This window comes from Quercus suber, unplaced genomic scaffold (assembly GCF_002906115.3).
Source record: "Quercus suber isolate HL8 unplaced genomic scaffold, Cork oak 2.0 scaffold_877, whole genome shotgun sequence".
Taxonomy (NCBI): domain Eukaryota; kingdom Viridiplantae; phylum Streptophyta; class Magnoliopsida; order Fagales; family Fagaceae; genus Quercus; species Quercus suber.
This window is the reverse complement of record NW_027070306.1, coordinates 85,491-229,669: the sequence shown is the minus strand read 5'-3', so window position 1 is coordinate 229,669 and position 144,179 is coordinate 85,491. Positions and strand designations below refer to the sequence as shown.

Sequence of the window (144,179 nt, the reverse complement as noted above, 5' to 3'; positions counted from 1 at the left end):
CTTGAGGTGTAACTAACAAACACACTTTTTTTTTTTTTTTTTTTTTTTTTTTTTTTTTTTTTTGCGGTGAAAAGTAAGTTAGGTTTTGACTAACTTGTATCTTAAAAGAAAAGTGCAGTTTTAAAAACAAAGTAAAAAAAATTGACTTACTTTACAAGATAAATAAAACCAAACGAGTTTTTGGATAATAATGGTTGCATCATCTTGTGTAACGATTTGATTGGTTAAGCATTTTTCTTTTTATCCATTATTGACTTACCATTTGAGATCTAGCTCTTTGTTTTCCAAAACTTATTAAGGGGTGAAAGGTGAGTCCTAACCCCTAGAGTGAGGAAAGGAATTAATGAAGATACGTGTGTGTTTATTTTTGGGTAGGTTCAGATGATGGTAGCCCTTACTATTAAAGAAACACCCTTTACAATTTTCCATCGCTACTTTGATTATTATTATTGTTGGTGGTGGTTTTGATGATGTTATGTAATTATTTAGACAGCAGCAGGTGGGTAAATGACATGAAAGGTAATATGTTTGATTCTTTCACAAACTTTGAAGATTGAACCTTTTCAAAACTTGGTACCGAAGGCTTAAAAAATAATGTTAATGCAATAAGTACTATACTTACGAAATACTTAGTTAGAAGAAGGAAGGACAGGAAACAGCAGCCCAATACAGCACTTTCCCATCTCCACTGCAATATAGTAGCAAACATCATAAAAATTTCAACTAAGAAAAATAGGAGAGAATATATATATATATATATATATGTATGTATGTATGTATGTATATATAGGCTAGTTATAGTAAAAGAAAGTTAATTACCTGGTGTGTTTGGCCAAACACAGCGCGCATAACCGAGACAATATCAGTCTCATGGGTGAAATGAATCAGCCCAAGAATCCCTTTGAGCTGCTGGAGACAAACAACTGTGGCTGCTCCACCCATGAAGCCCAAAATTGTTGCATGCGACAGAAAGTCCACGATAAATCCAAGTCTGCAATTTAAAAGATCATTTCAAAAGATTATAAAATACCATGAAGCATGTTGAAGTATATTGGAGGTCATTTTTATTCTTCTTTCTTTGTATCTTTGTCCACATTTTACTATTTTTGTAGCCTTTAGTTATGCCCTAAAATTTAACCCGCATGCATTGAGTACAAAACCCTATATAATAGGTATTAGGATCCATTTGGTAGTCGTGTGTTGCATTATTTAAATGACGTAACACGCTTTACGCTATTAGATTAACTAATGAAGTAAAATCTTAATTATGAAATGGACTATCTTCATTTTAAGTGAAATAGATAAGAGAACAACAGACCTTAAGATCCCGAGTGAAGCTTGAAAGATTCCGGCAAAGAACGTAGCAGTGAAAGCCAACTGAAGATAAAGTGTTGGGTTCTCATAAGGGCTAACTTCCTTTCCCAGCATAGAAGATATGAGAAGTGATGCAACAGCCACAGTGCCTACTGCCAAATCTCTAGAGCTTCCCAACATGGCATAGACCAATGGTGGGACAAAGCTAGAATCTGCATGTTTTAGATATCCCATTTTAGCAAAACAGATTCATAACGAGCATATTGTAATTCATAAGCGTATTTGTTATAAAAATTTGGCCACTTACACAATCCAAGAATCGGTGGCAAGTTAGCCAAATTTGCATAGCTTATCCCTTGAGGGACAGCTAGACTGGCAATAGTGATTCCAGCAATAAGATCAGCTTTGAAGAACTCGAACGTGTAGCGAGGGGCCCATTCGAGGATTGGTACAAAGTATTGTAGGCCCAGTATAAACTTCTTAGCTAGAGACTGGTTCTTAAACTGGCGAAAAGGGTCATCAGGAAAGAGAGTCTCTTTGAAAGAAGACTGTATGGACTTGAACAATGGCTTGGATGGAGGAATGGCAACTCTGTGTGGGCATTCATAGTCGGCGTTACCCATTGATTGAAAGCTATGTTTGATTTAGAGATACAATGGTACAAAAGTAGCTAGAAATGTTTAACAAGTTGGCTTTATAATATACGTTGTGCTATGCAGATATCTAGCACAACTTATATGGTATGTGCCTTTTTCTTCAAGGGTGATTTTCCTAGTTGTAGTTGGCTAGGCTTGGTGACATTTGAGAGAGAAAGAGAGAGAGGGAAAGAGAGAGAGAGAGTTGCCAAATGCTAAACTTGGGTTTTGAGCTAAGAGCTGATTGTGCACTGAGGAAATGGCAAGGGGAGCTGGTATTTAAAGTGGTAAATGGCGCGTGGTGGATGTTCAAGTGCTTTATGGGACCCAGAAACGGATTAACACGCGGCCTTAATTTTTCATCAAACACTTTGACCTCATTCGACTTTATACTCTGCTTTGCTTGGCAACTACCGTCCACTACTTTGTAATTTGTATCACTTCGTACGTAGGTTCATCATATCAAACTAGCTAGTAGGTTTCTGTATAGTTTTCTTTGAATTCAAAGAGGAAGTAATATCCAAATCGGACGTGAATTTCATATATAAATAGAAGATGTGGTAAAATTACCCCCATAAGAACATTCACATCAGTGAATGTAAAAATTTTGTAAAAATTACACATCTAAAATCTACTTTTTTTATTTTACATATTTACTTATTCACAACACCCACATCAGTTTATTTATTATCTATTTTCTCTAAATAATCATTTTATATTCTTTTTTTTTTATTTTATTTTTATTTCAACAACTTTACTATTTAATCCCACTTTCTCACTTTTCTTTTCTGAACGCTATTCTCTCTCTCTCTCTCTCTCTCTCTCTCTCTCTTACACGGTGAATCTTCTTTCTTTCATCTTTCTTCACCAGTCAATATCTCTTCTTTCACCCATTTCTTCACCGGAAAACTCCATTAACAAACTAGAAAACTCCACTTCAACACAAACCCATGTCAATCTAAGTCCATTTGGGTTGGATCTGGTGATGGCAGCAAACATGGCGCCGATCTGAATTTCCATCCAAACGCCGATATGAAATTTCCATCTGAAACTCCGATCCAAGCATGGTGCCGATCTGAAACTTCGATCCAAGCACGGCGAGAAGAACGCCGATCCAAGCACGTCGATATAAAACTCTGATCCAAGCACGCCGATCCACCATAAGCCCCGATCCACTCTCTCTGTCTCCGTTGGTGTGTCCGTGTGTGGGTGTGTTTGGTTTTGTGGTGTTTGTGATTGATTTTGCTGTTGATTTTGTGGTTGATTTTTGATTTTTGTGGTTGATTTTTGATTTTGTCTGTGGTGGGAGTGTGTGTATCAGAGGAAGAAGCAGATGATGAGGGTGTTGGATTTGTAATTGGAGAAGAGAGAGAAAAAAAGAAGCGAAATTAAAAATTATTAAAATAATGTATAGAAGATCATAGTAACCATGTATATATCCACAGTTACTGTAGATCTTGTATATTTATGCACAATTTTGCACAAGTTTACACCCACTGATGTGGGTTTTCTTTTATCAAAATGTGTAAAAAGAGCTGCTTTTTGTATTTTGCAAGATTATCCATGGACTGATATGGATGCTCTAACTAGACTTGAATTGGAAGGAAAAATGTCTTATTTGAATTTGAACCCGATTTTTTTAATCAAGAATAAAAACAGGTTTACCTATGACCATACCTAGCTGATTTGTGATTTGACTTTTAAAAAAAAAAAATTATTTTCTTTAAAAAAAATTTAGTCCTAACAAGTTTACTAATTGTTTATTTCTGATTTTACAATGCGTAACTCAAACTTAATATACATATTAATATCATTTAAATACAATAGCGTCAAGAAATCAATTGAGGCCTTATCTAGTAGCATGCAAGCGAACTAAAAGATGAATGATTGAGATCTTCTTCTCACTTGAATATTGCAAGAAGCAAATATTTTTAGATGTCAAATGATGAAGTGTATGCCAAGATAATCTAGTTGTAGTAGAATAAAAAACAAATATTTGAAATTATAGATATATATGAGAAGTATTCACAAGTGTGAAAAAAGTAAAGCCAAAGTATATTAATGAAATTGACATAAATTATGGGTGTTTAGGCTAATTTTTTTAATAGTCCATAGCCAAAATAATTGACTTTTCAAAATATATGATGATACTTCTTAGGGTGTGTGTTGCTTAATAATGGCATGATATTCATAAAATAAACCATATATAAGTAAGTAAACAATTAAACTTTGATGTATATTCCTAAATTGAAATGGAGTCTCAACTACTGTGTATCTAAAATTAAATACAAATTGAAATGAAACTTGCATGTGTGTGTGTTTTAATTAGATTTTAAAAAAATGACAGACTAGACTCCTTTGTATTTATGCTATTTTGTTTTGGTTAACAATGTTGGAATTTGTATAATTTATTAATGAATAAGTATCAATTTGTTGGTCTAAGATCTTTCTTGACATGAGTGAATCCAATTAATGCATTTCAAACCAAGTAATTTGATGTATGATTTATTAAGTGGCATACATGCTTTCAATTTTTTTATTTTTTCAAGCGGAAAAATGCAGGTTGACCAAATCTGATCCAGTTTGTAACTTGATTGACCCGATCCATTTGTCACGTAAAGTTTATGATACAGTGAAATATTTCTTGATTTTTTATTTTTGTTTTTCTTGTCCTTTCTCTCACAAATGGTCTCTATAGAACTAATATGTTTTTATTTTTATTTTTATTTTTTTTATGTGAACTAATACACTAAATTACACTTTTCTTTCTTTATATTTTGGTTTGCTTTCACTTTCGTCAATTAAATTAATTTATTTTTTTTCATTTTCATCCCCGGCCGAATTTGACTTAATTTTCAAAATGTTCATTCTGTCCAATCTATTACCCTAACTTCGATTGAATGCCACATAAGCTAACCAACTAAGTATTTTGAGAACTATTTTGAGTGCTCCTTGCAGAACTACAAGAGTAATTCTAGTATTGTATAAAAAGTTACAACTTACGTAATCTGTCACATAGATAATTGTAGCAAAAATTTTGATTTTTATGTGATCCTAGAATTTTTGACAGCTACAAGACCAACAACAGCCCAATCATCATTGCTCTAAATGAAACTTAAACACGGAATCCTCAATAAGCCTTCCCTCATCCATCTCTTCTCAGGGGTGGCGCCATCTTAAGGCTAGGGTGGTCTCAAGACCACTCTGACCTGAATTGTTTTTTTTTTATATATAATAATTTAAAATTTTTTATTTGTCTACCCTTAAAAAAAACTGGGAACACCCTCAGTTTTTTTTATGCCAATAAAATTAAATTTTGCTCAGTAATTTGTTCTACATTCAATAGATGAATGATTGCTTGGTTGTGTATATTGAAAGAGATGTAGCTTGTAGGATTGATAATGAGACTATCATGCACTGATTTCAAAATATGAAAACTTGTAGAAGGTAATTGTAAACTTTATATATTTGATGTTTTTTTTATTTATTTTTTTTTTTATTGTTGTTATTGTCAATATATGAATTTCTTTTTTTTTTTATTAAATTATATAATTTATGTTTCTTAAGGAACACCCTAAGAAAAATTTCAGGAGCCGCCACGGTCTCTTCTCCACCCTTCTTGAACCCACCCCTAACCAATCCCCATCCCTCCAACTCATCCTAATCCAATCCCAATCCTTTGTCTCTTCCTAATTCTATGATATATACTCAAAGGTTGTCTTAAACAACAACAACAACAACAACAAAGATTTAGTTCCCCATTTTCACTAGGGACCCCCACAAACCCCTTAAACCATCTTTCTTTAAGCTTTCCAAAGCCACCTCTCTAGAAGAAATCAACAAGAACCTTTTAAAGTTATGTAGTATATCGTTTGTGCTAATCTTATTGAACTCAGCCTCAGAAACCTCAACGGTGGCAAGCTTTCGTTTGAAGCAATTCACAAGAGCTTGCGACAACATCGATCATCATTTGGGCCACCTAAAATAAAGAATGAGTCACTGTAAGCCAATTACCAAAAGGCAAAGACGGCCGCCTTTTCTCATTTTCGACGAGGGCTAGAGAAAGGACACATGACCTAAAGAGTGACGAACACTACAAGAGAAGGGACCAATGATAGGTGGTGAGATGGTTCGTAATTTGGAAATTCCATGCTGTGTGTGTGTGTTTTTTTACTTTTTTTGGGTGCAAGGAATCGGAGAGAAAAGAAAACTTTTTTTTTAATGCAGCCAGATCTAAAATGTAGTTATGTGTTGCCTATTTGATTAGGCATGTGTTAATGCTTATTTGACACTTAACTTACAAATTACTTATGGTAATGGACAAAATGATTATTTTGAAAATGAAGTAATGAACTCAAGCTTGATTGATTGAAGTGAAAAAAAAAATTCAAATTCAATAAATCAAAATGAAAACAAGTCCCAGCATATGAAGGAGGAAAGAAAAAATCTAGTCAAACTAATAATTTAATAAATAGTGTACTATTTAAATAAATTTTACACATTTTATCAGTTCTTATTTAATGTTACACATATTATAGTCCAAGTGGCTTAAACCAATTGTAGGCTCATGTATTTGTAAAATAAGTAACTTCATTTTGAGTTAGTCTATGATTAGCCTAGAATTAGTCAAATATTCTCTAGTATATAAACATTATATTAATTTTATTGTAACACAATACCTTAATAGATATATATATATATATATATAGTTGGCAAAGGCGTTCATACTTAGACGTAAGCCATTATACCGAACCTCGTAAACTTTCATGTGCTTTATTTTTCATACTTTTGCTCATCAATCATCACACACAACCACACAACAATTTCAACATTTAATATTTTCAATTTAAAATTAGTACAATATATATTTCTATATATATCACTCAATTGAAATGCTTGTCGTGCATCATGAATTATCAAAACTCATTGTATTGTTGTCGGCGTACAGTATGATCTACTTAACTTGTATTGCATTCGTGCTTCCTGGCTCGGTGTGCCTCACAGAACCAGAAGAAACAAATTTGTGCATGATTACCTTTATTACTATATATGAGAGTGGATATTGATGACTCACTACATGCATTGCATGTAGACTACATACGTGGTGCACTTCAATTGGATGGAAGAATAAAGCCCCATATGTGTTAGGTCACTGATTTCGCAGGGCCAACAAAGTTGGGATATGATTTGGTTAGGGAGGATTGTCACGCCCCCCAAGACCAACCCCACCCCCCGGCACACACAGAGAGGCGATAGTTAATTTGTAATTAGTACTTTTTGTTGGTTAGCGAATTTTAACTTAGAAGAAGTAAGAAATTAGTTGGTTACGGATATTTTTAATTTATTTTTTAACCATGTAGTTTTGTACCGAACAACACCTACCGAGTTTGATATTTTATGGAATGATTGAGTTAAGGAATTGACTTAGTCAACTATCAGTTACAAAATTAGATTTGACTTAAATCAACTATCAATTACAAAATTGGATTTTTATCAAAAAAATAAAAATTACAAAATTAGATAGTTAGTACTTAATTAGTAATATACGGGATGGAATATACTTCACTCCTGGTAATAGTTTTTTTTATGAGATTTTAGTTTATCAGTTGAATTAATTGAAACTCACATATTATATTTCATTTGATTGAATTTTTTTTAAAAAAAAATGTTCTAACAATATGGCATAAAAAATATCATGAAAAAAAAGTATAAATAGATATATGTACAAGAATATTCAAAGTGAAATCCAGCCTGTATCTAACTCTTTGCTTGTTTTGTTTGTTAAATAGATAAATAAATAAATGTTTTTATTATTTGAATTTGAATTGTAATTCGGTTTATTTATAGTTTTGTCGGAGGCTAGGTTCATATGAATCTGATATATAATAACCAATTATAATTGTCTAATTGAGGAGCATCATATATCATAAGTTGAACATAATTTAACTTATGCATAATGACATTTGACAAGAAAAAAAAATCATTTATGAACTATATATAAATTGTCTTAAATAAAAATGTATTGAGGCAATAGCTGTTGTGACTGAAGTCTCTTTTTTTCCCTTATTATTTTGTTTATACAACATAGTAATTAATTATTAATTACCTAATAAAATAAATAAATAAATAAAAACATCTAATTTGATGAAAGCTGAGGAGTGAGGATATAGTCTGATTACGGATCATTGGTGGTGATGACCTTAAAGTGTCATGTTTAACGGGTTGACCAACATATTTGGCATGTACAAGTGGTCCAAATACTTATCCCTAAATTGGAAAAAGTTGACCAAATTTTGTAGGCTACTTAGTTCAACAACGCAAAATGTGATAACTAATGTTAAAGGTTCCCCCAAATCCCAATCTCTCTAAGACTGCCCACATTTTGCATTATTAATTAAGGTCAAATTAATGTGCAATCTGATATCATGGATCTTACAAATTGTTTAGTGTGATTTTTTTCATCTAGGTTCAGTGTGATTTTTTTCATCTAGGTTCGGTGTGATTTGGCCATGGTGGCAATTTTAATCTGACTTCCTATCTTTTCTTAAATTTTACCTCAATTCATTTTTTCAAATTAAAGAATTAAGTTAAGATATATAGTAAACTTTACAAAAATATCAACATTTGGAAGATTGTTTTAGTAAAATGCGTGGACTTATATCTAGTTTTTAGAAAATACTCCAATATGATTTGTTAAAAAAATTCAATTTTTTTATAAGGTCAAGAATTGCCATTGTTCATATTGTGTGTGTAAATGTTTCTAGGTAATTTATCTTATGATAGGCAGGGGTAAATGTTAAAAAAATTTAATTTTTTTATAGTTATAATATTTTTAATTTTTGTAGGTAGACTCCCTTCCAAAACTTTATACATCTTTTTCTACAATAAGCCTAACTAGCCTTACTCAAATAGCAATTATTCAACCAAAAAATTTAATAAAAACAATAAAAATATTCACAATGGTGATTATATTTTAACAAAAAAAAAAAAAAAAAATTACCAACAAAGAACCAAAAAATTATGTGTTATTGGAGAAGATAAAACTAAATTTTTTGCAACTACAGTAAAGTGGTATAAATACCAGTTGACTATAGCAAGTTGTTAATAATAAAATACAATATTTTATTAAAATTATATCTCTTTCTTCAATTAAAAAACTCAAATTCTTTCGCTTCCTTTATTATTTTAATGAATTTTTTATATTATTTTAAATGAAGTTATATAAAAAATAAAATAGAACATTTGATATTGAGTGTATTGTAAAGTGATGTGGTAAAATAGATAAAGTAATCTTTTGAGATACTAAAAGCTAAAAATTTTAACACCATCAATGTGAATGTTCTAACTTAAAAAAAAAAAAAAAAATTCCTAGTTAGCTTAGTACTAAAAAGATATTATTTTGTTTTTGTTAGTCTTTGTTGGTAAATGATTGCATCTTAATATATTTAGAAACAATGATTTTGAGTATTTATAATATTTTGATACCATATGGATGCCTTGGATGATTTTTTTTTCTTTATACTCCAAACCCCGCTAAATTGAAATCCTAGATCCATCCTTGATGATAGGTGAAACTCTTAGAATAAGAGAACAACGATAACAAAGTCTTGTTCATAAAATATCTTAGGGTTAACAATTAGGTACAATTTTCGATTGTAAAACATACTACAAGACATTAAAGCTTTTGGGTTGTTGAGTAAATTTGAGAACCAGATTCTATATAATTGAGTTCACTCAAAACTTGGGTTCCTGTAAAGGTCCATGAATATGAATGATTCCTTGAATCAAGGTGTGTGAGAGTGGAAAAAAAAAAATACATTGTACACGTTTCAGTGTGTATCATAATTAGAAGCTTCCTTGCATTGGTGGCTTTCTATGGAACAGTGAGAAAATGCAGCTTCATGTATGTGTGTTTCTTGTGAGTTGTGACTGCAAGTGATTGCCAAAAAGATTTTAAAGCAGGACGGGATTGAAGTATCTATTTGACTTGGTAGAAGGAGGGTGGGAATTTTCCTTATTCTTTTTTTTTGCTTTCTTTCCGCGTATGATTATCACGAGAAAGGATGATAGTGATAGCCATATTCTCTTCTAGACTCACTTCTTCTTCCTCCTTGAGGATCTCATTGGTGACGCAACACAAATTACTTTTCTAATTATTTAATGAGGACCCTTGCATGCGGATACAACTTTTCTTCCCCTAGTTGGAACAATTCTAGATATTTTTTAATTGCCCACGAGAGCAAGAATGGGAAGGAATTTTTTGTTTTTTGTTTGTGGATGCTATATAATGACCATGCAATCACTCAAAAATATAATAGGGCATGATTGATACACTATTATCATAGTGGTTACTTAGTAATAGAGATTAGTATTTACCAGTAATTTAAGAAACTGATATGTAATAACTATTGGTGATAACACAATAGTAAAACCCTAAATTTGTATTACACAATTTTGTGGGACATAGTAAGATGATAAAAATGAAATCATATTTTAATTAAATTTCCTACAATGACATGATAAAATTATATTTAAGACAAAGTTTAGCTACAAAATTTGTTGTAGCCTTACTCAATATCATTAAAATTACTATATATTTTGAAAATCTAACCGTTGAATAGCATGTTCTTTATGTTCTTAATACACATGTCGAATTTTGTGTCAATCAAATATTACTTATTATATGATTTATAAACTTATATTTTATGCATAATTTTTGTAGAGTAAGGATTTGTGGCCCAAGTCCAAAACAATGAATTTGTAGAGAATGGGTGAAAGAGCTAGGTTGATTATGGAATCAACAACAATTAATCACAGCCCTCAAGCATAAACTAACATGAATTTACACGTAAAGAATTGGTGTCTGAAGAGGTATATTATTGATTATGTGGTGAATACAGATCTTAGGGTTACAATAAAGTTTTTTTTTGTTTTCTTCTCCCTTCTTCTTTTTTCTCCCCTTCCTCAGGAGCTTCTTTCCTTTATATAACCTCCCTTCTCCTCATCTCTATCGTCCACTTGTACCTCATCCGTGAGTTTACTTGAGTATATGTCATGTCAAGAATCTCCTTTAGCTCTGTGTGAGTGGCAGTAGGTGAGGATACGCTGTTCAGAGGTCTTCTCCACATAAATGCGGCCAGAGAAGTTGCTGCAATGCCTTAAATGCGGTAGTAGCAGCTTTTCCTTTAGATATTTCCTCATTCTTATCTTCTCCAGATGTACCCAGAGCTTATCTTGATCAGGAGGAGTCATCAGAAGATAATTTTGACCTTTTATACGTTCAATTGATCCATACTATTCGCGTCAGAGGAGTATAACCTCTTCGGACAGAAGGCGACCTCTTCAGATTGTAATCACTTTTCTTTCTAGGGGTCCCTCTTCCAGATGAGCCTTGTCCTTACCTCTCATTCTCTTCGGACGCACAGTAATCCTCACATGGGGCTCTAGGCCCACTATGTTAGATTGAGCCTTTTTTCCCCCACAATTTTAAACTACAAAAACTTACAATTTAAACAATTTATTGATGACATAGCTATTAATCTTTAATTTTGTAAAAATTTTGCAAGCATATATGATATAAGAAGAAAATGTAATCCAATGATAGATTTATCAAAATTCACCTTTAATTTTATTGTTAAACTTTGTCCTTATATTTATATGGTTTGTGGGATTGCCACTTTGCCTAACGAAAACTTTGTCCACATTTATTACGATTTTTTATTTTTTTGGTAAAATTTATTACGATTTCACTAGCTTGAATATAATGATGACATATATAACACGCGTGACATTATTTTTTTAAAATTTTTTCTAAAAATTTAACACATGTTGTTTCTAGAAAAAAGAACAAACACATATTAAAATTTTAAATTAATATTTTTTCTCGGGAACCTACTGTGAAAAGTGAAAACCTATAACGATCTGTTCCACATTTACGGTAAAGACTAAGAACCCAAAAACCCAATAATCAAAATATATGGCAAAGACTTATTTTACAACCAATAATTACAAATGTTATATTTTATTGGAAAGAAATATTAATAATTTATAGTTACGCTATTAAAGAATAAAGGTGTTATATTTTATTGAAAAGAAACATTAATTAATCTTTCATAATTAATGCGCCAAGGAATTCCATTAAAGATGTTTTATTTTATTGAAAAGAAACATTAATCTTTCATAACTGCACCAAGGAAACCAACTGTGAAAAAAAAAAAAATATACATATATATATATATTATATTTTTTTTTTTTTGAGAAGAACTGTGAAAATTTCTAGATAACTGATGCACTATTACCGTAAAGACCATGAAATGAATAATATAATATTTTGGAAAGACTATTACAAACCATTAATCTTGTATAGTTACACTATATTATGGACGAGAGAGAGAGAGAGTTTTTAAAGGAGTGTCAGTTAATGATGATTTATGGGATTTTTATGTTTTTAATAATCTTATATGTACTTTTTTCTGGAGAAGGATCTCATATTATGTAGTTAAGGGAATTGTTATTACAGACATTTTGGTGCTTCTCAAAAGAAAAAAGGAAAAAGAAAAAAAAAAAAAAAGGACATTGTGGATAGGAACAACTATTTTCCATACTAAGAGCATTAACATTGGAGGTGTAAAACTCCCTAAATTGCTATTTTACACACCAAATCCACAAAAACAAGTTCCAAAACCGGGTTGCTATATCTAAAAACATTTGCAACCCAGCTACAGTGGAGTTGTATAAATACAACCCCACTGTAGTAGTTGCTTGCCTTTTTTAATTTTTTTTTCTTCTCACTTTCCCCTTTCTCCTTTTCTCATTAGCTGCCTCCTTTTCTTGTCAACTTTTCTTCTCTCTCTCCTCTCTCTCACAAAGTGGTGTTTATATTATTTTGTTTGGTAGTTATATTATTTGATTGATTTATGTAAAAATAAAAACTAGGATGTAGGGTGAGTTGTAAAATGTGTTGATAAAATAGATAAAGCGGTGTTTGAGAATATAAAATAAGTTTTTTTTTTTTTTTTTTTTTTTTGCATCCTTAGATTCTAGTGCTCCAAAATTGCAACTAAACAAAATAGCAATTACATTTCTTGGTCTATTCCCGTCTATCAAATGTGTCTTACTCTTAAGCTTCTGATCACCTCAATAATGAATAAAGAATTCATGTATGATGTTAAACATTGGACTACGATGGACAATAATTTAGTTTTTTCCTAAATTGTGGTTCAGGAGACCAAAATTCATACTTATGAAACTAAGTATAGACTATAGAACCACTTTATAAATTGAAAAGGTAGATCTAATGTGTGCAATACATTTTGAATTATTTCATGCGCATGAATAGGTATAGGTCTATGTAAATTAGGAAATAGTTCTATTTTTAAGGTTCCTGTACATTAAGAATAAAAGGCAACATCAGTCTTATTCATGGTTAAGTGATACCTTGACAACAGCATTATCTTTATAATGATATTGATTCTTATACACTCCTTATTATATATCATTTTTACACATTACTCATTTTATATTATAAATACAGGCATCAATAAAAAATGTAGATATCATGTGTTAAATTACACACTCCTTATTATATATCATTTTTACACATTACTCATTTTATATTATAAATACAGGCATCAATAAAAAATGTAGATATCATGTGTTAAATGATGAACATTGTGTGTACAAAGTATATATACATCCACAAATGTGCAAGAGAACCATTATTAAAATCATTGTTATTTTTTTCACTTTTCCAATAAGTTCACCAATGATTATTTATATAATATTAAGACTTAATTTTCCAATAAGTACACCAATGATTATTTATAATATTAAGGTATAAGTAACAATATGTATATAATAATAATAATGACGATGATGAGTGGGTTACTTTGTATCCTTAAGTCATAATAGATCAAGATATAAACCATAACATAACTCTTTATATATAAAGGTATAACAATATGTATATAATAATACTAATGATGATGATGATGATGAGTGGGTTGCTTTGTATCCTTTAGTCATAATAGATCATTTATTTATCAAGATATAAACCATACCATAACTCTTTATTACTGAGGATTAAGGCATTACTCCAAAAACCTATCCATAATCAAGTGTTCCAAGAAAATCTCACCTCAACAGTAAATAAGTGGCCACCTTGGAGTTTTTTAAGATGACGATACAGGGATGACAGAATTTCAATATCTTGGTATTACGTCATGACTTGGGATAATTTTTTCTAGTCCTCATATATAATTGCAGCAAGTTTAAAAAATAATATAAGTCAGTGAATTTCAACATTATTGATGATATATTCATGACATGATTGAATATATAAGGGTTAAAGTAGAGTGGAAAAGAGAAATAGAAGCAGCTTTCTTGAATCTCTAGAAATCTCTTTGTTGCAACATGGTTGAAATTAGTATATACAGTAATGATGAAGTTATATTTAAAAGCAATATGGACGATGGAGTCCCATAAACGACAGCCCAAGTAAACAACCTCCCCAAATATAACCTCCTCCTAACATTTCCACAGAAATCTAACGTGAGCAGGGATGGCATTGAGGTGGGCTGGCCATTGAGAAGACATGAAAGACAGAAGAGAGGAGCAGTTGTAAGAGTACTGAAAGGTAAAGAAAGATGGTGTTTGGGTGGGAGTGGTAATAGAAATATAGAATATGTGTAAAAAATAAATTATAAATAGGATATTTATAATAAAAATTAAAGTATATATTAAATAAAAATATAGAAAAACATATTCGAGGTATGACACAATTACATGGAATGGAATAGAGTGAGCAAAACCTATACTTATCTAATTAATCACCTTTTTGGTTGAGGAAAATTCCAACCAGACAAAATGAAAAAAGATGGGTCAAACTGGGGCAAAGCATTTTTGCCATCCCTACACATGAATTCAAGGGGGAAAGAAAACATCAGATATGAGTGAGATGTCAATCATATAAGTCAAAACAAAATGCATAACTTTAACTTTTATGGCTTAATGGTCTCATTCAAAGAGAACATTATGTCATTTTAATTTTTAAGCAATCTAATTATAAGTAAACTAGATTGCATCTTAGAAAGTGAGCAAAGTTTTACTGAAAATAGTAGTTGAGCTTGAAAAATTCATTACTTAGCTATTGGTTCTAATGATTTTAGCCATTTCACGTTTGAAAACCAATATGATTCGGGGACATCAAGTCAAACCTTAGTTTACAATTGAGGCACACAAGAGATTCTAGGCATCGACACAATCTGGCCACAAAATCAGCTTGGATAAGACCTGAAAAAAAACCATATTGAAGTTTGGTCGGTGTAGATGTGAAGCAAGATCTTCCTTTCACCGGATGCGATGCGCAATGCATAATATTCAACATACAATATAGCAGTTAGAAACAAAAGATCAAAAGGACAACCATATTAGTATATATAACTTAGCTCCAGAAAAAAGAAAAAAGAAAAAAAAAGAGAATCAAACGGATGGCTCTAGTCTAAAGTGTAATAAAAGACACTAGGTCCACCGCATTCAGTGTCTTTTCTCTACAACATGACTTGCTTCATAGCCATTATTGCAAAACAACCCCTCTAGCATGTAAACTGAACTAACTAGGGGTACAGCTATATATATAAACCAGTTTTCAACAATCAAACAAATAAGTTTTCAATAAAAAGTTGCATTCAAACGAACTCTAGAATATATTGTCTTTACGAATTAAGTTTTGTGATTGGACACTGAAGATTTGGTTCCCTAGCAGATATAAGGGGTTTGAGGGAACCCACTGAGAGTGAGACCAATAATTGTTGCATTAGCTATATAGTTCATGTTATCTAAGTAATTTTTTTTTTTTAGATTATCATGTTATCTAAGTATAACAGGCCAGAATATCATTAACTAAGTTGACAGCCCATGTGGTAGCAAATCCCATTAAATTGTGGGAAGCACTGTTATGTGCATCACCATTAAATTATTCGATTTTAAGATGATAACAAAGGGCCCTATGATATTTTGACCCTTTAATTTGAACCATATCTTTTTTGAGAAAACGATCTATAAGTAGGAATTCTTATTGATATCCATGGATGTGGAACCCTAAGAACCAAGAAAATTATTGTGGTCGAGATGGAGCGTGTAGTCTTTTCATAAATTATAATCATAAGAGTTTTAGAAGTAAATTTCAATTATGCATGAAAAAATCTTTTAGATTAGACCCCTTAGTTGATTAACCTATTATGCGATCATAGTTTTAACAATTTAAATACCACAAATCAGCAAGTCACCAAAAACATAAAGTAATGAATACAACGATATAGTGACAAAGTGAAAAACATTTCAAAAGGAATAATCATTATAGGGGTACCCTACCCCCAGTATAAGGAAATTCACTGTAGGAAGAGAAGTTTTAGAATCTAGTCTCATATGTCGTTTATTAAGTGAGTCAATTCATGGTAGCTCCATACTACTTAATTCATTATTATTTTTTCACTATCTTCTCAATTTTAAGCCGACACTTTTTCATGGCTTACATTTCTCCTCACAATCACCTCTTATACTAAGAGCCTGCTTTGATTTAAATTTGGTAGCATGCCCTACCAATCGTTGTTCCACTTCTAGGCACTGCTTCTTACTTGGAACCTCTCTTATCATTCGGAGAAGTAATAAACAAATTGTTGTTGAGTATCGAGCTCTTATTGATAGCACCTTTAAACTCCTTTGGTTTTGATGCTTATTACAAGATTTGGTGTCCATTTATCTTCTGGTACTCTTGTATACTGTGACAATAGGGGTGCTATTCAAATTGCCCATAACAATGTCTTTCATGAATGGACCAAGTATATTGAGAGAGATTGTCCTTGTTTGTTGCTTCTCCTTTAGGGCTCCTTATAGTTTTACTCAATTGCATTTCATGATTAGTTCGTGAGCATTTTCACAAAGTAACATTCACCAAGTCGTTTTCGTATACCAACTTAAGTTTGTTTCTTGTGATTCATCTTGAGTTTAAGGGGACTATTAGAATAGTACACCCAAGTCCATTCTTGAGCTCATTGTACTATCTCTTGTAGTGTATCACTATATTGCTATACTTTTCAATTACACTGGGTACTACACTATTGTATTTGTTGGAAAATTTATACCTTGGTTGTTATCTTTTAACCAATTTTAAATCGTATCAATTAATTAACCAAATATGATTTGCAATTTCAAAGTTAGGTTAATTATGCCACATAAACAATATTACTAAATAATCAAGTGCGGAAAGAAAAGAACATGTCAATATGTTAATGGAGTGAAAACCCTAATGGAAAAAAACCCCCCGGGTTTACCAACAATCCTCAAGGCAACAAAATCTACAAGTGGAATCGGAGTTCGTACAATAGAATTAACCCTAACTCTAATGATACCTCTAGTAGTGACTTACTCAAATGATCACATGCACCTTCACTTCGGTTAAACTCTTCTACTATGGATTCCATTCACACAAACAATCCATTCGTGGCCTCAAGGAGCACCTTAAAGCTTTTCACAACAACGTGTGTTGATTGCAGTGGCTTTAACTTGATCACCAATCTTCAAATCTTCTTTTAGTTCTTTCGTTTGATGGTGAATGAGAGACTTGGTCACAAAACCATACGTGTACAAATGCAACCCTCTCAAATGAATTTTAAGGTCGACTTTAATGTTCTCTTATATACATTGGGCAGCAGGGCGTGAATTTCTAAGTAAAAATCGACTTAATGGGCCTAAGAGGCTTTTAGGCTTGTAATTCTCGATCGATCGATTAGTTGTCAAGAACTTTTGATTAATCGACTAGCTGTCGAGATCACAGAAAACTCCTACTTGAGATGTGTTGGGTATGAGTCTTGAAAATGAAACTCAAAAAGCATACAAGACGAATATTTTTATTCACGGTTTAACAACCAACGTGCAATGGACCTAACCTTACTTGTACTCTTAAGTTATCTTACTTTTATATATGGACCCTTTTTGTACAATATTAATTCCACATGATTCAGTAATATATTAGTAATACATTCCAGGTCTCAACAATCTATAAGCCCGCACTGATAAAAGGAAAACGTTTTGGGGCTGGTTTTGTTATGTGGTAGTGGTACCATGAAACACATTTGTAGTACTATCAAGGAAATTTGTGGCCTCAGGTCATAGACTTACTGCAAGAAATATTTTTCATGCTATATGGCCCCATTAAATAACCCATGCGTATGACACAACCCCCACCCACACCCACCCCCATCCCCCTTTGTATTGGAAAATTAAAAAATTAAAAGAAAAAAACACAAAGATGTTACAAATATGTTTAAGTTTTTTTTTTTTTTTTTAATCTAAAAAATATTGCAAGTCATCATGAGTTGACCCGACCACGAAAATGCAAGAACAGGTAGGGACGGAGGTAGTCTTTGACTTAGGGGGGAAATGGCCCCCCAATTTTTTTTTATAAAAATATTAGAATATATACTAGGTATTAATTTTAGCAATTTAGTTCTATAAAATTAGATTTTGCTCCCTTAATAATATCATTAATTCTTTTAAGAGTGATGTTATAGCCACAAATTTTTCTACAATATTTTTGCAAACTCTTGAGGTAGAAGATTCTTATTGGTTCGTATCTAAGCCCACCACTTATATCACTTTTTTACTTATCAATAACTACTCACTACATCAGTCATTTGTAAAAAAAAAAATTGTAGCTCTAACATTTTCTTCTTTTTAAAGACCATAAAAAAACTATAAATTTAAAACAAAATATACAAGCTCAAAAAAATTAGCCCAACAACAAAAATAATCAATAGTAAAACTAAAAAAATTAAGTCTAATCAACTAATTTTACCCAAGACAAATAACGTGACATTTTAAAAAATTTCAAACAAAATAATTGTCCTTACCCAACAACATGCATCAAAGTCAAGAAAAAATAAAAAATAAAACATCTAAGTGGCTGAGCCATCGTACGCAACCAGTAGCAAAGTTGCCCCCCTAACTACAAGTCTTGGTTTTGTCCCTGAGAATAGGTAACAAGAATAGTAGCTTGTTTTAGTTTGACCTAGACTAATCATACATGCCTAACCAAACTTATTTACTTGGTCTACCAATAACATGTCTTGTCTAAAAATCCTAAAAAAATCTTTTCCAAAGACAATGGGTAAAGTTTAGTACTTTTCTAACCCAACCTAATATTAATAATAAGGATTTGAGAATTTTTAAAGGGGTTTGGGTTTTACACAATATGTTCTAAAACCTACCCAATTAGATATTTACATTACTAAAATATTTCAATTATTAATTTTATTTACACAAAAATATGTGGTTTCTATAACAAAAGTAAATGTGTATTTCTTTCTTTAAATATTGTTGAATTTAGTGTATAAGTGTTTGTAGGGACAATTTTTGCTTCAAAGGCCAAGGGCTAGACTATATTGTAACCTTAGGCAATTTTGTTGTCCCAAATGGGAAAGAAAGCCTCATCTTCATGCCATATAAGTGATGAGCCAATGGTGATAGAGTACCACTAGTTTGGTTAAAACCATGTTGTAACCTTAGGCAATTTTATTGTCCCACATGGGAAAGAAAGCCTCCCTCTTCATGCCATATAATAGATGAGCCAATAGTGATAGAGTACCACTAGTTTGATACATAAGTAAAAATTGTCCCCACAGTGTTCACTAATACTTCAATTTATATTAATATCATTTCAGGTGTTTAATTATAAGTTCTTACAAAATAACTCAACTCATTCAACCCAACTAATGGTCAGATCTTCCTCCCAAAAAAAAAAAAAAAAAAATTCATCTTTTTTTATTTTTAAAAAGCCCAAACCCGTCTCATACATGCCCATTTATCTAACCATTAGGTTTTTTTTTTTTTTTTTTTTTTTTTTTTGAGAAGAAGAAAGATGAGTTTGGGATGAAATATCTAAAATTTAAAGGGTTTCTATTTGGATTTGGAAAGTTTTTTTTTTGTCCCAAAGTGAACTTATTACCATTTCCAAGTCATTCTATTTAGTAGAGAGAGAGAGAGAGATGCATGCCTTGATAATGTCATTTAGAACATGATTAATGATTGATTAGAGTTGCTGGAGAAGAAATTAAATGGGCAAATCCCCAAACAGTGTTTCCCAGAACCAAACACTGAGTCAAAGGGGAGCATATAAACATACCATGTGACAGCCAACTATTTGTTTCATTATAAGTAAGCAATTAATAGATAATAATGCAATTTTAACTCATCTATGATGGGTGAGATGGGCCAGACCCCATTAACTCAATGTTCATGAACAACCACCACTGGTTCTAGAGGCTGTAATTACTTAATTAATTTATTTTTTTTTAAGGAATTATTCATTTTTTTGATAATGAGGGAATTTTTCTATTTGAATATGTTATAGTATTATACAAATATACTTAGTTAGCATTTGTCTTTTATTGCGAATTGTTTATATAATGCAAAATAAAAGGTAGATAAGATCAAATCAAATGCAGTGATTATCATTCAATTAATGACCAAAGAAAATAAAGATGCATTAGTTATGACTAAATGAAGTCCCCTTGTCCAGGTGGGATTGGGGTATATATTAATTTATCATCATGCTGATTTTATTACAAGAGTCATAGCCCAAATTTATATAATCTAATCCAAGACCTATGAGAGAGGGGTAAAAGAAACTACAGATATACGGTTGGCAATTTACAAAGTTGCATGGATATTGCGTGCGAAAGATTTTACTAGTGAAACATTAATTTCTTCTGGGTCCATCAATGTAAAATTTTTAATATATTATTAGTAAGAGTGATATGGATTAGTGGCATTACTCGATTCTTTTATAACAGAGATTTTAGAGAGCACGAAAAATAGGGGAGGAAAAGGATAAGAGGAAATGTCATTTTCTCTTATTTGGTAAGGGAAGAAATTAGGGAAGAAAAATTAATGAGGATGAAAGAGTTTTTCCACCATGCCCACGAATTTTTTTTTTCTCTAAAATGAAGAGAAAACTTGAGAGAAGTAAAATAATAAAAGCATAATAATAATTAATTTTATATCCTTTGCATAATAATAATTAATTTTATATCCTTTCACCTTTACATCCTCTCTGCAAAACACACATGATGAAAAACATAAACATTTTTTATCTTTCCAACCAAAAAAAACCTTATTTTGATTAATCCCCTTTTCCATTTATTGTAAGCAACAACAAAAAATTTTGTGCGTAAGAATTATTCAAATCACGTACCAAAAAAAGAAAAAGAAAAAAGCAAAGTGCTATTATTGTCACAAAAAAAGGCATTATAAGTATTAGCGCAAGGCGTTGAAGCGATACCTAACCTAAAGGAGATGAAGAACGGATAGAAGCCCTAAAAAGCTAGTGAAACTGCAAAAAAAATAATAATAATAATAATAAATGATGAAGAATGAAAAACAATGAGGTTGATGTAACTTTACTTTCAGTTTTATGAAGTGTTAAGTTCTATTAAAATCATGGATTGTACATTTTGCATGCTCCTATCATATGTCCAAATAAAGAATTTAATGATACGATACATGTAAGTCTTGTAACAAGTGGCCTCAGAGTTATTGCTTCAGTTTTGTTAGGTAGAGAGATGTTTTATTAATCACAGATTTTAGATTGTAAATGCTCCTACCATATGTGTTCAAACAAAGAATTAGTTAATAAATATAAGCCTAGTAAAACGCCTTCACAGCCCAAACCTACTCTTCCTTGTATGCATCATTTTTCACATTTAATCAGGATCTACATTTCTTAAGGTCACGTACCTAACTAATGGTCCCTGGTAAGTAAAGCAGTAAATCACATTAAACTAAAACAGCTTTTCACACTCCCTTAATAGCAGTGCACGGCTCTCTGGTAAAGCTAAATAAAAGCTTTTTGGGGACACACTTTTGAATAGAGGAGACACAATGAAACGATTGGTGGGATAAGGATGACTTCCTGCATGGTCTTGGTATCTGCAGGGTGAGCTTACTTGGATCATGGTCCATTGGAAAGCTTGGACTTGACTCCAACACCAAGAGCTAGCTAGCTACTGGCTAGGATAGAATGAATGAGCACGTGCTCACCACCCAGGCCTCTTGTTCATACACTTGTTTGTGGACCCGAGCAAGAGGCCTTTCAATTTCTAAATTCATGAGCCCCCAAATGGACAGCTTCCCCACCCAGATATGAGTATTTTACACGGATTCTGCATGTTCATGAACCCATTTTCACATGGTTTCTGATCCTCCATATCCAATAGTAAACCACAATAAAAGAAAATGACTAAAACACACTAGCTGACTACATCACAATGAGGATTACTGACAAGGACAAAATGGGTAGCTGACAAAAGCTCAATTAATCAAAGGTAAAGGAATCTCTTCCTTGAACTTCCACGAGGGAAGCAAGTGGCTTATTTGGGAGTTTCCTCTTTGTTTCTTTCCCCCATCAACATGGCCATACCCAATAAGAAAATTTTCACAATTTTTGACATATTTTATTGTGATTGGAATAATATTATTTTCAAAATTATCCACCGATAACAACACTTTTATTTATTATGTATTAATCATAACATATCATTTTAACTGCAGTTGTGAAAAAGTGGTGCCACTAAACTTACTGAATAAACAATGATAGATCAAAGAGCAAACCATCCATTGTAAATGGTAGTTATGATAGAATAGGAATAATTTGAGGTGGAAGAGAGAAGTGATAGGATAATAGAACAGTGAAATTAGGCTGTCCAAACAAAGAGCAATAAATTCAGTACTAATAAGCTGGACCGTTATAGTGTTGAATGCAGTTTCTCGAATATAGATACAGTGAGATCTAACAATACCAATTGTTGCTTTCTCATATGTATGTTGTTGCAGTGTGATACAATTGCAGCTTAGAAAAGATTTGACGAAAATGGGAAGACAGGCAAATGGCTTAGAAGCTTCTTGACAGGGAAGAAAAACAAGGAAAAGTGTGCTCCAAGTAATCAAGTTTCTTGCATTGCCATTGAGAATAATCCAACAACTCCAATTTCGAGTCTACAGACGACCCCAAAAGAGAAAAGGAGATGGAGTTTTCGAAGATCATCAGCCACTGCAGCATCAGCAGCTCCAAAGGACTCGATTTCTACAGAACAGATTGCCACCACGCCACAAGCGGTACAGAATGCATTGGACGTTGAGAATGAGCAGAAAAAGCATGCCATGGCAATGGCTGCAGCCGTTGCTGCTGCACAGGCTGCAGCTGCAGTGATCCGACTCGCTGCAGTTGCCAATGGTAGAGTCACTGCAGTTGAAGAAGCTTCCGCAATAAAAATTCAATCCATTTTTCGTTCTTATTTGGTAAGAAACTCTATCAGTATTTATGTATAACAGTGAATATCTCTGTTTTAAACTCAGAGAAGTTGCCAAGAGCTTTTTAACTCGGTGGTATAACCTAGTTTCCTCAACAATTGAATTATAAAACAAATATCACAGATAATGACCCAGATGTTGGAAAGATGAAAATGCTAATTGTGAGCTATTTCAATGGTGTTGTTACAGGCAAGGAAAGCACTGTCTGCATTAAAAGGAATAGTGAAGCTGCAGGCACTGGTGAGAGGTCACCTGGTGAGGAAACAGGCCACAGCTACACTAAAGTGCATGCAGGCATTGGTGGCGGCTAGAGCTCGAGCACAGAGGATCCGGATGGCTGAATTAGAAGCAAATCCTGTTAAACAGAGGCAATCTACCCACAGAAAATCAACACAGGACAATCGGTTCAGTCACACCTATCATGTTAGTTATTTCATTAATTTTCCTATTTGAGATCTTTACTATGAAAGAGAAATTACCTGCATTGCATCTTTGAGAAATGGGCCATTCTATATATTTCCAAAATTGGGAATATATTTATTATTTTGTTATAGCCCTTAATATATGTTCAACAATAATGATGGTTGAAACTTGTCAATTTAGTTTGAAATTTCATTTATTCTCTATGGGTTTCTCTTAGCACTAGAAAAATATTCCTTTCTTTGTTAATTTTACTTCTTTGCCTGATTCTCCCAAAAAAAAGGAGGAAGCACTACTGATATGCACTTTGGTAAAGAAGCAACAATACTGATCATGCAATTTGGCAAAGAAGTAACACTACTGATGAAAATTGATATGCACTTTGGTCTTTCTGCATCCAGGAGACGGATAAAGGAATGGAGGAGAATATTAAGATTGTGGAGATGGATCTTGGTGAATCAAAAGGAAGTTTAAAGAGCAGAAATAGCTATTCTTCTAACCATACACAAAATGAAAGAGAGGAGAATAGAACATCCACTTATTATGCAGTACAATGTGCATACTCAAAGCAAGACAACTACCAGGCCTCTCCAGTTCCATCAGCTCTTACTGAATTGAGCCCAAGAGCCTGCAGTGGCCATTTTGAGGACTATTCCTTCACCACAGCACAAAGCAGTCCTCAGTACTACTCTGCTGTGTCCAAACCTGAACCAACAAGAATTCCTTTTGCATTTCCCAGGCCAGATTATGCAGAAACTATGTCCTATGACTATCCATTATTCCCAAATTACATGGCTAATACAGAATCCTCAAGGGCTAAAGCCCGTTCACAGAGTGCACCAAAGCAAAGGCCACCAGACTCAATTGAGAGGCAACCTAGTCGGCGTAGAGTATCAATGGAAGGAAGGAATGTCCCAAGGGCCATGCGGATGCAGCGGTCTTCTTCACATGTGGGTTCTACTGCTCAAAACTACCAATATCCATGGTCAATCAAGCTTGACAAATCCACAGTTTCACTCAAAGACAGTGAGTGTGGATCCACCAGTACAGTGCTCACAAACACAAACTACTGCAGATCTCTTGCAGCATATGATGTGAGTGTAATTTTTTTAGAATAATGGTTAAATTATTAACTTCATCATTTTCAATTAGCTTAAGCTTCTGAGAGAACTGGTAATTTATCATGGTATTAAAGTCAATGGTCATAACTCATAAATTAAAACCATGTCTACACTCTATTTCCCATTGAAAATTTAAACATGTATCATTTTCTAACAGCTTAAAATTTTGGGAAAATCAGTAACTTATTATAATTCATCCAGAAAAAAAGGAAACAAGTTAAAGAACACTTGAAGAAGAAAACGTAGAAATTCTCTAAAAGAAGACAATTTGCTTGATGGTAGCTAATCTTAATCAACACCTGATCAAGTTGTATCATCTTTTTGTTGTGACTGCAGCCTCATGGAAATAGGTATTAACAATGCATCTTTCACCACAACAATGACTGAAACTTGTATACGGTCCAACCAGAAGAAACATGCAGATACAAAGCAGATAATGAAAGCATCAGCAAGGAATGACCAAATATGGTGAAATGTTTGATATAGAAGCTGCTAAGTTTTCTGACTTATTTTCCCCCTTAGTTTCTGGATTTCAGTGTTATTGCAAGGTAGTGCCATATTGTAAGTCAATTTTATGTAGAGTCAATATCTTTTTTCCACTTGGTGTTCCTGCATATTTTGGCTGAATGTGTTCCTGAGTTGAAAAATGTAAAGTTAACTTCATGAGAGAAGCTATTGGTGTTCCTACATGATTTATTTGCTTTCTGATTTGTCTATAAAAATTTATGAAGTGTGATTTTGCAGTCATATAGTAACAAGTTATTGTTTGCATCTTTTTCTTAGTATGCATATATTGAGTAAGATCTACATAGTTTGCAACTGATTTGCAGGTCTCCCTGCTAATATTCTACTGCAAGGTCCTTTGTATTACCCTTTCCATAGTTATAAGTTATCTAGAGTTCCTCATGAATAAGATCTTTATTATACTCAGGCCTAGATCCTTGACATCAACTATCGCATCAGATAGCCGTTCTTGGCAACGAAAAAACCTCATAATACAGAAACCAATTTCTTTATATTTCTTGCAACATTGAGGTTATTTTAGTCATCTGCAGCTTGATACTCCTATTCTGAGATGTTAGTACTTGTTCTTGTAGGATGGTCCAGTTGAAATGACTGAGAAAACTCAAAAGGTTTTGGTTGTATACATTATATGCATCAGTCCTATCCATATTCTCACCTCCAAAGCCATGGTTTTAGAAATTACATCATGAGAAGAATATGACACTAGTTACTTTAGTAGTAACTAGTAGCTTATAAGAACCTATGTATACCTTATTTGTGGACTATGCATTAAGGTCCAGAGTGCNACAAAAAAAAAAAAAAAAAGGATTGTTAAAGTTTCACGTGTAAATACTAAACGGAGACAAATAATAATAATAACAATGATAATAATAATAATATTATTATTATTATAGCTTGAGTAAATCAATAAAAACTCATTTTATGTTAAACTTTCCCGTATATTACATAAGTTATTAACTAGTCTATAATTTATAATGTCTATAAAATTGAAGATGTTTGATTTTTGGTTTACTTTATAATATTGTACCACATAAACTTCTAAGATGTGACAACTATTACACATCTTTATATATATATATATACACACACACATATATATTAATTGAATTTAAATTTCAAATCTATATTTAAACTCTCCATCATAATCTTAACACATCATATATTCTTTAAATAGTATGACACATGATTCCATGCATACCCACAATTAAATTTCATATTTATACAAAAATAATAATAGAGAGAAAAAACATCTTATTATGTTAAACTCTCTCGTGCATTGCACAAATTATCTTTTTTTTCTTAGATGAATTGTACAAGTTATTGACAAGTGACATTTCACAATTTTACACGTCAATATATTAGTACGCGTGTGTGTTTATACGTGTGTTTTAATTGAGAATTCTATTCTCTATTTAAACTCTTAATTAAAATTTGTCACGTTACATTTTTATTAAAGGGTGAGGCTTAGGCCCAGTGCATGTAATGCACTGGACCTGTTAAAATGGTGACAAGTGTTCAAAAGTGGACATATGTTATAATTTCAACGAGTCTAGTGTAACTGGACACTAGACCCAAACCTCACCCTTTATTAAATGATAGAATAGATAGTTTCATATATAAATACAATTATAATAAATACTTATTAATAACTATCATAATTATCAAATTTTATATTTAATATTCCGTATGCAAACACAATAATAATAAAGGTTTATTAATAACTATCATAATTATTAAATTCATATTTATACAAAGGAAAATGCTGATGAGTGCCTTTAGGGTACTGGTTAATAATTCATTTAAAGAAAATTTTTATGGGAAATTAAAAAAAAAAAAGTAATTAATATTTTGACAACTTTTTTCATTTCTCATAAAAGTGGTATCAAAACTTTCCTAAAATGAATTATTAACGACATTGATATACCATTTCACTTTCATACAATCCTCGTGTTGCAAAATTTATATATACAATTTTTTTAATGAACTTTTTATCAATTTATAAGAGTGACCATTTTTTTTTTCATAGAAGAAAGTGGTGTTTAACATTTGACTAGACTATTTCACTTCCTACCTATGAGACATCCTAAAAACCTCATAGACAAATATTATGGTGGATTGAACGTGGGACATTCAGATTTATGTCACACAAGCTAATAAACCCACAACTAGTACCCCCACAAAAGGTGTGATAAGTTATGATTGATCGATGAAAAAGTGATAATAGCAGTATGTTTAATATTTCCATTAATTATAAATTATCACATTTACCAATTATGAAAAACAAAAATCGAAAAATATTTTATGTCACAACATTACTCTTGTTAGAAAATGTCATGCATGACTTAAAAGTCTACCCTTTTTCTTTAGGAAGTTGATATTTTGTGTCGATGTTGTATATAACATTCCTCACATAAGGATTAGTCTCCCACAACTACAAACGTAAGACTTATTCCATGTGAAAGGAATATATGAATTCACACCATGTGAACGGAATATATGTAACTCTTATAACAAATAATACATCTTTTTTTAGGGGGACTATTGGGAGTGACAATTTTAGTCGTTAAAGATAGATTTGATATGACCCCTTTCCTCTTATCATATACTTGCCTATGATATATATGTGGTGTCTCCTATTATGTATAGAAGAGTTCATAATTTCATATTTACCAGCCGAGTGAGCCTTTTACTTGGCTGTAAGTAGTTTCTTTCCCATATACTCTTTGTCTTATTAATGTTTTTATCTTTAGTATTTGGTTTGTTTTCTTTGATTGGATCAAATCAATTGTGTTGGTTTAGTCTGCATATATGTGTAGAATGTTCATTCCCTAACATTTTCCTTGATTTGAAATCTTAAAATCAAGATCATCTTGAAAGCATCGACCATTATTTCTCGAATAACCTTTTGTTTCAAACTTTCAATTCATCGCCATGTCCTCTAGCCTAATACATAAGTCTTGCTAAGAAACAAAGTGCAAATGTGGCAGAGAAACACAACACAGTGGGTAGAGGCAGAAAATTGGACTTCAAAGTTCGACTTGACCCCCTTATCCAATGACAAATCTAGAAATTTATTTTTGCGGTGCCAAACTAAGAGTGCGTTTGGATTGGGCGTTTGGACCAATTCGTACATTCCACCAAACTCAGCAAAACACAGATTTCAATGTATTTTTGGATCCCACAGTACTATTTACACTTTTAAAAATAATTTTGCATCAGTGTTTTCAGTAATAAATTTTCAGTTTTCAGCAAATAAGCGGTAGGTAGAGGCAAAAAAATTGGACTTCGAAGTTCGACTTGACCCCCTTATCCAATGACAGAGTTAGAAATTTATCTTTGCGGTGCCAAACTAAGCCTGCATTTGGATTGGGTGTCTTGCCCAATTCGTGTGTTCTGCATTTTTTAGTGAGTCCCATGAGTGCAATTCACTTTTCCACCAAACTCAGCAAAACACAGATTCTAATGCATTTTTGGGTCCCATAGCATTATTTACACTTTTAAAAAGTATTTTGTTACAGTATTTTCAATAATAAATTGTTAGTTTTTAGCAAATAAACGGTATCTAAACACACTCTAAAACTATAATGATTAATTTTTTTTTCTTTTTTACATACTATATATTATGTTATATATAGTAGTATAAAAGATTATAAAGTGAAATCATGATTTTTCTTTAACAAAAATTTATGATACAAATAAAATATTTTATAAACCATTAGATGAAGAAACAAAAAATACAAAAACTAAATAACCCTTGTTAAAATTGTAATTAATTTAAGTTCTTTTAAATAACTAAAATAATCAGGTATCAAATCCAAATTGAAATTCTCAATAATTTCCCCTTGGGGAAAAAAACCTACATCCTTGAAGATTAGAAAAGATGCTCTTTGGGAAAGAAGGTTCAACATTAAAATCCAAGGTCTATTGCTTTCTAAATTGTCGACATATTTTCTTTTTTCTTTTTTCTTTTTTAAATATATTTATAGTTCTCATCAACTTGGCCTTATCCAAATTTTAAATCTTAAATTATAATAAGGATAAATAATTATTAAAAAAATATTGTACTTCATAGTAACACAACACTAGTTAGATTTAATAAGATTAGATTTTAAAAATCAAGAATCTAGTATATAAATATATTGAAGTAATAACTTTATTTTGAACAAAATCAAATATGAATGAGGGTTAAGATTTTTTTTTTTTTTTTCCCTTACACAAAATACTATATCAATTAAAATTCCAGTAATAAGAAGGTCAAAAGATTGGCAAAAAGAAATAAAGTAATTCTAGAAGAAACCGACATGTTTTTGCTATGGCCTAAAATGGGAGAGCAGCATTGTGGTGAACGCGAAAGATGTGCACAGCGAAGTGTAAAAGAAATTTTGACATCTTAATTGAGGAGTCACTTGATAAACAAATTAACACAAACTACTATAATTTTTTTTATTTTTTTTAATTGATTGAAAAATTTTAAGAAATAGAATTAGATTGTGGGTTGTAGACCATTATATGAGAAGTTTTATTTAAACATTTTTTTCCAACTTTGGGGGCCATGGCTCTTTGACCTTCCAGTAACTCCATCATTAAGGTCTAATATAAAATTTTTGTATTAGTTTTTTTTCAACTTTGGAGGGCCATGGCCCTTAATGGATCAGCCAACGCACTCACCTACGTGTTAAAGCAGTGTTTTGGTTTGGGAAACCCATCTCCTATGTTGCAAATAAACAAACTAGAGACAAACATTTCACCAATTGCTTTTATGTATTATATGACATGTAATTTCAGCATTATAGTGAATAGGTTTTTATTAGAACTGTGATTGTGTTTGTGTGCGGTACTTATTCTTCTTCTATTTTAAAGAATATAGAATCCTTATAAAACATATAATCTCTTTAAAGAATATAGAAGCCTTAGAGAATATTTTCATTTCTTCTTACTTAACTCTCAAAATAATCCTATCAAAAAAAAAAAAAATTCTCAAAATAAGAAAATAAACCAAATATTTCTCAAAAATCAATTTCAAACAATTCCATTTATTTTCATTCTATTTGGTAGAGGCTTAGTGGGCCAAATCCAACGTCCTGTAAAAGCAGAAGCCAAGTTGAGTCAAGTCTCAGTTAACCCATTAGCGTTGGGTTGCCACTCTTTAAGGAAATAAAGTTGCGCATTTATCATCAACTATAATTTTTGATGTAGTAGGTAAGCGCTTGGTCCTAATATATTCATTTCAAATTTTCCAAATAAGTTGTAAGCATTTCATGTCAAGTGAGTACAGGAACATTGTGCATGATCCTAAGGTAATGAAAATGAATAAAAAGAGAAGCACATTTTAATAGCAGAATCTATTCATGGGTCTGAGAGGCTGGAATTCCAATCTGCCCCGAACATAATATGTGGCCCTTTTTCCATCGCTATCTTTTGTGGATGCCTATCAAAAGGAAAAGAAAGAAGGCCACTCTTTGAGATATTTAGTGAGATTCCATCCCATTAGTCATTAGAAAGTCCACTTCTTGTTCAATAATTTGAAAAAAGTCCACCATATGATCATCCCTGCACTACCAACTTTCCTTTTGCATCTCCTTCTTCCTTCATTATGGTCTCTTTGATGATTGCTCTGGCTGTTTTCAATATTAAAATCCATAAATTTGATGAAACTAGAGTATGTACCGGAAAGCATTCACTTTTCACCTTAATATTGATAATTTATACTAAACTCATATATAGTTTGACTGATATTCATTTTAAAGTGAAGTTAAAATTTTGTTTTGTATGATGCACGTTTCATAAATAAGGAAGAAAATTTCCACCAAGCCTAATGGGTGATGTCATTTTTGTTATCTAAAGAAGGAAGAGATTGGCAAGATTATAATTGTAGTTGGGTGGAGATTGTGGAGAAGAAATAACATGTGATCAAATGACTAATGGGGGAGGACCACTAGTGCTGCTTTATGCACAGTGGGTTCAGAAAGAGCTTACAAGCGTATGTGGTAGCTAAATTTTTTTTTTTTTTTTGGTAAAATATTATTTTAGTCCTTAAATTTTACTAAATTTTTTTTTATTCCTAAACTTTAAGAAATTTGTTTTTTGTCCATGAATTATTGAAAAGTTCATATTTCTTCCCTAAACTATTGAAAATGTTTTATTTATATCTTTAAATTTTACTAAAAGCTTGTTTTTAATCCTTAAACTATTGAAAAAAGTTTTTCTTTCATCCCTGTTTTTGTTTTTAAACTATTAAAAAAACTCTTTACAAAGTTTAGAGATGAAAAATGAACTTTTTAAAGTTTATGGACAAAAAACAAACTTTTATTAAAATTTAGGAACCAAAATAGTATTTTACCATTTTTTTTAGAGAGGGAGATTACTCTCTATTAATTTACTTGTTTTATAAGTGCATAACCCTATAATAGAATTAGGCATTTTAGAACATAATATTTCTAATACTGTTCATTTCATTGTTGATATTTTATATCTTAAATCTAACAATATATAAAGCGTTACATTATTTAAAATTTTAAATTATGTAGCATTAAATACACCTTTAGATTAGTAATATTTAATTTGAATAATTAAGTTAATCTATTTCGAGGGTTAGTACGAGTATTCTTGATGTTATCTCTAATTAATTAGTTAGTGAGAAATGAAAAATAAGTAATGGTGTCCATAGCTTTTGCAATCAAAAATTTCAAGAAAATCTCCTGGTTGATTAATTGGTCCCCTATCTACCTTAATGGCAAACAGGCAAAGATACCTATTTGTTTAGTTTCTGACAAATGCATGCATCTGATGTGGTCAGGGATTATGATATCTCAAAACCACCATTTTAAAGTGCAGTAGCTTCTCGAGCTATCCATTCAAAAAAAAAAAAAAAAAAGTAGCTTCTCGAGCTATTACTTTGTTTTGCTAATGGATTTTTTGGGTTGAAGCGAATCTTACACGTGACTGAGAGGGCTGACTTTGATAAAAGCAACCATGAAAGAAAGGGATTACAGGCTGCAGCATCATGTCAATTTGACATGTCCTGTTGGTACCTCTCATTCTCACTTTCTTTTGTCTTATCTTCAGCATGTTGTAGCTAGGTTGTACCATATACCACTTTTCTATTTTGTGACTACGGCTTCGTTCGGCTATATAAAATTAAATTTTGAGTGTAAAATAAATATAGAAAAAAATATAAATTCTCGTAAGGGAAATAAAATTTGGGTGTTTGGTTTTATAATGAAAAATAGTTTAGAGAACGATTTTTGGTGTTTGGTAATATTTTAAAAATACTATTTTCCTACAAATTTTTCACATTTTATCAACTTCCAAACAAATTTTATAACATAAAATTTGAAAATATGCACTTTAACACAACCAAAAATTAAAATAAAAACATTTATTCACAACATATACATAATATACTCGGTGAAAGGAGGAAGAAAGAGTGATAAATTGAGGGAAAGAGAGATAGATCGGGAAAGAGAGAGATCGGAGTGCATGGAGGACGGCGGCGGCCAGATCGGGTGGGTTTAGGGGTGGAGTGGAGTGGGCTGGTGGTTGGTGGCGGCCAGATCGGTGACGTTGAGCAAGAGGGAGAAGAAGAGTTGAGGAAGAAGAGAGAAAAAAGAGGAAGTTTGGCTGGCGCAATCTCTCTCTCTCTCGCGGAAATACATTGAAAGTAAAATAAGAGCATATATGATTTTACAGTTAAAGGGGGTATTTTTTCAATCAAAGTGTAAAACAATTTCCGTTTGATCGTGTTTACCGTTGGAGTCAAACACACACAAAGGAGTAAAACATTTTCCTAAACTAGTTTTCACCTTAAACAAATGCAGCCTACATTCCTCTATACAATTCCTTGCACAAAAAACTATTGGTAGTTCCTTAAGCTCATTTAAAATTCTATATCCTTTGCTATAATGTGGCATGTTGGCATGTCGTGATGAGTGCAAGATTTTTTTTTGGAATTGTTGACTACAGGGAATTTCAAGTTTATCGGACTACAGCTGAAGATGTTTTGGAGACTTACCTCAAAGTTTTCAACATTTCTCTCATTTGTTGTTTTAAATTTCTATGACTTTACTGAGTTGACTACTCCCTGATTCTCGTACTCAAATGAAGTATCATCTACCACTCAAATGTATAGTCACAATTCTTTACAACAGTAGCCATTCCTTTTTCTTTCTTTTTTTTTTTTTGAGAATCCAGTAGCCATTTCTTTTTAAGTGTACAATATGTCCTATATTGATGAATCTCATGGTTTAATAGGAACCAATTTAGTAGGCAACGTTGTACTTTATGTGGGGTGGCAAGGCATTGCGAGACTAGATCACGGGTGGATTGGCCTTGCCGTTAGAAGTTTTGGGGGGGGGGGGGAAAAAAAAAAAAAAAACACTCAAACATAAAAGTTAATAATACAAAAATCCTTAAGTTTAAGGTCTTATACATAACTAATTGTAGTAGTCTATTAAAAAAAAAAGTCCAATAATTCTACAATAAAAGCAAACAAGTGTATTTGTTGTATATATAACATTACAAAGTTGAATCACATAAAACAACTAAATATATATATTTTAAACATAAATGTAGCATGGTAAGTAAAGAACATTACATAAATAATTAGTAAGAAAAATCTATAATAAACTTGTAAAATAATTACTCCATGCTAACAGTAGATTCAATGTTGAAAATATTTTATTTGATTTGAGAATTGTCTACAAGTTGATGAGCAATGCTATCATTATTTCATTATTAATAAATTTTAAACTTTAGAATAAATAAAAAAATGGGGTCAATAACAAATTAAAATTTTAGATTTTATAATAGAGACTTGACAATTAACCAATTGTCTGGTCAGGTCCTTTAATGGGCACGATTTTAATTTTGTTAAGTCTATTTATTGGTTTATTTTGTAGAAGATAGCAACCTGTATGATGCATGGTTTAATTCAAATTAATATGTAATGTAATGTAAATTGTAAAGCAAAGATTTATCGTAAAATTGAACAATAAGGCAGACAATATTAAAACCCCTAACAAAAAAGATTTCCTTTTCATTGTACTTCACTATTCATTAATTCCGTATTGTCATTCATGTAATACAGATTTCCTTGCTAGGCATATTGATGTTGTTCGTGTGCAATGTGGATTGAGGACACCCATGTTTAATTTTTCAGCTGGCAAATTAAGGACACATTCAACTTCAGTGAAAAATTAGGCCTATCGACAGCATGGCCAAAGTGTCTCTAAACTATCTTTATTTTAAAACTTTCTCTCTTTCTTGAGAGAGAATCTCTCGGCACACATGGCCAAAGTGTCTCTATTCTTTTTCTTCTAGATATGGTGTTTTCTCTCAGTGGTTCTTGGAGAGCATAGGATTTTTGTTTTGCAGTTTGCTTGTATTGATCCTTCTTCTTAGCAATAGGATGTTTTTCCTTTAGAGGCAGGTTATTTTATATATATATATATATATATATGGATGCTTCTCCTTTGTTACTTGTAATTATTTTATTTTCACAATAAAATACTATTGTTTTCTCTAAAATATTTAAAAAAAAATCAATGAAATTCTATTAATTCTGATTTTAAAAAAGAAAAAAAGAATAGGACTCTAATCCAATCCATATCCAGAAAACACAAAAAGAATAGGGCTCTATATGTCATTGCTCATGGAATATTTGATAAATGATTCAAACCAGTGAATAAAATTGTCTTTAGAAATTAAGGTACACCCATATTTTATTTTTAGGATTGTAACACTAACAATTTGAATATCCAATTACGCATGAACAATGACATATAAAACATACGTCGGTGAACCAGAAGGAGAAATTATATACATCGCCAAAATACCCAAAAAAAAAAAATTGATTTCATTTAATTCAAATTTAGATCCAGAAGACACAAAGGTGGGGGCAACGGAGATACCAATGTTTTTTCTTCCTCCATTTGATTGTCAATCTGAAACCAATCATGTGGAAATCCGTACATATTTCTGAAAATTAAGACATTCTATTATTTGAGCAATAATGTAAGTATGGCAGAAGATTAAAAAAAAAAAGGATAAAATTATTAGTTAAGTTATTGGAGTATTGGGCTGTAGTACTAGTACCTAAAACAAACATTAATTAAATCGATATACGGCAACAAAAGTCTTCAAATGGGCTAAAAAGAATATATGTGCAATGTGAAACATTGCCTGATTTAAGAAAAAGATAGATCCTCCTTTCTTTTTGTTTGGACTCTGGACCTGAATCTCTCTACCTTTCATGTTTCAAAGCACATGCTAGGTTATCTTGCTTCATTTGGGTACGTAATTTCTATTTTTGGTCTTAACCTCAAGTGCAATGTGGCTATAAATGCCGAATTGGCCATTTTCTTGTGCTTCTAAACAGGACTAGGCTCTTGTGGGGGAGAAAAAGGAGGGGAAAAAACAAGGGTAAACTGAAAATATCAACAATTATTTACACTTTTATTATTCAAAATAATAAACTTTATATGCATCGTTACCAATGGACGTATGATCTAATAGCACGTTAGCTCCCTTTTCAGTCAAATTTAACTTAACAAAAAAAATATATCCATAAATAACAATAAGTAGCATTTCTTTAAAATTAATGTAAATAAAGAAAGCAGAAATAAAAAAAATTGATGTGATTTGACTTGATAACCTATATTCATAACGAAAAATTCCAAACGAATATAGTTTTACTATAAGACATCCTAAAATCATGGTAACTTGTGGTATTAATCATAGATTACATATTTCTAATAATATCTTAATAGATTTTATTATCCATTTCAAAGTTAAAGTGGAAGCTTGAAGACATCTCAAATTTGAAGGATAAGCTCTTGAATGAAAACCATGATCATGAATAACCAGATTGAATGCAATATCAACATCTTCCAGTAGTCCCAATTATGTGAGAAAGGTAAAAAAATGGGACAATGTCTTATGTCAACATCTTCCAACCTTTTTATTGCCGATGCTCTTGCATCGTGTCGGATTATGCTCTCTAATGTTATATATATCATTGTACCTACAAATCCCCAGGGCAGCAACTATCATATATTACTCCGAAGTTAAAACATTTTTCATAGAACTTCAATTGATTAAACAAATAAATCCCTTAAATTAGCAATTGTTTTGTATTGCACTCTTTCATATGAGCACATTACTTTTGCAATTGTGTAACAGTTTTAGCAAAAAGATAACTTACATTATTTAATAGGATCCCTTTCAGTCACAATATTGGGCTTATTTTCATGTGCACCTGTGATGAAAGTCCAAAACTTTCATTTTCCTTAATGGATTTACCTAAAGCACATGCTGATCACAATCAAGCCCATATACAAACAATATATTCTATTTGTATCCAGGACAAATTGCTTGTCAATTTACCCATAGGAATTCTAGGACAGAAGCTGAACCCTTTAAAAAAAGGCATTTGTTACCGTTTATGCCAATGATAGTGGTGGCCCCATTGCATTGAAACTTGAAATAAGCTGAGAAGGGATTCTATAAAAAAAATGGCTTTCACATAATATTGAGAATCATCGTGTACAAACCCAGTGCCATAGATCAAGTCGGTTGTCGTGATTAGTCACTGTTTGATAAGTCGTAGCTCAATCTATGTGACACCAAAGTATCTGGACAAGACTTGTGGTCCTGTAAATTAAATTGTAATGAGGATCCAAAAGGAACAAAATTTTTCCTCCAAAGCCATCAAAATCAAACAGTTTTGGACAGCATTGTATTTTTGTATAAGCAGGACAAGAGTGGTGATGTTCAAGGATCTTGGTGACTGAAGCCATTAGAGGGTGAGGGTAGTCGGACCAATATCACCGGTGTTCAAAACCAGAGCCACAAACCCAATTGTGGTGGAATTCGGATTTTAGTTTTTGGGACTAAAGAAAAAGCTAAATTTTTTAAAATTCAAGAAAGAAAAATATACTAAGTTTCATAAAACCATTATTCATTCATTGTTAGCAAAATATAAATATTTAGATTTTAAATCATTCAATAATCAAAAATAGAACACGGTGTGTTTTTAAATTCTGAAAATAATCTATGATTAGTTTTGTGCTGAATTCAACATTAAAAATCAAATAGTTGTTTAGAAAATCATCTTTCTTTTTGTTGTGAAGAATAAATTTGACAAAATTTACAGCTAAAAATAGTTTTGTAGTGGTAGTAAAAACAACAAGAATAAGTACAATTATTCTATAAACAAATTGGTAGATTGTTGATTTCTTACTAACCAGTTTTTCACAATTCAAAAAGAAATTATGATCATTTTTATTTTTTATTATTTTTTTTATAAAACATACTTGCTTCAAATCTACTGCCAACGATATCTAAATCTTGAAGATTAGTTTTTTGTTATATTTAACAAATAAAGGAGTCTAGATAATATTATTGAACGATAAATCTCTACACTTGTTTTTATTGATATCCATAAAACTCAAAAGAGCACCTTACCTCACAAAACAGCTTAGGGTGAAAACAAAGAAGATGAAAAATAAAGAGAGGAAAATAGGGTGGAAAATGTCATTTTTCACTGTTTGATTGAGGAAAGAAAATAAGAGAGACAGAAAATAGGGGAGAAGGTTTTCTCTCTGGGCTCACTTTTTTTATCCTCCCAATTTATGAGGAAAATGAGGAGGGAAAAGTGCTGAGAAATATATTTTACGCAAATATCCTCTCACTTATTTCTTACTTTGTTCATGACCTGATGACTTTTGTCTCTTTTCAGTAATGTTGCTTTGGCTTTTTTTTTTTTTTTGGGCAACATTGCCTCTTCTTTTTTTTCTTTTGATTTTCTAGGCTGCCTTTTTTCTTTTTCTGGGCAGAAACGTTGCCTTTCTTTTTTTTTTTCTTCTTCTGGTAGTAAAGTTGCCTTTTCTTTCCTATTTTTTTTTCTTTTGATTTTCTATGGGATGGGCATGAGTTTTTTTTTTTTTTAACTAGACGTGATTTTTTTTTAGGGACATAATTTTTTTTTTAATAAATTTGAGAGATTGTTCTTTTTTTTGTGGTTATTTGTCACTTTTTTTTTAATTAGGCATCAGTTTTTAACAAAAGTATATGAGTAAATTTATTCAAACCTATTTTTTCCATCTCTCTACTTTTTCACTCTCAACCAAACAAATAGAAGAGAAAATAAAATCTTTTTTATCTTTCTACTTTTTTATCTTTCTATCATTTTTTATCATCTCACTTTTTCACTCTTCCAACCAAACGGACATGAGTGAATTCAAGGGAAACAAACTAGGTTAAAGAGCATTCTGGTTTTTTGGGCTCTTGGCAAATTAAGGGAGCATTCTTAGATTGCTCTGGACACTGTCAGAAATGCCTACAAACAACACATTTTAAAATAGATGTAAATCAACTGGGCTCTCTCGGTCTTCCGAGCCCAAGAGACTTTGGGTATGTAACCGTTCATCCCCAAAATGAAGTAACGGTCTCCAAATATTTTGGTTGGCTCTCAAAGCTTGTGCTTGTCCCTTATGCTCGAGCCACAGTGTTACCTTATCTTTGCACGACTAGTTGGACTCTGATTGTTGACTGTCATTATGTGTTTGGGCTATTGCTTGGATCCAATGGTTCTCTTCTATTATCCTATAGTATTTATTTGTAACCAATTTGAACAAATTTAGTTGTTTCTATTATTCTCATTTTAATGAAAACAATTTCCGAACAGATTATTTAGAATCCATGACATAATTCGCATGAAAGGAGAGGCAGCAATATCTATGACTTTGAAAGTGTTAGCTGAGGGTCATAGGTAAGTTTAAAAATTAAAACAAATATGTTACACTAGACATGTATATTGAAAGACACCATAGTAAAACTAGGATTTGTACTCAAAAATCTCCAAATTAAACCTAATCCATTTAAACCAAACATAATTTTCTTCTCGGGCTGTAGAATTTTTTTCCTTAAAAAACTAAAGGTAAAATCAAATACTTTTTAATTTGGTGTGGTGCTTTATGAAGTTTTATTGGATTTTTTTTGAAGATGTGCTGCAGTAGAGGCTTTTTATTTTTTAATAGCTGGTGTTTTGTGTACAACAAATTAAAAACACAATTGTGACTCATGTCTATTTCTTTATGGTTTTACACTGTGGTGATGAAATGGTCATGTCATTTTTTTTCTTTCCTCTCGTGTAAAATGATTCTCAATGATTTCACAATTTGCTTCTTGCCTAGGGATTTTGGAGGTATATGGAGCAATTTGGCTGCTCCTAAACCTAGAGGAAACGGAGGTGTGAAGAAATTTTGATATGGAATCAGACATGTTCTCGCTCGGCACCAATCGTTTGTGTCAAATTTATATATTTTTTGCACTTAAAATTTCCAGTACAGTTGTGTCCATCTCATGTTAATTGGATTTATGTATAATTAACGTAATTAATAATATGCTTGGGTAAAATTAAACCTTGCTTTCTCACAGTCTCGGCCCAACTCTTCTGTTGGTGTGGGCTTTGTAATCCGGAACTCAAAAGGGAAAGTTATGGCAGCATCTTGTGAGCGAACCAGGAAGGAACTTCATTCTCTTTGGACAGCAGCTGCTGTCTTGCGTAAGGCTCTTTTGTTTTGTCAAAACACCTGCTTTTCCAAGGTCATTGTTGAAAGCAACTTTGCTGAATTGGTGGACTTCATTAACTCTAATAGGATCTGCTCCTTAGAAGTGGCTTGGATTTTGGAGGATATTAAGCTTATATGTCAACAATTTGTTAGTATATTTTTTGTTTTTGTTCCTTTAAAATGTAACCGTGCTACTCTAGTTCTTGCTAGTGCTGCAAAAGAGAATGGAGATGCTATTGTTTAATTAGAAAAATGCCCCTCTTGAATAAAATCTACTATCATTTTGTATCAAAAAATAATATACTTGGGTAATTAATTAATTTAATTGGTGTCAAAATTTCCCAAGACTTCATGGACTTTCGTTTTGGGGAATCAAAATATATATTGAGAAGAACATCGCATTAGGTTTGTAGCTGTTGAAATTCCAAAAGCATCGCATTAGCTTTGTGCACAGTTTGATTTGAAGGCAGGGCATCACTCTCAAATCGATCTCCATTCCTCTTATTAGACCAAAAAAAAAACTGGGCAATCATAACGCATTGCTCCACACAGTGGCATTGCAAATTATCTATGAGGTAAATTAAATTACCCAAATCTACAAAATCCACAAATTGCTTGACCCTTAAACCCCCGAATCTCCCAAACTGGACACATCATATAACATTCCCTAGCTCTAAGGCATGAATTCCATCCTCCACATCAAACTACCACCTTCGATAACTCCCCTTTCAAGTATACTATTTTTAGTCGGCAAAGACTAATGATGGGCCCCCAAGGAAAATGTTTACCTTTATTGGAATATAACAATTAAAAGGAGATTTGAGTCTGGGTTTGGTATGAGAATTCGTGGAAAAATTGGCATCTGTCCCTTAATTTATAAATTATGCAGTAAAATATTCATATTTTAAAATTATTTAATAAAATATTTATTTTTTTAAACTCGATTTTAACAAAATTCAGTTATGTATAAAATTCGATATTCTCAAAATCAAGTTATATGTATATTTTTAAATGAAACTTGACATTATGTTGAGTTTCACTTAAATTTTTTAAAAAATATAAGTGACAAAATATGCACAGAACTCGATTTTGTTAAAATCGAGTTTTAAAAACAGAGGCATTTTGTTAAATAGTTTCAAAACAATGACATTTTGCTGCATAGTTTGTAAATTAAGAACAAATACTCATTTTTCCCGGGATGCCATAGGTGTTTGTGTTTTTACATGTTTGGTTATAAGAAAATAAAAGAAAATCGTGATGTTTTAATTTTCGTATTTTTTTGTAATATTTTTTCTGATTTTTTTTCTTCAATTAAAATGCTAACATGGAAGCTTAATTAAAAAAAAAAAATGTTGATGTGATATTTTTAAATAACAAATAATTTTTTTATTATTATTTTAGAAGTTTTTTTTTTTGTAGAAATAAACACACACTATTATTTTAGTAGTTAAGCTTTTAATGTGCCAATTGTGCAATCCATTAGCCATGTAGGCATTTTTCGTTAGTTAATTAATGGTAGGAATTAAATTGACTATAAATTTAAAATAACACAGATCCAATTATTTGCTACTAAAACATAAAAACCAAATTGACTATGACCCCCAAAATGGAATTTTTGCCAAAAAGAAAAAGGATTTGATTGTTACTTTTTGAAACCATAGGTTTAATTTGTTACAATCCCTAAACTATGGTGCTTAAAATTTAATTTTACCAAAATATTTTTGGGGTAAAAAATTTCATTTCCTCTCCCGTACATGTGTGTTTGTTTCTAAATATATATATATATATATATATATATTTAAAGAAAGATGTTACCATTAGAACCGATCCCAGGAAATAAGTAGGTCCAAGTATTTTATGATGCCTAGATTTCTGAGCCATTTTTGGCACAGTTTTTACACAAGACAAGAAGGTTTTATGGATTGCACATTTTATCATGTCTATATTTAGTGTTGTTTGGAAACAATTTATTTAAAATTTTGCTAAAAGTTAGCAAAAGAATACTTGTACTTTAAAAAAAATGAGATTTTAAAAAACTATATATAAGAGCTAAAAAGAAAAAAAACAAGTTTATAAGTTAATGACCTTGAAATTTAACTATTGTTTTAGTTTTAGTACTTTTTAGGTACCATTTTATTTTTATTTTTTTTTGTTTATTAATATATATGCATATTTTGTCATGATGGAGATGCATGTTCCAGGAGTATAATGGTTAAATCATGTTCTTGAAAGAATTTTTTTTATTTGAACTCATTTAATTTTTGCCAAAGAAGTTTGTCAATTTCGATTGAATGGAATAAGACAATCACAAAGGAATAAAGTTTCTCTCCAAATTAATTTGAAAAGAAACCTTTCAAACTCTTCCTATATCTTTGTATTGGATATGAATTTTGAAAATCGAAACTTTGGATTGTATGTTATTTATATTTTTAACACAGATGTAAAATTTCATTCAAATTGGATATTATTTACTATCCAATCAATAAATTTATTTTTTATACATAATTTTAGATCATAAAAACTTGAAATTAAAACATTTGATTGATGACATAGCTATAGATCTTTAATCTTTTTCAAATTTTGTAAGCTTGGAGGATATAATAAGAACATGCAATCCAATAGTTAGATTTTCAAAATTCACATTCAATAAAATGATATAGGATGAGTTTGAAGGGTTTTATTACTAAAAGAAAAAAAAATTATTGAAAATATGTTCCAATCACTATTTTTATTAATTCATGCATGCATGGCTGCATGAGCCGAATGCAAGCTAAGCTTTGATTTGATATAATTTTAACAATCAAGCGCGGGAAGCATACCACGAGAAAAGTATAGTTATTTGGTTATATATATAGTTATATGTTCTATTGGGATTTTCAGGATGCTGAGAATCGTTTCATGGACAACAAAATTTGAGATGCATGGACTAACATTATTGCTAGAATACAATTTGATATTTTGCTCGAATTTTCTGATAGTCTTCCACTTAATTCCCAATATTCTTTTGGACAAATACATAATCATTTATTATCAGAAGGGAAAAAAAAAAAAAAAAATTCCCACAGTCCACAAGCATCAAACCACGAAGAGATCCCTCTTCTATAAAAAGGAAAAGAACCAACATCAACAAGGACTCAAGAGCTTGGCAAGTTTTGGAATTTTCTTATGTAAAAGTTCGGAACGTGGCAAAAATGCCTTCACCCTATTAGGCTTTGTAGAGTTTAGTTATATTTGATCCGAATGATGACCTAACCCGAAATAATGTTGCATGGTTTTTAATGGGAGATTTTCTGAAGCTTAGTCCATGGAGCGGAGGCAGGGCCGGCTCTACATATGATGCAATTGCCTAAGGTCCCCAAATAAAAGAAGACCCTCACTTATAAAAAATTATATATATATATATATATAATGTATTTATCTATATATTTTAATTAAAAAAAATTATGTACTTTTATTAGTCAATAAAATACATTAAAAATGCCTCATTGTATCCTAAAATGTAGAAGATTAAAAAGAGAAAAAACAAAAATAGTTAAGACAAGACTGCACAGTGCACACAGAACTGCACAGTTTGCCCTAAGCCCACAGCACATCACAGCTAGTCCCAACACACACTAATTAATAATTTATCCTTTTTTTTTAATGCATACTCTTATTTTATCAATTATTATCAATTATCACACTAATTAATAATTTGGTGTGTATCATATCAACTCATTTGTTTTATAGTGATACTAATTTATTGAACCATGTAATAAATTAATTTTTATTTGTGCAGGTTTAGACTTTAAAGTGGTCACGACTTTAGAAAAATTGCACTAATCAAGTACTATTATTCTATACTTTAAATTTTATTTCTAGTAATTTTGCATCTCAAAAAGTAAGAAAAATAGATTTTAAATAAAAAAATTCAATACATATTATTTAATTAATATTTAAATATAAAAAAGACCACACTTAAAATTTTCGCCTAAGGCCCTCAAAGTTGATGAGCCAACCCTGGGCGGAGGCTTGGGTCAATAAGCCCGTTTTGTAGCTCATTATGAATCCTGTGCGCAGGATGTAGAAAACATTATTTTGGTGATTAGGGTTTGTTGTTGTAGTTTTTGAAAGAGAAAAAAAAAAAATGGTACTACCGCACTTTGTATTTTTCCCTGATAATAGTGAAATTCCTGCAACTCTATGGACACAGACAAATTGCCGAACTAAGTAAATATTGTCTTGTGCTTGTGATTATTTTTCTTTGACGTGTGTTTTCTCTATTTTGTTTCTCACAAGTCTGGGAATTTCGTGCTAATTCTCTACAACTGGTATCAGAGCTTAGAGTTAGGTTTGATTGAGAGCAATGGTAGAGGAAGTAGGAAAAGCGTCTGGAATAGAAAAGTTCGATGGCATAGACTTTGGATTTTGGAGGATGCAAATTGAGGATTATATTTATGGGAAAATGTTGCATCTACCGCTTCTAAGGGAAAAACCTACAACTATGAAGGATGAGGAATGGGCTTTTCTTGACAGATAGGTACTGTGAGTCATCAGGTTGACTCTCTCTAGGTCAGTTACACACAATATAGTAAATGAGAAGACCACAGCAAATCTAATGAAGGCTTTGTTTGGTACGTATGAAAAGCTGTCAGCAAACAACAAGGTGCATCTGATGAAAAAACTGTTCAATTTGAAGATGGCAGAGAAGGCATCAGTAGCACAACATCTAAACAAATTTAACACTATCACAAATCAATTGTCATCTGTTGAAATTGATTTTGATGATGAGATCCATGCACTGATCGTTTTGGCTTCTTTGCCAAACAGTTGGAAGGCAATGAGGATAGCAGTAAACAATTCTACAGGAAAGGAAAGGCTGAAGTACAATGACATATGAGATTTAATTCTAGCTGAGGAGATTCGCAGAAGAGATGCAGGTGAAACCTCAGTATCTGGTTCTGCCATAAACCTTGAAACTAGAGGCAGATGTAACGATTGAAATTTAAATCGGGGCAGATCAAAATCCAAAAATTATAATCAAAATAGAAGTAAATCTAGATCAGGCCAACAAGTACAATGCTGGAACTATAGGAAAACGGGTCACTTTAGGAGGCAATTAAGAAGAAGAATGAAGATGATTCTGCTAATGCTGTAACAGAAGAGGTACATGATGCATTACTTCTTGCAATAGACAGTCCACTTAATGATTGGGTTTTGGACTTAAAAGCTTCGTTTCATACCACTCCACACCAAGAAATCATACAGAACTATGTTTCATGTGATTTTGGTAAGGTGTATTTGGCTGATGGTACAGCCTTTGATGTTGTGGGTATGAGAGACGTCCGGATATTGTTGCCCAATGGGTTTGTTTGGTTACTAAAGAAGATTTAATGTATTCTTTACTTTAGGAGGAATCTAATTTCTGTTGGACAACTTGATGATGAAGGGTATGCAATACTGTTTGTTGGTGGTACTTGGAAGGTTACAAAGGAAGTTAGAGTATTGGCTCATGGAAAGAAAACTAGTACTCTATATATGACCTCAAATCCAAGAGACACAATTACAGTTGCTGAAGCAAGTACTAATATAAGTTGTTAAGACATATGTGATTTACTTGTTAGGAACATATGTCACTATTTTATGTAATTGGCTAATCCTCTGACAAAACACACTTTACTTGTATTTGGGTAGATCTAGGATATGTTTAATATTTCAAGAAACCTTATTTTAAGATCAAGAGTTAAAGCCATACAAGTCTGTCCNACATATTTTTAAATACCAAATAAATTTTTATTATTATTTAGTAGTTCTTTTTTGAGAAATAAACACACACTATTATTTTAGTGAGTAATGTTATAGTCATAAACTATTTTACAACATTTTTACAAAATGTTGATGTGGCCAACCTCTTATTGGTTTTTATCTAGGCTCACTATTAATATCACTTTTTCATTTTCCCAATAATCACTCACTACATTAGCAATTTGTAAAAAAATTTGTAAAATAATTTGTATCTCTAGCATTATTCTATTTTAGCAGTCATGTAAGCTTTTAATGTGCAAATTGTGCAATCCATTAGCTATGTATACATTTTCCATTAGATAATTAACGGTAGAGACTAAATTAATTGTAAATTGAAAATAACATAGATCAAATTGATTGCTGCTAAAACATAAAGACCAAATTGACTATGACCCCTAAAATGATATTTTTGCCAAAAAGAAAAAGGATTTGATTGTTACTTTTTGAAACTATAGGTTTAATTTGTTACAATCCCTAAACTATGGAGCTTAAAATTTAATTTTACCAAAATATTTTTGGGTTTAGAATTTCATTTCCTCTACCGTGCATGTGTGTTTGTTTCTAAATAATTTTTTTTAAAAAAGAAAAATATTACCATTAGAGCAAATCCTAAGAAATAAGTAGGTCTAAGGATTTTATGATGTCTAGATTTTTGGGCCATTGTTGGCACAGTTTTTACACAAGACAAAATGGTTTGATGGATTGCACATTTTTTTCATGTCTATATTCAATGTTTATTTTGGAACAATTTATTTAGATTTTTGCTAAAAGTTGGCAAAAGTATACTTGTACTTAAAAAAAAAAAGGTTTTAAATAACGGTATATAAAAGCTAAAAAGTAAAAAACTAGTTTATAAGTTAATGACCTTGAAATTTAACTATAGTTTTAGTTTTAGTACTTATTTTTAGGTACCATTTTATTTTATTTTTTGGTTTTGTTAATATGTATGCATATTTTGTTAATAAAGATGCATGCTCCAGGAGTATAATGGTTAAATCATGTTCTTGAAATAATTTTTTATTTGAACTCATTTAATTTTTGCCAAAGAAGTTTGTGAATTTCGATTGAATGGAATTCAACAATCACAAAAGGATAAAGTTTCTTTCCAAACTAGTTTGAAAGGAAACCTCTCAAACTCCTCCTCTATCTTTGTATTGGATATGAATTTTGAAAATCGAATCATTGGATTGTATGTTATTTATGTTCTTAACATAGATGTAAATTTCCATTCAAATCAGATGTTATTTACTATCCAATCAATAAACTTATTTTTTATACATAATTTTAGATCAAAAAACTTGAAATTAAAACTGTGGGGGGTAAAAACTCAGAGCTACTTAACGGGCCTGAAGTACCGGATTAAGAAGTATTATATTTCCGAGGAGCAATAATTGGGTGGGGACGGCCCATCTGAAGGCAGGAAGCCCAGAAGTAGAGGGGAGTACCGTCAGAAGAAGTCACTATTGGTCCGAAGATGTCTCACTCCTCGGCCACAAATAGCCTCGATCAAACAAACGTGTGGAAGGTCCGTATAATCTTCCTAGCGATCCCAATGATGATGATAAGTTTTGGGTAGGTTTGGAGATGATCAGAACGACGAGATATCTAAAGGAAAAGCTACCACCACCGTATTTAATGCACTGCAACAACTTTTCTGGCCGCATTTATGTGGAGAAGACCCCTGAACAGTGTAACCTCAGCTACCGCCACTCACAAAGAGCTAAAGTAAGCACATGACGTGGCATGCACTCAAGTAGATACGCGGATGAAGAACAGGTGGACAATGGAGATAATGGGAAAGGATGCTATATAAAGAAGAAGGGTCCCTGATAAGAGGGGGACTGGAAAAAAAGAGAGAAAAGTTTTACTGTAGCTCTGAATGTTGTGACCACTGTTTCACTTAAATAAACACCTCTTCGGACATTCATTCATGGAGTGGTTTAAGCATTATTTCATGTTATTATCACTGCAAGTAACTTAGCCAACCATTGTTTACTTCATAACCAGCCCAGCTCTTTTGCCCACTCTCTACAAATTCATTATCCTGGGTTCGTTGGGCCTTTCACCCATATCTTTTGAGCTTGGGCTACAAAAATCGACCCTACAAAAACATTTGATTGATAACATAGCTATTGATCTTTGATCTTCTTGAAATTTTGCAAGCTTGGAGGATATAATAAAAACATGCAATTCAATGATTAGATTTTCAGAATTTACATCCAATAAAAAGATATAAGATGAATTTGAAGGGTTTTATTACTAAAAGAACAAAAAAAAAAAAAAAAGATTATTATTGAAAATATGTTCCAATCACAATTTATAAACCTAGTTTTTATTCATCAATTTCAATGTTTTCCCATGAAACTAAAAAAATATTGCATGATTTAGTGCTTTAATCTCGATGATTGAATTAAAATATTACATTCTTAAGACATTTTAAGATGATGTCAATCCCTGATGTATGTGGAATGGAGGAACTGCATATATCCAAGTAAATAGTCAAATACTCAAAGAGGTCTAAATACTCTTATTAAAAAAAAAAAAAAAACACAAAACACAAAACACAAAACACAAATCAAAACAAAAGAGATGCCAATCAACTGGGCCTAAGTAATTTTACTAACATACTGGGCCTAAGCAAGTAAGCTCATTCATTCGTCTATAATTTTTATCCCAAACAACCATATAGTAGTAAAGCATTAAGTCTTCAAATGTTAATTTGACACAAACAAAATACCAAAAGAAAACATAATAATCCATACATGAGATCATTGAGATGAGGGACAAACTAGAAGCTTGAAGTTAGATGATTCAACCTGAAACTAATGACAGACGCAACACAACCAATCTCCTCCTAGAAATAAATGAGATGTCGTTTGATTTGTATGACAAGTGCAGTCTTCTCATTGTAGAGTTCGACTTTTCGTTTTCAAAATTCCCAATTCTTTATCAATAAATATTAAAGAACACACCAAAAAATACCAATTCATCAATTCATTGTTACCTTTATAATTTTCAATGTATATTCAGTACTATATTTTCAATTTTTTTTTTTTAAATATCAATTTAGGTGCACGTATTCCGGTTGTCCTTGTCCAAATCCATTTATTTAGACGGTGGCATGTGAAATCTATCAAAGTGAACGTGGTTCCAATTTTCAACCCTATTTGGTAGTTATGATTGATACTGTTTAGCAAGTTCATTGACTTATTTGAACTTTTGACTTTTGTGAACTATGTGCACCATTCATTAATGGAAGAGTAGCCAAAAGAGATGAGAACCACATGTTAAAATTTTGGTTAGATCGATGTTTACCAAAATCATTTTTATTTTCTTCTTTTTTTTTTTTTTTTTTTGTTAATGAGTAAAACAGGAACTAAGATTACGGTATTTAAGGCCGAAAAGGCATTATAAGTGTAGGTAGCTAGAGCTAAGTACGAATACAAAGACATAAATAAAGCTTCGAGCGGTGGTTTTTGTATGTACTTGTTGCATGGTAGGCATGGCGAGTTGTGCTATTTTATATGATTCTAGGGAGAAAATGGGCTTTTGACCACTTAAAAAAAAAAAAAAAAAAATCAGCATTTCACTCCCTTTCTCAAACTAATTAGAAAAATGTCCCTGTTTTGAAACTCGATTTTCTAAAAATTGAGCTTCAATTTAAAACTCAATTTTTGGACAATCAAGTTATAACAAACTGAAAATTAAAAAAAAAAAAAATTAATGTAACTTGAGTTCCATGCAATTTTTTTTTTTTAAATTTTAAAATTTGATTGCCCCATACTCGATTTTCTACAAATCAAGTTTTACATTGAAACTCGATTATGAGAAAATCGAGTTTCAAAACAGGAGTATTTTCCTAATTAGTTTGAAAAATTGAGCAAAACACTAGTTTTTTTGCACAAAAAGGGCATTTGCCTATTTTAGCCGTGGTTCTAGCATTACTCATTAAAGAAATAATAATTAAAAAGAAAATATAAACACACAAGAAATAAAGAATTCAAAATGTAGATGTACATGAATTCCCTCAAATGAGTTGAGTCGTAGTTAATCATATATTGATTTATTTAAGATTTATTAATTTCATATGGTGGACAACAATTGTTCTTAACGAAACCAGCGTTATACCGTCATCCTAACGGTTCAAATTCAAAATGTATCCCCACACCAAAAACTCTAACGTGAAGCTACAAACCTTGGAAGTATAACTTGGTTAATTATCATGTTATGGTTAAGTAACCATGAATATTAGACCCTAGCTTTCTGTTGAAACAAGACTATTTTTTACGATGAATCAACTATTAGCAGTTGACCAATAGTGTTAGTTTATCTTTGCTCGACTAGTTGGACTCTTAACTCTCGTCTTTCGTTTATGTTCTATTGCTTGGATTCAGATTAAGGAGGGTTGAGGAGTAACCCATGAGATCCAACCGAACCACATTATTACGTGAAAGAGAGCCACAAAAGTTGGTGGGCTAGAACCTAACAAAGCAGCCACCATCAAAGCACCTCAGGGCTTTGGAATTTACAAAAGTTTGGTTTCTTCCATAGTTGACAAAAGGCAGCAAAATCAGTAACTGGCACTGGGAAATGGTCTCCTTTAAACAGGTGGCATAGAGCAGCGGTTTTATGATTTTTTTTTTTTTTTTAAAGATAGTCATTAAAAATTTTTAAATTATAAAAACTTTAATAAAGCGATAATTTGAATATTTGTTGTAATTGTAAGTCGAATTATTAAGGTGAGTAAAATTGTTATTACTGTAAAACCAAAAAGAATATAACTATCATCACTATCAAGGAAAACTGACAATCACAATATTTTTATTGGTATAATTTTTTAGGGAAGAATGAAATTAAAAATTATTTTTATTGAATTGGTTGAATGAGCTTCAAATTTGAATATTTAACGATTTTTATCTTTTTGTTTTATAGTAGGTGTTTTGTTGAATAATTAGATCACTTCTTGTTATTTGGTCTTATCTTGTTATTGTTTGGTTTATGTTTGTTGTTATTTGGGCTAATATTTACTATTATTATTTTAGTTTTTTTTTAATAGAAAGGATTAAGGATTATTCAATTTCTAGCCCTCACTCTGGTCAAGCTTTAGTTATATATGTCTTGGGATCATAATTAATTTTGGAGTAATACTACGTCCGCAATATTTTTACAATAAATCTTATGCAAAAAACTGTTAATGGTGAGTAAAAATATAATATTAGTATTGAGCCTAAGTTAAAATCAATAACAACTTACCATATTAGATTTATTATAAAATTATTGTGAAAATGTTGTGAATGTGGCATTATTTTTATTTTTATTGAACCCAATATTTTTTTAATTCTCAAGTCAGGGTGTTCAATATTTTTATTAGAATGGTCACACTAAGTTAATTTAACATAAAAAATTTTTGGCAAGTATATATATACAATCTTTTGCAAGCTAGGTGGTCTGGTGACCATGCTGGCTTGCATGTAGAGCAGTCCGTGATGGCATAAAGTCAGGCCAAATGATCAGAACACGAGTTCAGATTCTTTAGATGATTTTTTAATAAAAAAAATTTGGTTGATTCTTTAGATGATTTTAATAATTTTATACGTAAGTTTATGCTTATTGATGAAAAAAAAGGAGCTAATATATAGTAAAAAGTGATATATTAAAGAGCCGTTTATTTGGAAATAAATCAATGTGACATACTGTAATTAGCATAACATCAATTTGATATCACCAATCACAACACTTTTATTGTACATTAAGTACAATGTGCTAGTCTTATAAGATATATATTACAACATGTCAAGAATTTTGTAACTTAATTGACACTTTATGGTATTCCAACATAAACGTCAATTTTCTCTATCTCCATATGGCCATATTCTTACTTTGGCCAAATCTTCCTTTGTTGCCAACAATTGTATTTCTTTTCCTCATGCACACAAACTTGGTAACATTATATCTCACAACCTAGCTAAACATGTTAGAGATTTGTTGGTATGGATGGAATATATTCCTCCAAACCTGGTTTTTGTTCTCTTCAGTCTTTGCTAATCACGACTAATTTTTCTTGAATGAAATTTAGAGTATTCCTTCAAAAAGAAGAAGAAGAAGAAGTTCAAACACTTACTATGAATTATTAAAAAAAAAAAGTAAAAGAAAAATTACACAAACCTCTCTTGAGTTCTGGGACATTAACATTTCACCCTAAATCTTATGGGAAATAACTCTCCCCTCCCTTAAAATTTGAAGAAATCAACATATTAGTCATTTTATTAATAAAATGGTGTGATTAATGGGGCCCCATTAGGTCACTTGTTAATGAAAAATTTTAGGAAAGTTTTAGTACCACTTTTATAAGAAAGTCTTTTCCTATAAAAAGTTTCTAAAAATATTTATTAAACTAATACCTTTAGGGTAATTGTTAACTTTTCTCTTAATAAAATTATAAAAATAAAATAAAATCTTTTAAATTTTGAGGAGATCCTTCTTGATGCAACACTAACTATGATTTGGTGGCAAGGAAGCAATGTTTAACCAACAAAAATTTTCACTAACCATGGCTAAGGTTTGGTTAAGAGATTTTTTTTTTTTTTTTTAAATTTTTGCAACTATGATGTTATTTAAGGTTAAAAAAATGTTATTACGATCAAGATTGATTCATTAGCTCTGCTCCCTTTGTCTTGGATGGGTGAGGAGGCATTCATGCAGGAGTAATTGATGGTCCTATAAAAATCATCCAAAAACTATCAGCATCATCAAATCATGGAATTCTTTAATTGTTGCTAAACTAGATCAAATGCTTAATATACAATCATAAGGCTTATCATCCAACATGTAAAATAAAAAATTACACTTCAGGTCAAGTACAAGATCATCATCACATCTTTACAGTGTTTAATGTTATCCCTTCAAGTAAGTTGGACAGATCTCAGCGCAACACAACTTCATTAGATAATTAGAGTGTGATTGACATACATCACAACTTTAATTGTATGTCTAATTCTATATGCTATGATATGTAGATTATGCACTGTTGCTATTTGATCTTGACATCTTGTTCTCTTTGCAAGAAATTTAGTCCACTGTACTTGACTACTGACCCCACAATTAACTTTTAGTTTAGGACCCCTTCAACTTTCCCGAAATAAACCATAATTAGCTACAAAAGTGTTCTGATGCCATCAACAAACACCACAAAAACTAATAAAAATTTACCAAGCTATTGCTACTCATTCAGTAATACAAATACAAAGCAATTCATTAACAAATTCTTTTGCAGTGTGAGTGTGAGGGATTGTAGTCATATATTCACACACGCAAAGCCATTTGGATTTAGAGAAAGAGAGAGCTCTTACAATCGGGAACCACACAAGGTAGAAACTTGTTTATCGGCAAGGCCAAAGTTAGCCTGCTTCCACCCAGGATAGCATTCACATTCAAACAAGAGAAAGCGCTTTGATTTGATGGCTTGCAAGTTCCTTTTCCACATACCACTTCTTTGCACACATCATCTGTGGTAACAAAAAGAAAAGAAAAAGATAATCAGTGTGACAAAAGTCATTTCAATCCAAACTTATGGTCATACAGATATGAAAATCAAGAAAGAGTAGAAGACCCTGTTGTAAGAAACTGCCATGATGGGAATTAATAACAGTATAATGCAGAAAACCAATAAAGAATGAGCTTAATTATAACTCAGAAGGTTAAAAGAAATGTAAATATTAGGAGGGAGAATAAGTAAAAGGTTTAACAACAAACCAAGACAGGAGAGAAAAAGGGGGCAAAAGGTGGCTTAAAGAATCCAAGGTTGCAGAACAAGCAAATACAGGAAAACCAGTAACACAAGTGGAAGCCATGTCTCACACAACAAAGAGAGTGAGAGAGAGGAAAGCTGTGCTTTGTATTTAAGCTGGAAGAAGCTTTGTTGATGGAAGTGGGAAAGCTACTGGCGGCAATAAATGCTTACATGGCCAGGTGGGTGGTCGTTGGACTTTGGGGTATGGAGATCGATGTGAGAGAGAGAGAGAAGAACGTGTGTTTGTATTTATAGACGGGAAGCTTTCGTTGATGGAAGTGGGAAAGCTAACATGGCTGAGCAATAAATGCTTACCTGGCCAGGTAGGGGGGTTGACATGGGTCTTTAACTATTTATTTATTTTATACTCCTTCTTGCCCACTTTGTTTGTCCTTTTAATAGTCAAACTTTTGAAGAGAATATTATTTATTATCTTATCATTTTAAAAATGTATAAGTTTTCAAAACTACCATAAATAAATTTATCAAAAATTGAATTTGTAAATTAATAGGGGTATAAGTAAATTAATTACTTTTATTTTTAGAAACAAAATAATATTTTGGGACATCCTAAAATAAATAGAAGACAAACAAAGTAGGACAGGAATAGTAAATTATATAATCGAGATTTGGGTGATTACATTCCTTTACAAACTTCCATGGGAATGAGCGTGAAGTTAAATCGTCAAAACTGATTCGGTCTAATTAAATTTGACGAGTTGGGTCAGTTATTAGGGATTGATTGGTTAGTTGGGTAGAGTTATGATTTTTTTTTTTTTTTTTAAGTGGGTCAGTTTAAGTTCGGGTTATAAAATTCAAAATTTACCTAATTCGACTTGATTCACATATATTGAATATATATTTAAAATTAATAAAACATATTTAATATATATTTAAAAATATACTATACAATATTGTTATTTACTTTTTTCCCCTTTTTCCTAAATAGAATCCAAATTCTAAGTTTTCCTCATATAGTTTGTGTTGGTTTGGTGTTATACTTATGATTATTTAGTTATAAATTTGCTCATATTTGTGATAGTGTTGTTCTAATGCTTAATTTAATAATAATAATAATAATAATAGTAAAAAAAAAATGTCCAACCTATGGGTCTAACTTGATTTACGTGGATTGGGTTGGACTCTTGTGATAGAGATTGGGTTGAATTTTTTTATATATATTTTAACCCACTATGGTGGGTTGGGTTGAAAAAACCCTCAACCCAATCCAACCTGACCCATGCACACCCTTAGAAATGACACTCCCCCCATTCAAATTTAAGGAAATCAATACATTAGTCCTTCCATTGTAAGCTATAATGGTAAGAAAATATTCTAAAATTAAAAAAAAAAAAAAAAATCTCTTAACCAAACCTTAGCCATGGTTAGTGAAAATTTTTGTTGGTTAAACATTGCTTCCTTGCCACCAAATCATAGTTAGTGTTGCATCAAGAAGGATCTCCTCAAAATTTAAAAGATTTTATTTTATTTTTATAATTTTATTAAGAGAAAAGTTAACAATTACCCTAAAGGTATTAGTTTAATAAATATTTTTAGAAACTTTTTATGGCAAAAGACTTTCTTATAAAAGTGGTACTAAAACTTTCCTAAAATTTTTCATTAACAAGTGACCTAATGGGGCCCCATTAATCACACCATTTTATTAATAAAATGACTAATATGTTGATTTCTTCAAATTTTAAGGGAGGGGAGAGTTATTTCCCATAAGATTTAGGGTGAAATGTTAATGTCCCAGAACTCAAGAGAGGTTTGTGTAATTTTTCTTTTACTTTTTTTTTTTAATAATTCATAGTAAGTGTTTGAACTTCTTCTTCTTCTTCTTTTTGAAGGAATACTCTAAATTTCATTCAAGAAAAATTAGTCGTGATTAGCAAAGACTGAAGAGAACAAAAACCAGGTTTGGAGGAATATATTCCATCCATACCAACAAATCTCTAACATGTTTAGCTAGGTTGTGAGATATAATGTTACCAAGTTTGTGTGCATGAGGAAAAGAAATACAATTGTTGGCAACAAAGGAAGATTTGGCCAAAGTAAGAATATGGCCATATGGAGATAGAGAAAATTGACGTTTATGTTGGAATACCATAAAGTGTCAATTAAGTTACAAAATTCTTGACATGTTGTAATATATATCTTATAAGACTAGCACATTGTACTTAATGTACAATAAAAGTGTTGTGATTGGTGATATCAAATTGATGTTATGCTAATTACAGTATGTCACATTGATTTATTTCCAAATAAACGGCTCTTTAATATATCACTTTTTACTATATATTAGCTCCTTTTTTTTCATCAATAAGCATAAACTTACGTATAAAATTATTAAAATCATCTAAAGAATCAACCAAATTTTTTTTATTAAAAAATCATCTAAAGAATCTGAACTCGTGTTCTGATCATTTGGCCTGACTTTATGCCATCACGGACTGCTCTACATGCAAGCCAGCATGGTCACCAGACCACCTAGCTTGCAAAAGATTGTATATATATACTTGCCAAAAATTTTTTATGTTAAATTAACTTAGTGTGACCATTCTAATAAAAATATTGAACACCCTGACTTGAGAATTAAAAAAATATTGGGTTCAATAAAAATAAAAATAATGCCACATTCACAACATTTTCACAATAATTTTATAATAAATCTAATATGGTAAGTTGTTATTGATTTTAACTTAGGCTCAATACTAATATTATATTTTTACTCACCATTAACAGTTTTTTGCATAAGATTTATTGTAAAAATATTGCGGACGTAGTATTACTCCAAAATTAATTATGATCCCAAGACATATATAACTAAAGCTTGACCAGAGTGAGGGCTAGAAATTGAATAATCCTTAATCCTTTCTATTAAAAAAAAACTAAAATAATAATAGTAAATATTAGCCCAAATAACAACAAACATAAACCAAACAATAACAAGATAAGACCAAATAACAAGAAGTGATCTAATTATTCAACAAAACACCTACTATAAAACAAAAAGATAAAAATCGTTAAATATTCAAATTTGAAGCTCATTCAACCAATTCAATAAAAATAATTTTTAATTTCATTCTTCCCTAAAAAATTATACCAATAAAAATATTGTGATTGTCAGTTTTCCTTGATAGTGATGATAGTTATATTCTTTTTGGTTTTACAGTAATAACAATTTTACTCACCTTAATAATTCGACTTACAATTACAACAAATATTCAAATTATCGCTTTATTAAAGTTTTTATAATTTAAAAATTTTTAATGACTATCTTTAAAAAAAAAAAAAAAATCATAAAACCGCTGCTCTATGCCACCTGTTTAAAGGAGACCATTTCCCAGTGCCAGTTACTGATTTTGCTGCCTTTTGTCAACTATGGAAGAAACCAAACTTTTGTAAATTCCAAAGCCCTGAGGTGCTTTGATGGTGGCTGCTTTGTTAGGTTCTAGCCCACCAACTTTTGTGGCTCTCTTTCACGTAATAATGTGGTTCGGTTGGATCTCATGGGTTACTCCTCAACCCTCCTTAATCTGAATCCAAGCAATAGAACATAAACGAAAGACGAGAGTTAAGAGTCCAACTAGTCGAGCAAAGATAAACTAACACTATTGGTCAACTGCTAATAGTTGATTCATCGTAAAAAATAGTCTTGTTTCAACAGAAAGCTAGGGTCTAATATTCATGGTTACTTAACCATAACATGATAATTAACCAAGTTATACTTCCAAGGTTTGTAGCTTCACGTTAGAGTTTTTGGTGTGGGGATACATTTTGAATTTGAACCGTTAGGATGACGGTATAACGCTGGTTTCGTTAAGAACAATTGTTGTCCACCATATGAAATTAATAAATCTTAAATAAATCAATATATGATTAACTACGACTCAACTCATTTGAGGGAATTCATGTACATCTACATTTTGAATTCTTTATTTCTTGTGTGTTTATATTTTCTTTTTAATTATTATTTCTTTAATGAGTAATGCTAGAACCACGGCTAAAATAGGCAAATGCCCTTTTTGTGCAAAAAAACTNGAAAAAAAAAAAAAATAAAATAAAAGAAAAAAAGACGCTGGACGTATCATCAGTATCCAAATGGATACTTAGACTGTAATTGACATACATCACCAACTTTAATTAGTATGTCTAATCTTGATATTGTAGATTATGCACTGTTGCTATTTGATCTTGACATCTTGTTCTCTTTGCAAGAAATTTAGTCCACTGTACTTGACTACTGACCCCACAATTAACTTTTAGTTTAGGACCCCTTCAACTTTCCCGAATAAACCATAATTAGCTACAAAAGTGTTCTGATGCCATCAACAAACACCACAAAAACTAATAAAAATTTACCAAGCTATTGCTACTCATTCAGTAATACAAATACAAAGCAATTCATTAACAAATTCTTTTGCAGTGTGAGTGTGAGGGATTGTAGTCATATATTCACACACGCAAAGCCATTTGGATTTAGAGAAAGAGAGAGCTCTTACAATCGGGAACCACACAAGGTAGAAACTTGTTATCGGCAAGGCCAAAGTTAGCCTGCTTCCACCCAGGATAGCATTCACATTCAAACAAGAGGAAAGCGCTTTGATTTGATGGCTTGCAAGTTCCTTTTCCACATACCACTTCTTTGCACACATCATCTGTGGTAACAAAAAGAAAAGAAAAAGATAATCAGTGTGACAAAAGTCATTTCAATCCAAACTTATGGTCATACAGATATGAAAATCAAGAAAGAGTAGAAGACCCTGTTGTAAGAAACTGCCATGATGGGAATTAATAACAGTATAATGCAGAAAACCAATAAAGAATGAGCTTAATTATAACTCAGAAGGTTAAAAGAAATGTAAAAATATTAGGAGAGAGAATAAGTAAAAGGTTTAACTACAAACCATAGACAGGAGAGAAAACAGGGGGCAAAAGGTAGCTTAAAGTAATCCAAGGTTGCAGAACAAGCAAGACTACAAGAAAACCAGTGACACAAGTGGAAGCCATGTCTCACACAATCAAAGATCGAGTGAGAGAGAGAGAGAAGCTGTGCTTTGTATTTAACGGGAAGCTTTCGTTGATGGAAGTGGGAAAGCTAACATGGCTGAGCAATAAATGCTTACCTGGCCAGGTAGGGTGGGTCGTTGGACTTTGGGGTATGGGCTCTTTAATCTTTATTTATTTATTTTTATACTCCTTCTTGCCCACTTTGTTTGTCCTTTTAATAGTCAAACTTTTGAAGAGAATATTATTTATTATCTTATCAACCTTTTAAAAATGTATAAGTTTTCAAAACTACCATTAAATAAATTTATCAAAAAATTGAATTTGTAAATTAATAGGGGTATAAGTAAATTAATTACTTTTATTTTTAGAAACAAAATAATATTTTGGGACATCCTAAAATAAAATAGAAGACAAACAAAGTAGGACGGAGGGAATAGTAAATTATATAATCGAGATTTGGGTGATTACATTCCTTTACAAACTTCCATGGGAATGAGCGTGAAGTTAAATCGTCAAAACTGATTCGGTCTAATTAAATTTGACGAGTTGGGTCAGTTATTAGGGATTGATTGGTTAGTTGGGTAGAGTTATGATTTTTTTTTTTTTTTTTTTAAGTGGGTCAGTTTAAGTTCGGGTTATAAAATTCACAAATTTACCTAATTCGACTTGATTCACATATATTGAATATATATTTAAAATTAATAAAACATATTTAATATATATTTAAAAATATACTATACAATATTGTTATTTACTTTTTTTCCCCTTTTTCCTAAATAGAATCCAAATTCTAAGTTTTCCTCATATAGTTTGTGTTGGTTTGGTGTTATACTTATGATTATTTAGTTATAAATTTGCTCATATTTGTGATAGTGTTGTTCTAATGCTTAATTTAATAATAATAATAATAATAATAATAGTAATTAAAAAAAACTGTCCAACCTATGGGTCTAACTTGATTTACGTGGATTGGGTTGGACTCTTGTGATAGATTGAGTTGGGTTGAATTTTTTTATATATATTTTAACCCACTATGGTGGGTTGGGTTGAAAAAACCCTCAACCCAATCCAACCTGACCCATGACACCCTTAGAAATGACACTCCCCCATTCAAATTTAAGGAAATCAATACATTAGTCCTTCCATTGTAAGCTATAATGGTAAGAAAATATTCTGTTTTTTTTTTTTTTTTTTTTCCTTTAAATTAATTTATTAATTTTGTTACTTTGGTCTTACTCTTACAGCGTGCCACTGGACCAATTGTGGAGGTGGCTCTTGCAACAAATCATCAAATTTCACATATAGCTGTGAATGTGCAAAGGATTATTATAATATTCTCAATGATACTTCCTTGCCATGTTTCCAAGATTGTAAGTGCACCTGCTTACAAGTTGCTAAAGAAAATCACATTACAAAACACAGTTTTATTTTAGCATTAACACATTAAAATAATATAAATAATACAATAAAATAATATTTCCTTACAAACAACACTCACAACCACCACGCCACCCATGACAACAATCGTCACAGCCATAAAAACCACCGCACAGCCACAACCAAAACCAGCGCACAGAACATAAAACACCACACGACCAGAGAGAAAGTAGGTCAGAAAAAAAAAAAATTTGATCTCCAAAAACCCAAACCACCGATTGGACTGTTCATCAACGTCGTCAATTTGATCGAACTATATCCCGCCTCCATTCTCGTTGATGAGGGACCCCATGGCAATGATTTCGAGGATGCCGAACACCTTTTCGGCTCGGGCCCGGAAGCTATTGTCTACGGATTTTGAGGACACCATTGAAGGATATTTTTTTAGGGCGAGATGGGTCGGCTTGGAGCTTGGGTCTACGTCGAGTGGAGTAAGAGAGATGGTCGGAGCTGGGCCGGCTATATGGGTCGGCGAGAGTGGAAGAAGAGAGAAAAAAAAATTGAAGGGAAGAGGGTGAGACTGTGAACCAAAGAGAGAGTGACTAGAAGTGTGGAACGGGAAGAGAAAGAAAGAAAAAAAACAAAGAGAATAAAAAGGAAATAACATTATTTTAATTAGAGGACAAATAAAATATATTTTGGTATAACATTTGAGCCATTGTCATAGATGACAATTTACTATAGCTGAAGAGGTAAAAATTTTACATATAGCTCTACTGATGCAGTCTCAATTTAATTTGTTATATTGTTGTTAAATTTGGTAATTTGACATTATCAATGCTAATGCTCTTACGGGTAAAATAATACATTTAGATTCGTACGGTTAAAACTTAATATTAACAGAACATATCTAATGTATTATATGTACAAGTAGTATGTCAGAAAAGAATCCCAACTTAAGTTTTAATATTTTTGTTTTAGGTGCAATTGGAACGGATTGTTCAACCCTGGGGATATCATCTTCAAACAAATCTACATCAGCAACCCCAGCATTCTCTGATGATGGTAAGAACTAAGAATCATGGTGAGGCTCGCAATTTAGACTTGTATATAAATCATCTTCTTGCTTTATTTCTCTGCCAAGATAAATAAAAGAAATTTAATATGGTAATGTCTTGATTTAACACGATTTATTTTATTTTATTATTCAATCTATGAACAGAGCAGTTTCTTTTTTTCCTTTTTTTCTTGGAGCTAAACAAACATAGCAATTCCTCTTAATTCTATTGTTATCTTGACTACTAGAGTTGTTTTCCTCTTCTTGTTTTCCTCTTAATTAATATGGTAATGTCTTGATTTAAGTCCTCTTTTTTTCACTTTTATTAAGTAACCCATGAGATCCAACCGAACCACATTATTACGTGAAAGAGCCACAAACGTTGGTGGGCTAGTACCTAACAAAGCAGCCACCATCAAAGCACCTCTGGGCTTTGGAATTTACAAAAGTTTGGTTTCTTCTATATTTGACAAAACGCAGCAAAATCAGCCACTGTTACTCCTTTAGACAGGTGGCATAAAGATCAGGCCTACTGATCAGAACACGGGTTCGGATTCTTTAGATGAATTTTTTTACAAATTTTTTTAGTAGATTCTTTATATGATTTTAATAATTTTATACGTAAGTCTATGCTTATTGATTGAAAAAATGAGCTATAATATATAGTAAAGTGCAGTCTATTAGGTAATAACTAATAAAACAAAGTGACATATTGTAATTAGCATAACATCAGTATTATTATTATTATTATTTTTTTTTTTTTTTTTTGAGGAAGAGCATAACATCAATTTCATTGATATCATATTAACAACACTTTTATTTAATATGGTAATGTCTTGATTTAAGTCCTCTTTTTTTCACTTTTATTAAGTAACCCATGAGATCCAACCGAACCACATTATTACGTGAAAGAGCCACAAACGTTGGTGGGCTAGTACCTAACGAAGCAGCCACCATCAAAGCACCTCTGGGCTTTGGAATTTACTAAAGTTTGGTTTCTTCTATATTTGACAAAAGGAAAGGGCTTGTGTCCAATGGAAGTTATCAATGGACATGTTAGGATTCGGATACGTGTCCAAGAGTGAACACGTATCCACAATCCAACGTGTCCGGTGATAACTTTCACTGGACACAAGCTGTACGTGACAAAATGCAGTCAAATCAGCCACTGGTACTAGGAAATGGTTTCCTTTAAACAGGTGGCATAAAGATCAGGCCAAATGATCAGAACACGGGTTTAGATTCTTTAGATGAATTTTTATACAAATTTTTTTAGTAGATTCTTTAGATGATTTTAATAATTTTATACGTAAGTCTATGCTTATTGATTGAAAAAAAATGAGCTATAATATATATATATATATATAGTAAATAGTAATATAGTAAAGTGCAGTCTATTAGGTAATAACTAATAAAACAACGTGACATATTGTAATTACAATAATATCATTTTTTTTTTTTTGGGAGGAAGAGCATAACATCAATTTCATTGATATCACTTTAGCAACACTTTTATTGTATATCAATTACAATGTGCCAATCTCATAAGATATATATTACAACATGTCAAGAGTTTTGAAACTTACTTAATTGACACTTTATGGTATTCCAACATAAATGTCAAGGTTCAAAGTTTAAACCCTTACTACGAATTATTAAAAAATAGAAAAGTGAAAAGAAAATCACACAAACCTACTTTAGGTTTGGACAGTGATACTCTACCCTAAATTGTTTAGGAAATAACTTCCCTTTCCCTTAAGATTTAAGAAAATCAATATATTAATCATTTTATTAATAAAATTGTTTGATTAATGAGGCCATTTAGGGCATTTGCTAATTGACAATTTTAGGAAAGTTTTAATATCATTTTTATAGGAAACTCTTTTCTTGTAAAAAATTTCTAAAAATATTTTCTAAACTAATACCTTTAGAGCATTTGTTAACTTTTCTCTTAATAAAATTATAAAAATAATAGAATATTTTAAAATTTGAGAAGATCCTTCTTGATCCAACACTAACTATGATTTGGTGGCAAGGAGCAATATTTAACCAACAAAAACATTCACTAACCATGGTTAAGGTTTGGTCAAGAAATTTTTTTTTTTTTTAATTTAGAATATTATGTTACTGTTATAACTTATAATGGAAGGACTAATGTACTAATCTCCTTAAATCTATATGGAGGGGAGTGTCATTTCCAAGGGTGTGCATGGGTCAGATTAAGTTGAGTCGAGAGGTTTTTTCAACCCAACTCACTGTGGTGGGTTAAAAAAAGTCCAACCCAACCAAATCCATTATAAGGCCACGTAGATCGGGTTGGACCCAAGGCCATTGGATAGGTTTTTTTTTTTTTTTTTTTTTTAGTTACAATTATTATTATTAGTAAATTGAGCATTAGAAGTTAGAAGTTAGAACAACACAATCACAAATATGGTTGAAGTACGCCTCCTTGATATTCCCCTGTTGCTGTTGTCTTCATGTGTGTCCGAGGTTCCTCTCCCTCCTTACACTTGTCAAATAGATCACTTGAACCTCCCATACTCGCGTTTGATCAAACCTCTTCGGATCCGAGGACTCATGACTGCTCGGACGTATGAGCATCTCCTCGGATGGTATACGTGTTCGTCTCCAGGCATCCCCCATTGGCGTGGGCTTCCGACTGAAGGCTTCATCTCCTCGGATGAAGAATGTTCCTCTTTTAGGGCCTTGGGCCGAATAAGCTGGGCTGGGTTTTTCTCCCCCCACACAACTCATTGTGGTGGGTTAAAAAAAGTCCAACCCAACCAAATCCATTATAAGGCCACATAGATCAGGTTGGACCCATGGCTGTTGGATAGTTTTTTTTTTTTTTTTTTTAAATTACAATTATTGTTATTAGTAAATTGAGCATAAGAAGTTAGAAGTTAGAACAATGCAATCACAAATAATACCAAATTCATAACCAAATAATCATAAGAATAACATCAGACCAACACAAACTATGTAAGGAAAACTTAGGTGATGTTTGGTAACAGTTTTTGTTTTTTATTTCCAAAAACTTGTTTTTGGAAATATAAATAAAAAATAATTTTCTTGTATTTTTGAAATTAAAAACATGTTTGGTTAGTTGAAATTAAAAAAATAGTTTTTTGAAGAAAAACATAAAAAATACTAAAATATATTGTTGCTAGGATTTGAACTTTCATGCTAACTCATTAAATGAAACAAATTCATTAAATTAAATATGTATTTTCATTGACTTTTGAAAATTAAAAACTGAAAACAATCTTTCGTATGTTTTCAGTTTTCTTCACAAATTGAGTTTTGAGAACAGTTTTTTTTTTTTTTTGTTTATTTTGGGATGCCAAACAAGTTTTTTAGTTTCAAAAATAGAAAATTATTTTTGAAAACAGAAAATAAGAGAAAAAAACAATTGTCAAACATACCCTTAAAGTTTTGATTTTATTTAAGAAAATGAGAAAAAAAGTAAATAACCAAATTGTATAATATATTTTTAAATATATATTAAATATGTTTTTTAAGTTTTAAATATATATTAAATATACATAGATCAGGTCAAGTTAGATAGATTCATAAATCTTATGACCCGAACACAACCCAACTCACTGAAAAAAATAATTCACAACTCAACTCAACCCAACTCACTAACCCTTAATAACCAATCCAATCCGAAAGATTTGATTGGATCAGATCTATTTTGACTGGACATTCATTTCCATGAAAGTTTTTTTTTTTTTTTTTTTAAAAGCATTTCCATGGAAGTTTGGAAAGGATAAAGGAATGTTTTAAATTTTTAATCACCCAAATCTCTATTATGTAATTTACTATTAAAAAAGGAAAAAAGAAAAAAGACCATACCCCAAAGTCCAACGACCAACCGGCCATGTAAGCACTTATTGCTCAGCCACGTTAGCTTTCCCACTTCCATCAACAAAAGCTTCCTAATTTTCCAAATTGTTTCGATTAGCCCATTAAATACAAGCACAGCTTCTCTCTCTCACTCTGTCTTTGTTTGTGTGAGACATGGCTACCACTTGTGTCACTGGTTTAGTGGTTTTCTTGTAGTTTTGTTTATTCTGCAACCTTGGATTGCTTTAACTTTAAGCTACCTTTTGCCCCTTCTTTTCTCTCCTGTCTTTGGTTTGTTGTTAAACCTTTTACTTATTCTCTCTCCTAATATCTTTACATTTCTTTAAACCTTCCTGGGTCATAATTAAGCTCATTCTTTATTGGTTTTCTGTATTATACTGTTATTAATTGCCATCAAGGCAGTTTCTTACAACTGGGTTTTCCACTCTTTCTAGATTTTCATATCTATATGACTCTTAAGTTGGGATTGAAATGACTTTTGTCACACTGATTATCTTTCTTTTTTTTTTCTTTTTGTTACCATAGATGAATTGTGCAAAGATGTGGTATGTGGAAAAGGAACTTGCAAGCCATCAAATCAAAGTGCTTTCTTCTTGTTTGAATGTGAATGCTATCCTGGGTGGAAGCAGGCTAGCTTTGGCCCTGCCGAAAAATTCAAGTTTCTACCTTGTGTGGTTCCCGATTGTAAGAGCTCTCTCTCTCTCTCAAATCTAAATGGATTATGTGTGTTTGAATATATGACTACAATCCCTCGCACTGCAAAAGAATTTGTTGATGAATTGCTTTGTATTTGTATTACTGAATGAGTAGCAATAGTTTGGTAACTTTTTATTAGTTTTTGTGGTGTTTTTTGATGGCATCAGAATACTTTTGTAGTTCAATATGGTTTATTTGGGAAAGTTGAAGGGGTCCTAAAAGTTAGATAAATTGTCTGGACAATAGTCATTCTACTTTGTAGTGGACCAGATTTCTTGCAAAGAGAACAAGATGTCAAGATCGAATAACAACAGTGGACATACTAATTAAAATTGGTGATGTATGTCAATCACACTCTAATTATCTCATAGAGTTGTTTTGCGCTGAGATCTGTCCAACTTACTTGGAAGGGATAAACATTAAACACTTGTAAAGATGTGATGATGATCTTGACCTGACCTGAAGAGTAATTTTTAATTTTACATGTTGGATGATAAGCCTTATGATTGTATATTAAACATTTGATCTAGTTTAGCAACAATTAAAGAATTCCATGATTTGATGATGCTAATAGTTTTTGGATGATTTTTTAGGTACCATCAATTACTCCTGCATGAATGCCTCCTCACCCGTCCAGGACAAAGGGAGCATAGCTAATGAATCAATCTTTGATCGTAATAACATTTCTTTAACCTTATATGACATAGACCCATAGTTGCAGTTTTTTTTAAAATTAATTTATTAATTTTGTTATTTTGGCCTTACAGCTTGCCACTGGACCGATTGTGGAGGTGGCTTTTGCAACAAAACATCAAATTTCACATATAGCTGTGAATGTGCAAAGGATTATTATAATATTCTCAATGATACATCCATGCCATGTTTCCAAGATTGTAAGTGCGTCTACAAGTTGCTAAAGAAAATTGTTATGGGTAAAATGATACATTTAGGTGTGACAGTTAAAACTTAATATTAACGTATGACATATCTAATGTATACCAGTAGTATGTCTTCTTCTAATGTATTATGTATAAGTAGTGTGTCAGAAGAGAATCCCCAACTTAAGTTTTAATATTTGTGTTTTAGGTGCAATTGGAATGGATTGTTCAACCCTGGGAATATCAAACAAATCTACTTCTGCAACACAAGTAGTGTCTGATGATGGTATGAACCATGGTGAGTCTCGCAATTTAGACTTGCATATAAATCATCTTCTTGCTTTATTTCTTTGCCAAGATAAATAGAAGGAAATTGATATGGTAATATCTTGATTTAACTCGTTTTATTTTATTTTATTATTCAATCCATGATCAGAGCAGTTTCTTTTTTTCCTTGGAGCTAAACAAACAGCAATTCCTCTGAATTCAATTGTTATCTAGACTACTAGAGTAGTTTGCCTCTTCTTTAGAATGCAAAGGCGAGTGCAATCAAAGGAAAAAAAAAAAAAAACTCTAGAAGAAATATGTCATCTAAAAATAATGATTACTCGTCATAAAAGCAACCAATATGGCTGTTCTCTTTTTTGACTAAATAAGCCCCTCAATCCCTTAACAACTTTTACTGATCTGAGTCTCTTTTTCCGGTTATAGAAGTCCAATATCTTTTCAGGAATTCACAATTTAAAACTTGATATACAAATTTAGTTGTCTGAGTTCTTGGGTTAATCTTCCTTGGCTTGATTCATTTGTTTGACTTGTCTTATTTTTTTACAGCTGCTTCAATTCTACAAGGACATTATTTTTGGTTGATAGCCCTGATGACATTCATGGCTATGGTTCAGTGGAAATAGAAGGACTTAATTACATACACAAGGCTTACAGCCCTGCATTCTAGTTATATTCCATAGATTTCATTGCTACTACATTGCTTTTGGTTTTCCATAGTTCCACTTGACCAGCATTTCTATGTATATATGATCAAGTCCTATAAATAAATTACGACATGAACAGGGAGGAGTATGATGAATAGATATAACTCAGCATGGGACTTAGAACAGAACATTTTAAGTATACGGCATATATGCTTTTGTTGAACATGATTTGGTGATACTGAGTTCTATTACCTACTTTGAGAAACTAAGACTGATATTGATTTGTTATGTTAACTTGTTTCTTTACTAACCAAATAAGAAATGGAATTCATTAACCTTCAAAATGGCTGATCTTTGAACTTTTTTCACTGAGTTGTTGGTTCATTGTTGGATTCAGATATGCTTTAGAGCTTGAATTTCCATTGTGCAATTCAAAACTTGATTGAACAATCTATTTGCTAAGCTGAAAGCTAGTATTACTCGCAATGCATGTGCAAAAAGAATTCACATATCCAAATGACTTTATTCCCAATTGGATAAAAGTTCCAAATCTGCAGCTCATATTTCCATTCAAACTTTAATATATACTTCTCAATTCATGATAATCGAAATGCCTGAGTCTTTTTTCTTTTTCCTTTTATTAAGTAACCCGTGTGATCCAACCGAACCACATTATAATTTGAAAGAACCACAAACGTTGGTGAGCCAGTACCTAACAAAGCAGCCACTATCAAAGCACCTCTGGGCTTTGGAATTTACAAAGGTTTGGTTTCTTCTATATTTGACAGAAGGCAACAAAATCAGCAATTGGCACTGGGAAGTGGTTTCCTTTAAACAGGTGGCGTAAAGATTAGGCCAAATGATCAGAACAAGGGTTCTGATTCTTTAGACGATTTTTTTTTTTTTTATAAATTTTGGTAGATTCTTTAGATGATTTTAATAATTTTATATGTAATTTTATGCTTACTGATGAAAAAATGAGCTAATATATAGTAAATAGTGCTACAGTAAAGAGCAGTCTGTTTGGTAATAACAATGTGACATATTGTAATTAGCATAACATCAATTTCATTGATATCACCATTAACAACACTTTTATTGTACATTAATTACAATGTTTCAATCTCATAAGATATATACTATAACAGGTTTGGCTTAACTCCGGTACTTTTTAAACTAGAATCTCATTTTATTTTAATAATAAACTGTCATATCATTCACAAACTAGATAAAATGTAGAGATTTTTTTTTTTTTTGATATAAGATAGAATTCTACTCTGGCCTAATCTAAGTGTATATGTGTGTGAAGCTCCCTCCTGGAGACTTGAACCCCGGCCCTTGCCCCCCACACTCCACAAGCACTTATACTTATAGAGTGACCATCGCACCAAGGGTATGCGGTGGTAGAGATTAAAACTCACTACTACCACTTGTCATTGTATATTTAAAATAAAAATACATATCTAGTTAAAAAAGTATTTGATGTAAGCCAAACCCTACTACAATATATCAAGAGTCTTGTAACTTAATTAACACTTTATGATATTTCAACATAAACATCAAGGTTCTCTATCTCCATGTGGCCATGTTCTTACTTCAACCAAATCTTCCTTTATTGCCAACAATTGTATTTCTTTTTCTCATGTATGCAGAATTGGTAACATTGTAGCTCACAACTTAGCTAAACATGCTAAATATGTTAGAGGTTTGTCTATGTGAATGGAGGATATTCCTCTAAACCTGGTTTTTGTTCTGTTCGCCAATCACCACCGATTTTTCTTGAAAGAAATTCCGAGTATTCCTTCTCAAAAAATAAAAAAATTCACACTCTTACTATGAATTATTTAAGAAAAAAGTAAAGTAAAAGGAAAATTACACAAACTTTTCTTGAATTTTGAGACATTGGCACTTCACCCTAAATTTTATGGGAAATAACTCTCCCCTCCCTTAAGATTTGAGAAAATTAGTCATTTTAATAATAAAATGGTCCGATTAATGGGGTCCCTTTAAGGCACTTGTTAATGGACAATTTTAGGAAAGTTTTAAAACAATTTTTATAAGAAAGTCTTTTTCCATAAAAAGTTTCTAAAAATATTTTCTAAACTAATACCTTTAAGGCATTTGTTAACTTTTCCCTTAACAAAATTATAAAAATAATAAAATCTTTTAAATTTTGAGAAGATACTTCATGACGAAACACTAACTATGATTTGGTGGCAATGAAGCAATATTTAACAAACAAAAACTTTCACTAACCATGGTTAAGGTTTGGTCAAGAGAATTTTTTTAAAATTTAGAATATTTTGTTACTATTATAGCTTATAATGGAAGGACTAATGTACTGATTTTCTTAAATCTGAATGGAGGGAAATGTCATATCTAAGGGTGTGTATGGGTCTAGTTGGGTCGGGTTGAGGGGTTTTTTAAACCGAACCCACCATAGTGGATTAAAAAAATTCAACCCAGTCTAATCCATCACAAGGGTCCAACCCAACCCACATAGATCGGGTTAGACCCATGGGTTTGATAGTATTTTTTAATTACTATTATTATTATCGAATTGAGCATTAGAACAACAACACCACAAATAAGAGCAAATTTATAACTATACAATTATAAGCATAACACCAAACTAACACAAACTATACGTGGAAAACTTAGAGTTTGGATTTTATTTAAGAAAAAGGTGAAAAAAGTAAATAAAAAAATTGTATAATATATTTTAAATATATATATATATATATTAAATATGTTTTTTATTTTATGAAAAAAGTAAATAAAAAAATTGTATAATATATTTTAAATATATATATATATATATTAAATATGTTTTTTATTTTAAATATATATTCAATATATATAGGTTGGGTCAAGTTAGGTAAATTTGTGAATTTTATGACCTAAACCCAACCTAACCCACTGTAAAAAAATAAAAAATAAAAAATAAAAAATAATAATAATAATACACTCATTTCCATTAAAGTTTGGAAAGGAATGTAATCACCCAAATCTCTTCAGCTTATTTTTGGTATTAACTTAAAAAGCTAGCTTTTTTTTTTTTTTAAGTTTATTTTTATTACTATTCATAAGTTCTTTTCTATTTTTTAATACTATTTGTAGGTCTCATTTTACTATTTCAGCTACCTTTTAGTTTTTTCTATAATACTTTAAGCAAAAAATTTTAAGTTTTAACTAAATAAATTGTTATCAAACAAACACTTAGCGTGCATTTGTCCAGCAATTAAGTTGTATTTTGCGTTTTTTTTTCTTAATCCCATGGCATTGTTCATGGACCACCAAATTTATGAAAAATGCAACAATCACTTACTGCTATAGTATTTTATGTTTTAAAAATTATTTTATTATAGTATTTTCTGTAATAAATTTCTAATTTTAACTCATCATTAATTTACTTTTAAAAACCCATACCTCAAAGTCCAACGACCCATCCCACCTGGCCGTTTAAGCATTTTTTGCTCAGCCACGTTAGCTTTCCCTCTTCCGTCAACAAAAAAGCTTCCTGTTTTCCAAACTGTTTCGATTAACCCATTATATGCGAAGCACAGCCTCTCTCTCTCTCACTCTGCCTTTGTTTGTGTGAGACATGGCTTCCACTTGTGTCACTGGTTTTCTTGTAGTTTTGTTTGTTCTGCAACCTTGGATTGCTTTAAGCTACCTTTTGCCCTCTGTTTTCTCTCCTGTCTATGGTTTGTTGTTAAACCCTTTACTTATTCTCTCTCCTAACATATCTTTACATTTCTTTTAACCTTCTGAGTCATAATTAAGCTCATTCTTTGTCGGTTTTCTGTATTATACCGTTATTAATTCCCATCATGGCAGTTTCTTACAACTGGGTCTCCCAATATTTCTTGATTTTCATATCTGTATGACTATAAGTTGGGATTGAAATGACTTTTGTCACACTGATTATTTTTTTCTTTTCTTTTTGTTACCACAGATGATGTGTGCAAAGAAGTGGTGTGTGGAAAAGGAACTTGCAAGCCATCAAATCAAAGCGCTTTCTTCTTCTTTGAATGTGAATGCAATCCTGGGTGGAAGCAGGCTAACTATGGCCCTGCCGAAAACTTCAAGTTTCTACCTTGTGTGGTTCCCAATTGTAAGAGCTCTCTCTTTCTCTCTCAAATCCAAGTGGATTATGTGTGTGTGAATATATGACTACAATCCCTCACACTGCAAAAGAATTTGTTGATGAATTGCTTTGTATTTGTATTACTGGATTAGTAGCAATAGCTTGCTAAATTTTTATTAGTTTTTGTAGTGTTTGTTGATGGCGTCAGAACACTTTTGTAGTTCAATATGGTTTATTTGGGAAAGTTGAAGGGTCCTAAACTAAAAGTTAGATAAAATTGTGTGGTCAGTAGTTAGATAAAATTGCGCGGTCAGTAGCCAAGTATAGTGGACTAAATTTTTTGCAAAGAGAACAAGATGTCAAGATCAAATAACAACAGTGCATAATCTACAATATCAATATTAGACATACTAATTAAAGTTGGTGATGTTTGTCAATCACACTCTAATTATCTCATAGAGTTGTGTTGAGCTGATATCTGTCCAACTTAGTGGGAAGGGATAAACATTAAACACTTGTAAAGATGTGATGATGATCTTGTACCTGACCCGAAGTGTAATCTTTTCTTTTACATGTTGGATGATAAGCCTTATGATTGTATATTAAACATTTGATCAAGTTTAGCAACAATTAAAGAATTCCATGATTTGATGATGCTGATAGTTTTTGGATGATTTTTTTAGGTACCATCAATTACTCCTGCATGAATGTCTCCTCACCCGTCCAAGACAAAGGGAGCAGAGCTAATGAATCAATCTTCAATCGTAATAACATTTTTTTTTTTTACCTTATATGACATAGACTCATAGTTGCAGTTTTTTTTTTTATAATTAATATATTAATTTTGTTATTTTGATCTTACAGCGTGCTACTGGACCTATTGTGGAGGTGGCTTTTGCAACAAAACATCAAATTTCACACATAGCTGTGAATGTGCAAAGGATTATTATAATATTCTCAATGATACTTCCTTGCCATGTTTCCAAGATTGTAAGTGCACATGCCTACAAGTTGCTAAAGAAAATTGTTAAGGGTAAAATGATACATTTAGCTGTGGACAGTTAAAACTTAATATTAACATATGATATATCTAATTTATAAAAGTAGTGTGTCTCCTTCTAATGTATTATGTACAAGTAGTATGTCAGAAGAGAATCCCCATCTTAAGTTTTAATATTTGTGTTTTAGGTGCAATTGGAATGGATTGTTCAAGCCAAGGAATATCATCTTCAAACAAATCTACTTCTGCAACACAAGCATTGTCTGATGATGGTAAGAACCATGGTGAGTTTCGCAATTTAGACCTGCATATAAATCATCTTCTTGCTTTATTTCTTTGCCAAGATAAATAGAAGGAAATTAATATGGTAATGTCTTGATTTAACTCGTTTTATTTTATTTTATTATTCAATCTATTAACTGAGCAATTTTTTTTTTCCTTTTTCTTGGAGCTAAACAAACATAACAATTCCTCTGAATTCTATTGTTATCTTGACTACTAGAGTGGATTCCCTCTTCTTTAGAATGCAAAGGCGAGTGCAATCAAAGGAAAAAAAATACTCTAGAAGAAATATTTCATCTAAAATTAATGATTAGTTGTCATAAAAACAACCAAAAGGGTTGTTCTCTTATATGACTAAATAAGCCCCTCAATCCCTTAACAACTTTTACTAATTTGAGTATGTTTTTCTTATAGAACTCCAACATCTTTTCATGAATTCACAATTTAAAACTTGGTATACAAATTGAGTTATCCGAGTTCTTAAGGTTAATCTTCCTTGGATTGATTCATTTGATTGACTTGTTTTCTTTTTTTTACAGCTACTTCAACTCTACAAGGACATTATCTTTGGTTGATAACCCTAATGACATTCATGGCTATGGTTAAGTGGAAATAGAAGGACTTAATTATATACACAAGGCTTACGGCCCTGCATTCCAATTAGATTCCATAGATTTCATTGCTACTCCATTGCTTTTGGTTTTCCATAGTTCCACTTGACCAGCATTTCTATGTATATATGATCAGGTCTTGTAAATAAATTACAACATGAACAGGAAGGAGTATGTTGAATAGATATAACTCAACACGAGACTTAGAGCAGAACATTTTAAGTATACGGCATATATGCTTTTGTTGAACATGATTTGATGATACTGAGTTCTATTACCTACTTTGAGACTCTAACACTGGTATTGATTTGTTATGTTAACTTGTTTCTTTACTAACCATATAAGTATTGGAATAAGAAATGGAATTCATTAACCTTCAAAATGGTCGATCTTTGAACTTTTTTCACTGAGTTGTTGGCTCATTGTTAGATTCAGATATGCTTTTGTGCTTAAATTTACATTGTGCAATTCAAAACTTAATTGAACAATCTCATTACTAAGCTGAAAGCTAGTATTACTCTGAAAATGTTTCCAAGGTGCCAGCTACATTTGAATTGACATAAATGGTGTAGTGCATATTTTCTGTTCTTGTTCTTTTGTTAATGGTTTCAAGTTTGGACTGCTTATGTGACAAGCAAATGGTCAGCTTCCAGAATCAAGCGTCCAAGGCAACCAACCAATTTTTTTTACAGGTTTCAATCGCTTGGTCATAAATTTTGAGCACCTAGGAGAGGCTGAGTGATATTTATAGGGCAATCCAAAATAGCATGGGCCCAAAGCTCGTTCCTTACCTTGCCTGCAATGCTCAATCAAAAATATTGGGAAAAATTACATTTTAATTTATGTACTTTAAGGGTGTAACAAATTAAACCTTGATATTTGAAATGATAGCATATTAAAGTTATTAAACAAGTGGCCCATATTAAACATCAAATACAATACAGTTCCATTTAGATGGGCTGAGTTTTAATTTGTTAGTACTTTTTCAAATATTAGGATTTGATTGGTTTCCGAGAGGCTCTAACTCAATAACATTACTTGATTTCCTTTATGATAAAAATTAGGATTCGACTCCCCATTCCTCCACTTATTGTAACAACTATTGAAAAAAAAAAAAGATTTGGCTTGTTACATTGTGAAATTATAGGTTTAATTTGTTACATCCCTAAACTATAGAGCTTAAAATTTTAATTTTCCCAAAATATTTTTGGGTTTGAATTTGGGCTGAACATAATACTGTTAGAGCCTTCAGCAAAAAAAAAAAATATATATATATATATATATATAGCCGATCCCAGGAAATAAAGAATGTCGGCCCAAGTATGTTATCATGTCTAGATTTCTGGGGGCACAGTTTTTACATAAGACAAGTGATACATTGCACTGGCCCAAAAACAAAAGGGTTGAACATAGTAGGCTTATTTATTTTGTTAATCCCACGCATGGATGACTGCTGTGATTATAATTCATTTACTTTATCACACCTTTAAAAAAAAAATATATATAAATAAAAATATATATAAAAATATGTATAATATTATTTAAAAACTAAAAATTGTTATTAAATTGCGTATTCCAAACACCGAAATACTCAGATATGCACAATGCATTCTAACCCCAAAAAATAAAAATAAAAAACCAATTAACCCACCCCCACAAACTTAAACCAAATTCAAGAAAAAAAAAAATAGAGAAAGTCAACAGAGAGAGAGAGAGAGACCGAGAGACAGAGACCGTATCCACTAGAGAAGAAGAGAGTGAGCCATGTCGCTGCCGCCGCCGCCGCCGCCACCCCAGCTGTCGGCAACCCTGTCCATGACCAACCAGAGCAGCCGATCTACCCAGTGACTGATCAGGGTTCACGCACGCCGCCGACGCTGGCCGATGCTGCCTCCATCCTGAATCCTATCTGCTCCAGCTGTTTTTCACTCATTTAACTTCAAAACCTAACACTTATTTTGATACGAGTTTTCTATCTTCACACCATACGTTTATAATGTTTGTGATTTGTGAATCTGTAATCTGTGATTGTAGTTTTTTTCTTTTTCTTTTTTTTTTTCTCTCTCCTGAGGGTGATTGTGAATTAAATTTGAATTTGTGAACCTGTGATTGTGTTTGGGAGTCTCTGTGTTATTTGTTTTTGCAGCTGCTGAGTATCTAGACACTGAGACAGTGAGAAGTGAGTTGTGATTTGTGAATAAAATTATAATATAGAGGATGAGTCTGTCCGAAAAGTAGCGTATTATAAATTCATAGCAGTGGGGTAATATTGTATTTGGGGCAGTGAGCGAGTGATAGAGAGAAAGAGACATTCAGCAAAAAAAAAGATAGAGAGAAAGAGACAAAAGACAAATACATAATATAGTATAAAAATGTCACTTAAATTTAACAAAATAAAATTGGGTCTTGCCCCTAATTCATAATGGTATAACTAATATTTTTAAATTAGATAAATTTATAATTGAAAACTAGTAAATCTATAAATTGAAAAATATTAAATTTATATTTAATGCATCATGCATATTACTCAGTTTGTAGGCCGGTCATTTTTACTTAGAGTTTGAATAGCATCTGTTTATTTTGCTGAAACTGAAAATATTTTACTGAAAATATAATAAATAAAAGTAAAAATTAGCTGAAATAATATAGTGAAACCTATGAATAATACCAAAAAGTATAATGGATCATGAATAGTAACAAAAATAAGTTAAATAGTTAAATAAATTAGCAAAAATAATTTTTGTCAAACTCACACTCAGTAACAACAAGTAGTTTTTTTTTTTTTTTTTTTTGCTTGTTTAAAGTAGTTTTTTTTTCTTGTTTAAAGGTTTTTTTTTTCACTTATTTTTTTTTTTTTTTTTTTTTTGCTTGTTTAAAGTAGTTTTTTTTTCTTGTTTAAAGGTTTTTTTTTTCACTTATCTTCGCCCCCTAACTTGAAATCCTAAGTTTGTTACTGGATTGAAATGACTTTTGTCACGTTGAGGGTCTGTTTGAGCTAAATAGAACTGAATAGTAAAATAAGTTGGCAAAAATAATCATGCCAAACTAATTATGAATTTTTTTTTGTAAAGAAGTGGTATGTGGAAAAGGAACTTGCAAGCCATCAAATAAAAGCAATGTCTTGTTTAAATATGAATGCGATCCTAGGTGGAAGCAGGCTAGCTTTGGCCTTGCTGAAAACTTCAGGTTTCTCCCTTCTGTGGTTCTCAATTGTATGAGCTCTCTCTTTCTCTCTCACTCTGCAAAAGAATTTGTGGATGAATTGCTTTGTTTTTGTATTACTGAATAAGTAGCAATAGCATGGTAACTTTTATAACTTTTTGTGGTGTTTGTTGATGGCATCACCGCATCAGAATACTTTTTTTAGTTATTCATCAAAAAGAATATTTTTGTAGTTCGGTATGGGTTTTTTGGGAAAGTTAAGCGATCCCAAAGGTTAGATAAAATTGTATAGTTAGTAGTCATTGTACTTGGTAGTGGACTAGATTTATTGCAAAGAGAGCAAGTTCGAATAACAACAGTGCATAATCTACAATATCAAGATTACACGTACTAATTAAAGTTGGTGATGTATGTCAATCACAGCCTAATCATAAATAAACATTAAACATTTGTAAAGATGTAATGTTGATATTGTACTTTAGCTGAAGATTAATTTTTAATTTTAATTTTACATGTTTAATGATTAAGGTGTGATTGAGTGATTGACATGCATGATTTAAGACTGTCGTAAAAACTACTTATTTCAATTGAAAGCAAACTATCCTTTCTGCAATACATAAATCAAGGCAAAAATAGCATAGTATCACCGTATTTCGATATTCTTTCGAGATTATTAGGGCTTATTTGGTCATCAACCTCAAACTCACATTTTCACATTTTAAACAACATTACATATATTTTTACACACTTTTTCATTTACACGTATTTCAAAAAATTACAAACAACATTATTCAAACTACTCTACCAAACACCTCAATGTTTTAGCACTATTTCAGAAATATGCAGGGGTCTATAATTTTTTTAGTACCTGAGTTTAGAAAACTTGAGTTTTCCATGATCCTCAAGTTTCATAGAAAAATTTTGAAAAATTTTCATGGTACTTGAGTTTCAAGAACATAAGTTTCATAAAAAAAAAATTTCAGCAAATTTAAAGGCTGTTTTTGACTTTTTACAAATAAAAAATCTTTCAAACTATTCATATATCTCTTTTATTGAGTATAAATTTAGAAAATTTAATTGTTAAATTGGTTGTTCTTATTATATCCTCAATGCTTACAAAATTTCAATAAAATCAAATATCAATTACTATATCATTAATTAAATATTTAAATTTCAAATTTTTGTAATTTAAAATTATACATAAAACTTAAATTTATTGATTGAATAATAAATAACATCTTATTAAAAAAAAATAACATGGCGTAAGGAACAGTTTAACCATTGCGCTCGGCAAACAAACCAAAGTATAGAATATAGATGTTCGCTAAAATGGGATCTAACTGGGATTTGGACTTTATTTCTTTTGATAATCCGCCTGCGACGTTAATATTTTCTTGTTGATGTTTTTAAGAAAGACCCCGATGGAATGTACTTCAATAGGCTCTGTCTTGGACTTGCTGAAGTTCCTTAGCTTCTTTCAATGAATTGTCATTTAACCCAAAAAATAATAATTTTTTATCCAAGCCAAACCTTGAAGATTGGGCCATGGACCCCTACCCGTTCCTCGAATTTCGTATAAAGTTCGTTACCTAGGAAGGGTAGGTATCCAAGTAGTGGCAGGCCACGGGAAGTATGCGGCAACTGGCAATGGAGCATATTACCTATCTTGACTTCTTTGCTAAACATGGAACCAGAACACCGCAAATAGACACTAAAGGCAGCGAGTTACTCATGAATGTTCACCTTTGGTAGCATCCCACCACCACGAGTAGGGTTGAGATTGGGTTTGTTCAGGTGAGTCAGGTTGTTTGGGTCTATGCCCAGTGCCATGAGCACATGGTGGAGATTTGTATTCAACATTTTGGGCTTTGTGAATGGAAAAAAGATAATAAAAGAATGACGAATTAGAAGTCTCCAAAATTCCAATGGTTTAGGCAGGAGATCTTATGCTTATTCCAGTATATGTTTTGCACATGCTAGAAGAAAATCTAGTATGGAAAGGATTTAGTGGCCATAGATAAAAGGTTAGACTATGCAAAGGATAATGAGTCTTATAGCACAAGATTTTGAAGAAAGACTTCTAGCAATTTCTCTTGGAGAGAATGGAAAAAAGAGATGCTGCAACATCAATTAATTGACCCAGGCAAGGTGGTCATGCTTTAGTGTCTCAAAAGTTTTTTTTTTTTTCGTATTTATCATTAATATTTTTTGCAGCACATTTGCATCAAGTATAATTCATGTTTGTGATTTCAGCCAATCTAATGTAGATATGGGAATAAGGAAAAAGTATACCGCTAATGCTTGGGAAGCCTAAGTATACCACTGATAATTGTCAATTATCATTGTTGCATATGTTATGTGCTAAACTGAAGTCTTAAATCTATATAGACCATATGAGTTTCTAAGTTTCTTTTTTTTTTCCTTTGCTTGAGACTTGAGATAATGAGTTCATTTCCAAAGTAGTATTGTTAATTATAAATTGAAAATTTTCATAATTGTTCTTCTTTTCCTTCTTTTTATTATTATTTTTTTATTTTTACTATAAACAAAATGCAAGTATGTTTTCAGTTATTGAATAATCAATGTTCTGTTGTAGGTTATTGAATTATTTCTGTCTCATATTATCAATGTAAGCTGTTTTCAAAGTTTTAACAAAAAAACAATCTTCTCAAGATTTGCATCCGTTAGTAACAATGGGGCAAGTTGCTAATTGTGATTTAATTTGCATCCCATAGGATTTCCTACAGATAACCATTTGAAAAGCTATTTTTCTACATTGTTATTCTAATCTATATTTTAAAATTTTACTTTTTATAGTTACATATAGTCAATCAAGAAAAGGACCTATATCTTCAATCTCTTTTTACCATTCTATGGTCCTTATGGAACCATAGAAATCAAGTGGTTCATGATGGCAAGACCCCAAATCTGATAAATGTTGTTCTCACTCACTGCCAAATCTCTTTTATGCAGGTACCAAGAGGCCTTTAGAAATGGACAATCCTAATATCAAGATCACAGCATACCAACTCAAAAAGATGTCTCCAATAGGGATTGGCAACTCATTATCAAAGTAGTTTGTTGAAGGAAAAGGAAATTGAAACAGAGTGGCTATACACATGAAGCAAAGGACTTGAAGGGAGATCTAATATTAGTGGGGGAGCCTAGCAGTTTGTCAACATCTTACCCAGCAGCATTTCAAGATGCAATCGTGAAGGTGGCAATAAGAGCTAGAGAGCTTGGATTTAGACTAATTTTGTTTGCCAATGGTTGCAAAAGGATTGAACAGGTTTGCAATGGAAGAAGTTAACCAAGATTGCAAGAACAACCTATGATGACAGACTTGCATTTTCTAACTTAATAAGGTCTAACTTTTCACACCTTTTTTGTACCAAAAACTATCTAGTGTAATGTGTTAGAAGTAGCTTCAATTCTCTAGCTGTTCATTATTCGATCCAATTACTGTTGGATCTCTCCAAATCTTATGTTATATAACTTGTGTCCTGTAACTGTTTTCTATGGTATCAAAAAAAAGAAAAAAAAAGAAAGAAAAAAAAGAAAAGAGTTACGTATAGTCTTCAACTATGTTAATTAGAACTATTTAGAATTTAATAAAGGGTTCCAAAAGTAAATAAATTTTGAACAAATTAGGATTAAGGTTATGTGAAAAATTCTAACTAAATTAGGTAAGCTATTTTTTTACATATAATCCAATTTCATTTTTTATTTATTCATACTTATTAACTACCAATTATCTATAAATATAATTTTCACAACTAGCATGTGCATTACACGGATTAGCGACTAGTTATTATTATATCAGTACCCTCTTTCCAAATCCAAAAGCCTTGCACATGATAAAATAACAGTTGCAACCCAAAAGAATTGTCTTTTGGGTTCTCAACGTTTTGGGAAACAAACTTTACAAAATCACATGGCGTACGGTACCTGGTTAGCCAGGAGCCACCCCTAGGACGGTTCTTTAAGATTAGCAAGGTTCCATAACAGAATCTAGCGCCACCTGGTTCCATGATGCAAACCGAAAGAAACAGGGTATATAGAGCCAACGATAAACATGACTTACGTTGATATAATCCAAGGTATCTAACAAAATTTACCAAATTCCTCTTCATTTATTGCTAAGGGAAATATAGATTATAGACTATATGCAAGTAACAAAGTACACTGCTAGCAATATATGATCTTACGGTTCAGCTTGACGACTAGCGTGAAGTCGGACTCCAGTAACATCATACTCATATATTACCTGCAAGGAATCATCAACATTAATCTAGGAAGTCCAATCTCATGTAAGTTTATAGACATTGATAATAAAATAGGGATAAAAACTAAAACAAGGAATGAAAGATAAACCCAAAATTACAATACCAAATCCAACCCCATCAGACCCGTCTCTTCCCTAAACAAAAACACCCAAATCTCACCCCATAACAGACCTGCAAAGATAAATCCATCGTCATATAGATCTTGCAACATCAGCTGTTCTCACCCCATAACAGAACGTCTATTTTCAGGTGAGATTTGGTTATAAAAATAAAAATAAAACCCTTCTAAGGTGAGATTATGGTGACAAATCCACCATCAAGAAAATAGAGACCCAAGTAATTTCGGGAAGCAAAAAAAAACATACAAATAAGATGTGAAAAATGCAGAAAATAAATAGAAAAAGAGATAGAAGAAAACCTTATTGGTTTGGAAGCAACGAGAGGGAGTGACGATTTTGGGGTTTTCCGATGAGACAAAAGGCCGGTCCTGTCGGAACTGGTGATGATCGGCAGCGTGGCTCCGGCGGCAATGCTAGGCAGTGGTTTTGGAGAGCGAAAGGGTGCGGTGCGAGAGAGAGGGAGAGAGCAGAGATGGAGAGAGTAAATTTTGATTTTTAAAAGGGCAACGGTGTGTTAATGGAGGGCGGGGCTTTGAAAATTTTCAGAGGCAATTTTGTCTTTTTAATTTAAGTGTGTTCAATATGCTGATGTGTTTTTTACACTTGTGTGTTCAATACTTTCTCGCGTTTTCCTTCTTCTTTCGGTCATGATTTTTTTTTTTTTTTTTTTTACATATGCAGGTACCAAGAGGCCTTTAGAAATGGACAATCCTAATATCAAGATCACAGCATACCAACTCAAAAAGATGTCTCCAATAGGGATTGGCAACTCATTATCAAAGTAGTTTGTTGAAGGAAAAGGAAATTGAAACAGAGTGGCTATACATATGAAGCAAAGGACTTGAAGGGAGATCTAATATTAGTGGGGGAGCCTAGCAGTCTGTCAACATCTTACCCAGCAGCATTTCAAGATGCAATCGTGAAGTGGCAATAAGAGCTAGAGAGCTTGGATTTAGACTAATTTTGTTTGCCAATGGTTGCAAAAGGATTGAACAGCTTTGCAATGGAAGAAGTTAACCAAGATTGCAGGAACAACCTATGATGACAGACTTGCATTTTCTAACTTAATAAGGTTTAACTTTTCACACCATTTTTGTACCAAAAACTATCGAGTGTAATGTGTTAGAAGTAACTTCAATTCTCTAGCTGTTCATTATTCGATTCAATTACTGTTGGATCTCTCCAAATCTTATGTTATATAACTTGTGTCCTGTAACTGTTTTCTATGGTATCAAAAAAAAGAAAGAAAAAAAAAGAAAAGAGTTACATATAGTCTTCAACTATGTTAATTAGAACTATTTAGAATTTAATAAAGGGTTCCAAAACTAAATAAATTTTGAACAAATTAGGATTAAGGTTATGTGAAAAATTCTAACTAAATTAGGTAAGCTATTTTTTTTTACATATAGTCCAATTTCATTTTTTATTTATTCATACTTATTAACCATCAATTATCTATAAATATAATTTTCACAACTAGCATGTGCATTACCCAGGTTAACGACTAGTTATTATTATATCAGTACCCTCTTTCCAAATCCGAAAGCCTTGCACATGATAAAATAACAGTTGCAACCCAAAAGAATTGTCTTTTGGGTTCTCAATGTTTTGGGAAACAAACTTTACAAAATCACATGGCGTACGGTACCTGGTTAACCAGGAGCCACCCCTAGGACGGTTCTTTAAGATTAGCAAGGTTCCATAACAGAATCTAGCGCCACCTGGTTCCATGATGCAAACCGAAGGAACAGGGTATATAGAGCCAACGATAAACATGACTTATGTTGATATAATCCAGAGGTATCTAAAAAAATTTACCAAATTCCTCTTCATTTATTGCTAAGGGCAATATAGATTATAGATTATAGATTATAGAAAATAAATAGAAAAAGAGATAGAAGAAAACCTTATTGGTTTGGAAGCAACGAGAGGGAGAGACGATTTTGGGGTTTTCCGATGAGACAAAAGGCCGGTCCTGTCGGAACTGGTGATGATCGGCAGCGTGGCTCCGGCGGCAATGCTAGGCAGTGGTTTTGGAGAGAGAAAGGGTGCGGTGCGAGAGAGAGGGAGAGAGCAGAGATGGTGAGAGTAAATTTTGATTTTTAAAAGGGGAAAGGTGTGTTAATGGAGGGCGGGGCTTTGAAAATTTTCAGGGGCAATTTTGTCTTTTTAATTTAAGCGTGTTCAATATGCTGATGTGTTTTTTTTAACTTGTGTGTTCAATACTTTCTCGCGTTTTCCTTGTTCTTTCGGTCATGAATTTTTTTTTTTTTTTTTACAAAGAAGCGGTACATAAAACTGTAAATGAACCAAACTGTTCGTAAACAACTCGAGTTTTGCTCGATAAAAAACTCGTTCATATTCATTTATTTATAAATAAACCAAGCTTAAATTTTAGTTTTAGGCTTGTTTGATAAACAAGTCAAGCCCAAGCAAAAAATGTTGTTTGTGAACAAACTTACGAATAATAGAACTCAATACAAAACACATCGAGTTCAAGCTCGTTTATAGCTTGATATATATTTACTAAATAAACTCATTATCATGACATTACACATATATTTTGGAATGTTAATTTATAGTTTATTTATTCATATATGTTTTGGCAAGGGCGTAGCCAAGATTAAATACTTGGGGGGGCCGGGTTGTAACAGAGATATACTAAATATAATTTTTAAGTGAGTCAAACCATGAAGGTTGAAATTGACGATGATGAGTATCATCATTGTATGGATAATCTCTATTTTTAGGTTGATATGGACTTTCTTTGAAATAAGCTCGTCGGATTTCATCTTGTTTGTTAATAGGGAATTCACATATTTGTTTACGTGATCATGGATCATGATCTATCTCTTCAAATTGAAGTTTTGGACATTTGGAGGGGTGTTCATCAGGCATTGAAGTATTAACATTTGTTTCTACAGCCACAGGTGTCCTAATTTATGAATTGCTAACATCTTTTTTCTTAAAAAATGCATCAATTGTTTTTCGTTTGCTCATAATTCTTTTAGCTTTAAGAATATGACTCAAAAATTAACCTGAAAAGAATTTTAAAAAATAAAATTTTAATTAGAAATTTTTACTTAGTTATATGAATGTTATTCATACTCAAGAAAAAAAATAAAATTTTCACTATAATTTAAACAGTCAACCCATTTTTAATACAACTTTAATTAATAATAACCCCTCAAATGAAAACAAAAATAATTTAATTAATTTGTTTTTTATAATGTATTAGTTAATTTAATTATATAGCTTTAATTTTTGTTGTTTAGCACAACAATAAACTCTATTACTTTAATTTATTTGTCATTAATTATACTACTTTAATTTGTTATATTGTTTAGCCCCTTCTACATATTACACTAAAAGAGCCGAACATTATACATTATATGTGCAGCACAATAATTAGAACAGTGTAATGTGCTGCACGTTACATTGCTTTAATTACTGTTTACTCGGCCTCGTGAGCCCATGAGCCCATCTACTCTCTCCCCACCCCACGGTCCCCTCTGAACAGACAGAAGACAAGCACAACATGTGGCCCAATCACAATACTGCAATCAGAAAATTTCACAATGCCAATCACAAATCACAACACATATTACACTAAATGAAAATCAATATTCCATTCCCACCAACACCAACACCAACACACTAACCAACCCAAACGGATAAGATAAAGGCATAAAGCCAAATTCAAAAAGACAAAAACAGCCAGCCAATTAGAGATGAGAGACCCACTTTAGGTCTCTCATCTCTGATTGGCTGACTTAGTGAGATAGCCTATTAAAGAATAAAGAGAGTTAGAGAGCCGTTCATAAATTTCATCTCATTTTTTCATTTTAGAGTGAGATAAAGAGAGAGAGAGAGAGAGACTGAGAGAGAGTCAGAGAGAAAAACCTTGAGGGAGGGCCAGACCAGAGGGAGCACCGGAGCGAGCAGAGACGGCGATCTGCAAAAATTTCATTTCAGTGAGATAAAGAGAGAGAGACTGAGAGAGAGTTAGAAAGAAAAAGAGAGAAATACCTTGAGGGAGGGCCGAAGGGAGCAGAGCACTGAGCACCGAGCACCAGAGCAGAGACAGAGCTCTGATCTGCGATCTCCAATATCGGATCTACGATCTTTGATCTGCGATGAAGGGCGACGACGACGACGATGTGAGCTGTGGCGACGATGACGAGCAAGCTGATGCGGCGACAACGACGAGCAAGCTGCTGCGGCGACAACGACGACGACGTGACCGTGGTCTGTGGGTTTGGTTTGCTGGCAGGGGCGGTTTTGGTTTGCTCTGTATTGGGTTTTTTTTTTTTTTTGATAAACACCTGTCTTTGGTTTGCTGGATTTTGTTTTGGTTTTGCTTTGTATACTGCTGCATTAGGGATTGGATTTCTCTGCCAGTGACGTGATGGCTTGACTAATGGGTTTGATTTCTGATTTTCTGTACTGGTGGTTTTTTTTTTTTTTGGTTGAGAATCCGTGGGCTTGCCATGAGCGAGCTACCTCTGTAATTTATTAGGCTCGCTGTGGGCTTGGCTTGCCATGGGCTTGCCTCTGTTAGATTTTTTTTTTTTCAAATTTTAGTTCAAATTTTTTTTGGGCTTTTTTTTTTTTTTTTAATTTTGCTTGAAAGTAGAACAGATAAATTTTTTTTTTCCTAATTTTTGATTGAGGGTGTTCCTGGGCTGGGAGTGAGTTGGGAGAATATGTGAGAAATGGATAGGGGGGCCGGCTGTCTAATGTTGGGGAGGCCAATTTATTTTTTTCTTCATAGGCTAATGGGAATTTTTTTTTTTTTTTTGCAGGGGCCACGACCCCCCCAAGCCACTATGTGGCTCCGCCCCTATGTTTTGGAATGTTAATTTATTTAGATTTGTGAAGATTATAGTTGCACAAATGACAAATATAGATGTAAAAATTTTATTTTGAACAATTACTCAAGCTATGGACAATAAATGATGAATGGATGGATTTAATTATGTAAAATTGTAATTTGAAAATTATCTAATCATGGGAGGAATTAGAAGCATGATAAAATAAGTATATTATTATTATTGTAGGGATGAAAGGCCCATGAATGTATGTTGGGCCGTGAGTCTTGTTCAAGGAAATTTAGCAGCTCGAGGACAGGTGGACGTAAGTGAAGAAGTACAAATCAGTGAGTTATGGAAGGATGTTAGTCATGAGGGTTTAGGAAGGTAGTTCGAGGAGAAATGTGTCATCTGCTTAGCAAAGCAGAGGTCAAAAGGGTTGACTTGCCATCAAGAGTAGTGCTCAGGGCAACTCTACTGGTAATGATAAACATCATGAGAGAATAGGACAAGGGGGAGCTAAGAAATATCTAAGAGAAAGATGCTGCCATCACATTAAATGCTCTGTAGCTAACTCTCTTATCGCATTAATGTGGAGGTAATTCTTGAACAGTAATATATAGCCTTACAGCTACCTCCAAAGACTTGAGGAATGTGCTGATAGGATAGGGATCAAAGCAAGCAACTTGACCTACATGTGGCGGGTGGAGATGAAGCAAAAGAATTGGATATAAGGAAGAAAGACACCATTATAGGGGGATCATCTGAGAATCTATAGAAAAAACAATGTAGCACTAAGAACTGTAATTGTAATCAAGTCTAAGAGAAATATATTCAAGAACTACTCTCATTAGACTTTGCCGAGGAAGGATTTCTTCACATAAAACCTGTTTTTTTTTTTTTTTTCCATCTTTAATCCATTATGAGCGTTGTCCAATTCATTGAAACCTAGTTTTTAGCCCACTCTCTACAAATTTTTTGTATTGGGCTCCTTGGACCTTAATCCTTTTACCTTTTGGGCTTAGGATCCAAAAACTGCCCTTAAAATTATTATTATTATTATTATTTTGTTTACTTGATTTTTGGTGATATAAACATTTGATTATGCAATTTTTTTGGATCTCGAGCTAAAAAGCTTGACTTGAGCTCAAGTTTGAGCTTAATATTAAGCTCGAGCTTAATATTAAGCTCGAGCTTAGTTTGACTAATTAATCAAGCTAAGCCAAGTCAAGCCGAGCTCAAACTTTTTGGCATTCTCACAAGCTCGAGTTCAAATATTGTTTTTAACCTTGTCTCAAGCTCAAGCCAAACTTAAGCATTTGATTTTTATTAACAAATTAAGTTCAAACACGCACTACTAGGCAAAGCTTGGCTCATTTATAGCCCTTGCGATACATATCATAATAGTTAAGTTATAATTAGTTTTGAGAATGAGTAAAGGCATAATGTATCGTTGCATACATTACAATAATATCTACATACATATATATTTATTTAAAAAAAGAAAATGATGACATAGACGTTAACGTGACTTAACAAAAACATAATAACAATAAATACTAAAAAGCCTAACTTAATAGTCAACAAAGAATATCAATCATGGAGGGTGTCATGTTTGCCAGACTCGCATCCTATGTTGGGAAATGCACATGAGGACTAAACTTGACTCATGGTCTGGAAATTAGGAATGCATTTGAAACTTTAGAAAGCCTAGCTTAATATGGTCAACATATTGCCAGAGGTGCATCCCGTGTTGGGGAAATGCATATGAGGACTATGGAGGTATCGTTGCGTGAAGGGAAGAGTAGAACCAGTGGAGAGAAAGAGTGAGAGAGAGTTAGGTAAGAATGATATTTTTGGAGAGAGAGTGAGAGAGAGTTAGGAAGAGTAGAACCAATGGGTAATTTTTTAAACCGGATTTGCACTTTATGCAATTGAATTTTAAACCGGATATTTTTGGGATAATTGATTTTGTTTAGACCAAAGAATTTTTTGGGTACCAATATTTACAAATTTACAAAGATGTTCTAAATTATTCATTCCTTGGTCACTAGCGTGTATCAGATTACTTGGAATTTTATCTGAAATTAATTTTTTTTTCTACTCTCCATTCTTTTTCAAAATTTTGGGGCCCCCTCCCACTTGGGGGCCTTAGTCAAGGTAAACATTTTCTTTTCAAAAAAGAGTTAGGTAAAAATTTGGATCGGCCCTTTTTAAGTGTGTGTGTCTATATATATTATTATATATGTATATATATATATATGTATGTATAAAGTCATTAGCATCTTGAAAGGTGGGAGAATTAAGAATATTATTAAGTGATCGAGCTCTACGTGTTATTCTTGTCATGACTCATGGAAGAGTATATCAGACTCACCCACGAATGGAGGATAGATTAAATTAGAAAGCTTAAAAATGTGGTGAAACTGTTGTCAGCAATAATAGTAAACGAGTTGAACATAATTGAGATATTAAAACTTTGTTAATTTATTTTCTTATCAAGCTCAAGCAACAGTCCATATTATCTTGTAAAAAATTTAAAAAAAAAGTCTATAATCTATATTATCCTTTAAAAAAGAAATAAGAACGAATGGGTATGACCCAAGAAAAGGAGGGCAGATCTAACATATTTCTAATAATATTTACTCAATACCACAACCATGTTATATCCAGCTTCTCAAAAAAAAAAAAAAAAAAGAAGTTATACCCAGGTTCTTCGTCTTCTTTTTTTCAAAATTATTCAGTATTATAACAAAAGAGAAATTTAAATTTTTTTAAGAGAGTTTCAACCTATGATATTTGCTCTTAATGATAACTTTTTATTATTAAACCAAGCCACTAATCAATTTCTAGTGTAAGCGGGAATTGAACCCTAAATCTATTATTCAATCATCATAAATTTTATCTGTTGAGCTAACTGGAACCCCAAATCTCTTAGACTTTGTTTCTCTTAATTAATAAAGAAAAGAAAACTATATGTCACTTACTTACAAAACTGTTAACTAATATATAAATTCTTTTATGATTATACTATATGTATAAGAATTCAGCATAAAAAATTAACTTTATATAGAGCATCATTACTCTAAAATCAATGCACTAATTAGGCATCACTTTAAAAAATTAATGTACTGATTAGGCATCACTTTATTATTACTAGTATGTGACCCCGTGCTACCGCACGGGACTGGTTAATTGTAATGATGCTATTGGTCAATTTTTTTGTTATCACACGGATGATAGAATTAAATCAAACAATGAAAAATATATATTGCATTTTATTATTTAAGTAATGCTATTGGTCTTTTTTTTTTTTTATCATACATAGGATAGCATTAGATAAAACAATGAATAAAAAAAAGAGAATATTGCATTTTATTACTTAAGTGATGCTACAATGAAGAAAAAAAGAGAATATTGCATTTTATTATTTAAAATATATAAAGGGACATTAAAAAATAAAAACTTATCATTGAGCTTGGAATCTTCTTGGAGGCACCAATGAAACGCTAATGTATGAGAGTGTCAGTAAGGAAAAGTGGGATTGAACATTGTGTTTGAACCCGGACTTGCTCTGAGAAATCTGTAAGGAGGAGGAGAGGGTAGTGTGTGGATCTAGTTGGTAGAGGTTAAGAGAGGAGGAGACATGGGATGATGATATGGAATTAGGAGGAGATCATGTTTTACTTTTATAGTCTTTCTCGTTAGACTCCTTGGTTCTGGTTGTGGAATTAGAAGAGCTCCAGACTTTATTGAGATCACCCATAAAAGTGTGCAGGTGAGATGTTCTTGCTTAGACTAATGAGTATTATCATTGTGGTTTTCTTGGCTTCCGTATTAAATGTTAATGCATCATTTATTTGGGCACAAAAATTAGAAAATTTAGATAATATACATGACACAAAATTAGAGTCCAATTTATAATCTCCATAAAAGTGTGCAGGTAAGATGTTCTTACTTAGGTTAATGAGCACTATTATTGTGGTTTTCTTGACTTCTGTGTTAAATGTTAATGCATCATTTATTTGGGCATAAAAAATAGAAAATTTAGATAAGATACATGACACAAAATTTGAGTCAAATTTATAATCTAATTACATTTTTTTTTTGAGTTTTGGTTAGGACAAGTGGCGCAAAATTGAGAATCCAATTGAAATCTAATTGGATTTTCTCTCTGCTTATATATATAGATTATTATTATTAACAATTGATAATATAACATTGATTTTTGAAATTCTATAATGTAAGTTGTGATATTAATTCATGTGTCTTTACTATTTGTTATAGAGTATTCTTGAGGGACAACAAAAATGCTTGAGGGTTATAGCCTAGAGGATATTCTTGAGGGACAACAAACTTCAACCCTAATTTGAAAGTTGCTCCAACCAAAAAAGCAGGGAAGAAATGGGAGGGGACAGGTACAAGGACAAGGGAAGGATTAGGGACGTATTAATGAAAATAGCCAACCAATATGTGAGACTTTTTCCCGTAAAAAATATGTGTATATATATATATATATATTTGAGACTTTTTTCTTTCTCTCTCCACTTTTTTTCTATATTCCAAAAATACCCAGATTTTTTACATCAAACTGTTATTTTCAAAACAAAAGGTAAGGACAAGAATGTATTTATCACATCAAACTTGCATGATTCATGCAAATGCAACACTCAAATCCCTCATTTCTCATTCCTCACCATCTTTGAAATTTCTTGAAACCCTCAGTCCACAATATCTCCATCTTCTTCTCATGGCAGACACAGAAGAGGTCCTTGAAAACAGGCTTCCCAGAAGCAAGAAGGTTAAGAAGAAACCTAAGTTCAAAAGTATCAAAAAGATCATTGCAAGTGATGGGTTCAGAATCGATCCAGATTTGGCCTTCAACGGATGTGTATATACCTCACTGTTCACTGCATTCTCTTCTTTAAAAAAATAAAAACTCTTTCTTTGCATTCTTGGCACAGTCTCAATTCTTAAAACTGGAATGAGATCGTTGCACCTGATGCAATTCACCAACTTTCTCTCACAAATTTTTTTATATTTTTTATTTTTTAGCTTTAACTTTTTAACTTTTCTTTAATATATTTTATTTAATAATTGAAATTAAAAGTTATTTTTTTAACTTTTAATCTTAACTATTGATTACAATTGCATTAGGTGCACCTAAGTTGAATCCCTTAAAACTCTTCATTGCATTAAATATTGTTAACATCTTGAGATTCTTGACACTTTGCGCTATGTAAATGATCAAGATGGCCATTGGATATGATCCAAGAAGCAACTTTGTATTCGGTTGATCAGCATGTACAACTGACTGTATGGAGAAGGACTAGACCAACAATGAAACGTTGTGGATTATTTTCAGTACCTGTAATAGTTTGGAATATATTTGAACATTGCCTTATTTATTATTATTGTTTTTCGTAGGGGTGGTCATTCAGTTTTCGAAAGATATGGTTTGCATCTTTCTCATATGGATCATCTGAAAAGTTTTGGTCCAAAATTGGAAAAACACAAAGAAGAATTGATTGGTCTCTTACGTTCTGAGAAGAATGATGAAAAATTAAGGATGATAATGATTAATCAAAAGGATAGGACTCTGAATTGGATACCTGTATCAGTATTATCGCGATTTCAATAGGCATAATAGACATGTCCATATTACCTCTGGACGAAAAGGCTGAAGAGACCTTATTAAAAGCAGCCGGAGTTATTTCAGGTAGAAGCTGCGGCTGAAGATGACGACCCCGTACTCACAACTGAGCACCCGGTGTTAGCTGATACTAATGCTGAGTCTGAAAGCCGTGGGGGAATTGAGAGAGGTCTCACGGCTTTGATCAAGAACTTAGAAGAGCAGATGGCATGTATCACTGATCTGATTCGCTTCTTAGAAGTGGATGGGAGTACAAAGAATGAGATGGATCTGGTGATCATGAGGCTATGTGATTTGTTGAAAAATGAGAGTATGCTATCTTTCGTTATGCTAATAGCTTATTTTACAAGTTGAATTTGTAATGTATGCCATCTTTTATCATGTTAATAGCTTATTTTACAAGTTGAATTAGCATTCCTTAATTATCAGATGACTATGGTTACAGATAGTAGTACTAGCCGTTGAGGTTTCAGCAGGGGTATTACTAAGAGGTGGTGATGATAGCTAGTGGTAGTCATAGGGTGGCAGCACTTGCAATGGGGATGCCGGGATGGTGTGGTGGTTGGGCATTGTATAAATTGCTAGGTGTACAGGTGTCCACATAGAATAATAGTGAGAAGAGTGAGTAATTAATATAATATAATTAGACCCAAATTCATAAGTTTTTTGGTTAAATGATGTCTTTATATATTATATTAATACATTTGTTTTGGCCAGTGACGGACCTATCATGGGGCTGGGGGGAGGGCCCCCCCCAAAATTTTGAAAAAATATATCTTAGTATATAAATTTACACAAAATTTTAGAACTTGACCCTTAATATTTATATTTTAGAACCGGAGGGAGGGCTATTAATTATCCAATATTTTAGCATATATTGATTTAGTAGCTGATATGGGTTTAAACCTTGAACCGTAGTTATTAATATTAATATATAGCATTATAAAAGGTTGGGTATAGAATAATATGAAAAGAATAAAGCCAAATTTTTATGTATTTATAATGTCACCATTTTGACTAAAAAACCAAGAACTACTCTTTTTCAATTTTTTGTCCAATCCAGTTTTTAAAACTATAATAAATTTCTATAGTTACTATGACTTTAATTTGATTTGTAGATTATGGGAAAGTATAGTTTTTGCACAAAATTTTTTTAAAAAAAAAAATGAAAAACCAATAATGATATTGTCACCTTGCCTTCTCTAGCATTGATATCCCAATTTCTAAAATCCTCAAACAAAAGACTTTGGCCGGCCTCCCAAGTTTGAGTCCCGGTTCCGTCCTTAGTTTTGGCTTTATATTCTTTGTGTTAAGCTATTTCATCGGATGAGGTATTGCAGCTTAATCACAATGCATAAAGGATGGTATGTGACCTGATCAGTACGTAAAAGATGGCATGTCTCTTTTTTTTGTTCACAAAGAATTGTTAAATGCTAAATCTAGGGGTTTGTTGTGCAATGAGAGAACGGCAAGGTGTGCTGGTATTTAAAGTGGTGATAGTGCGCAGAGGATCTTTAAGTGCTTTTAAAGCCCTATTTGGTTGTGATGAAAATGGGAGGGATGAAAAAGGAGGAGAGGAAAATAGACAAGAAAATACCGTTTTCTCTTGTTTGATTCAAGAGAGAAAATAAGAAGGAAAAAAAAAATCACTCCGGGTCCACAAATATTTACCCTCTTGATTTGGGAAGAAATTTGAAGAGAGGAGGAGAAAAGATAACCAAATATTGAATATCACAAAAACCCTCAAAAGTTGTTATCCAAATCAAGTGATTCATTATAAATATTGCATTTGGGTACAGGACAAATTAATATTGCTATCTATATCTTTTCTTCCAACGAACCCAAAGGTTTGACCTGCTTGCTTTTACATTACTTCCAACAGACCCAAAGGTTTCACCTACCTCATTCATTGTTTCACATAATCTTCAATTTTTGAATTCTGGGTCTTTTAATCTATGTCTAATGGCTGTTTGTTCCTTTAGAGTGTGCTTATATAAACCCGTCTAGAAAAAGGTGTGCAGCATATGTATTATAGTATAAAAAACGTTTGAATGTATTACAACAAAAAAAGAATTATTACAACAATAGTCTTGTTTGTTGGTAAGACTGCATTGAAGCAGCAGATAACTCTTTTTTTTTTTTTTTTAAAAAAAAAAAAAAAAAAAAAAAAAAAAGACCATAAAATTTTGAAAGGTAGACCTTCTGGACTTGCTGCTTCAACGCAGTCTTACCAAAAAAGAAATTTAAAATCTTCAAGGAATATAAAATCTTTTGTAGGGTCTTTGGAGAGAAACATTGGTGCACCCAAGTATATAGCATCAGCTTTGAGCTTTTTCGTTTGGTGGGTTTGCTTTATTGTTCTGCAGGACTGAAGAAGAGTGCATTTTGAGAAGAAAACTCCTGATTTACTTCGATTCAAGCATTGGCCCAACCATCTACATTACTTTTCAAGGCATTCAACGACTGCTGAGGTATCCTTTGGGCTGGCTTTGGAGAAAAGAACAACATCATCCTCGGACATTACGTGGTGATTTCAGGTCCTTTGGACTTGTTACCTTTCAAAAAATTTGGTCTTTTTTTTTGTTTTTTAAAGGACCAATTGGAAGTTTTTTTAAAAAAAAATTTATGGAACTTTTCTTTTGATTTATTTACTAGTGTTTGGCAGCCATGGCCCACCGGGGTGGCCCGTGTTCAAACTCAGATTTTTCTTTTTTCCTTTTTTTTTTTTTTTACACAAATATATGCCTCTATCTTCATCGGAAATTTTTTTTTCCTTAAAAAGTTATCTGATGAGAAAAAGTTATCTGATAAAAAAAAAAAAAAAAAGGTTATCTGCTGCTTCAACGCAATCCAACTAGAAAATCAGATTTTTTTGTTTAGGTTGTGTTGAGCAAAATATTATCTCTTAGAAAGCAATAAATAAGGAGAGAGAGAAAAAAAGAGAGAGAATGCTAGTATTAATTAGGTAATAAGATAAAAGTAATAATACTTAATGATGCTTTTTTTAACTGTTAGATTTTTTAGAAATCTACGGTCTAAAAAATGTGTAACTTTTTGTAGAATTACATCATGTGTAACTTAAACTCATCTCTTGTATTTGATATATTTGGTATTTGGATAAAAAAAAAAATTTGATTACTTTCTTCTTTCCATTTAAATTATTTTTAATTTTCTGTTCATTTGAATTTTTAATTAGCATTTTTATTTTCTGTCTACTCTATCGTCCTTATGTCTTTGTAATGCTTAATTCTTGCATTCTAAAGAAGTTGATCATTTGGATCTTGATTCTTGAAAGATTGAAAAATATATGATTTAAAGAAATTTAACTCTAGTGCTTTCCATTAAATTAACTTTTACCTATCAAAAAAAGAAATTTAACTCTAGTGCTTTCCATTAAAAGTAAATTGTATTCTCATTTTGGTGATTTGAAAATTTCATTAGGATTTAGCAATTTAAAATGCAGGAGTCTGAAGAATAATTATAACCAAAAACAAACTTACAAAACCAAAACGCAACGAAGACCGCACGACAGACAGCCACGGAGAATTTAGAAGAGGAACTAACCCAATATGACAACTTGGCATTCCCGCTCATCCTCTTCTTCAACTCGGCCTCCACGGCCTCTTCCTCTGGAGAAAGCTCTAAAGTGGCAGGATCAACGTCGTTAAGGATGGGCAAGAGTAACTGGTTGGCTACATCTAGAGTTTGGATTTTGTTTAAGAAAAGGAGAAAAAAAGTAAATAATAAAATTGTATAATATATTGTTAAATATATATTGAATATGTTTTTTTTTATAATTTTAAATATATATTCAAAATTTGTGGGTAGAGTTCGATAAATTTGTAAATTTTATGATCCAAATCTAATCTGATTTGCCGTAAAAAGAAAATAATAATAATTCACAACTCAATCCAACCAATAAACCCTTAAAAGTTAACACCACCTAACAATTTTAGTCGGTTAGAATCGATTTTAACGGTATAGCTGCTGCACGCTTATTTCTTGGAAAGGAATGTAATCACCCAAATCTGAAATCTCAATCATGTAATTTACTAGAAAACAAAAAAGTCAAAAACCATACCCCAACATCCAACGACTCAACCCACCTGGCCATGTAAGCATTTATTGCTCAGCCACGATAGCTTTCCCACTTCCATCAACAAATTAAAGCTTCCTGTTTTTTCAAATTGTCTCGATTAGCCCATTAAATACAAAGCACAGTTTTGCTCTCTCTCACTCTGCCCTTGTTTGTGTGAGACATGGCTTCCACTTGTGTTACTGGTTTTCCTGTAGTTTTGCTTGTTCTGCAACCTTGGATTGCTTTAAGCAACCTTTTGCCCCCTCTTTTCTCTCATGTCTCTGGTTTGTTGTTAAACCTTTTACTTATTCTCTCTCCTAGTATCTTTACATTTCTTTTCACCTTCTGAGTCATAGTTAAGCTCATTCTTTATTGGTTTTCTGTATACACTGTTATTAATTCCCATCATGGCAGTTTCTTACAACTGGGTCTTCCACTCTTTTTTGATTTTCATATCTGTATGACCATAAGTTGGGATTGAAATGAAATTTGTCACACTGATTATCTTTTTCTTTTCTTTTTGTTACCACAGATGATGTGTGCAAAGAAGTGGTATGTGGAAAAGGAACTTGCAAGCCATCAAATCAAAGCGCTTTCTTCTTGTTTGAATGTGAATGCGATCCTGGGTGGAAGCAAGCTAACTTTGGCCTTGCCCAAAATTTCAAGTTTCTACCTTGTGTGGTTCCCAATTGTAAGAGCTCTCTCTTTCTCTCTCAAATCCAAGTGGATTATGTGTGTGTGAATATATGACTACAATCCCTCACACTGCAAAAGAATTTGTTGATGAATTGCTTTGTATTTGTATTACTGGATGAGTAGCAATAGCTTGCCAAATTTTTATTAGTTTTTGTGGTGTTTGTTGATGGTATCAGAACACTTTTGTAGTTCAATATGGTTTATTTGGGAAAGTTGAAGGGGTCCTAAACTAAAAGTTAGATAAAATTGTGTGGTCAGTACAGTAGTCAAGCAGAGTGGACTAAATTTCTTGCAAAGAGAACAAGATGTCAAGATCAAATAACAGTCCATAATCTACAATATCAAGATTAGACATACTAATTAAAGTTGGTGATGTATGTCAATCACACTCTTAATTATCTCATAGAGTTGTGTTGCGTTGATATCTGTCCAACTAACTTGGAAGGGATAAACATTAAACACTTGTAAAGATGTGATGATGATCTTGTACCTGACCTGAAGTGTAATCTTTTGTTTTACATATTGGATGATAAGCGTTATGATTGTATATTAAACATTTGATCTAGTTTAGCAACAATTAATGAATTCCATGATTTGATGATGCTGATAGTTTTTGGATGATTTTTTTAGGTACCATCAATTACTCCTGCATGAATGCCTCCTCACCCGTCCAAGACAAAGGGAGCAGGGCTAATGAATCAATCTTGGATCGTAATAACATTTTTTTTCGGCTTATGTGACATAGACTCATAGTTGCAGTTTTAAAAAAAAATTATTTATTTATTTTGTTATTTTGGTCTTACAGCATGCCACTGGACCGACTGTGGAGGTGGCTTTTGCAACAAAACATCAAATTTAACATATAGCTGTGTAAAAAAAAATTATTTATTTATTTTGTTATTTTGGTCTTACAGCATGCCACTGGACCGACTGTGGAGGTGGCTTTTGCAACAAAACATCAAATTTAACATATAGCTGTGAATGTGCAAAGGATTATTATAATATTCTCAATGATACTTCCTTGCCATGTTTCCAAGATTGTAAGTGCGCCTACAAGTTGCTAAAGAAAATTGTTATGGGTAAAATGATACATTTAGGTGTGGACAGTTAAAACTTAATATTAACATATGACATATCTAATGTATACAAGTAGTATGTCTTCTTCTAATGTATTATGTACAAGTAGTATGTCAGAAGAGAATCCCCAACTTTAGTTTTAATATTTGTGTTTTAGGTGCAATTGGAATGGATTGTTCAAACCTGGGAATATCATCTTCAAACAAATCTACTTCTACAACACAAGTATCGTCTGATGATGGTAAGAACCATGGTGAGTTTTGCAATTTAGACTTGCATATAAATCATCTCTTGCTTTATTTCTTTGCCAAGATAAATAGAGGGACATTAATATGGTAATATCTTGATTTAACTCGTTTTATTTTATTTTATTATTCAATCTACGAACAGAGCAGTTTCTTTCTTTCCTTTTTTCTTGGAGCTAAACAAACATAGCAATTCCTCTGAATTCTATTGTTATCTTGACTACTAGAGTAGTTTTCCTCTTCTTTAGAATGCAAAGGCGAGTGCAATCAAAGAAAAGAAAATACTCTGGAAGAAATATGTCATCTAAAAATAATGATTACTTGTCATAAAAACAACCAAAAGGGTTGTTCTCTTATTTGACTAAATAAGCCCCTCAATCCCTTAACAACTTTTACTGATTTGAGTCTCTTTTTCCGGTTATAGAACTCCAACATCTTTTCATGAATTCACAATTTAAAACTTCGTATACAAATTGAGTTGTCTGAGTTCTTAAGGTTAAGCTTCCTTTGCTTGATTCATTTGATTGACTTGTTTTCTTTTTTTCACAGCTACTTCAACTCTACAAGGACATTATCATTGGTTGATAACCCTGATGACATTCATGGCTATGGTTCAATGGAAATAGGACTTATTTATATACACAAGGCTTACGGCCCTGCATTCCAGTTAGATTCCATAGATTTCATTGCTACTCCATTGCTTTTGGTTTTCCATAGTTCCACTTGACCAGCATTTCTATGTATATATGATCAGGTCCTATAAAAAAATTATGACATGAACAGGGAGGTGTATGTTGAATAGATATAACTCAGCACGGGACTTAGAGTAGAACATTTTAAGTATAGGGCATATATACTTTTATTGAACATGATTTGATGATATTGAGTTTTGTTACCTATTTTGAGAAACTAAGACTGGTGTTGATTTGTTATGTTAACTTGTTTCTTTACTAACCATATCAATATTGGAATAAGAAATGGAATTCATTAACCTTCAAAATGGCTGATCTTTGAACTTTGTTCACTAATTTGTTGGCTCATTGTTGGATTCAGATATGCTTTAGTGCTTGAATTTACATTGTGCAATTCAAAACTTAATTAAATGATCTCATTGCTAAGCTAAAAGCTAGTATTACTCTGAAAATGTTTCCAAGGGGGTTCAAATGATCGCATTAAACATGGGGGTGGCTCTACAGCCATCCCAGGTAGGGCTGTCCAACCCACCCGGCAACCCGCCCAACCCGCCCGAGCTCGACCCGCCGCCCCCCGATCCAACGTCTCCGGCGGTCGGACGAGGTTCCGAATTCTCTAACCCGACCCCATGCGGGTCGGTTGCTGGTTTCACATTTCAAAACCCGTGACACCCGACCCAAACCGAAACACTCATCCTCTCTGGTGAAATATTACGATTTTTGACCAAACTCGACAAGATCCTTCGAGATTTGGTGACGTTCTGGTGTTCTTTAGCTTCGATTCGGCCATCCTTGGTCTTCCTTTCTGCTCAGATCCAGTGTTCCTTAGCTCCGATCTAGCCATCCTTGCTCAAGATCTACACAAATCTAGCGAGAATCCGACGAGATTAGTCTCCGATCTGACTTAGATCTACACAAATCTGAATTAGGTCTACACAAATCTGGCTATTCTTGGTTAGATTAGGCTCCGATCTACTCAAATCCAGCAAGAATCCGTTAGATTCGATCGGCCTTCAACTCAAATTGACAAAGAGAGATCTTCTCCTCCGCTCGCCGTCGCTCATCACTAGACTCGACCGACCCGACCGTTCGCTCCCCTAAGGCCGGCCGACTCGACCCGACGTCTCCGGCAGTCAGTTGCGGGTCTGTTTTTGTTCCACCCGACCTGAGCGGGTCGGTTCCAGGTTGGGCACAAACCTGACCCGGACCGACCCGTGGACACCCCTAATCCCAGGGGGTTCAAATGAACCCACTAGCTTGGCCCAAAAAAAAAAAAAAAAAAATTTATATAAAATTTTAAATGAACCCACTAGCTTGGCCCCAAAAAAAAAAAAAAAATTATATATAAAATTTTTATTTTTTTTTGTTTGTTTTGACCTCTAAAATAAAATTTTGGACATGACCCTAAATTTTATTTAAACCTAATTGAAATAAACTTGAAATATGATCATTTTAGTACTATTTTCATAATATTTTTATAATAAAGGTTAAGTAATAAGTTGTAATTGGCTTTTTATCTAAACTCATAACTAACATCACTTTTTTATATACCTTTAACAACTTGCCACTTAAATTTTATTGTGTAAATGTTGTGTCAGTAGCAATTGCTCATTTGTTAAAAAATAAATAAACATTCTTTCTGGACTCTGGCTTACTTTATTATTGATGGTAGAATGAAACTATTTTTTCCGGCACTTTTTTTCTTCATCAGTAAAAAATTACACCACTTGTACAATCAACTAATCTATATTTACATCTATGATTCTTATCTCATTCTCTCTTTCTCCCTCTGATGTTTTCTTTCTATCTAATCAAATAGTTTGATAAGTGTTCTATAGTTTTTCGAGTCCAAAAAGTATTTTAGTGCTTGCTCCAATTCCAAGAGAATGACACATGTGCGGTTAAAAATTCATACACTTCAAAGCAAAATCTTATATAAGTTACTATTTTTTTTCCTTAGTTTCATGTTTACTCCTAGACCTACTCTTAAGTATGTTACTATTCTTTTTTATCATGTATTTTTATTTAATTGATATTACATATGATTATAATAAATTATTATTAATTTGACAAATATAATGATTAGTTATTTATTTATATTTATTTGTGCATTCAATTGTTGTTTTCTTACTGATCTTTAAACTATTAATAATTTTTTAGATTATTTTATAGTATAATTGTATTGTATACTATTTAGAATACTATGCTAGATTATTATATGTAATATGACAACTATATATACAATAATAATAATAATAATCATTTTATTTTTTTACCCCCCACAATAAAATCCTAGCTCAAGACATTTTGATCCTCTATAAAAAAAAATCCAAGAGCTGCCACTGATTAGACAATAAAGAAGCTGTAAATGCTATAAGAGCTCATCATTTTTTGGAGTTTGAAAACTATGATTTTCTTTCCGGTAGTTTTGTACGTGGAATTAGCTGATGCGAAATTGGATTTTATTTGCTACTTTGAATGGGTGACTAAAAGTTGGAAAGGCTTTAATTCTTAGGTCTCTATTTCCACAAAATTTGTTTGTTTCTACAGAAAATAATTCCACTGAAAGTCTTCAATTTTCCCAAAATGCTTCACTTTTGAATCAAATGCGTCACTTTCCAATTCAATTTATTTTTTACAACTACTTCAATTCTTACAAGGACATTATATATAGTCAAATGCATCACTTGACCAGCATTTCTATGTATATATAATCAGGTTCTATAAATAAATTATGACATGAACAGGGAGGAGTACGTTGAATAGATATAACTCGGCATAGGACTTAGAGTTGAACATTTTCAGTATAGGGCATATATGTTTTTCTTGAACATGATTTGATGATATTGAGTTCTATTACCTATTTTGAGAAACTGAGACTGATGTTGATTTGTTATGTTAACTTGTTTCTTGACGGACCATATAAATACTGGAATAAGAGATGGAATTCATTAACCTTCAAAATGGTTGATCTTTGAACCTTGTTCACTGAGTTGTTGCCTCATTGTTGGATTCAGATATGCTTTAGTGCTTGAATTTACGTTGTGCAATTCAAAACTTAATTAAACAATCCCATTGCTAAGCTGAAAGCTAGTATTACTCTGAAAATGTTTCCAAGGTGCCAGCCACATTTGAATTGACATAGTTGGAGTAGGGTATATTTTCTGTTCTTTTTCTTTTGTTAATGGTTTCACGTTTGGACTGCTTATGTGACAAGCAAAAGTTCAGCTTCCAGAATCAAGCGTCCAAGGCAACCAACCAAATTTTTTACAAGCTTCAGTCGGTTGGTCATAAATTCTGAGCACCCAGGAGCGGCTGTACGTGATATTTATAGGGCAATCCAAAATAGCATCGGCCCAAAGCTCGTTTCATACCTTGCCTGCAATGCTCAATCAAAAATATTGGGAAAAATTACATTTTAAGTCTTTTATTATTATTTTTTAAGAATGCTAAGTATTTTAACACACATTTTAAGTCATGTAGTTTAATTCTTCTCAAAAAAGAATTCACTTAGTTTAAAGGTGTAATAAGTTAAACCTTGATATTTGAAATGGTAGTAAATTAAAGTTATTAAACTTCATATTATCAAATACAATACACTTTCATTTAGATGGGCTGAGTTTTAATCTGTTAATACTTTTTAAAATATTATGATTGGTTGTAACTCAATGACATTACTTGATCTTCTATATGAGAAAAATTAGGATTTGAATCTTCCTTCTATTAAAAATAAATTTTGATGTGTTACATTGTGAAATTATTGGTCTAATCTATATATATATATATATATAAAACCAAAACTTTTGAAGCTCTTACAATTTTCCACGTCAGCACAATATTTAAAAAAACATTAAAAAAAAAAAAACTTTTCTAAGACTAAAAAAAAAAACCGGCATTATCAAAAAAAAAAAAAAAAAACACCCAAAAATTTCAACCTTAAAAGAAAGCTCAAAGCCTAAAACGAAAATTTCCTTCTCCCCAAAACCAAAACCCATTAGAAGAGGGAAAAAAAAAAAAAAAAAACTCTCTCTCCCCCTTAAATGCAAACACAGTAATGCAAACTCATCAAACTCCCTCTCTTCTTCTTCATGCAGTCCCATCTCCATCTTCAAACGCACAATTTCCTCCATGCCTCTCTCTACATACACGCTCCCCTATCTCCAATCTTTGTCCCTTCTCTACCTTCAAACCCCTAAACTATAGCCCACGGGCACCAGCCACCCACTTCTTTAGTGGCAAAAAGTTTTTGATTTTGAGACTTTACCATCTGACCAAATTCTCTCCGCAAAAATTACTGGTAAGTTTTTTATTTTGTTCTATAATTTGGGATGTTAAATATGATTTAGGGTTTCGTTTTTTGTTGTTAAATATGATTTAGGGTTTCGTTTGGGAGTGTTTGTTTTAAATGATTAGCTTAGATTAGAGGTGGCAAATGGGTGGGTTTGGGGTAGGCATAATTGAGTTGGGTATATAAAATCCATTTACCCATTTAAAACCCATTTAACTAATTGTTTCTAACCCAAATCCAACCCAACCCAATTATTATAGGTAAACCCCAACCCACCCAATTACCCAATTATCAAAATTACCAAAATACCATTAAAGTGAAAATCCCAAACCTTTCTTGGATTCCCTTTTCCCACTCTAACTTTCCCAAGAAAATTCCAATCTCTTCGATCAATTACTTGGCCTCCTCAGGATCACTACTTTCGCATTCAATCTTATACAGAGTCCCAAACCCTAAAATTTCCATTCTCAATGTTTGCAACTCTGAAACTCCCCACCGCTGCACCTCTCTATTCCTCGCTAGAAACCAGATTATCCTCTTCCAAACAGTCAGTCAAGGCGTACGCTGCCACGGCGACTAAGACGAGGCCGTATTCCTTGTCGACACCAGTGCATCCAGTGAGCCTATACAAGGTTCTTAGAATGGAGCAAATGACTTCGTTGACAGAGATCAAGACGGTGTACCAGAGCCTGGCCACGATGTACCATCCGGATGCCATGATCCAACAACACCACCAAGACAAGACAAGCCAGAAATCGAGTTGGACTCCGAATCAGACGGCAGAGATTTCATAGAGATTCACAACATGTACGCGACGCTCTCTGATCCAACGGTGCGTGCGCTCTACAACCTCTCCTTAGGGAACACCACTTCCCAATTCAGTAACCAGAGGGGACCGTTTGGGTTCAGCATCGGATTCAGTGTCAAATGGGTGGTCTCTGTGCTGTGATTGTTGTGCCTCATTGTTCTTTGTGAGAGCTAGAAAGAGCTAGAGAGAGAAAGAGAGAGAGCAAGTGAGATGAGAGAGAGAAGTGTTTGGAGGCCGAGAAAATTAAAGAAAATGAAAACATTGAAACGTCTGGGGTTTTTTTTTTTTTTTTAATGGGAAGGGCTGGGCTGAATTGGGAAATATTTTTTTAAATGAAAACATTGAAACGTCTGGGGTTTTTTTTTTTTTTTTAATGGGAAGGGCTGGGCTGAATTGGGAAATATTTTTTTTGGGTTAAATGGGTCTCAATGGATTTTTAGTTAAAACCCAATAATTACTAGGTCTAATTGGGTTGATGCCCATTTAACCCAATTAATAATTGGGTGGGGTTTAGGTTCAATTAGAGTGGGTGGGTTTGGGTGGGTTTGGGTGGGCAAGTGGGTTTGGGCTTACTTTGCCACCTCTAGTTTAGATTGATGGGTTTCGTGCCCGTAGTGGGTTTTATTAATTTCAATTATTGGCCGCCAGGGAGACCTATTGACAGAAGATGTTAACAACAAAAATTTGTGTTAAATGTTATTTAGGTTTTGTTATTTTGGGTTAATTTTTTCAATTTAGTTATTTTGGTTATTGGTTTTAATTAAGGTTGAATGATGAGAAAAGCAGAGCATGATAGAAGACATCTACAACACCAAGAAGCAAAAAAAGTGGAAATATAATTGAAAGGGTTTTTAGGTGTTGGTTTAATAGTCTCCCTCAAATGTGTGGGACTCTTTGATGGTGAGCATGCTTAGATTGGAGGATTTTGTGTTGATAAAGGAATTTGGGTTAGGGTATGGTGGCAGACCTATGTGTTTTAGTGTTTTTTTTTTTTTTTTTAAATGGTTTTTGCTTTGTTTCTTAGATTTAGATGGTTTGTCCTTGATCACCGTTCTGTAGATGAAGCTTGAATGTTGTAGTGTAGTCATTTGACAAATGCAAATTAATTGTTGTTTAATTTTGTTGCTTTAAATTTAAAGGTGTTAAAATCTGTTTAATAAGTTATAATGATCATTGCAATAGAATAAATGTTTTTTAAATCAAACGACTACAAGATTGTGCTTTATGTTAACTTGGGATTTTCATTTGAATAAAGCAAATTGATTTATAAGGCAAGCAGTGTTATGGTCAAGTTTGAAATTTTTAAATTTAAATACTGTCTTGGCTTTTGGATCCTTGGGGCATATTTTGATATGATTAGGCAAGGTCACTATGCAGAATCCATTGTGTCATTTAGAGTACAAAATATTTACATTTCGTACTCTATGAAAATTGAGTGCAGTTGATTTATGCTTGGTAAAAAATTTATGTTTGTTCTGTGAAAGTCCTTTATTGTTGTTTGGATTATTTTTTGTTTCTTTTCATCCCAACATGGTCTGTGTTGTGACTGATGGAATTGAGAGAATTTAGTTGAATTTAAGGCAACAACCCTCCTAAACATTATTAGACAAGAAGAGAATACTTTTTTTATGGAATAATATATGCTGCCTCTTGTTGCTTGAGCCATAGCTTAAATACAATTATGACAAATTCATTTAAAGCTATTAATGTGTTTGAGACTTATTAAGTTTTGTTACAAGGTGAATATTTTATATCAATATCTATTTGTTAGCATGTGTTTGAAAATTTTAGGATAAATGAGTTAGTGACCTATAATTTGTTATTTTTTGATTTCCAAATTACAAGTAGTGATATATCCTATTAAATTGGTACCGCTTTCTTCTTTTTTATAATAAATAAAAAAATTGAAAAATTTTGTTCTTCCATTGGACCTTTAAAGCTTTCAATTTGAAACTTTTGTTTAAAAAAAAAAAAACTCTCTCACCCTTAAACACAAACACAATAATGCAAACTCCCTCTCTTCTACTTCATGCAGTCCCATCTCCATCTTCAAACGCACAATTTCCTCCATGCCTCTCTCTACATACACGTTCCCCTGTCTCCAATCTTTGTCCCTTCTCTACCTTCAAACCCTTAAACTATAGCCCACGGGCACCAACCACCCACTTCTTTAGTGGCAAAAAGTTTTTGATTTTGAGACTTTACCATCTGACCAAATTCTCTCTGCAAACATTACTGGTAAGTTTTTCATTTTGTTCTATAATTTGGGATGTTAAATATGATTTAGGGTTTCGTTTTTTGTTGTTAAATATGATTTAGGGTTTCGTTTGGGAGTGTTTGTTTTAAATGATTAGTTTAGATTAGGGGTGGCAAATGGGTGGGTTTGGGGTAGGCATAATTGAGTTGGGTATATAAAATCCATTTACCCATTTAAAACCCATTTAACTAATTGCTTCTAACTCGAATCCAACCCAACCCAATTATTATGGGTAAACCCCAACCCACCCAATTACCCAATTATCAAAATTACCAAAATACCATTAAAGTGAAAATCCCAAACCTTTCTTGGATTCCCTTTTCCCACTCTAACTTTCCCAAGAAAATTCCAATCTCTTTGATCAATTTCTTGGCCTCTTCAGGATCACTACTTTCGCATTCAATCTTATACAGAGTCCCAAACCCTAAAATTTCCATTCTCAATGTTTGCAACTCTGAAACTCCCCACCGCTGCACCTCTCTATTCCTCGCCAGAAACCAGATTCTCCTTTTCCAAACGGTCAGTCAAGGCATACGCTGCCACGGCGACTAAGACGAGACCGTATTCCTTGTCGACACTAGTGCATCCAGCGAGTCTATACAAGGTTCTTAGAATGGAGCAAACGACTTCGTTGACAGAGATCAAGACAGAGTACCAGAGCCTGGCCAAGATGTACCATTCGGATGCCATGATCCAACAACACCACCAAGACAAGACAAGCCAGAAATCGAGTTGGACTCCAAATTAGATGGCAGAGATTTCATAGAGATTCACAACATGTACGCGACGCTCTCCGATCCAACGGTGCGTGCGCTCTACAACCTCTCCTTAGGGAACACCACTTCCCAATTCAGTAACCAGAGGGGACCGTTTGGGTTCAGCGTCGAATTCAGTGTCAAATGGGTGGTCTCTGTGCTGTGATTGTTGTGCCTCATTGTTCTTTGTGAGAGCTAGAAAGAGCTAGAGAGAGAAAGAGAGAGAGTAAGTGAGAGGAGAGAGAGAAGTGTTTGGGAAGAAGTGTTTGGAGGCCGAGAAAATTAAAGAAAATGAAAACATTGAAACGTCTGGGGTTTTTTTTTTTTTTTTTTTNGGCCATTTTTGCACAGTTTTTACACAAGACAAGAAGGTTTGATGGAACTGGCCCAAAAACAAAAGGGTTGAACATAGTGGGCTTATTTTTTTGTTAATCCCATATATAGATGATTGATGTGATTATTAATTCAATTACGTTATCACCCCCCCCCCCCCCCCACACACAAAAAAAAAAAAAAAAAAAAAAAAAAAAAAAAAAAAAAAAAAAACCTTATTGGTGTGCTCTAGTAGCTTCAGTGGTAACTGGGCTATGTTGTGTTTTTCTTTTTAGACACCATTTTATCTCCCTTTGTTTTCTTTTATTTTTTTATTTTTTATTTTGTTAATAGAATTTTGTTAACGGATGAGTATCCACTTAGGAGATACTTTTAAAAATTTTTATAGGAAATAAAAATAGCAACTTAATTTTTTAATAATTTTTTATATTTTTTTTATCAAAGTGGTATCAAAACTTTCTAAAAATAATTTATTAATAAATGTCCTAAAGTACCCATTAATCGGACCATTTTTAATATATATATATATATATATATACTTTGTCACGATAGAGATGCATATTGTTGAAGTGTAATGATGAATTAAATCATGTTCTTACAAGAATTTGTTTTCTCATTTTTTTTTGCAAATGATGTTTGTGTGTTTCCCAGTTGGGAAATGCTAACGAGTGCCCTTAAAGCACTGGTTAATAATACATTTTAGGAAAGTTTTGATACCACTTTTATGGAAAAAAAAAAAAAAAAAAAAAAAAAAAGGCAAAATATTAATTACTTTTTTTTATTTCCCATAAAAACATTCTTTAAATAGATTATTAACTAGTGCCCTAAGGGCACTCGTTAGCATTTTCCTTCTCAATTATAGAAGGAATCACACAATGACAAAGACATAAATAGCTTAATCCTGGCAAAGCAGGTGGGGGCAATTTATTCAAGGATAACTAGGAAAGATGGATAAAAAGTTTTTCAATTCATATAAGCACTGCTACGAATAATATGGCTGAAATATGGGCAGTTAGACATTAATTAAAAATGGCTTGGGTTTTGGGCTATAAACATATATAAATTTAGAGATTGATTCTAAGATTGTTATCAACTAGCTAAAAACATTTACAGTATACTGGCACTAGAAATATCTATTTTGATTTTTGATGGTAATAGGATGTTGCTTATCAAGAATGAATCATCATTCTACATTACATCTTCTGTAAAGCTAATGGAGTAAAAGATGAATAAGCCAAAAAGAGATGAGGGGATTCAGTGTAATTTTAATATATTGTAACTAGGCACTTCTCGCAAGGCCCTATGGACAATGCTTGTAATATTGCTCCCATACCGTATTAACAGGCATAGTAAAGTGCCTGTTATGAAATAGTTTTATGTCAACTTATTTTATTTAGTGTTACATTTTTTATCAACTTTATAAGGTGTAGAGTCAATAAAATTAACTTTTTGAGTTTCACTTGTCACTTTAATAATATTTTCAATCTCCTCATCAATTTATACAAAATTTTTATTAGATGGACCTACAATAAATCATCTTTAACGAGCACCTTACTATGCTTATTAACCTTTCACATAAACAAACTCCTCTTTCTACCAAAAAAAGAAAAAGAAAAAAAAGAAACAAATAGTTTGTCCAATTTTAATAGAGAAGGTAATTAAGCGTGTGTTTAACTATTATTATTATTATTTTTTTTAAATTAATAGTTTGCATTCAGGGAAAAAGAAGTAATAATTTGCAAACAGAATATGCAAAACCAGGTACGGATATCTTTCATATGCTATTCTTTTAAAAACTAAAGGGTGTGATTGATTGGGGCGAAAATGGGTAACTAATTTTTTTTTCCTAATTATCTAGTTAGTTATTAAGGTTTTGAAACTATATTTTTTACTAGCATCTCGAGTTTAAGAGACTCGATTTAGGGTCTATAAATCGAGTTTTTGAGACTCAATTTTCATGAGTTGTTCATGTTTGATGTGGCATTTTTTCCACATAACGACTACGTGAAAATCGAGTCTCTAATATTTGATTTTCAAAGCAAAAAATTTAAAGAAATTTGAAGCCTCATGCGCGGCCTCACCTCACCGGATCAGATCAGATCAGAGGGAGAAAGAGAGGAAGACCAAATCAGAGATCAGAGAGAGAGAAAGACCAGATCAGAGAGAGGGAAAGAGTCAGATCAGATCAGTTGAAAGACCTAGGCTGCGCGGCCTGAGCTCGCGCGACCCAGGCCGCGCGGCCAGGCCTCGTGAGCTCGCGCCGCACGGCTTGGGCTAGGGAGGCTTGGTCGCGCGGCGGCTAGGTAGCCTGAGCTCAGGCCTCGCGCGGCCTGGGTTCTAGCCTTCTTCTTCAGCTTTTTTTTTTCTTCTGCTCTGATTTCTTTTTTGCTAGAGTTGTTCTGATATATATGGCCTTATAAATCGAGTATCAGACACTCGATTTCCATGTGAACGCCACGTGGAAAAAATGCCAAGTAAGACCGGATCAAAACATGAAAATCGACCCTCAAAGACTCGATTTATGGCCCCTAAATCGAGTCTATTAGACTCGAGATGCTAGTAAAAAAACATAGTTTCAAAACCTTAACAGCTAACTAGATAGTTAGAAAAAAAAAAAATTAGTTGCCCATTTTCACCCAAATTGGAATTTGTTCCTTGGTTATTTTGTTTATTGCTTTAGATATAAATTTTAAATTCTCACTTATTTGTTTTTTAACTAAGATAAATCGTTAAAAATAAATATATCCTACACACTCTTAGGGTCCGTTTGATAATTTTGTTATTATAATGTTGTTTGTAAGTGAAAAAATGTGTGAAAATACGTGTAATATTGTTTAAACACTGAAAACTGTTGTTCAAAATACACTACCAAACACCTCTTTAATTTTTAAAAAATCATAATAAAGTTAATTATTTTGAAACCATAATAAAATTAAAACTAACTAGTACTAATGTTTTAGGATCAATCTTGTCTTTCCTTGATGTCTAAAAAAATTCTAGTCTTTCCTCAAATATGAGGATTGAAAGAGATTAAGATCCAGTGAAATCGAAACTTGGTACTTTCACACCAAAAAAAAAAAAAAAAAACCTTTCCATAGATCAATTTTAGTGGTTCTTTCGCATTCAATTCTTATACAAGAGTCCCAAACCCTAAAATTTCCATTCTCAATGTTTGCAACTCTGAAACTCCCCCGCTGCACCCTCTCTATTCCTCGAGAACCAGATTCTCCTTTTCCAAACGGTCAGTCAAGGCATACGCTGCCACGGCGACTAAGACGAGACCGTATTCCTTGTCGACACTACTAGTGCATCCAGCGAGTCTATAACAAGGTTCTTAGAATGGAGCAAACGACTTCGTTGACAGAGATCAAGACAGAGTACCAGAGCCTGGCCAAGATGTACCATTCGGATGCCATGATCCAACAACACCACCAAGACAAGACAAGCAGAAATCGAGTTGGACTCCAAATTAGATGGCAGAGATTTCATAGAGATTCACAACATGTACGCGACGCTCTCCGATCCAACGGTGCGTGCGCTCTACAACCTCTCCTTAGGGAACACACTTCCCAATTCAGTAACCAGAGGGGACCGTTTGGGTTCAGCGTCGAATTCAGTGTCAAATGGGTGGTCTCTGTGCTGTGATTGTTGTGCCTCATTGTTCTTTGTGAGAGCTAGAAAGAGCTAGAGGAGAAAGAGAGAGAGTAAGTGAGAGGAGAGAGAGAAGTGTTTGGGAAGAAGTGTTTGGAGGCCGAGAAAATTAAAGAAAATGAAAACATTGAAACGTCTGGGGTTTTTTTTTTTTTTTTTTTTAATGGGAAGGGCTTGGCTGAATTGGGAAATATTGTTTTGGGGTTAAATGGGTCTCAATGAGTTTTTAGTTAAAACCAATAATTACTAGGTCTAATTGAGTTGATGCCATTTAACCCAATTAATAATTGGGTGAGGTTTAGGTTCAATTAGAGTGGGTGGGTTTGGGCGGGCAAGTGGGTTTGGGCTTACTTTGCCACCTCTAGTTTAGATTAATGGGTTTCGTGCCCGTAGTGGGTTTTATTAATTTCAATTATTGGCCGCCAAGGAGACCTATTGACAAAAGATGTTAACAACAAAAATTTGTGTTAAATGTTATTTAGGTTTTGTTATTTTGGGTTAATTTTTTTCAATTTAGTTATTTTGGTTATTGGTTTTAATTAAGGTTGAATGATGAGAAAAGCAGAGCATGATAGAAGACATCTACAACACCAAGAAGCAAAAAAGTGGAAATATAATTGAAAGGGTTTTTAGGTGTTGGTTTGATAGTCTCCCTCAAATGTGTGGGAATCTTTGATGGTGAGCATGCTTAGATTGGAGGATTTTGTGTTGATAAAGGAATTTGGGTTAGGGTATGGTGGCAGACCTATGTGTTTTAGTGTTTTTTTTTTTTTTTTTAAATGGTTTTTGCTTTGTTTCTTAGATTTAGATGGTTTGTCCTTGATCACCGTTCTGTAGATGAAGCTTGAATGTTGTAGTGTAGTCATTTGACAAATGCAAATTAATTGTTGTTTAATTTTGTTGCTTTAAATTTAAAGGTGTTAAAATCTGTTTAATAAGTTATAATGATCATTGCAATAAATAATGTTTTTTAAATCAAACGACTACAAGATTGTGCTTTATGTTAACTTGGGATTTTCATTTGAATAAAGCAAATTGATTTATAAGGCAAGCAGTGTTATGGTCAAGTGTGAAATTTTTAAATTAAATACTGTCTTGGCTTTTGGATCCTTGGGGCATATTTTGATATGATTAGGCAAGGTCACTGTGCAGAATCCATTGTGTCATTTAGAGTACAAAATATTTACATTTCGTACTCTATGAAAATTGAGTGCAGTTGATTTATGCTTGGTAAAAATTTATGTCTGTCTGTGAAAGTCCTTTATTGTTGTTTGGATTATTTTTTGTTTCTTTTCATCCCAACATGGTCTGTGTTGTGACTGATGGAATTGAGAGAATTTAGTTGAATTTAAGGCGACAACCCTCCTAAACATTATTAGACAAGAAGAGAATACTTTTTTTATGGAATATATATGCTGCCTCTTATTGCTTGAGCCATAGCTTAAATACAATTATGACAAATTCATTTAAAGCTATTAATGTGTTTGAGACTTATTAAGTTTGTTACAAGGTGAATATTTATATCAATATCTATTTGTTAGCATGTGTTTGAAAATTTAGGATAAATGAGTTAGTGACCTATAATTTGTTATTTTTTGATTTCCAAATTACAAGTAGTGATATATCCTATTAAATTGGTACCGCTTTCTTCTTTTTTATAATAAATAAAAATTGAAAAATTTTGTTCTTCCATTGGACCTTTAAAGCTTTCAATTTGAAACTTTGTTCTGAAAAACAACTGGTATGTTTGTGGCAGATTCGAATTCAGGATTGAGGTCAATCTCGATGCCATGGTTAGTTTTCTATATCGTATTTCTTTGCGTATAGTTTATTGTTTATGATGCTTTGTTTACTCACCTATTTAGAGTGGCGTTCATGTTACAGACACATCGAAGAATTTGGAAGCCCATTTTGAAGAATGCTAGCACTCTAGCAGAGAAGTTCTCCATTTAAGTCACACAAAATCTATGTCTATCTGTACTCCCTCAAATAGCAGCATAATTAGGTAGGATTCTTACGATTTGTGTTATCATTGTTGCTAGGTTGAAAGTTTCAATGAATATATGCAAATAGCTAATTGTTGATTAGTAAGCCTACAAGTTGCGTGAGAACTTATTTGGAAATACATGGTAATGGTGGAAGCATCTTTTTAGATAGAAATTATGGGAAAATTTTGCTAATAATAATAGATAATTTTTCTGGGCGGTTATTGTTTAATGCAAATTGTTGGGATGGATTTTAGGGCCAAGAAAGTTGTGAGTTATGGACACAAACATGAGGTTTGCAAGGTTACATGTATTGGTAGAATTGGTTGCGTGTTTAACTTTGGAATCAGTGTGTATCATAGTGTTTACTAATTGAATTTGAGACATTAACATTAACTTGGCATTTGTTTAGAGAAATTAAACAACTAAATGGAAGATTACGTGTTTTGTATGTTTGCTTTTGTTTACTATGTGTCTTAATATGGATGTAGGTGGGATAATAAATTTGTGCTATCCTACTAGGCAAGAAGCAAAGGCAACCATGAGATTTCAAAGGGTGATTGGAGATGATAATTTAAATGGAAGTTTTAGCTAGATGACATGACTAACAATTCCTATTAAGAAGAATATTTAGTAGTTTGATTGGTTTTATTATAGTCACTGTTTTTTATGATTTTTTTTTTTTGGGTTAAATAATGCAACAAGTAAACCATATGTCAATGATATGTTACCAATGACTAAGTTTGGTTATATATATAGCAAAAAATTGTAAAAGAGTCATGAGGGTTGGTGCTAAAGACATATTGAAACAAAGGAAAATTGAAAAACTACATACGGATGTAGGTTGGTACTAAAGACATATAGAAACAAAGGAAAATTGAAAATTTACATACTGATGCTCTTGTAATTACTCATTTGAAATTCAACCGGTTTCAAAAATATAGTTTGTGGTTTAGAGCATTTTCTGCTTTCACTAATTGTGTTTTGTTTCCATGCCTATTTTTAAAATACATGTAATTTGGTCAAATATTAATTTTTATGCCTTACAGGCTTTAAGGAGTACATAAATTTGATTTTGGAAGATGTTGAAAAGTCAATATCAAGGGAGAGCAAAAAACTTTAGTGAGTTCATTTTCTTATTTTCCTTTACTTTTAATCTCAGAAATGTGCATACTCTAAATGTGGTACATCTATTTTGTTATTTGTTGATTACATATCAAAAAAAAAAAAAATGTACAGGGTAGATTCTTCTTAAGAGATGCAACACAATAGCCATCTCTCTCTCTCTCTCTCTCTCTCTCTCTCTCTCTCTCTCTCTCTCTCTCTCTCTCTCTCTCTCTCTCTCTCTCTCGCTCTCTCTCTCTCTCTCAATAGTGGAAATAACGATTTCAGAAACAGTGTAAATTGGCATTATGTTGCCTTTTTAATTCCATTGAGGTCTAGCATTTTTGTTTTACTGGCAATGTTAGAATTTATATACATCTTGGACATCAAGAACGATTAATGTAATTTATAAAAGATATTTGATTGAATGAGTATGGAATTAACTATATTTGTGTAATTAGTTGTATTGGAGTGTACTTATATCAGTTATATATTTTCTAAATATGATCTCATGATATCTCATTATAAGTGATAGATTTTATTGGTTATATATATATATATATATATATTTTTTTTTTTTTCATATTAAGTTATTAATAGCTTTCCGTGCATCGGGTTAGTGACTAAGTTTGTTACATTCCTAAACTATAAAGCTTAAAATATTAATTTCCCCAAAATATTTTTGGGGTTGAGTTCAGGCTGAACATTTACTATTAGGGCCAATCCCCGGGAAATAAAGATGTAGGCCCAAGTATGTTATCATGTCTTGATTTCTGGGCCATTTCAACAGTTTTAACAGTGTTACTTATGTGGCTAACAGATCAATGACTTGACATTTTGTTTTAATGATGTGGCATATTTTAATTAAAAATTACAAGCTAAAATTACATATGAGAAACATCATTTACCAAATTAAAAAGCTATTTCCTACCGATTTTAGACACCCAGCCACGACTTAAAATTAAAAAAAAAAAAAAAAAAAGATTAACAATGCAAACGACACAGCAAACAAAGTCAAAAAAAAAAAATCCGAATGAAGCTCAAATTTCACACTGAAAATTGAATATCAAAAAAAAAAAAAAAGGCTGAGTTTGAATATGGATTTGAATTCGGAATTGATGCGGACTATTGAGTCGGTGCTGGAATTTCGCTGGGCGAGTCGGTATCGGACTCGTCGTACTGATTGTTACGACTGTTTGCTGTGATAATCGGACTTTTGGTTTTTGTGTGGAAGAGATCGTTGGATCGGAGTAGTAGTAGTTCGGTGAAGCCGGTAAAGTGCCTAAGTTCTCATCGTCGAATAAGGATGAGGACGATGAGGGCTTGTTCTTCTTCTCTCTCCCCTTCTCTGTCTCATGGCTGGCTGGTTGGGTGTTTGTTTGTTTTTATTTTTATTTTTTTAAGTCGTGGCTGGGTGTTTAAAATCGGTAGAAAATGGTTTTTTAATTTGGTAAATAATGTTTCTTTTGTGTAATTTTAATTTGTAATTTTTTAATTAAAAATATGCTACATCATTAAAACAAATTGTCAAGTCATTGATCCGTTAGCCACATAAGTAACACTGTTAATGGCAATTAGTAAAAGGACTTATATTACTCATTTTGAAAACTTTAAGGACCAATTACGCACACTTCAAACTTGAGCGATTAATTATGCACACAGGGTAAACTTAAGGGACTAATATTGTAGTTTCGCCAAAAACTTACAATGATTTCAGGGCAATGATTAATGATTTTAGAGCAGTGGTTTAAAATATATATATATATATATATATTATATATATATACAGGAGAAGATTGATGTACGACTTTATATGCTATTTTTTAGGTTTTATTTTAAAATTCTACCATGTACTACTTAACTCAAAAAATACACTTCCATTTATAAAAAAGCCACATGATAGAATTTTAAGAGAGGAATCTAAGGAACAGTACCTAAGTACTATACCTAAGTCTTATTCATATATATATATATATGATAAAAAATTAATTAAAATTTTTGACGATTTTATATAATTTTTTATAAAAATAATATTAAAGCTTTTTGAAAATAATTTTTAAAAGCACTTATTTATATAACCACTAAAATTGATCTANATTTTTTTTATTTTTCATAAAAGTGATATTAAAATTTTTCTAAAATAAATTATTAACGAGCGTTCTAAGGTACTCATTAGTATGACCCATAATTAATATCTATAATGTAATAATAATAGATTTAAAGGAGAAAAAAATTTAGGCGAAACTACAATATTGATCCCTTAAGTTTACTCTGTGTACACAATTAGTTCCTTAAGTTTGAAGTGTGCGCAATTTGTCTTTAAAGTTTTCAAAATGAGCAATATAAGTCTTTTTACTAACTATCATTAATAGTGTTACTTATGTGGCTAACAGATCAATGACTTGACATTTTGTTTTAATGATGTGGCATATTTTAATTAAAAATTACAAGCTAAAATTACATATGAGAAACATCATTTACCAAATTAAAAAGCTATTTCCTACCGATTTTAGACACCCAGCCACGACTTAAAATTAAAAAAAAAAAAAAAAAAAGATTAACAATGCAAACGACACAGCAAACAAAGTCAAAAAAAAAAAATCCGAATGAAGCTCAAATTTCACACTGAAAATTGAATATCAAAAAAAAAAAAAAAGGCTGAGTTTGAATATGGATTTGAATTCGGAATTGATGCGGACTATTGAGTCGGTGCTGGAATTTCGCTGGGCGAGTCGGTATCGGACTCGTCGTACTGATTGTTACGACTTGTTTGCGTGATAATCGGACTTTTGGTTTTTGTGTGGAAGAGATCGTTGGATCGGAGTAGTAGTAGTTCGGTGAAGCCGGTGAAGTGCCTAAGTTCTCATCGTCGAATAAGGATGAGGACGATGAGGGCTTGTTCTTCTTCTCTCTCCCCTTCTCTGTCTCATGGCTGGCTGGTTGGGTGTTTGTTTGTTTTTATTTTTATTTTTTTAAGTCGTGAAAAATTGTAAAAATATTTTAATATTTTTTATTTTTTATAAAAATTTTATTTAAATAAATTATTAATCAGTGCTTAAAAATACTCGCCATCATTTTCCATTAGTTATACACCATTATATACCATTGAAGGTACCTGCTTAAAGGACGAGCAATTAATGACTACAATAATTCTTCTTGTGCAACTCGTGACTCGTGGCCTCCACCAATAAATGATCAAAAAACACAAAATTAACCCAAATTTAATTCTTAGAATCGATGGACAACCAACCCATGGATGAATTTTTGCCTATTTCTCAGCCCCTATTAACTATAGGACTTATGGTGCCCTCTGTACTGAAATGAAACCAAATGTCTATCAAATGACAAATATCAATACTTGGCCTTTACCCCATGCAGTCTGTCAATCACTCAAAAAGTCCTCCAATCAGTCCCTCATCAAAACCCCTTGAAAAGTTAGTGCCCAAGCTGCAAAGTTCTAGTCGTCCCATCTAATTAATATAAAATCTATACCCTTACTCTTTCACAATCGGCGGCGTACGCCCATAATAATAGGGCCTAAAGACCATTGTGTTGTATTGTTGTGGCCAACAGTCATAGACCCTTCATATATAGATAACATTTGATTGATAATTTTTTTTTAATTATAAAAAAACCCTACCCCTCTTATTATGTCATGGTCCACTAATATTAGTACACTCTATTAGAAGTACTGTACTCTCATTTCTTTGAATTGTGTGTGAATTATTGCTAGCTTTATCTCATATTTACCTATTTGCTTTTGCATTTCTCGAATTTCGTTTCTCCTCCTCAAAAGCTTTCCTTTCTTGTTTCATATTTCCACAATGGACCAAGTTACGTCCCCTATCAACTTGTCATATGCTTCTTTTTGCAATAGGAGGTCCCCCAAGGTTAAGCACTGGCTACCACCTCTCTTATCCTTTTTCTTTTCACAATCTTGTGTGTTTTTTTAATAATTTTTTTAACTCTATCATTTAAGAACTTAATTTTTTTAATATTTTAATAATTTGGTGAGAAATTTAACTTCAAATGTTTACATTTGAAATAGCCAAAAAAAAATATTAATTAGTTAAGGTACAAAAATGTTGACAATGACTTAATAAATTAAAGCTAAAATTTATCATTTATAACTTATAAAATACTATAAATTGAATGTATGAAATTTATAAAGCCACCAATAATTTTAAAAAAATATCAAACATATCCAACCATCACATACATCACATCAATTTATTAACTTTAGGTGTTACACCTATAAGATTGAAAATAAATTTTTTTTTTATTTTTTATTTATCCGCTTCTCTATGTAAACTGTAGAGCATAAAGTACAATTTGAGTCTATTTATGTCGAATTAGATAATGGAACACAGATCCAGCATCCATGGTCTTTGGAAATTGGAGCTAGAGGTCTATCTTTCTGCCCCTTTTTGTTTTTGTTTTTGTTTTCGTTTTTGTTTTTATAAGAGTGAGAGGTCTAACGCTATTTTTTTTGAAAGGAGGTCTAACGCTATTGATGGTGTCTCTCACCTAATACGAAATCATGGGGTGCCCTTCTAGACTAGTATACGCTGCTCATGGAGTATTGGCTAATAAGGTGTTGCCTTGTTTAGGTGAGTGAGGCCCACAGTGCACCTCGTGTGTTAGATTATCATAGAAACTCAAATCTTATTTATGTTAGCAATAATATGATTACAAGATTGATGGATTAGCTTGGGTATTATTTAACGGTTAGTATCATTGAAAAATCTTGATTGTATATTGGCTCACCTCCTATATATATATATATATATATTTTTTTTTTTTAAGTCCCAATTGCATGGTCTATATTTGGTGGGACTCTTACCCACTAACTATAAGGAATCTCATTTAATAACTTAGATAAGGATAATTATAGTATATACTAATGGATTATTCCTTGTCCTTTTCCCGAATTCACTCTGATTCATCACTATATCTGATACGTGTACCATTAAATTTCTTGAGTATGTAGCTGGTATCTGCCGAAGAATATGCAAAGAAACCAATGAAATACCAAACCCAAAAAGGCAAAGTTTTCGTAAGGATAATTAATTACTCATGACTAAAAGCTAGATTATATATATATCAATTAATCATGAAATTTGGTTGGCAATTGAATTGTCATATCATGGTCATTTTTGGTCTCTCATAAGGAATATATGAAGGAAAGGTTGTTTGACTAAATAATATTTACATGGTGATGGTGGTGATAATCAAAGATTCCATTGAAATGAAAGTTGAAATTAAGGATACCGATGTTACGAAAAGTGTATCAAGTGGACGTTGGTTTCAACATCTTTTATAGTTAGGATATATACCATGTCATACATGCCAAAATAACATAATATTCATTATTCTGTGAAGCAAATTCAATGGCTCCTGCGTCACCTCAAGACCTTTGAAGTTGGTAGAGGGGTTGATCTTTCTATTTACACCTCTCTTTCCTTCCTTGCGTGCCCGCTTGCTCACATATCTATAGTTGCGTCCCATTTCATCATGCCCATCTTGATTCTTTAGCTTTTTTTTTTTTTTTTTTTTTGGTTACACATTTTATCTTATATTATACCTATATGCATGAAATAAATTGTAATTGTCCCATTTCATCATGCCCATCTTGATTCTTTAGCTTTTTTTTTTTTTTTTTTTTTGGTTACACATTTTATCTTATATTATACCTATATGCATGAAATAAATTGTAATATATGCGCATCAATAGGCTGTGACCTATATGTTTATAATTATTTTCTTTGGACCTTCATGCTTAATTTCATTTTCGTACCAGCCCTAACATCTAAATTTGTAGCCATTAATTATCAAATAAATGGTGTATTAAGCCATGTCACCATATAATATTAGGAAAATGCTAAAAGCATTAAAAAATTTACTTCATAATCCTAACAAATTGATATAGCAATATATATGATTGATGAAGTTCAACCATCTAATAAATAAATGTTTAATTTATTTCTTAGTAATTAGTGATATATCAATTTGTAAAGTTTATATAAAAAAATTTAGAGAAATGCTATGTTCACAATATTTTCACAACAAATTTTATGTGATGAGTTGTTACAGATTGTTATTGATGGGATAGATAAACAATTTCAAAGGTAGGTTCAAATTAAAAATATTAACAACTATGGCCTATGATTTGCTGTAAAAATATTGTGAACATAAGATTTCTTTAAAATTTCTCACATTTTTAAGATCACCTAAATATTAAGGGCTCGTTTGTCAACGTTGTTTAAACAACATTACACATATTTTCATATATTTTTTTATCTACACATTTCTAAAAAATACAAACAAAATTACTAAAAATCTCTTATTAAACGTACCCTAATTACCACCAAATTTCTATCAAATATGAATTGCTTAATTATTCTATGAAATTCTAACATAAAATTTTCAAACATAAAAAATAAATATGGAACTAACTTTAATTTTATGGACAAAAATCATGATTGTGATCACTTCATGGGAGATGTAAGAGCTAAAATAAAAAATTAACCTTTTATTTTTCTTTATTATTAATCTTATTAATTTCTACATTTTACATGAATAATAATTGTATTTATATAGATCCAAATTTCCGAAAATCAAGGATGGGAAGGGTTGAAGTTGTAAGGGCAAGATTAGACCTCACTCAGAGTATAGTCACTAGAAGTAGATGTGCGTGTTAAGTGTAGTGTTGAATGGAAATAGGTTGATAGGTAGTCCAGGGGCACACGTAGTATCTGAGTTTTAATGATGAAAATGAGATACTCCTGTCCTACCAACTCACACCCTACCCGCTTTAATCACTCTCTAACCCTTGTCTTCTCTATTCTCCTTCTTTTTTATATATATAAATGAATCTGTTTAATTAGTGAATTCGGATACGTGCGGCTTAATTTTATAAGGTAGATGATAATAGAACAACAAAAAACCTAATCATGAAACATCGTTTTTAATAATCTTTGGGGCTAGAAAGAAAGTAACTACAACACAGTCTTACTGTCTCTGAGCAAGTTGTGTAAGAAGCAAGTACCCCCGCCCTTTGGATTCTCTGCTTGTCTAATCCCATTGCTAACCTAAGCAAACCTACCTAGCTATAGCCTGTAGTACTTTGATAGACAAGATGAATGAAGAAGCATTTGATTGATTAACCGAGACTTCAAAATTAACTATGGAAAATGGGACCAATGCATTTACATCTCACCTAATCCAGATGTCTAACGTGCTTCAATCCTTCAAGTTTTATTTATTGGTCCAGAGTTAATGTGTGTCCAAATTCATTTTTGAAAATTTTTTTATTGAAAATTAAAAAAATTGTCAAAATTTTTTAAATTTCGGATAAATTTTTTTAAAATTAGTTTATTATTGTGAGCTCTTAAAGCACACATTAATAAAATCCTTATTTATTTTAAAACAATTTTCTTATTTAAAAAAAAATAAAAACATGAATTTTGAATTTTTATACAAAATGGTGTCCTCATTTTCCATATAATCAATTCATGAACATAGTAAATTACGTGTACTTCGATTAGAGCATTAGCATTAGAAAATTCTAATACTACTCTATTTTACAATTTTAAAAAACCCCTTTATCATTATATCATATTATTTTACAATACCTCCACATCCCAAACTTCTATTTCCCTCTTTTACTCATTAAAATAATATATTTACATAATAAAATAATATATCTTAAAATTATATATTTTCTCTCTCATCTCTCTCATCTCTTTACATAATAAAATATTATTATTTTTTTACAATACTTGCTACAGTGTAATTCTAAAATAGAATTGCACTATAGTAGTATTTGTTAAATTCTAAAGATTTAAAAATTTATGTATTTAGAACTCTAATGTATATTGTTGGCAAACCATGATCAAAGCAAGTTATTAGTCTTGTTTAGACTTGCTCAAAGTGTGGGCGTTTTATGTAAAGTTAGAATCGAGTGGCTGTAGAAGTATTAGTGATTTTCGGCCTGGCTCGATCGATCGAAAATTAGACTCGATCGATCGAATCTCAGGCAGAATGTTTTTTCTGCAGAATTTCCAACTCAGCCCAAGCCCATTAAAGATTAGAGTTTCAGATCTACTTCTCCCACTATATAAAGGAAACCCTAAGCCACGTTTTTGAGAGCTTTTTGAGAGAGAGAGAGAGAGAGAGAGAGAGAGAGAGAGAGAGAGAGAGAGAAGAGAATGCCTCTTTTGTATTTAGGGTTTTGTACCTAAACCTCTCTAAGTCTTTGTTACTCATATTTGCAGTTTATGTGAATCTCTTGTGAGATCCTTGAGTATCTTTCCTTCACATAAACTTAGGGTTTTCAAGGTAGAGATATTATCTACATCTTGATGATCAACAAGGTTGCTGCTATTGGAGCTTAAAGAAAAACAAGCGGGGGTGCTTGTATCTTGATTAGAGAATCCAAGAAAGAAGGAGTTCGTAGATTCGGAGCTTGCACGTGATTGTGTCAGTAAGTTCTACTGGTGGGTAGTATTAGAAAGTCAAGCGGAGAGCTTGTAAGTCCTTTTGTATGAACTTCAATTCTTTCAAGATAGTGGATTCAGGTTTACCTTGAGGATAGCTAGGTCAAATCCTTCCCAGGTTTTTACCATGTGGTTTCCTAGGTCATCATATCTTGTGTTATTTATTACTCTGTTGCTTTATACTTTTGATATGATTGTATGTTTGTGATAACCTAGAATTGCTTAAATTGACTAAGTTAATCACTTGGCTAATTAACTAAGTTAATCTAATTGTATTTTAAGGGGTCTAAATTTCTATCAAGTGGTATTAGAGAGGGTAGCTCTTCTGTTGTAGATCTTTTGATCTCTGAGCTGATCCTTGACCCCTGTTATCATGAATAATTTGAAGTGTCTTTCTGCTCATGTTTGTGATACTTTGAATAAAAAGAACACTATTGTTTCTGTTGATTTTTTTGATACTTTTGAAACTCTTCGTAAGAAATTATCTAAATCTTTAAAAATTTCTAAGAAATTCAAGGAAGAATTAAAATTGGCTAATCTTGAACAAGAGGATTTGATTGTGAGATTAGATGAGTCTAATAAAAAGAATGAATTTTTGAGAAATCAAATTTCCTCTCAAGATGAGAAGATGAAAAGTTTGGAATAAGACTTAGTTGAATCTAAAGCTAAAATTGAAAATTTGACTTGTACCAAGCCTGCTGTTGATAACAAAAGTGTTTCTGTTTCTCTTAAGCCTAAAACTGAGAAAATTTATATCCCTCCTCTCAAGAGGAATAATAAAGAGAAGGCTTATTTTGCTAGGTTAGACAAAGGTAAAAGTTCTGATGTTAACGCTGAAGTTCTAAACCTAAGTCTAAACCAACTGTTAGAGAGCATAATAAATCTGTTTTTGTGCCTACTTGTCACCTTTGTGGTGTTGTTGGTCATATTAAACCAAATTGTTCTTTGTTGAGGCAAAAACCAAAATATGAGAATAGGTTTGCTGTTAAGAATACTGATGTTCCTAAATTTGTTCCTGTTTGTCACTTTTGTGGTGTCCGTGGTCACATTTGTCCTAATTGTCATAAATTGAAATTTAAGCATTCTGTGTTTCAATTTAGGATATGTGATGATATTTCTCCTGTCATAAGTCCAAATAAATTGTTTCATATGCTTTTGAAAACTTTAACATTGTTGGCTTGTGAAGGAATTTGCAGGATTTCAGTCTTTCTCAGAAGATTGGTGTAATTCCTCAAATACATTCTGCTTTACCTGGATTTTCACTTACAAAGCTGAATACTCGTGCTAAATGGGTGAGAAAAGATTCTCCAAGGTGAGTGTTGCTAACTTGTCATTGATTTAATTCTTTCAATTATTTGTGGATATGTTTTGTTTCTGTTTTTGGTTTTTTTTATTTAAAAAAAAATCCAAAAACATTGAAAATTTTCAAAAAGACAAAAATATTTTATTTTGTGTCTAGTTTTTTCTTTTTGAGGATTACATGAGTTATGATATCTCTCTCTTGATTTAGAACATACTTGACATTGTGGAGAAACTTGAATAGTTTGTGCTAAGCTATTTCTGATATTGTGTGAGTATGTACTAATTTGTACATATACTTAAGGGTTAATTATGAAATTGATATTTATTGTTTGTGTACTCTTTATAACTTAGTTAAGCACTGTATGCATTACATTTGCATTGTTCATTTAGCATAATGTGTACTTTTTGTTTTTTGTCATAAATTTTCTTTTAGAACCAAAAGGATTTTGTGTTTTGTATTTCACATCTTGGATTTATAATCAAGGATTTGCCATATTATCTTTACATAACAAGTTTATATACATTGTTTAGTTTTGATGAGTTTATTTATTGCACTTGATTAGTTGAAGTTTTGTAGTGCATGTTGTGTGGGAAAGATGTTTATGGTATTTATCACTTTGTCTTAATCTTGAAGTCACATGTTATTTGACTGTCGGACTTGATCCTTTTGGGAAAGGCATAAATAACCATCTCACCAGTGTTCACTAGCCAATCATGAACACCTTAGTGCATATCATAAGATTTTATGCTCGAGAAAGTGTAACACATGCACAAAAATAACATAAGGCGTAGCCTCGATTAATTGCTTAATGCTTAAAATTGGTGTGTACTATTAGGCTTAATGTCATTTCACATAATTAAAATTGGTGTGTACTATTAGGCTTGATGCCAAATCACATAATTAAAATTGGTGTGTGTATTATGAGGCAAAAATCAAGAAACTTACATGATTGCAAGCTTTTGTTCTAGGAGATGTGAGAGTTATATGATGTAACTCTTTAGGTGATAGTCTCTTTTAAATTCTATGCGATGAATTTCGTAGACTTTGTGATTGATTACTATTCACATATCACTTCACATTTATCTCAAGCTTTTACTAGTTGCACACACTACACAAGTTATTCTTTGTTAAACTTGGTACATTATATTGTGTGTGATTTTGTTGTGGCCATCAAAGATTAAAAGTTCTTTAATTTTAATGCAAAGTGTGTTTAATGTTTGCGTTTTGAGGACAAATTGATTGAAAATCTTGATTTTGGAAGATCTGTGTTGAATTTAAGTATTTTTGAAAAACGTTTCGTCTCATACTCATACATTTTTTTTATAAAACAATGTGTTTTAAGGAGTTTCTGCATTAAAATGCTCTGTTTTCAAATTTTTGATTTTTTCAGACTTTCGATCGATCGAAATTGCAATTAAAATTTTAGGTTTGAGTCTGCCTGACTCGATTGATGTTCGATCGATTCTCGATCGATCGAAACTGAAAAATTTTCAGTTTCTATGTTTTTGACCAAAAATTTTTTGATGCATCATTTGTGTTTAGGATTCACATACATTGCATTGTTTTTGTATCCATCTTACAGTTTTGCAGTCATATCTCTCATTGTTTTCACACATAGCATGCATACGCTTTGTTAAATTGGGTACTCATCTTGATTTAAAAATTAATTGATTAATTTTTGAGTTTTGTACATTCTAGTATATGCTATTTCTTATGTGTGAATCGTATAAAATATTTTTCTTAAGAGATATGATGGATAATCAATGTGCAAATATTTTTCTCTACTCATACAACTGTTTATAGGTCACATAGTGCCATATTTGCATTTTATTGAAAGAGGGAATATTTTTTTCTTCATGTGTATCCTCAACTTAGTTTTTTTAAAAAACTTGGTTTGTGTCTTTTTATTTATCCCTACCCCCTTTTATTTTTCCCAAAAACTGTTTTTTCCAAAACTTGTTTTGTTTTTCCTATTTTTATAGGGGGGAAATTTTTTTTAACCTTTGTGGTTCTTAGGGGGAGTTGTTGCTCTTCTTAGGGAGAGTTGTCTCTATTTTCTCTTACTCTATTGCGTATATTTTCTGTCTACCTTCTGATTAGGTAGTCTTTGTCAATACGTGACAAAAAGGAGGAGACATAGATGACTTGTTTGTTTTGTTTAGGGGGAGAATATAAAAACTTTTTGATGTATCTAACTTAGGGGGAGAGTTAGAATTTATTTTGATTTATATGTTTCTTATTTCACTTCTTATTGATTTATACTTATGAGTTCTTCATTGGTATATGTCTTTATTTTGTGGTATGTGAAATCAAGAATTTATTTTTGATTACTTGTATTTTCCACACATGCATTTATGCGTTTTGTTTAGTGTTTCAAGAAATATACAGGTTAATTCAATTGAGCTGCTGTCTACATTTGCAACTGATGGATAGTAGTTAGGATTGAATTTGTGTTATAAGCAGTATTTTTGTAAAAGGTTTTTACTTGTAAACTTTGAGCTTTTAATTTGTGTTTTGTCACGGATTGCCAAAGGGAGAGTTTGTTAAGTTCTAAAGATTTAGGAATTTATGTATTTAGAACTCTAATGTGTATTGTTGGCAAACCATGATCAAAGCAAGTTGTTAGTCTTGTTTAGACTTGCTCAAAGTGTGGGCGTTTTATGTAAAGTTGGAATCAAGTGGCTGCAGAAGTATTAGTGACTTTCGGCCTGGCTCGATTGATCGAAAATTAGACTCAATCGATCGAATCTTGGGCAGAATGTTTTTTGTGCAAAATTTCCAACTCAGCCCAAGCCCATTAAGGATTAGGGTTTCAGATCTACTTCTCCCACTATATAAAGGAAACCCTAAGCCACGTTTTTGAGAGCTTTTTGAGAGAGAGAGAGAGAAGAAAGTGCCTCTTTTGTATCTAGGATTTTGTACCTAAACCTCTCTAAGTCTTTGTTGCTCATATTTGTGGTTTATGTGAATCTCTTGTAAGATCCTTGAGGAGTTTTCCTTCACATAAACTTAGAGTTTTCAAGGTAGAGATATTATCTACATCTTGATGATCAACAAGGTTGCTGCTATTGAAGCTTAAAGAAAAACAAGCGGGGGTGCTTGTATCTTGATTGGAGAATCCAAGCAAAAAGGCGTCCGTGGATTCGGAGCTTGCATGTGGTCGTGTCAGTAAGTTCTACTGGTGGGTAGCATTGGGAAGTCAAGCAGAGAGCTTGTAAGTCCTTTTGTATGAACTTCAATTCTTTCAAGATAGTGGATTCAGGTTTACCTTGAGGATAGCTAGGTCAAATCCTCCTCAGGTTTTTACCGTGTGGTTTCTTGGGTCATCATATCTTGTGTTATTTATTACTCCGCTGCTTTATACTTTTGATATGATTGTATGTTTGTGATAACTTAGAATTGCTTAAATTGACTAAGTTAATCACTTGGCTAATTAACTAAGTTAATCTAATTTTGTTTTAAGGGGTCTAAATTTCTATCAATATTGCAAAAAAATTTGCAATACTGTTGTTTAGCATTCCCCAATGTAGATAGTTTTGGGATTTAAAATTCCAAATTTTTCTTAAATTTGACATTAACATTAGAGAATGCTAATGCTCATAGTTGAAAGTATTGTTAGAAAGTTATAAATAAACAAATATATAAAAACTTTTTAGGTATACGTATTACGTACGGTTTGCCAAAATAAACTCCCCCCAAGAAAATATTAGATTTTTATATCATTTGATGGGCTACTCAATCGCATTCTATACGTAACGTAAAAGGGTAAGCAAATGTATTCGTGTGACCATGGGTATGAGATCAGTTGGAGACATTTAGATACCCCATGGTTTGAAATTTGAATCATAATTTCACCTTACCCTTACTCTGAAAGTATCTGCATCAGCTCGTGCAAATGTTTTTATTTATTTTTGTATAATAACTTATTTGGTCTAATTTACATACTCATTTTTTAAAACACCTTACACTATATAGATTATTTATTTAATAAATATTGATTTTTTTAAAATTATTTTGCTTTCTTCACACGGAACAATTATCATTTACTCTCTTCCTTTATTCTCATGATATCTATAAAAAAAAAATGTAAAATAAATAGTGCCAATTTACAGGGTTACTATAACAACAATGTATTTATAAAATTTTACATAACCTGATGAGGGTGATTCTGTACTTGGCTGACTAAAATGTAATACTTATTATATTATACAAGCATTGAAACAAATGTTCTGACCCTCACCCTCAATTGGGATCCATTAGTTTTACTATTAGAGAGTAGAGAACAGAGCAATAATTCTTGAATTGAACCAACATTATAAGGATTCAAATTCAAGACCTATCCTCGTTAAGACCATTTTATATTTCTTCATGGTAAGGCAAATGTTGTAACAACAGAGCAGAATATCTCAGTGGTAAGATGTCTTAGTTGTAAAATGAAACAGAGCAGAATGAACTTCCAGCCGTTAATTATTTTTCAGATTAAGGAAAGTATCTGCATTTTCAAAATCATCATCCATTAGTTCTGGAGAAGAGTCCTCTAATACAATAACATGAGGGAAAAATTCTATAGTAACAATTACATCATAAATTTCAATAGTAAACGAATAAACAAACACCATGGACTCCATTATAATAATGAGGAAGCTTAGTGTGAGATGAAGGGAGAAAGAGAGATTCTAGTTAACGCAACAAGATCATTACGATGCCAAGGTATGCTCATGGATATAGTATAAGTAGTGAGTAGTGAGGGTCATTTTGGGTAGTATGAGTAGTGAGAAAGAGTGTTTAGTAAAGCTGTTGGGGCTTTCTACTGGGGATGAATAAGAGCTTATAGGTAGAGGCGTGAAGGGTATTTATGAGCTAGGGGCTAAAGAACTTAGTTTCTAAGCTTGAAACTAAGAACTAAAAAATAGGACCTTACTAAGAGTTTAAAGAAGATTAGAGAGGGAGAAAAAAGAGAAGTTTATGGGAGAGTTCTTCTATTAGTGTATCTATTGGTCTGTCTTGAAGTATTAGTGGAGAGCTCTATTTATAGTTGAGTTTGAGGGGGTAATTAGCAAATAATCTCTGCTAAATCATTCTCAATCTTTAGAAAATCATTGGAGAATCGTTTCTAAGAGTTGGCCATGAATGGTAAGTTCAGCTTTAGAATGTTCTTTGTTATTTTGGGTAATGGCAGCTGGAGTTTTGACTTAGCATTAAATACTGATTGTCCTCAACTTATGGAGAGCATGTGTTAGGCTAATGATATTGGTTTTGTTGCTATTAGAATCAAAGCTCCCTAGGGCAGATTGCACCACCCCAAGCTAGGTGTTAATCTTGGAGCCCTTTGTTGGGAACTCTACTAGAGATCCATTTGGTGCCCTTCAAACCACATTTCTCTAAATTTTTCCATTTGGGTTCATGTACTTGGTCTATAAACCAGAAAATATACATTTTTTGCATGATAATGAGCTGTTTTCAAGTTATTCTAGAAGTTTTCATGGTCTGGTTATGGCTGCCCTTAGTCCTTGACCGAATGGGTTGGAGAAGAAAGGGAAGATAGCTGGCTGAAACTTCCCAGCTTTATGTCATGTCATCTCAGTTTTGTGTCACATAAGAAATGATGAAAATCAGCTTGGCAAGGAAGGGTTTAACCCTTGCTGGACAAGTGCCCTCTTCTGATTTGATTTGACAAGTTGGAGTTGATGGTAATAGTCCTCAACTATCAGGTTGTGCGGAAACTTGACTTGATAGCTCACGTGAGCTTCAGCTACTGAGATTTGCATGTGAGCTGGGCCGGCTTAGCTAAGCCTTGTAGTTAAGCTTCTTTGGACTTGTCCATCTCTGGAAAATGAATAGTTTGGTCATGGGTAATGTACATGGACTTTTGTAGTTAGTTGATTATGGAAAAAATAAGTATAGTTCTCATAAATTTTGTAGAAGAAGTAGTTTTGAAGGATGAGTAATTTATATTTCCCATGAGTTAGAGACTTCAGTATACGAAAATATGTTTTTTTGCCAAGGAATAGTTTTGGGCTTTGAGCATAATGTAATTATTTTTGTTAAAATAGTATTTGGACTTTTATAAATAGGTGCCAAAATAATATTATTAGGCTTTTATAAATAGGTGCCAAAATAATATTTGGGCTTTGTAAATATGTGCCAAAATAGTATTTGGGCTTTTTAAGTAGTTGCCAAAATAGTATTTGGGCTTTGTAAATATGTGCCAAAATAATATTGGGTTTTATGAGTAGTTGTCAAAATAATATTTGGGCTTCGTAAATATGTGTCAAAATAGTATTTGGGTTTTTTGAGATTTTGTAAAAATATTGTTGTGTAGTAATGGGCTTTAGTAAGGGTGGCGTGTAGCAACGGGCTTTAGAGGTGTTGTATAGCAACGGGCTTTTATAGGTGCCGTGTAACAATAGGCTTTAGGGTGCCGTGTAGTAACGGGTTTTTAGAGTTGCCATGTAGAAATGAGCTTTGTAAGAGGGTTTTGTTAGGCTTTTTGGGTTTTTCCTACAAGGTAAATGAGTTTGGGCTTTTTTTTTTTTTTTTTTTTTTTTTTTTTTTTTTTGTGGAGATAGTATAATTTTGTGGCCCAATTTTGGTAGAAGTATGATAAGTATTTTTGTGAAAACCCAAGTTGGATAATATATGAGATATAATGGGTAATATTTGTGAGAGGGCCAAAGATAATTTATGGGGCTTATATGGGAAATATTTGTGAGAGCCCAAGTTTAGTAATAATATGGAGAATATTTTGGTGATATGTGGGAAGCATGTAGGAAATATTATGTGGGCCCAAAATAGTTTATAGGCTTGTATGAGTATTTTTTAGTGAGTGAGCTAATAAGATTAGGGCTTGAAAATTTGTATCTTAACAATTGTTATATACAATTATTACCCAAGATTAGGCTCGTTTGGTATGCGTGTTTAAACAACAGTTTTCAGTTTTTTTAAAAACATGTGTGGGTGAAAAAGTGTGTAAAAATACGTATAATATTGTTTAAACTTGAGTACCAAACAGATTCACAGTACTGTCACCATAATCCACTTGCAATTAGGATAAACTTCATGCTAATCACTAACCTCGAAGAAGTTCCTATCAAAAATAAAATAGAAAACCTCTAATGGAGGCTTTTAGCACGCAAGTCCTCAGTTTTTTTTTTTTACCTTCACATTGAGACCTTCTTTAAAAAAATAACCATAAGCCAATTTTATTCTTGTGTTATTGCTTGAGCTAGCTTTAATCACACAAGGGAGAGTTCAATTTGTGTTAGTAACAATACTTTAATGTTCTTGTCTAGGTCTAGCTAGTGAAATGGTAATAGTCAACATTCTCAAACTGTTTTAATATAAATATACTCAACTTTTGATGTTATATCCAAACCTTCACTGCAGATCATTCAATCCAAAAACCTTCACTCCCAAAATCTTTCTTTGTTTAATCAATAGTGCGAAATGGATTTTATTTGAAATAATATACTCATGCAATTCGAAAAGAAGAAATATTTTCCTTGGAAAAGTGAAATAAAAGTTGACACTTGTGACTTGACACGCCTTGAATTTGCGTTTTAGGAATATACCTTTTCCATAAAATTTTGAACCACCGGTGCAAATTCTTTGATTGATAAGAATATATGGATCGTTGTGCTAGCTCCTTGGCTTCACACACACATTATACAAAGTATTTTAACATGTATCTCCCAGTGCCTGTACATTTTATGATGATTTGGCTTACACAAAGCTCCATAAACTTGTTTGAATCTATAGATTTTAAATTGTTTATAAGGTACAAAGTGTTGGCATTTTGATAAACATAAGTACAAACATTCTCCAGTGATTAAAAGAGTCCCACTACCACACAGCCCCACATATTTGACCGTAGTAAATATGCCTTATTGCCTCTGTTTCTTGACCACATTAAAGTCATAGGCAGAACAGCAAGTCAATAATAGGAAATAGGTCACAAGAAAGCTTAATGGAATAGCGAATATTAACACATTGGTGCTATTCATGTAACAATTAAAATTATAAAAAGTAAAAAAGCTGTAGTGTTTTGAAGCTTTTGGTCTGAGAGAGAAAGAGAAATGATATGCATAATGCATGAAAGATGAAACTAAAAAGAGGGCTGAGATGATGACGTAGCCAGGCACGCCTCCGCGCGCATATAGAACAAAATGCCAAAAACACAGAAACACACTGCCAGAAATGACACTTATATATAATAGAATCAGTATCACTGATAAATCAAAAGGGAAGGACCTGGCTTGCTGAGTTTGTCAGCACCTCTATATATTTGTCGGGACGAAACATGGTCAAGCTTTTGTGCCGTGTTGCGGGAGAAACAGTGTAACGCAAGTAAAATTATTAAGGCAGTTTGGCAGAGTAGTTTAAATTGTAACTCATATTATGAAATTAATTAGTAAGGTTTACAATTATGTAAGAGGGGGGAATGCATTTATGGTTCTCTGAAAATATTCTATACTTACCCTAATTATAATCACTTGGCTTTAGTTTCATCCTTTATAGTTCTTTTTTTTTTTTTTTTTGGGTATTACGGCCATGTGTACACCTACATGGCCACATCACAATTCATACCACTAATTAAGTTTAAAACATAATATTTTTTACAATTCATAATATGATTTGATGTGATTAGTAAGATAAAAATGATGTCAACAATAGATTCAACTAAAAGTGATAAACTAATCATAACTTATGTTAACAATTTTAAAAAATATTGTACCCTTAGTCAATGTTACTTTCTTCGAATTTGTACTACTATAAGATGATATTGGCACGCGATAATAGGGTTTTTGAGATAAAAAATTTTCCTAACTTTTTAGCTTGAATGTACGGTGATTGACCTAAACAAAAAGTAATTTTAATAGTCAAAATAATGTCGATATATTAGTTAGTTATGGATAACAATGTATTCTAGCTTATAATTATGGACAAAAATGGTTTTAATTTTTAATATTGTAAAACCATATGTTTAGAGAATTAATTCAAAATTAGATTATATATATTTTCTTAAAAAATCTAAAATTTTATTTTTGTCCCTAAAGTTTGTATAAATGATACTTTATTTATTCTTAAAATTTTAAAAGTTTCTTTTTGTCTAAAATCTATCGAAAATGTTTCATTTTATATTCTTAAAGTGTTAAACAAATTTGTTTCATCCATAAACCAGTGGAAATTTCTTTTTGTCTCTTTTATTATCTCTAAAGTACTATTGATAAAGGTTCCTTACAGGATTTTAGGACGAAAAATAAATAAATTTCTAAAGTTCTAAGATAAAAAAGAAAAAAGAAAAAAAAAAAGAAATGAAATTCATGCCAACTTTAAGAACTAGAACTAAATAGCTAAATAGAATATCAAAAAAAGAACTAAATAGCTAATTCTAATATTTCAAATGTGCATCTTCTTCAAAACTGAGCTTTTAAATTTTGGTTGATTCACATTCATATTTCCACAATTTTTTTAATCCAAATTTGATCACTTTTGCATACATATTTCCACCAATGTCACATTTTTTTTTTACACAAATTGAATATAAAATTTATTTTTATTGTCATTCAACCTGTATCGAAATTTAGTCAATTGCATGGTTTACCAAAGCGCACTCTGACGGAATAAAAACAAAGGAATGTGATCATGGAATTGGAGATTCGGCTACAGTGGGTCCAATTTATTCCACTGAAAAAGAGCAGTAGCTGGTACTGACAATTTGTACTGTTTTCCACAAACAGTGATCAATTTTTCAACAAAGTATCAATTTCTTTATTCTTTTCTTCTAATGATCATCTTAGGGAGAGAAACTTTCTAAATTATTGTCTAATCTGTTTCCATTAAATTAATCCCATGTAAGAATTAAAATTCCTTCTATATGTTGTTATGATTAGAAATCGTGATTCTACGGCTATAGTCCATCACTAACATTTCACATACTATTGAATGTGTAATGTTGTGTTTATACGTTTTTAAACAACTTAAAATACAACTGGATTAACTTTGTAAATTAGCCAAATGATTACTTAGTCCAAATTTCAAATCTAGGTTATCACAATTAAACAATCATATAATGTATAGCAGCGGAAATATAAATAATATAAAAATATGATCACCTAGGAAAACCAAACTGGTAAAAAACCTAGGGAGGATTTAACCTAGCTATTTTAAAGGTAAACTTGAATCTAAGCTTCGAGACCATAGACTCCTTCTTTCTTGAATTTTCTAGCAAGTACAAGCACCTCCGCTTGTGTATCTTTAAGCTCTTATGGCAGCAACTGAATGATTATCAAGTTCTTAAAGAAATCTCCTCCTTAATAATCCTAAGCTTGTGTGAAGGAAAGCTCCTCACAAATCTCACAAGAGATTCACACAAATAGCAATATGAGCAATCTCTAAAACGTGGCTAGAGTTTGCCTTATATACCTAGGGCAAAAACATAGAACCCTAAACGTTTTAGGAGTTAGGGCTGAGTTGGAATTATGCAGCAAAAACACATTCTGCACGAGATTTGATTGATCGAGCCTAAGTTTCGATCAATCGAGCCAAGCCGAGATGCACAATAAATTTTGCATCAGCTCGATTCCAACTTTACATAAAAGAACCAACTTTGAGCAAGTCTATACAAGACTAACCAACTTGTTTTGATCATGGTTTGCCAACAATACACATTAGAGTTCTAAATACATGAAATCCTAAATCTTTAAAACCTAACAGTGTTTTTGTTTTTGTTTTTGTTTTTTTTTTTTTTTCCAAGTAATCTTGAAGAAGAGAAGAAGTAAATTAAATCCATTAAGTGTGAGTTTGGAAAGCGGTAGGAGTGGTGTTTTGCGTGTCTGCGTTTTTTTGACTAGATTTCGTGCACTATCTATGAAACCCACAAGTACAGAATTTAGCAAATTTTTCTTTTAAACTGGGTCTCACAGCACTATTCACACATTCAAAAATTATTTGTTTTGCGTGTCTGCCTTTTTTTGACTGGATTTCGTGCACTGTTTATGGAACCCGCAAGTACAGAATTTAGCAAATTTTTCTTTTAAACTGAGTCTCACAGCATTATTCACACATTTAAAAATTATTTTGCTACAGTATTTTCAGTTTTCAGTAACAAGCGTTATCTAAACAAACCCTAAATATCATTCCAAATTTAAGTCCTAAAGTCAAAATGAGTATTTTAAATTTATCAGGGACGAGAAAATTGATTTTTTTTTTAAAAAAAAAGCTTTTTATACAAATTTTGATGTGTCAAATAGTGATTGAAATAATATCATATTTATATGTACTCATTATTAATACCAATTACACAAATATCAATTTAATGATTGTGAAAAAAGTTATGAAGTTTTTTGTATCTTTAGACCGATTGACTTTAACTTCTAAGATAATCTATGTAATAGTATGCAAACTTAGAAATTGTGTCCATCAAACATAACTAACATTAGTTATGATAGCTAGGCTGCCATAAAATGCCTCTTAGGGTTGGAACATTTGCCTAATATTGTATAGATGTCTCTCCTCAAAATTTTGAACAATTATGAGTTGTGTGTTTGTCGTTGAGAGTTTAAGCGTCCGTTTAATAATGTTGTTGTAATAACGTTGTTTATATTTTTTGAAAATATGTGTGAGTGAAAAAGTGTGTGGAAATACATATAATGTTGTTTAAAAACTGAAAATATGTGTTCAAACACATGTACCAAATGGGCCACTAGATCTCTCTCAATGTTATACTGTAATGTATTTCTCTTTTATTCCCTACATGTGTAATTATTTTTTATTATGAATAAAATTTCTGCCATTTGTCTAACAAAAAAGTAGTAATTTTAACTCAATAATAAATTTGTTTAAAATAGAAAGGAAAAAGAAAAAAAGGTCAATGAAAGGATTTAAACCACAAGTAACGCAATTCGTTATCCTTTGCCTCTTTCGTGATGGGCCACGAACACATGTTATTGTTAGTGATAAGTATTCATAAGTTACAAGTTCATTGCTCTCACATGGAAAATGTTGAGCTCGACTATTTGGTAGGACAAGAAGTTTTCTGTACCACACGACTCAGTGTTTGACGTAATGGATTGCTGGTGTTCCGATAAATATCATTCATGGATCTAGACGAAGTTCATATTTTGAACTATTAGGTGATAGGGCCTAGTTTAATTAAGTTGATAGTATATGATCGAGTACTGTGACCACTTCTGTTGTTGATGCTACTGATTGGAAATTCATTTCTCATTTATAATGAGAGATACAGCCATTTCCATGTTTCAAGTGCTACTGATTTTTCACATATAATAAAAGAAAAAAGAAAAAAGAAAATATATATGTGCTATTGATTTTTAGTAGTAACTGCTAGCGGGGACCAAGTTTTGAGAGCAATGTTTCAAATTCAATAATGTTGTTCATGGCTGGCTGATTTGTTTGGTTCAAATTAACGGCCAATCCTATGTTACACACGACCTACCTCTTTTTGCAAATCGTGTATTAGAGCTAGCTGTTCATCTTGCATACCAATGCTACATGTTTGTCCATTTATATACACATCTATTCAGCAAATCTATATCTCTATAACAATTATATACACATCTGTTTCTAATATATATATATATATACACACACATCTATTTCAGAGAGAGAGAGAGAAAGAGACCGAATTTATTAATATTATATAACTCAAAAACTATTTATTTTATTAATATTTTAAAACATCACTAATAGCTTGCACGTTATTGTTCTCCTTGATGTATATACCAAATTTTATAATAAAATATAATTTATTATTTGATTTATAAACTTATATTTTGTATATTGTTTATTAAGCCCTAAAAATATTGAAGTAGTTTATCTTTATTTTATATTAAGAATATGAGAAAATATGATCCAATAAAAAATTTGTCAAAATACACATCTAATAAAAAGTTATTAAGTGACGATGTGACATATCATTGCCAAAATTCTAAATTTAAAATTTTATTTTATTTTTTAAGGTTTTTGAAAAGCTTATCACTTTGTCATGAAATCTAATTTGCTTTTTATTGCAATATTACTATTTGTGGATTGTGGCCATTTATCTATGGTATATTAATTTATCTATGGCCATTTATACCTATATTGTTACTTTGGGCGTAAGTCATAATTAATTTGCTTATTAAAATGCTGGAATCTAAATAAGATGTTTTAGATTACGAGGCAATAACCACTGAAATCTTTCTTTTGTCTATAACCCCAAATAAAATTGTTTTTCTATTAGAGAAGAATGGTTAATTTATACCAACATAAAATTATGCAAAGTAATCATCTCCCACCCAAATTGTGCAACGAAATCTTTCTTTTGATTATTACGAAGGTTCGGACAATAGGACCAACCACTCATATTATTATAGAGGAAAAAAACATCCTCCAATCAAAACAAAACGATGAGTTAAGGGATGGGAGTACAGTACTCAAGTCTGGAAACTTTTTTTGCTTTTGTTTGTATTTTACAAATCCCAATGACAATCTGACCGAATGAGAGTGATACATGTACCCAATTCTTAATTATCCATTATTATTCATTTGGCAATGCATGCAATTCTAAACTAAAAATCAAGCTTTTGTTAGATATATATAGAAAGTAGCCGACGTACACGGCATTGTGTAAATTGTCTCCCAATAATTTATATTCACAATTCATTCATGGCTATTGGCTAACCTCATTCTCAGGTTCTTCCTGACCATACCTTATATAGATGGCCCATTTCATTTAATTTTCCAAATAAATCCACTTTGCTCCGGACCCTTGTAGGGTCCAAATGCCAGCTTTCCTGTTTCAATTTTCATTCATTTTTTCAATTTTATTCTTTAATTATTTTACTTTTTGATATTTTTTATTCATTTATTTTTGAATTTTTGTTTGAAAAATGCTAAATATATAATTTTTTTTACAAATTGCTGATGTGGTCTGGTGAGCGATTATTGACAAATAAAAAAATAATGTTATTGATAGGTATAGATAAGAACCAGTCAAAAGTTAACTATAATAACAATTTGTAAAAATGCTATAAAATAATTTGTGATTGTATTATTATTATTATTATTATTATTATTATTATTATTATTATTATTATTCGATCTTTAAGATTCTTTTTGGATGGGAATCATGAAAATTCCCATCCCCTTGTCCCTTCCCTCTTTGTCCTTTGTAATAAGGCTTCCAAGTGCGAGTGGGAGGTAATTTTCTTGAACTTTATTTTAAAGCTGGTTTTGAAGGGATTCGACCACGGACTTACCCTATCAAAGTCATTATGGATGAATGTACTGGTTGGCCTAAAGAGGTATTGGGAGTGGAATATTGGACTTGTGAAATGACTCTTCCAATTTAATACATTCAACTTCATTCAAAATTAATCCGAAAAATACTATAGTATACTCTGTTTGTCACCCTTTCCTTTAATAAAGAAAAAAGTATGTTTGTCACGGCATGAGTAAAATGCCCAATACTGAAATACTCTAAGAGACATCAATATGTTTGGTTTGAGGGGAATAGTAACAATTGGGTGAAGTTAGCTGGATGGTACCTTAGTGCATGGGAAATGGAATGCTTAGTTTGAGCCACGGGGAGGAAGGGTGATGTATTTATTTATAAATATTTCTAACCAATTAAAAAAAATATTAAAAGTAATTAAAAATCTTTGTAATTATTTATGTGACTCACATTGACCTAATATAGGTTTAACATGGGACCAAGTATACACTCACACAACAACTTTGTAATCTATATCAGCATACAAATTCAAAGTATTATAATGCATGTGAAAATAAAAGGAAATACACGAAACTAAAAAGTTTTTTTTTTTTAAAAAAAGGGATGAAAAATATAAACATGAAATCAATTTTTAACCAGTTTGGATTTATTTTGAAGCACACATTTGTACTAGTATTATCAAGAGATTGCAACACCTATTTCACTCATCAGTCATGACAATATAAATTGTTATGAGGTTAATTGTTAAAGGCGATTTTATAATTTGAAAAAAGAAAATTTGTGGAAAAGTAAAATAGATGTTTTAAAGTTGGTTATGACTTATGACTCAATAGTTTTTATGAACATGTACTTGAGTTCTCTAATTGATAATTTTCAATTGGAGAACCACAGCCTAACTCATGTTTCTTGTACTATTGAGTGGTTATCATCAAGAACCCAGGTTTCTCAATGTCCGGTGGTGTACAAATATCAATTATGGTAGTTACACAGTAAGCGTCGTAGCATAATTTCAATTTGTCTTCATTGGAAATCATCACATCAACTTCAACCTTACAAGTAGGAAAAATCTTTTATTTTTTGTGTTCTAAGCAAAGGTTCAAGGCTTGAACCATGAACATTTCCTGCTACAAGGAGGAGCCATTGAACTAAAAGACTTTTGACAAGGAGAAAAATCTGTTTAAATGACGGTAGTATGTTCCATTAAATTTTTGTTTTTGTTTTTGTTTGGTGCTAAATACTATGTTTCAATGGTGTATCAAAATTGCCTCATTCCAATTACATTAGTCGATGTGATGTGAAAGTTTGATGGCTTATGTCATCAACTAAATCTAAATGTAAACTTAAATGTGATGATTAAATGATCAATGATTATATTATTGAAGTTCATTACTGTTCTTTACTTACATTGCTTGATGTTGAGTTGAATTAAACTTAAATTTTTTATTTAAATTCTAGAAGGAACATAATAGTGATAAATGATTTTATTGTCAAGTTCATTAAGATACTTTTAAGTGCAGTACGTGATGATTCAACCAACAAGAGGAAAAAAAGGTACATCTCATCATGTTGCCTTGGGACTAGATTTTTAATTTAAATTCTAGAAAAAACAATAACAAAAGAAAGCAAAAAGGGAGGCGGGGTGGTGACATATACAGACAATTTAGCTTCAAACTTGTTTAAAGTAATTTTTTCCAACTATTACATGAGAAAATTATAAATCTATTCAGATTTATTATTTAAATAAGTCACATAGCTATACATAGATAATCTCTTCTTTTAAAAAAGTGTAGATAGATCGTTAATGAGATAGAAAGTAAGAATTGCAACATTGATTATAGCCAAGGCAGAAGTCATATGAGTTGGGGTTAATTGGTGGACAACCTCGGAAAAAAAAGAAAATAAAATAAAAAAAGGAGTAGTCTAGAAATTAGACTGAAGACCAGCTGGTGGAGTTGATCTAGACTCCAACAAATCAAGCTAACGAGAAAGAAGAACTCAAAGAAAAACGACAGAGTAATTGGAATTGACAAAAGAGTGCATATCTTTCTGGTGGGGATTGGTGAACTTCAAAACATAGCCTCATCGAGTCAGAAAAAGATTCTAACAATATGACATCATAAGATCCTTTACACTTCTTATTATAGGCTTATGGCTTGTTTGTGCATACACCAATTTTATCTTTAGGAGGTTTCTCTCCTCCGACAGGTGATAGTTTCAAGAAAGAAAAAGGAGGAGAGAATTTAAACAAATGAGCTTTGTTAGACCAGAAGTGATGTGCAACAAAATGAATATGCTAGCACTTGGGCTGCTTTGCTCCATTAATGGGTTTTGTTAGATCAGAAGTGATGTGCAAGTGTGCAACAAAATGAATATTCTAGCACTTATTTTTGCTTTGCCCCCATTAATGTCATTGTATTTGAAAATAAGGCATGATATATAATCATATTCCCATTAATTTCAGATAATATCAGATCGAAAATTGCTTTAAAATAATATTGGGTTAGATTCTTCCCCTCTTTTGCTGCTACAGAAAACCAATTGCTTTCTGAGACCCGTATAAAAATGATACTTCTTCAGACAGGTCCTTTATTTGTAGACCACGCCACACCAACCACAACATGAAAATTGACACTCACAGCCTCCCCCACATTATCCTCTCTAATCAAACCTCAAGTATAATTCATAAACTCGTACATTTAATAAACGCACGGATCCTCACACGTGTTTGGTAACTCCCCCTCCTAATTTGGTTCGAGGCGACTAATCACAAACAATGAGACAGAGCCTTGTCACTAGACCATTTATTTTCCAACTCCACTTTTTACCTATATTTTTCATTTTTCATTTATTAGTATTTAGTAATTTTATAGTTATTATTTATTAAACGACCAAGTTTTCCCCCCTTTGGAAAGATTTGTCTCCAAACTTTTTTATAAAAATTAAAAAATTCTTCATTTTTTCAAATTAGTTTAATAAAGTACTATTTTGTTATTGAATAAGGAATATAAATTCAAATCCTCCTAAAAAAACATGAGTCATAATATGAATGCCATAGATTTCAAATCTAATTGTATTTATTCAAAAAAGTTAAACTCAAAACATACTAAATATCCTAATCCTAACCACCAAGAGCCTTTTTAGTGGTATTGTCCAATTCTCAAAACTTGAGTTTAAATGTTTAAGGGTCTTGTAGTTCAATTAGGTGACACTTTTTGATATTCTCAACTAAAACATTCATAGTTCAAATTTTCTCACACCCAACTATTAATGTGTGGCACAAAAAAGAAGAAGTTTAAATTGCCATTCTCCACTTATTGTAAGCCCCAAAAAAGAAAATAATTAAATTATAATTTTGACTCTTAAAAGTTTGGAGTTGTTTTTATTTTAATTTCTTAAGCCTTAAAATTTTCCACTGTAACTGCTGTTAGAATTACCGTTACTGCCGTTACTAGGAACTCCCATTCCTTTCTCTACTGGTATAACTGCAGCTATGTTCCAAACTTCCTTCAATGCCCTTGCCTTCAATGTGGCAGCCCCACGTAAAGCTGCAATTCATTTCACAAATCCCAGGGACAATTTCGTCATTAAGAATTTAATTTATTAATTTTACATTCCATAAATGCCCATTTAAGCCAATAGGAAATTACATTAAACACATACCTGTTGCTGCTGCGGCAGTTAATGTCATAATATCCCCAGCTGACCTGACATTAACGGCGGAGCCTACGACTGACGCGAGGTGCTCACGCTCGGCCCCCATGGCCTCAGCCGCCTCAACACACTGGGCAGCAACTAATGTGGCAGCAGATGCCACTGCCATGTCGGTCTTCGCCATTACCTCGTCTTTCCCAGCCCCAGACGTGGCGGCAGTGGCGGCTGCAATAGCGGCGACAGCAGCTGCCACCCCAGCAACCGAAACGGCAGCATGGAGCTGGGCATTCTGGGCCCTGGTCTCTTCTTTCTTCTTCTCCCTCCTGTCCTTCAGCCACCTCCCCACCGTCTTGCCGCCACCAGCAGCGGGGTGGGACCGCCTGTTGTGGCGCCACGGAATTGGGTGTTGTGAGGGTTATTTGAGCGGCCATACTGCATAGAAAAATAAATGCATGTGGGGTCACACTCACATCAATTGGTGCTAAATTGAGGGTGTAATGTCATATGTGTAACATTATTATGTTATTAGGTGCGTATGTATATGCACCACATAATAAATTTTAATGGGTGTGACTAATAAATACAAGTCCTAATAGCAATAATAACAATATAAGAAACAAGAAATACTAGTTAGATTTGGGGCATAGCTGAATTTCTAAATGGGTGCGGTTGTACTAAGCGCGCACCCACCTCGTGTATTGAGGGGTCCATGAGACATTACTGCACCCTTGCACCCCAAGTGGAACGAGAACTAGGGCTATGGTATCAAGGTGTGTTTGTTACAGAGTCTCCAAAAGGACAGGATTTTGGTGACAAGCACCATGTACTCAACAGTAACAAAGTTACTAACCAAGGGGACCAAGAAACAGAGTTAGGCAATCCAGTGAATACACACAAGCCGTGCACACCAAGCAATTATTTCAGTGGCATTTCTGTAAAACCCACGGCAGATTTGTGCCAATTGTGAATAATTTAAGTTACAAGTACCAACATACTCTGCAACCCATATACACTTTTGCTTATTCCAAGGCCAAATTTATGAATTTTGGTCATTATTAAAGGCAGCACAAAGCAGATTAAACAGTAATATCACTAAAAAACAAAGTTTTTGATTGGTCTCTAAAATTTAAACTAATAAAAGATTTTAGTACAATTTAAGGTTATCTGTTTAAGTTTTTTAGAGACAAACAATCTGTTTTAAGTTATTTAATCACGATTGGCTAAATTAATTAAAGACTGAAAACAATCGATTTAACTCGATGGGTCAAAATCGAAAGTGAACAATTAATTAAGCAGGAGCGTATTTTGGAGAACCAAAAAATAAAAATAAAAGGTAAATTCTACAAACTAGCATTGAAGAAAGTGAAAACAACCAGCCTTATTAGTCACACTGTCCATGTGTTAATAAAGGGACGTTGGTTACAGAGAAAGCCTGAAAGATGTTTGCTCTATGAGTAGTCAGTACTGTCAAAATAAACCCAGTATTCGTGCTTTGTACCCAAAAAGAGTAAAACGTGTACAGACTTTGGATAATATGTCTCTATGTGTTTTTAACTTTTTTGTGTAACATTCCGGTGACCATGAAAAATGGTCGTCGGCAAAAAAGAAAGAGAGAGAAAGAAACCTTAACATCGTCGATTTCAGATGGAGAGACGGGTGGGCTGTCGGTTAAGGAGCCACAGCTCTGAGTTCCATTGAGAGGTCCACTACTGTGTGATAGTCTACCTGAGGTTCGTGGAGATACCTCCTGCTGCAAACACAAGAAAATCATGAAACCCACGTGTTAGTACTTGGTATTGTAGACTTGATATGATTTTTTTTAGAGAAATTGAAAAGGGAAATCATTTTGTGGTTTTTTTTTTTGGGTATGTGGGTGTGAATTAGTTAGATAGCCAAATTGAGGGTCACAAAATTTTCATATTAGATTTTGTAGAGTAGGAATGGACACAAATCCTTAACATTAACGGTTTAAGGAATGCTCCGAGGATGTTGAAAATGTTAACCAAGACAAAAATCTTGACAAAATTTTTCAAATTAGATTTTGTACACTTGGTGTGGACAAACAGAGACAAGCAAATCAAAACAGTTTTAAGGGAAAAACAATAATAAAAATTCGAAATAGAATGCCAACCTGAAAAGCCATGAATTGAAGTTCCATGTATCATAAGATTTGAATGAAATAAAAAAAGAAACGAATAACTGAGTTGGAGAACTAAAGAGTAAAGAGCCAAAACCCAGAAACAAACACAAGAAAAACAACAAAAAGAGAATATGAAAGAAGCAAAGCAGTCAAATTATGAGCAAATGCCAAAGTGGGATAATCATAAACCCACCCCCCCCCCCCCTTTTAAAAGTGACAGAGAACAAAAACAAAAAGAGAAAAGCTTCAATAAATAAACCCCATAAAACAAAAAACAAAAAATCCTCACAATTTGTCCACACACACACACAGAGTCTGATTTAGTCCCCTGCTTGTGACAATTACAACACACACTCACCGACTGTGACATGATCCTCTCCATGACCATCTGAGAGGTCTCAGACGAAGCAAACGAGAAAGGGTTCCCAGAAACCACAGCAGCCTCCTCTAACTCACCAGCCAAGTCCTCCATTATAGCTCCACTACCATTCACATTAACAACACCACTAGAGGTCTTAGAGAGTATCATTTGTGGTGGTGGTGGTGCCAGAGCCTTAGAGACCTCCAGAGCTGAAACACTCCATGACCTTGACAGAAACTCCATGGGCTCACGTGGGGTCTCCGGTGGCCGGTACAGACCCGTATGGACTGGGTCGGGTCTCCAAGACTCGGGTATGGCCTTGTCCATGAGAGCAGAGGCTCTGTTTTTTGTGTGACTAATAGTAGTGTTATGTTAATAAAGAGAGTGAGAGTTTAGTGCTTTTATTTATAAGATGAAGTTGAGGGGGCCTCTTTATAGAGGATGTGTGTGTGAGTGTGTATCATCTCACACTCTCTCACAGTGTTTTATGTGTGAGACAAAAAGCGGCGGAAATGTCAGTCTAATTAAAGGTCTTTACAAACCATTTCAAAGGAATTTCCTCACACAAAGTACATTATAGTCGACTATAATTCTTAACATTGTCATTCAAAAAATAGTATTTCTTTTTTTCTTTTTCTTTTTTTTTTTTGATGAAACAAAAAAT

General features: G+C 32.2%; 5 protein-coding genes, 1 long non-coding RNA gene and 2 other non-coding genes across 10 annotated transcripts in view; 4 read left to right on the top strand and 4 right to left on the bottom strand.

Annotated features, from left to right (window-relative positions):
- LOC136065195 (sulfate transporter 3.1-like) overlaps positions 1-2,203 on the bottom strand; it is a gene marked incomplete at its 3' end in the record, with an annotated part of 3,384 nt that extends 1,181 nt beyond the window's left edge. The window contains 4 exon segments of the mRNA XM_065768015.1: positions 623-688; positions 820-991; positions 1,319-1,526; positions 1,622-2,203. Of these exon segments, the coding sequence (XP_065624087.1) occupies positions 623-688; positions 820-991; positions 1,319-1,526; positions 1,622-1,937 (762 nt within the window).
- A 19,704-nt stretch (positions 2,204-21,907) lies between these two features.
- On the top strand, positions 21,908-25,611 carry LOC112012319 (protein IQ-DOMAIN 19). Its single transcript, XM_024044713.2, has 5 exons — positions 21,908-21,928; positions 22,857-23,300; positions 23,502-23,735; positions 24,134-24,826; positions 25,190-25,611. Exons 1-5 carry the CDS (start codon positions 21,908-21,910, stop codon positions 25,208-25,210), a joined length of 1,413 nt encoding a protein of 470 aa, XP_023900481.2. The 3' UTR covers positions 25,211-25,611.
- Positions 25,612-57,907: 32,296 nt separating this feature from the next.
- LOC112012316 (uncharacterized) lies at positions 57,908-58,658 on the bottom strand. Its single transcript, XR_010626828.1, has 2 exons — positions 58,431-58,658; positions 57,908-58,181 (listed from the first exon to the last, which is right to left on the bottom strand). It is a non-coding gene; the product is annotated as an uncharacterized LOC112012316 (transcript).
- Positions 58,659-59,758: 1,100 nt separating this feature from the next.
- On the top strand, positions 59,759-67,637 carry LOC112012314 (uncharacterized; the record flags this gene model as incomplete). Its single annotated transcript, XM_024044709.2, has 7 exons — positions 59,759-59,903; positions 60,892-60,975; positions 65,363-65,521; positions 66,127-66,207; positions 66,301-66,426; positions 66,620-66,709; positions 67,246-67,637. Coding segments are annotated over 7 exons (762 nt in total), but the record flags the coding sequence as incomplete, so codon positions are not given.
- A 3,167-nt stretch (positions 67,638-70,804) lies between these two features.
- LOC112012340 (uncharacterized) lies at positions 70,805-73,621 on the top strand. 2 transcript variants are annotated; one of them, XM_024044735.2, is made up of 6 exons: positions 70,805-71,050; positions 71,302-71,460; positions 72,117-72,197; positions 72,298-72,423; positions 72,622-72,705; positions 73,255-73,621. In XM_024044735.2, exons 1-6 carry the CDS (start codon positions 70,948-70,950, stop codon positions 73,329-73,331), a joined length of 630 nt encoding a protein of 209 aa, XP_023900503.2. In that variant the 5' UTR covers positions 70,805-70,947; the 3' UTR covers positions 73,332-73,621. The 2 variants fall into 2 exon arrangements, with proteins under 2 accessions (XP_023900503.2, XP_023900502.2); XM_024044734.2 differs by having other exon boundaries at positions 70,809-71,050; positions 72,622-72,717.
- A 2,694-nt stretch (positions 73,622-76,315) lies between these two features.
- Positions 76,316-81,389, bottom strand: LOC136065194 (uncharacterized). The gene is made up of 2 exons (XR_010626826.1): positions 81,193-81,389; positions 76,316-76,565 (listed from the first exon to the last, which is right to left on the bottom strand). It is a non-coding gene; the product is annotated as an uncharacterized LOC136065194 (long non-coding RNA).
- Positions 81,390-97,053: 15,664 nt separating this feature from the next.
- LOC112012341 (uncharacterized) lies at positions 97,054-98,366 on the top strand. Of its 2 annotated transcripts, none has more exons than XR_010626825.1 (3): positions 97,054-97,171; positions 97,366-97,449; positions 98,003-98,366. It is a non-coding gene; the product is annotated as an uncharacterized LOC112012341 (transcript). The 2 variants fall into 2 exon arrangements; XR_010626824.1 differs by having other exon boundaries at positions 97,366-97,461.
- A 42,396-nt stretch (positions 98,367-140,762) lies between these two features.
- Positions 140,763-143,969, bottom strand: LOC112012414 (VAN3-binding protein). Its single transcript, XM_065768013.1, is given in 5 exon segments — positions 140,763-140,908; positions 141,024-141,381; positions 141,384-141,446; positions 142,639-142,764; positions 143,513-143,969. Coding segments are annotated over 5 exon segments (1,023 nt in total). The 5' UTR covers positions 143,843-143,969.
- Between the last annotated feature and the right edge of the window lie 210 nt (positions 143,970-144,179).

What these genes read in the sequence shown, in the direction of transcription:
- LOC112012319 (XM_024044713.2), top strand. Translation starts at nt 21,908, where the DNA reads ATGACTTCCTGCATGGTCTTG. An exon ending in TGACTTCCTGCATGGTCTTG is followed by an intron (nt 21,929 to 22,856) that starts GTATCTGCAGGG and finishes ATTGCAGCTTAG; the next exon opens with AAAAGATTTGACGAAAATGG. An exon ending in GATCTCTTGCAGCATATGAT is followed by an intron (nt 24,827 to 25,189) that starts GTGAGTGTAATT and finishes TTGTGACTGCAG; the next exon opens with CCTCATGGAAATAGGTATTA.
- LOC112012340 (XM_024044734.2), top strand. Translation starts at nt 70,948, where the DNA reads ATGGCTTCCACTTGTGTCACTGGTTTTCTTGTAGTTTTGTTTGTTCTG. An exon ending in TAATGAATCAATCTTCAATC is followed by an intron (nt 72,198 to 72,297) that starts GTAATAACATTT and finishes TTGATCTTACAG; the next exon opens with CGTGCTACTGGACCTATTGT. An exon ending in CTTGCCATGTTTCCAAGATT is followed by an intron (nt 72,424 to 72,621) that starts GTAAGTGCACAT and finishes TTTGTGTTTTAG; the next exon opens with GTGCAATTGGAATGGATTGT.